Here is a 139,338-nt window from a genome sequence, read left to right as displayed (position 1 = left end):
GGGGTTTGGGCTGCCCCTCTCCCTGTCCTATAACAGAACCTTCTTGGTGTGTACGACGCGGAGTGTGACGCTGCTTCTCTGTCTCTGAAGGCAGCTTGGTCTGCAGGGAGCTCCCCAGCCCCACCCCCACCCCCATTCATGCCTGGGCTACTCCAGAGCCCTCCCTGCATCATCCTGCTGGTTCCAGCCCTCCCAAGTGCAAGCCCCGCTCCCGCATCTGCCAATGGCCGCTCTCCCTGCCCACCTCCGCCTCAGTTCCCTGGGCCTCCCCCATGCCCCAGCAGAGGCGGCACAGCCGGCCGGTGCCCTTCTTTCCTGCATCCAGTCCCCGGTCCACAAGGGCCCAGCAGGAGGATGTGGGTGACCTCTCTGAACCCTGGACAGTAGGACACAAGGGCGGTCATGCACACACCCGCGCCGTGTCCAGCCCACCCCCCCCCCACTGTGAGCCTATGTCCTACTCGATGCCCAGCAGGATCTGGCCCATGCCCCACAGACCCATCCTGTCCACTCTGTGTAGCCACAGAGCTGGCCAGCTGCGGCAGCTGTTAGGAGGCCGGCTGGTCCTCAAGGAGGTGAGCGGAGACCCCAGCCCCCACACGCTGCCCAGTGGTCCCACCCATGTGGGGGCAGCCCTGCTTTTAAAGACTAAGAACACGTCCCCACTGCCCGAGAAGGGGGGCTCTGTACCCGGCAAGGACGTGGCTCCTGAGCCTCCTCCCAGCGGGCCGTGGTGTCCGCCCTGCCCAGAGCAGCTGTGCTGTCCCGGCCCTGCTGCCCTGCCTGCTCATCCTTCCTCTCCAGGCAGGGAACACCCCACCCCCTCAGCACCTTCCACCTGGACGGTCCCTCTCTGAGTCTACTTTCTGGCCCCGCACATCAGAGGCACTGTGAGTGCAGCCTCCTGCCGTGCCTCAGCCCAGTAGCTGCTGGTGTGGGGTGACGCTGTGTCTGCAGACACACCCCCGCGATGGCTCTGGACCTTGGGCAGCCCCACCAGTGACGGCTTGGGCACTCCAGCAGGGCGGTGGCTGAGCATGCGTCCTGGAGCCACAGGCCCTTGAACAGGACAGGGGAGTGCAGCTGGGCAGTGCCCTGGCCCCGCAGCGGTGGGCGCTCCTGCCTCTGCCACCCCGCGCGGGTTCTCCCCAGAAGCAGAGCTTATGAGGGTGTGCAGGCAGGTGACTGCACAGGAAAGCTGGGTGGAGCAGGCACTTGAGACAGCGAAGGCGGCAGGTCTGACGAGGAGGCAGGTCTTGCATCTTCCTGAGGGAGATCCATCCGCAGGGAGCAGCCCCTGCAGGCAAGTACCCTCCAGGAGCTCCATGCAGGCACTGAGATCACTGCAGCCAGGGACAGGCCCCCAGCTGGCTGCTCAGGCCCGGCACACGTGAGGTAGGGAGAAAGGGAGGGCATGCAGGCTCTGTGCACCAGTGTGGCCTGTTCTGGCCGCAGGCCCCCTGCTGGGTGTGCCCTGAGGGTAGGGTGGGTTTGACCCCCTCCCTCCGTGCAGCGCAGCTGTCCTCTCCCTGTGTCTCAGCAAAGGGTCGCTGGGAGAGGTGCCGGTCGAGTAGGAGCCATGAAGACACGTGCATCTGAGGGCAGGGGCTAAACAAAGGACAGGGCTCAGTGGTTTTACGGCCGCGAGGTTTCGGTTTTCCACAGGCCGACCCTCAGAAGACACGGCTGGGTGGGCAGAGCGCCGCGGGGAGGCAGCCGGCTTTTGCAGTCAAATTCCCAGGCAAGAGGAGAGCGGCCAGGGCTGGTAAATGCTGCACACCTGCCTCCCTGGCGGGCAGTGGCCAGAGGGGTGGACACTCGGGACCAGATTGGGCTCTGCCTCTCGCTCTCAGGCTCTGGGTCTCGTGTCTCGTGTCTGTGCAGTGAGGCCTCCGCGTGGCCAGCCATGAGCCCGCCTGAGCTGCACTTGTCCCTTCGTACAGGGACCCTCCCCCGCAAGCCAGGCACAGCCTCACCTGGAGAGTGGACACCTGCAGGGTCCCTCGTCCACACTGATGGTGCCAGACACAGGGGCTCACCCAGGCCACGGAGTCCTGGGGCTGGGGGGTCCGGCCAGCGGGGCCACAGTCGGGTGACGGATGGTGTGGTCCCAAGTTCTTATGTCCGTGAACGGGACCGGGTCAGAGGTCTGCTGAGGTTTATCCAGGTCAGCTGCAGGGCTGCTGGAGGGACAGGCACCCTCAGGAGCGGCATTGCCAGGTGTGGGAAAGGCGGGGTTAAGGTGGGGGGGACAGCCCCTGCCCCGGGCCGGCCATCCTGGTGGTCACTCCCTGTCCCGACTGTGGCCAAGGGCGAGCGCGTGACGTGTCAAGGTGCTGGGCCCCCAGAGGGGCAGCACAGCCTGTGCAGGGAGGAGGCCTGATCCTGCCGGGCACCTTGGTTACTCGTTTATTTGGCCTTTGAAAATGCTTGAAAGAAGAATTTCATGGCTGCTCCCGATGGGCAAGTCCCATAATTAACTTGGGGCTCGAATGACCCACTGCTCGTCCTTTAATCTAACAGACACCTTGGGACCGGTACCCGCTGGTCAGCGGGCAGCTGGGGGTGGGCCCAGGGCTCTGTCCCTCTGCTGACCCTCGGAGGGAGGACCCCAGTAACAGGCTATGGGGCCCACGTGCCCGCCAGCCAGTGATGGCCGGGACAGGGCCGGGAAGTCCAGGCTCGTGGCATGGGAGGCAGGTCCCGGCCCCACGTGGAAGGGAAGACGGGCCTGAGCGTGCCCTCAGGGGCCGAAGCGCAGCCCCCGCCTCACGTGCACAGCCTGGGGTCCGTGTCCTGTGGACACGCAGGATGGGGCCTGAGCCCAGCTCGGCCAGCAGCCCCGGCTGTGTGTCTCCAGCGCTGACCACCGGGCTCAGGGAGACCGGGCCAGCAGGCAAGTGCGTTTGTTTTACTTTGTGTATTCCATTGGTCTTAGAATCTGCTTTAAAAAATACATAAATATTTTCCTTGGAAATGCAGCTACTTCCTGGTTTATGAAGGAAAAAATAAATGAAAGCTCTGTTTGTTTTGCTGGACCAGATGTGGGCTGGGACGCCGTGGGCTGCAGCAGAAAGGAACCCGCACTCGGGCCGGCCTCACCAGCTCTGACGGTGCACCCCGGGACCCGCCCCAGGGGCCCTGCCCCCCACACCCCGAACCCCAGACCACCCCCGAACCTCCACACCCCCAGACCCCCACCCCGGGGCCCCCCAACACTCCTGACATCAGGACCCCAGCCCCCCATACCCCCACCCCCCACGTCAGGCTTGCAGCTGCCCCCCCACCTCCCTTCTGGCTTCGCGTCTACCATTCAGTCGCTGCCCGGGGCTTGGAGGGCTGACTGCACCAGGTCAATACTCCTGCCCTCCCACCTACTCCCACATTCAATGTTTTTTCTTCCCTTTCACCTCCTCTGACCCTCAGGCAAAGCAGGGTCGGTCTAACTGGAGGGCTGCTCCACCCCATCGTCCTTTCATTTTCTGGTTGTTTATAAACACAAAAGCTTGTGTTAAAGTGTTTACAGGCGCAGGCTGTGTAAACAATCATTGCCAGTCAGAGAACAATCACAGCACCAGTGGGCTGCTGAGACATTGAAAAACATTTGACTTTTCTCCTGGAAAAAAGGGGTGAAGAAGCAGGGACACCCCTTCAGCCCCCATACACCGCGAATCAGCTCTCACCTGAGCCTGCCCGCCCGCTCCCCGCTTCCCCGGCAGGGTTAGGGTTAGGATTAGAGTTTTAAGACAACAGAGGAGAAAGGCCTTGAGAGAGGCATCATTTGTAAAAAGACTTGAGAGCAGCGACCAGAAGCCCGAGAGCAGAGCTGCTCTGGTAAATGTCGAAGCCCCAGGGCAGGCGTGGCAGCAAAGCCCCCACTGTCCACCCTGGTGGACAGTCACAACACAGAGTGTGACTGGGGGGTGGAGTCTTTGTTTTCATACCATCTGTTGAGTCCTAAATTCGCGTGATTTGACGTTTGATAAGGGCTGTGTTTATCGACTGACTTAGAAAACTCTGGAGCCATCCTGCTGGCCTGGGCTCAGGGAGATTGGGGTGCTGACGGCCGCACACTCACAAAGCCAGAAGCACAGCACAGCGGTGAGCGCTTGCCCGTCTGCTGGGGACATCCCTGGGCCCTACTCTGTGACATCCCCAGGCCCAGAGGCGCTGGAAGGCCAGGCCAGCGCCACACCCAGAGGGCAGCATGGGCCCTGGCCCTGCTCGGCGCACCTGGGGACACGGTGCCAGACACAGAACGGCCTTCTTGGCTCCTTCAGGTTCAGCTGGGTCGTGGCTGTCCCCTCCCTGTGCCTACTCTGGCCTCAGCCCTTGCCTCCTGCCCTTCAGCCCCACAGCCCTCACCCAGTCCCAGCTCCCCCTGGTCGACTGTGGCCTCGGTCAGGGTGCGGGGCCGGTGCCCTCCGTGCCGTTGCTGCTTCGCGGTGCCCGGTCTCCTTGCACACCTGTCTCCACACGTAGCCAAGAATGAGCAGGCTGGACAGCTTGAAGGGGCTCCCTGGTGAAGAGGTGACTGGGTGCCACATCCCCAAATTGCTTCCACCTTCTTCCCCTTCTCGTGTCCTGGAAGGAAGGGCTCAGGCCCTGAGCTAGGAGCACCGTCAGGGCTGAGCAGGGAGCACAATTGGGGCGCAGGGGAACACCGTCAGGAGAGCACCGTCGGGGCTGAGCAGCCAGCCAAGCACCGACCACAAGCTTTCAGGGCTCCAGGCCCAGGCCTAGCCCACCTGCCCTGCCTCCAGCCAGGGGCCTTGCTGAACCAGTTTCCAGATCCAGTTCCGCAGGGCGGGAGCGGGACAGCCCACGCTCACTGCTCTTGTTTAAATTACAGAACCTGCAAGGCAGTGGGAACAGCTGGGCCAGTGTTTCCGCAGGGACGCCGGATGGGGGACTGGGGACACGGGCGCAGGCCTGGGCGGGACGCCCTGGCAGGAGCAGCCTAGTCTGGAGCAGCCTGGTGGGCGGCTCTGTCTGCAGACACCCGAGGACCTGCCCCGCGCCCCCCCCTCCCCCCGAAGCCACCCTGCTGGCTCCGGGCACTTGTAGACGCCCCATCCCGCCCGCAACCACGGTCCAGCCCCGGTGCCCAGCTCGCTATCAGCAGATAAGTCACAGGAGGCGCGGGGGGGACGCGGCCTGCCTTCGCGGATCTGGAAACTTGGAGTTGTAGCAAAAAAAAAAAAAGACAAAAAGAGAAGAGTTTGCAGGTTTGATGCGGCAAGTTTATTGGCTCTCTCAGACCCCAGGGAGCCGGCCGAGGCCCATCTGAAAGCAGTTAAGTGCTATTCTAGGAGAGCCGCATGTGAGGGCCCGATCGGGGACGCTGGGTGGAAAATTCTGCAATTACTGTGTTCATATTTCATGGTGAGACAGATTCAAGAGCAGCGCGGTCGGAGGGCGCCCGGGCTTGGGCAGCCCGGCGTGGGGAGGGCCCAGCTCATGCAGGCCCAGCTCATGGGGCGCCCGGCGCGACCCGGCCATGGCGGGGCTCGGCCGGGCCAGCCTGCAGCTGCCCTGGAGGCCTGGAGCTGTGTGTCTTGCGTCCTGTGCACTCAGCCCCCCTTTGACGCTGGAAACCAGTCAGCTCTTCTGAAAATATACACGACGTGAAACCACAGGCCGAGTTTCCAATCTGTTGTAAACATTCTCACAGCAAGAGCAAAAATAGCCACTTTGATGCACGGCCTGCCAGCCCCGCTCTTGGGGCAGCCAGGAGGAGCCGAGCGCTGGGAGGAGAAACAGACGGAGACAAGGGGGACAGCCTAGGGCGCGGGGACTCGGGCAGGGCTGGGTCAGCGCCGCCCCTTTCAGGCCAACCTTGCCAGCGACCACGACACCCTTGGGACCAGCGTGCGCGGGAGCTGGAGCCGCGTCCCCGGCTGCGGGGTGCATGGGCCCTTCCTTGGCTGCTGGGCCCAGCCGCCCCTCAGGGCTATGGTGGACAGAAGTGTGGCCCCAGCGCGTTCTGCATGGGGACACTGAGGCTGCGCCCAGCGGGCAGAGCCTTTGTTTGCACGTGGAAGAGGGCATGCCCAGGAGACAGGCCTGCTGGCGGGGGGGTGGGGGGCACCCTAGCCTGCTGGTGTCTCTGGGTGCGGGTCTCTCCTTCGCCACGAGGGCGCAGCACCAGGCCATGGCTCCCGCAGTCGGGGTTAACTGGGCCCCCAGACCTTCCCACTAGGGACCCCCTGCTCTCCCTGCCCCCAGGGCTTGGACAGCTCACACCCCCAATGGGCTTTGCCCTGAACCCACAGGTCTGAGCGGGCGTCCCCTCTGCTGCCCGCAAGCCAGTGGCTCCAGGCCCTCACGGGCCAGTCCAGGCACCCGTGGTCACCTGCGGCTCTGGGCAGGCACCCTCTCACCCCGTGCCCTCACTGGAGGGGGGGGGGCAGCTGTGCTGGGTGGGCGTGGGGGTGGGAGAGGGGCACGGAGCAGGTGCCTGGCCCGGGGGTCCCACAGGCAGGGGTGCAGGGTCTCGGCCTGCTCTCCAGGTGCTGTCTCCCTTCCTGGGGGCACCTCCAGAGCCCCAGAACAGGACTCCCATCCTGGGCTGTCCTCTGTGGCGCCGGGTCTGTTACCTGCTGCTGTCTACCCCCGGCCAGGTACGCTTGGCACACGCATGTTCGCCAGGACCAACCAGCATGGTCCGGGAGGGCCGAGGGTGAATGCTGGCCCGGTCACTGACGGAGCCCCGAGGGTATGTGCTGGGCATTGAGGCCAAGAAGCCCCGACCCTGCCCTCCCAGAGCCATGCACGGCGGGGCCCCAGTCCCTGGTCAGTTGTGGAGGGAGCGGTGGAGGCATGGCCCTGGCTGGCTCCTAAGCAGGGGAAGGCAGGCCCTGGGGACCAGTGGACGCTGGCTAGTGGGCAGGGTCCAGCCCTCGGGGCCTACTCATTGGCCATGTTACCCTCCAGTCTAAGGTCAGCAGGAAGCGCCAGAGGCTTCTCTACTTCTCCCTGGAAGACTCACTGGGCGCCTCCCGGCGGCCTCTCCTCCAGCAGGACGTTGGCCAGCCCACTCCAGGTCACTGCTCTCCAGGCCTCCCTCTCTGGAGCCCCTTCCACGCTCTGTGCGGTGACCGCTGCAGCCAGCAGCTCCTCCAAGCAGTGCCCACCAGGCAGGTGGGGAAACGGAGGCCGGAGGACACGTCCCCAAGCCTGCTCCGGCGGCCTGCTCTCTCCCCCCTGTCCCTTTCAGACTCAGAACCGAGCTGTGTGGGAAGGGACCCCAGCAGCACATCCATCCCTGAGGCAGCTCCAGACTGCAGGCCCTGCAGGGCCAGGGCCTGATACCAGGGCAGGGGAGACTCACTGACCACAACTCAAAGTCAAGACGAGCTGGCACCCGCAGGCCAACACTGTGTGGTGCAGGCGGGCCTGGAGCCCCGGGGTAAGGCCTCTGCGATTTAAGTCACACGGAACCCTGGATGCTTTCGAGGACAGCGGCAATGCGCGGTTAAAGTAACCAGGCCATGAGGGGACCAACAGCACCAGGGAGAAGTCAGGGACACCCAGGCCATTCAGGAGCTGGACGCCGGCTCTGAGGTCACAGCACCACCCTCCAGGGTCTGCCTGCAAGTCCCCAGGTCCTGCCTAAGGGACCAGGCCCGGTGCTCATGGCAGAGGCCCTGATGCCTGATCCAGGACCCCTTGTTCCCACACGTACTGGGCAGCGCTGGACATCCCCCCACAACAGATGTTCCTGACTGGGGTCAGCGCAGAACTCGCTCCCTGGCCTCCGTCCACTTTGGCCCCCATTTCAGAGAAAACAGACCTCCAGGAGGGGACACCAGCCAGGAATTCATTGTTTCACAGAACAGAATGTCCCAGGCGGCCAGGCCACAGGCTTGGCCGGACAGAAGTGGGCCGGGCCTCTGCCTTGCTGCCCACCCCTGGGAAGCTGGGCAGGTGGTCCTCACCCAGGCCACGCCCTCACCTCGGGGTACCCCTGTCACACCAGGGTGCCCCTCCATCCTTGCGGCATTTGCACACCACACTCTTCTTGCTGGTGAGAGGCGGACAGCCGCTGTGGGATGGCTCAGGTTGCTGTCCACCCAGCACCAAAAAGGACATCCAGCCTGGGGGAGCCAGGCGAGGGGGGGTCTGCTCCTGCGGGTCCAGGTGAGGGGACGCGGCGACCGGGCAGCAGCCAGTGTGGGTGGGCGGTGAGCCCTGGCTGTGGAAGGGCAGGCGGGCTGGTCGAGCCTGGACGGACATGCTGCACTGCTCTACCACCCTGGGAACGGCAGGCTCCAGAGGGTGCTGAGAACCCCAGGGTGCCAGGAGGCTGGCATGAGGACCCCACAGGGCTGGGTGTCTGGGGGACCTCAGATCCCTGGCGACAGAAGCAGGGCGTCTCCTCTATGCACACAGCCCTGCCGCCTGACCTCTGGAAGGGCACTGCCCCTGGCTCCCTGCCTCCCAGGACTGGGGGTTTCCTGGGGTCCACCCTCTCCCTACAGCTGCCCCCCGCACCCATCAGGCTGCACTGGTGAGAGGAGGAAGACCTTGGGTCCCTCCTGGAGGCCTGCCAGAGCCCCACACCAGGGGACGGAGGTGCACGCGGGTGTCATAGAGGCTGGGTCCACGGACTCCACTGGGCGTGAGGAGCCCAGGGCGATGGGGCCAGTGCAACCACGAGGATGGCAACCCTCCCTGGACATCGCACAGCCTTCCCGCAACATCTCCCTGTGCAGAACTGCTCTCTCTGCAGAGGCTGGCGTGGGCGGCCTCTCGGGGCTGTGTGGTATGTAAGGGCTGGGCCCTCTGGCGGGCGGGTGGGTGTGCGGGCGTGTGGGTAGATCTGGGCGGTTTGGGCACCTCACTGAGCTGGGAGGTCTTGGTGGTCCCCTGGAGAGCCTGGGGCATTGCTGGAGGCGCCCATATCCTCCCAGTCCTACCCCAAGCTTGCAGGAGCCACCTGCTCCCCTGGGCCTGCTTCGGCTCCCCCTGCACCCCTACTCAGTGCCCAGTGCCCACTGGTGCCTCCAGGGACAGGAAATCCTGGGGTCAGCTCTAGGGCTGTCCTGCCAGTTTCACACAGATGACACGTGGGATGCAATTGGGTTTCCAGATTAGTGTCTACCAATTATAACTTGCTTTAGCAATAACAGAATTGACACAGTTGGTAATAGTAACATTTTTCTCACTAACCAAATTTGTAAATGTTTTTGAATGTCACCTTAAGGGGCGGTTCAGCTGCTATCAGACACTTGCTTTTTATTACTGCTGAGAAGAACAAAAATAATTCCACTATATGTTAAGAATCTTCAAAAATTTCTATCATGTTGGGCGTTGTATTTAGACGGTCCACTCTGAGGTTATGTCAAAGAGCTCTCAAGCACCTGTGTTCAACTAGCAGGTTTTCTTTTTCTCAGAGAGTTATGGGTTCAAAAACCTGGAGAGCAGGTTGTGGGCAGGCTGCAGGAGAGGGGGCTACACATCTGAGAAGGCGGTCCATTAGAACACGGGGCACTGGTACAGGCAGGGCCTCGGCCACGGTTACAGGTGGGCGGCGGGCACAGTTACAGGCGAGGCTGTGGGCACGGCGCAAGCGAGGCAACAGACCATGGGGTGTGCACACGCGTGCAGATGAGGGTTTGCACACAGGCAGGTTCTGGAAGCAGAAAGACCCTGGTGGCTCAGCCAGCCAGGCTGCCACTCAAGGCTCTCAGGCGCCTCAGGGGAGGCCTGGCTGGGGGTGAGGGGGGGGGGTGGCAGCCAAAAGCAAAGGAGAAGCAGGTCCTGTGCAGAACCTGGGGAGGAAACTGGCCAGAAACTTCCCAGGGAGTCCGGACAGCAGGTGAGGGCAGGGGTGGAGGCAGAGGCCTTGCTCCTCCCCTCTGGGCTCCCTCTCTCTCTTTCTGCTCCCCGCTTGCTTCCCTCCTCCGCTTCCCTCCTTCTGCTCGGCTCCCCTCCCTCCCTCCCCTGCCCCCCCCCTTCCTCTTTAGTTTCTGCGCGCACTTGAAAGTCTCCCTCCTCCAGGCCAGGGTGAGAGCTGCTGCCTGCAGGCTGGGGCTGCGGGAAGTCCTCGGCCGGTCATGTGCTTCTATTCCCGGCTGTTTCTGCGTGTGCTGGGAGCACATTCTGATGGCTGGGCTATTCGTGGAATAAAACGTTTTGGATGAAAAAACAAACAAGTGAACTTGGTAGCGACTAGAAGAAGCCGAGGAGCCCAGGAGGGAGCAGCGCCGAGTCTGCTGGGTGCAGCTCGGCCCGGGGGTGGGGGGGCGGGGGCGCCCGCCTCCCGTGTCCGGAGCAGCCGGGTGCAGCGACGCTTTCCGGGAGGCCGCGAGAACGCGTTGGAACCCGAGAGGGGCCGTGGGCCGGGGCTGAGCCCCAGCTGCAGTGCTCCTGGCCCCACAGGGCCGCCCCTTGAAGCCCCCGGAGGTGGAGGTGGGCGGCCCGGGCCTGCCGGTCCTCCCGCCCCCTGCGCCCCTGCGCCCCAGACCCCCACCCCCGGGCCGAGCGTGCACCCAGCAGTGGCTCGCAGCGGCCTCTCCTGCCCCTCTGCTCCCGCAGCTCAGGTCCAAGCGCGGCTCCCCTGGGGGGGCCAGTGCTGGGGACCAAGGGCGCCTGGGGCGGCCAAGGCGCTCGCACCTGCGGGGGGCGGGGCCTGGCTATGGGGCGGGGCCTGGGTGAGGGCGTGGAGCGTGGGTGTGGGGGCGGAGCCTGGGTGTGGAGGTGGAGCCTGGGTGTTGGGGGTGGAGCCCGGGTGGAGGCGGGGCCCGGGTGGAGGTGGAGCCTGGGTGTGGGGCGGAGCCTGGGGTGGAAGTGGAGCCTGGGCGTTGGGGGTGGAGCCCGGGTGGGGGCGGGGCCCGGGTGGAGGCAGGGCCTGGGTGTGGAGGTGGAGCCTGGGTGAGGGGCGGGGCCTGGGGTGGAAGTGGAGCCTGGGCGTTGGGGGTGGAGCCCGGGTGGGGGCGGGGCCCGGGTGGAGGTGGAGCCTGTGTGTGGGGCGGAGCCTGGGGTGGAAGTGGAGCCTGGGCGTTGGGGGTGGAGCCCGGGTGTGGGGGCGGGGCCCGGGTGGAGGCAGGGCCTGGGTGTGGAGGTGGAGCCTGGGTGAGGGGCGGGGCCTGGGGTGGAAGTGGAGCCTGGGCGTTGGGGGTGGACCCGGGTGGGGGCGGGGCCCGGGTGGGGGCGGAGCCTGGGTGGGCGGGGCCCGGGTGGGCGGGGCCCGGCGGGGAGGAAGCCGGCCCCGCTCTCCCCGAGGTCAGGCTCAGGGGGGCTGAGGCGCCTGCCGCCCCCCATGGCGGCCCGCGTGGTCCGGCCCTGAAGCCCCGGCAGCCGCCGCCCTGCTCCACGGCTCTTCAGCGAGCGTCGCCGGCACGCGCGGGAGCGGGCCACGCGGGGAGGACGCCCTTCAGGAGCCGCCGCAGCTGCGTCCACAGCCGGGAGCGGGGAGGCCGCCCGGGGGCTCGGAGGGGGTGCCCGGCCCCCCCAACCCCCCACCCCCGGCTGAGGCGCGCGCCGCTGCCGCTGCTCCGGCCGGCGGTGGGGCTGCGCCGGGCCCCGCCCCGGGGAGGGGAGGGCTGGGTGCCAGGCCAGGGGCGCCGCGGGGGTCCCCCGTCCTGGACAGCGGGTGGGTCGCAGGGAGGCCGGGGATGGGGCGCCGGGGACCGGGACAGGCCGCCCCGGGGCCCCTCCTGCCGGGAGCGCCCCCCGCGGGCCGGGGTGCAGCAGGGGCTGGGGACAAGCCTCCCCCTGACTGCGCCCGCCGGCTGCGCTGGGCCCGGGAGGCGCGGCCCGGGCGGGTGGGGAGCGTGGGCCCCCGCAGGGCTTCTGTCCCTTCCTCTGCCCAGAGCCTCTCCTGGTTCTGGCCACTGCGAGCCCGTGGGTGACACCGGCCGGAGGACCCTTCGCGGACGGGCCAGAAGCCTCCAGCAGCCCTTCAGCCTGGCGGTGGGCCCAGCGGGCAGCTGCGGGCCACGAGTGGGCCATCGCCGAAGGCAGCCTCGGTCACGCGGCCTCCTCCTTGCACAGCGACCAGGGCGCGCCGACAGCTGGATTTATTCTCTTACTTCATTCCCATCAATCAATTTAAGTACAAAGAGCTACACGGCCAGTGGGCAGCACACTGCACAGCTGGGCGTGGCCCATGCCCTCCTGGGGCCAGGGCACCAGCTCGCACCCCTGGGCGCCTGGGATACCACCCAGGGCACCTCGAGTGTGCACCAGGCCAGCCAGACCTCACCGGCCTCGGAATCTCATCTTTATGCACGAAACAGCGCCCGGGGCAAAGGAAGGGGCTCAGTGAGCTGCAGCCACCCCAAGTCTCCCGCTTCCGCAGACGGCACACGGGTGCTGTGGTCACGCAGGCAGGACGCAGCATTTCAAGGGTCTCCACGCACAGGCGCCTGCCGGAGGGGCTAAGGGAGGAGGGGAGTGGGGGGGGGAGGGGAGGCTGCAGCAGCCCCGCCTTCCCCCATTGTCTCTAAAGCTTGGAGTCCGTTGTGGGGCAGCCACTCAGGTGCCCTGACTCAGGCCCCGGCCGTCTGTGTGGTCACTTCCAGTCTGACCAGAGCAGACGCGGGGACGATGCTGCCCTCTCCTGGCAGTGCCAGCTCAGGGCTCAGGGTCTTTCCGGCTCTCAAGCCCAGATGCCCTGGGTGATCACTGTCCTCTGTTCTTCCAATTAGCACTTACCTTACAAATTAAAAACAGTTCCGAAATTATTCTAAATTTGCAGAAAAATTGTCATGCTTCAAAATGTCCTCTCTTTTTTTGCAAGTAAATAGAACCATATGGCGCTTCCAACTCCCGGTTAGCTGAAACAATCGGATAATCTTTTCCTGGCTTTCCCCTGACTCTCACTCTCTCCTGACCAGGAGGCACCAGACCGGACCCCAGCGGTCTGGTCAGCCGGGATCAAGTCTGTCTAGGGCCGGTCATGTCTGCTCCTGAAGACCCGTGCTCGGGCCAGACTTTGGGGCCGGCGGCGGGGAGGGAGACGGCCCACCTCAGCAGTCTAGGGAGCTCAGCGGGCGTCACCTGGGGTTACCCCACTCCTGGCCATCTTGGTCAGCGCGGCGCCCAAAGGCAGTGGGACAGGAGCTGCCCTTCTAGGAGGGGCTCGAAGGAGGCATCCGGGCTGCCCATGGAGGGAACCTCCCCATGGACCCAGGCAGTGGGGAGCGACTCGTGGGGTAAATAAGTGGGGACGGCAGCCTTGGAGCTGCTTCTCTGGGCCTCACCCACGGGAGTGACTCCATTGCACATAGGTGTTGCTTCACCTCTCAGGCAAGTCATTTGTTCAGCCAGCGTGCATCCATTTACCCAAAGCAGGGTAAATGCAGGCGTGGGAGGAGGGCTGGGAGCAGGTCCCAGGAGCCGGGCACCCTCTGACTGTGGAGTCCAGCTCGAGGCCTGCTGCCCACCAGCCTCGGTGATGTCATGCACGGTTGTAGTACTGCGTTTAAACCTTTCATGTGAAGTGTCCACTTAGAGAAAGTGTCTAACCCATGAAGGCTTAAAAATTCAAGCAGGGATCACGGGCTTCACACGGGCTTCATGCCCTGGGGGCCCAGAAGTTCCCCTCCAGCCTGGCCCTTCCTTCTGCCCCCACAGTAACCACCACCCACCACTGTGACCCCCGGCGCCATGTTCACTGCACATGATTTGGGGCTTTGTCTGCAGTGAATAATACACCAGGCCCAGGTGCACCCCTCCTGCCCGCTGCCCGCCTTCCCAGTGGTACCTGCATCTGTCCCCTGGACAGGTGAGCGCACTTGCTTATTCTCCCTCCACTGCGGTAGGAGGCAGGGCCTCAGGTGTGCATGTGCACAGGCAGGAGCCCGCTGGGCTCACCAGCCCTGGGGCAGTCACCCGCCTCCTCTCTAAAGGGGCGACCCTCCTGCGGCCTCAGGCTCCCAGTTGTAGGGTGTGCTGGTGGACAGAGCGCGGCCTCCCCTTGGCCAGGGCTTAGGGTGAAGGCCTTGGAGTCCAGCACTGCCTCTCGGGACTCTCTCGCCACGCTGCAGATGCACCTGGCGATGGCGGGCTGCTTCTCCTCAGGAAGGGCCCCCTGGGCAGCTTCCACGTGCGGGCTGGCCCCTGGTGGTTCTGGGGTGCTGTTTGGTGGACATCAACCCAGGGGATACCTGGTCTCCCCACACTCACAAGGCTCCTGGTTCTGGGGTTGCTTAGTTCCTAGTAATCACCGGCATGGGGACACTCAGACGGGGGCAGAGCAGGGGCCGTGGGCAGCAGTGAGGACACTGGGGCACAGTGGGGCACAGAAGAGGCAGTGGTGGGGGCACTGCATTCTCTGTGGGTTGCCTGCTGAGGTCCCCAAAGACAGGAGGCGCCTCTGTCTGGAGGACCCTGGAAATACCTCCGGCACAGGGTTTCCAAGTCCAGCCTGAGGGCCACGCGTGGACCTCTGTGTCTGCTCTTTTCACAAGCTCATCTATTGGAGATTTTTCCACCTTAATTTCAAGATTTTATAATCGAAGAGGACGATGGTAACCTGAGGAACCGCCCCACCCTCAACACAGCCACTTCTACACCAGAAACAGCAGCGATCCCGGCTTTGGGTTTGTGGGTCCCTGGGATGGGTTTGTGGGTTTGTGGGTCCCTGGGATGCTGAGGGCTCGGTGGGCTGAATCAGAGACACCATGCAGAAACTGGAGCAGGCGACCGGCTGTAGCCAACAGCCCCACTGCGCCCCACTGTGCCCCAGGGTCAGTGTCTTGGCCGCACCCGGGCCCCAGGCAGGGCAGACTCTGTGGGGAGCAGGCGGGGGCTCAGGCCAGGGCTGGGGCGCAGAGCCAATGCACCTCCCAGCCAGACAGTGGGACCCCACGCCCGCCCGCCAGGAAGGGCTGCTCTTCTGGGCGCACAGAACCCCGTGGGAAGACAATGACCCACCTTGCAGCTGAGCCATGTTGGGGCGGGAGGAGGAGTGAGGAGGGAGGAGGTGGGAAGAGGAGAGGGGGAGGGGGAGGTGGGGAGAGGAGGGGGCAGGGACAGGGGCAGGCCCTGGAAGGGGGTGTTGGGAAAAGTACCAACTGGAACAGGGGAGGAAGCAGGGTCAGGCAGTGGGGCTGAGGGGGAACAATCTATATTAATTTTAAAATGTTTTTAAGAGTTCCTGCTATGGAAAAATTCAAATGTGCAAATGAAGACAAACGCCAGGCAGGCTCAGCACTGGCCAAGCCAGTGGGCACTCATCAGGGCCCGTGTCCTGCCTGCGGCTGGCTGCGCTGCAAGAAATCCTTTCCGGTGATTCTGTTTGCTCCTAGGCACAGCAGCACCCTCCGGGGTGCACCCTCGGGGAGCACCCTCTGGGGAGCACCCTCTGGGGAACACCTCTGGGGAGCATCCTCTGGGGAGCATCCTCAGCACAGGCTCGGGGGGCAAGGGGCCTGGGGAAGATTCAGAGCACTGCCCAACAAGGCAACCGTGTGTTACTAAAACAGGGTGCAGGGTGGGGGCTCGGCTCGGCTTTCTCCTTCAGTCCTTCCACTTTCTTTATTTTGCAGGCAAGGAAACAGGCCACGGAGCCCCAAACACGCAGCCTGCCGGCGACCAAGCAGGCGGAAGACGGCCGGCGCGCGGAAGGGAGGACAGCGGCGGGGGCTGACGACAGCACGGGTGCAGCCTGCGTTCATACCCAGAAGCGAAAGTGAACGGAGCTGCAAACCGTGTTTTCATGGCAGTCAAAACAGAGTGAGCTGGAACGACTCCTCCCACAAACACCGGGGACGGCGTTGGCGCCCACAGTGCTTGGTCTGGAAAGGCCGTGGCGTGTGGAGCCGGCGGCCCTCGCGGAGAGCTGCCCGCGGCTGCGGCGCCCACCCTGCGAGGAGGCCCGCCGAGTGCGGCCCCTGCGCCCGTCGCACCCTCCCTACCCAGCTCCACTTGCAGAGATGCCAGCCAGCCAGCCGAGGCGCCTCGACACAGGCTGAGAATTCAAGATAAAAAACAGCTGGGCGGCCTATTTTCATACAAAAGGAAACGACTTTGAACTAACAGACAATGTCGTTTAGACCCAAACAGATGTGGTCTTAATCTTGGGTCCCTGGGTAGCTTTCCCCAACGTCTGCGGGCGCCGGTGGAATGGCTTTCAGATGTGGGCGCGCGTGGGTTCCATGGCGCCGTGCACGGACAGGTCCACGGGAGCAGGGCCAGGGGTGCCCCTAGGGCCCAAGTCGCTCCTTTGTTGCACCCACAAAGCCCTGAGGGGCAGGAAGCACAGGCAGAGGGCGCTCTGCACCGCTGGTCCCAGAAAAACTGCCATCTCCTGCGCTGGGGTCCGCACGGCCTCAGGCCTACACTGAGCTCCCTCAAGATGAGCCCCCCCCCCAACCATGGGGCCCCGGCCCTCGCATACCCCAGCCGCGGGTGCGAGGGGCCCGATCCACGCCTGAGAAGCCCCGGCACAGCGGGCATTTTAGGCGGGAAAAAGCACCGTTCTGGAGAGAAGCCTCTTGAAACAGCCTCAAACCCGCCTTCAACTCGCCAGGCCTTTTCCATCGTGACCCAGGCGGAAGCGGAAATGTCCATGAGTTTTGTGGAAATTGTATAGTGTTCAGCCTTCTGCCCCTCCGCCCACACAAGTGAGGGTGAGGGGGTGTCCGGGAGGCACTTGGGGGGATGGGGGGTGTGGGGGAACAGGGTCGAGAACTGGGGGCCAGGGCGCCACAGAACAGCGCTGCCTGGAGCCTTCCAGGAACTGCGCGCTTAGCTCTGCAAACTCAGGGGGAGGCCGGTACTTGAGCCCATGGGCAGGGATATGCGATGCTCACCCACGTTTGCAGACTCTGGAAAGAGCCCTGAGCGGTGTGCATGTGTGTGCACACATGCACGTGAGTCCATGCTGCACATGCACTAGTACTTGGCTGTATGGGTGTGTTACACAAGAGCATGCAAGTGTGCACGGTGTATCATCTGCTGTGTGTGCACGTGTGTGAAGGATGTACATGAGCGTGCACCTGTGATGTGTCTGTGAGTATGCATGCATGTGTGTGCACACGTGCAGGTGTGAGGGCTGTGCATGAGCGTGCACACGTGTGGTGTGTCTGTGTGCTGAGTGTGTGTGCGTGGCACCTGGGAGCACACCAGGAGCCAAGCGAGGGGGCACCACGAGGGCCTGTGCACCACGGGGGCCTGGCCGGCCCAGCGGAAGCCCTGTGGAGGGGTATGCGGCGGCTCTGGGAGACTCTGGCCTGGGAGCACTGGGCATGGCCCCCACAGACATGCTGGGAAGTGCAGTGCAGGGCCTGGAGCCAGACCCTAGGCTGACACCCTGGGGTCTCCGCAGGAGCCCGAGGCTCTGACCTTTGTGCAGCTCAGCCTGACTCGCAGGCGCCGGACCCGACGCAGGCGCTGCTGCCTCCCACCAGGCTGGCAGGCAAGGCAGCCCACCAGGAATGGCGGCTGCTGCCAGGGGGCGTGGGCGGCTGCCCGCGAGGCAGTGAGTCAGAATTCCAGAGGCTTCTGGAAACCCAGCGGGTTCCGGGCAGGGGCCAGTGCAGGGCAGGAGGAGGGCGGGAGGGCACCGGGGCAGCCTGGGTGCTGAGCCAGGAGGGAGAACTCGAGTGGCTGTGCCCCTGCAGGGTGGGGCCTGGAGTGGGAACGGGGCAGGGGGGAGAGGGGACCAGCCTGCCTGTGACAGGGGAGGGGCGGGGAAGGGAGGAAGGAGCGGGGAAGAGCCCTGTGCCAGCTCGGTCCGTTCTGCCATGTGGAAACAGAGCAGGCTGGCTGTGATCGCCGAGGCCCCTGGCCCAGCCCCAGGCCTCCGGTTCACCTGCGCGTTGCTCACAGGCAGGGCCCCTGCCAGGGCAGGTGAGGCCTCCCTTCCACCCACGTCTGTCCCCTTCATCTGTGGTGACGTGCAGGCATCCCCGAGCTCCCGCCGAGACCCGCAGTCCCCACGAGAGGCAGGCTCGCTCCAGACGGACGCTGCTGTGTCTTGCGGGGCTGTGGGCCACTCAGGCCCTGCCACAGGTCAGCGCACCTGCCCTGCCCTGCTGGACACATCCTGCTGGTCGCATCTGGACACAGTGGCCCAGAACAAGGCCCAACGTCGCTTACAAGTCCAGGTGCCAGGTGTCTGGACTCGGCTCCCGGTCCCAGGCTCAGGTGTCCCAGGCTCAGGTGTCCCGGGCTCAGGTGTCCTGGGCTCAGGTGTCCCGGGCACCGGTGTCCGGGCTCCGGGGTCATGGGCGGGCGGGGCAGAGAGGGAAGCACAGGGAAGGTGCGTGCAGGTGAGACAAGCGATGAAGAACGCTGTGATCTCGGACTCTTTAGGCAGTGATGGGACCTTCCCAGGCGGTGAATTCAGGTGGCAAAGGGAGAGGTGGAGTCTGCAGTCGCCACCACGTGGAACAGCAGCCACAGGGGCTGTCGGCTTGTGGGGCTTCAAAGGGGGCGACGCCCGCCCACACACAGGGCCCTCCCGGGGCCCTTCTTTGCAGTTCCGTGATGCTCAGGCCAGTAGCAGCGGCTGCGGCCTTGCAGCTGCCCAGACAGTGAGGTTTCCGCGAGGGTCTTTGGGGTTAACCCCGGTGGCCCCCCATGCAGGAGAAGGGCACTTCCCAGCTGGCCAGCAGAAGCAGCTTTCTGCGGCCACACTGCAGCTGGAGGCTATACCCAGACAGGTACCCCGCGCGGTCCCCAAGGCACAGCTGTGGCTGCAACTACAGCTGTGGGTTTAGAGTCAGGGAGCCCTGACCCGCTCCCCTGAGGTCAAGTGCAGCCTCCCCAGGAGCGGGCGTTGCAGGGGAAGCGCTAGGCACTCCCTCCCGAGGACAGGGGACTGGCCATGTTGACCATGACTAGTTCTGCTGGGAGGGATCCTCCCTGTTCCTCCCCACCCTTCCTGCCCCGTGGGACCCACACAGCCCCTGCCCTCCCCTGACGGGCTCTGACCACAGACCTCCGCGCCCCGGAAAGCAGGTCTCTGGACCAAAGCCGATCTGTGAAGCTGGTTAGGCGAGAAGCTGGGTGAGCCGTCGGGAGAGTCACGGAAACGAAATTAAATGCACAGGATGAGCTGCAGGACCCTGCTCAGACAGCCCGGCCCAGAGGAGCCCTGTGGATCCCAGCCCCGCTGGGATGGCTGTCAGGAAGCAGCCGCCAGGCATGGGGACCTGCGGGCGAGACACAGGCCCCGTCCGAGCAGGGGTGCACAGGCCAGACTGCAGGGGTGCGTGGGCCTGAGCTCAGGTCCTCTTAGCTCCTGGTTGAGGATCACACACGGGGCGCTCTGCCCACACCCCTCCCAGCAGCGTGGCCACAGGGACTTCCCTTGTGACGTCATGTGTCTCTGCTCTGTCCTGTCCACCGGGAAGGGACCTGGGTGCTCGCGCGTGGGGGTCAGCCAGTAGCCGCTGATAGAACAGGAGGCGACGGCCCGGGGAGGAGGCTCTAGTCCATTTGCTCCCAGCGGGCGGCCAAGGGCCCACCGGGGGGCTGGTCCCCGTGGTAAGGCCTCCTCCCCTTGGTGGAAACAAGCCCCCGGTTTGGGGTGTCTGCCCTCGCTGTGCAGGTGGTGTTGGAGAGAGCCCTGTCCCAAGCAGACTCAGAGCCAGCGCGGGTGGGATGCCCACCTTAAAGGGCATCAGGGCATGCCCTCTGCAGAGACAGGCTCCTGCCCCGGACCTTACACAGCTGGGGGCTGGGCCTTGCGACAAGGGTGGGCTTCGGGCCCCAGGGCATGTAACCAGGCAGGGGAACCCTGCGTGTCCCCTCCCGGCTGGCTGGCTCTCCCACGAGAACGCTGTTGGCAGCAGGCACGCCAGCTGGCATGGACAGGAGGAAGTGGATGTCTGTGTCCCCTTCCCAGCCCTGGCTGTGCCTTGGGCATGCCCTGGCCCCCGCAGCTGCAGACAAGTTGGCCTGAATCCACAATAACCTCCCTCCTTTGGTAGCAGAGCACTTTAAGGGGTGCCTTAAAGTGCATGTTTTACTTTTTTTTTTAAGATTTACTTATTTATGCATACAAGAACTGGGGTGCAGACCAGAGGTGCAGGGGGTGAGAGGATTCACCAGAGACAGAGTGGGGAGCAGAACAGGCGGATCCACTGAAATACACTGTGAGGGGAGCAGCGGGGAGACAGGAGAGGTCTGCTGCGCCATGGAGGTCAGCTCCCTGGTGGGGGATAGAACTCATGCTGCAGTGGCTGGTGGCTGCGGATAGCTTCATAGGGCTGACGCTTAACCCCTTGCACCACTAGGGAGGCCCCAAGGCGCATGCTTTAAAGAGAAAGCGACTTGTTGATGATTCTCCAGGGTTAGGACAAGGACGCCTAGGAGGGCTCAAGTTCAAGAGCAGCAGCTGGTGGCCATGTCTCCGCCCCCACTGGGGGCCTGCAGGGCAGGGTGTCAGGTGCGCCTGCTACCAGCCTGAGGCCCCAGCGTCAACGGGCACTTGGCATTTCAACCCACACTCTCCAGACAGCGCAGCTGGTAGGAATATGAAATTTGGCAAAAGGTGAACAGAAATAAGGCAAGCATTTTTTAATTAAAAGTTTAAGAGCATCCAGTGAACATCCCCAAAGCTGTAAATAGATGAGAAAATCTACTAAACAATTTCCAGGCACTCAGAGAAGCCGAAAGGAAAGCAGAAGGTGCGGCATGGGGGCCAGGCCAATCCCAGGGCCAGACAGAAAGCCCGGGAGAGGCTGACCGGCGCGGGCAAGATGCGGAAGGAGTAGAGGGCAGGCTGTGAGCTGCCTCTACAACCGTCACTTTAGGGACAAGCCGTGGAATCCGTGGCAGCCCGCGCAGCCATGAGGGAAGCACGGAGGAGCCGTCCGGTCCCCGCTGGCCGCTGCCACGGCGCTAATGACCCGTTACGCACTTAACATAAACTGAAGATGTCCCACGTGAGGCTGCTCACATAGCAGCTGTCTGCAGTCAGGCTGGGCTGGGCGAGGGCCAGTGGCTCGGGTTCAGCTACTGCCACACGGACAGGAGACACCTTGTCCACAGGGTTTTGACTCTGGCTGTGGATTTCAAACCTCTTCGGAGCTTTTTGTAAAAGTAGATGTTCCAGGTCCTCTGGATAGACCGTGATTTAACTGGCCGAGGAGGCCACACGAGTAGTGTCTAGCCCAGAATAGCCAGGTTGCAAAGTAAAATGTTACAGGGACCAGAGACAAATGCACATGTGTTAGGGGCCTGGCGTGAGGCAAGAGGGCCTGGTGGGGACTGTGGCGAAGAGGACAGTGGACGCCCGTCTAGACAGCTGGCTGCTCAGGTAGGTGCTCCAGCCAGAAACGCTGCCCTGGCGGTGAGTAGAGAGCAGACATCTCGGTGTTTTGGAGAAGACTCTCCATGTTTTCAAACACAGCGATCATTTATATGATGCAGATCTGCGACCAGCTCCGTGCAGCCTTAAATCCGGCCCAGCTGGTTTGCCTCTCCAATGAGAAAGTGAGCACCGAGGCCAGGGCCCAGGGTGACCTCATGGCTGGCGAGCCGAGGCTGCGTGCCGTCTGACCGCCCTGCTGCGCAGTGCGGGGGTGAGAACACTGGCTCCGGGCCTCAGGCCAGCGCCCGGCCAGGCGGAGAACACCTTTCACAGGCCTCGCTGGAACCAGGGACTGGGGTTGGGGGAGGGGCCGAGGTGGACACACGCTCAGGGGCCACGCTGGAGCCGAGTTCCTGGACAGCACAGCTCCACTCGCCTCCCACTGCCCCAGGCATCTTCCCACGGGATTCCTGGGGAGGGCGGCCGCGCCCAGGCTCAGCACACAGCCACGCTTCCCACACGGCCGCGCCGGCTGGCCACGCGGCCGGCTGCTCTAGGCATGAGGTCAGCCCCCAGGGAAGACGCCAGCCGGGCCGGCGCCCTGGGGGCCGCAGCCTTGCGGGGTGCAGCACAGACGCCTCTGCAGGGCCTGGAAGAAGGTGCTGGCTGGCTCTGGGCCTCGCTGGACCCTGTCCACGTTGCCAGGCAGACGTCCCGCAGGCCCGGAGGACAAGCCCGCCCTGCGGCCGGAAAGCGCGGGAAGCGGGCGGCAGAGCCGACGGCCTGCGGCAGGCTGCGGCCCCTGCGGGGACCCCAAGCGGCCTCGGCCCCCCATCAGGGCGTGTGAATTTGTAGGCGAGGCTGGTGCTGGGGACACAGCGTCCACGCCGCGCGTCCACCCGCCCAGGCGGCCCTGCTCGCCCCGCAGTCCCGGTGCTGCTGTGGGTTCTGAGCCCCGTCGGGGCTTCCAAATGGCTTCCTCTCACCAGAAACCCAGCTCGGCCACAGCCAAGCGCCAGGAGGCGGGAAGAAAGCGCGGGCTCCTCTCTGCGAGCGGCCCGCGGCCCTTGGCGTCTGGAGGGGCCGCCCCGTCCGCAGCGCCCCCAGGCCCGGCCGCGGGGAGGGGCTGCGGGCCGGTCCCGCCCTCGCCCCCCCCCGCGCCCCACCGGGCGGAGCCGGGCCCACCCGCGACCGGCGGCGCCGACCCCCGGGCCCCGTCCCCCCGCTCCGGGGCCCCCGCTCCGGGGCTGGCGCGGCCGCGGGGCACGAGCCGCTGCCCCGTCCGGGCCGGTGCTGAGGGCGCCCCGGACCGCGCGGGCCGCCCGCCGCCCCGCCAGAAGCACAGAGCGCGCTGAGGCGGTCCGGTTCCGGCCGGTTCCGTCCGGTTCCGTCGCCGCAACAGGCTCCGGGCCGGGCTGCGCGGGGACACCCCCGGGGGGCGCTGGTCCGCGGGGGCGCAGCGGGAGGAGGCGCCTTCCCTGGAGAGGCGCCTGTGGGGCTGGGGGCGGCGGGGGAGGGGGGCACAAAGGGTGGGAAGAGGCGCGCGACCCCCTGCCACGCCCCGGACGTGCAAGGAGGCCCCAACCCCGCGAGGACGCCCCCCCCCGGCCCCGGGCCCCCCGCGGGCGACGCCCACCCCCACCCGGGCCTTCGCCGTCCTGGGTCCTGGGCGGGCGGGGGGGGGGCGGCCGCGGCCTGGAGCCGCCCCTGGAGGGCGCGCCGCGCCCCGGCCCGCGCCTCTGCCCGAGAGCCGGGCCAGGGGAGGAGCCTGGCGCGCCCGCCCGCCCCCAAGGCAGACACCCGAGCCCGAACCCCACCCCCGCCCCCGCCGCGCCGGACCCACCCCTGTCCCTGCCCGGAGTAAAGGCCCCCAGCAGGTCCATAAACCCCCAGCAGCCCTGCAGCCCTGCAGCCCTGCAGCTCTACAGCCCTGCAGCCCTACAGCCCTGCAGCCCTACAACTCTACAGCCCTGCAGCCCTACAGCCCTGCAGCCCTACAACTCTACAGCCCTGCAGCCCTGCAGCTCTACAGCCCTGCAGCCCTACAACTCTACAGCCCTGCAGCCCTACAGCCCTGCAGCCCTACAACTCTACAGCCCTGCAGCCCTGCAGCCCTGCAGCTCTACAGCCCTGCAGCCCTACAACTCTACAGCCCTGCAGCTCTACAGCCCTGCAGCCCTACAACTCTACAGCCCTGCAGCCCTGCAGCTCTACAGCCCTACAGCCCTGCAGCCCTACAACTCTACAGCCCTACAGCCCTGTAGCCCTGCAGCCCTGCAGCCCTGCAGCCCTATAGCTCTACAGCCCTGCAGCCTTCCTTCCCTTCCTTTCTTCCTGCGAGGTCCAATCTGTAGCCAAGGCAAAGGGAAGCCACCCAGTCCACTCCTGCAGTGATAACCGCTTCAGCGCCCAGGCCAGACCTGGACACCCCTGGGCCTTGCCCGCGTCTGCCCTGGGGCCTCCTGTGCTATCTGCACGTTATGGCTGGGCCCTGGGGGCTCCTGAACTTTGGGCTCATCTTTGGCGTCCAGCTCGAGTGAAACCCTCTGTCCGCGCGCTGACCCCGCAGGCTGCAGCCACCTCCCTTCTCTCTCCCGCCTGCCTCTGGCTCCTCCAGGCAGGTGCTGGGGCCGGGCTCTGTGAACCCAGGGACTCGGGAGGTGACAGACGGGGCAGAGCCCTGCCGGACAAGCCCACAGAGGGGCACCGCGTCTGTGTCCAGTGGGCGCCACCCCAGACCACGCAGCCCAGCCAGCCCGCTGTCCGCACACAAGGTCCTCCGCAGGGTCCTCCTTGAGAAGCCCCCTCTGGTCTGCAGGGGGAGACTCTGGCCTGCAGGGGGAGGGGGGAGAGACTCTGGCCTGTAGGGGGAGGGGCCGGTCAGATGCCCACCACTTGCTGTGCTCCAGCTGGTGGGCCCGGCCAGAGAAAGATCTGTGCTCCCGCAATCCTTGTCAGCCCAGACAAGACGCCCCAAACGTGCTCAGAACCTAGTTCTCATGGGGCCACCTGGCACTGGACTGCAGGGAGCTGTCAGACCTGCGGTCCGGGCAGTCCCCTCGTTCTGGGGCCTTCGCGCCCATGTCTGCGGGGCCCTTCCCCCCTGTCTGGTGTCACCCTGGTCCTTGCAGGCAGGACGTGCCTCCTGGTCCCTGTTCTGTCCTATCTGGTGGGTGGGTCGGGTGAGCCCAGTGTCTGGGGCCAGCCAGGGAGGGGTGGGCAGGGTCTGGAATGATCAGTTGATCAGGCTTCCTACACATCAGACATCTTGTAAAAGATCCTACTTAGTCCCCTTTGCTTCCTGGGCTCCAGGTGGCCAGGCCCAGTCAACAGGCAGCGGCCAGGGCTCCAAATCCATCCCCTTTCCCCGCAGTCACCACAGTCCTGGTAAGGGGTGGGCAGGGTCCAGGCCCAGGAGAGGCCAGGCCAGCAGGAGAGATACCAGGGAGGCAGCCAAAGCTGGGGTCCCCGGGGGTCGCAGGGGGGTACAGGAGCTGCAGCTCTGAGAGCAGCCAGTAGAGGGAGTGCAAGCCCGTGCTTGTCCGCAGGGCCCGGAGGTGCCCAGGCCTGGAGCCAGGCGGCCTGCAGAAGTGTGGCCCAGGGGAGGGGCCAGGGTGGTCCTGAACCAGCACCATCCTCGTTAGAGGGACGCCCGGGCTCCCCACTCCTGATGAAAAGGCATCACCACCTCTTTGCAGAGCAGCTGAGGGTGGGAAGGAGTCGGCTGCAGGTCAAAGGCAGCCAGAGCCTCATCCCCACCCCAGCCCGGCCCACCTGAACGCAGAGGTGACTAGTCGGGCACAGAGCACAGGGGCCTGGTGGGCAGGGCCTGGAGGGCGGGCGGGCAGGAAGAGGGTCTGAGCATCAGAGTGACCCCAGCCCCAGAGGAGGGGCGTTGGCCAGCTGTGACCTCAGGCAAGGGCAGGCAAAGGACTTTCCCATGGCTCATCCCATCGGGGACTGCCCAATAAGCAGATATGAACCGGGATGGAGGGAGGGTGCCGGGCGCCTCCTTCTAGAGAAGGATGAGACTGACCTCCACCTTATCGTTCCCAGCTGCTGCTTAGGCCCTGGTCCTGTAGGTGCTGGGAGCATTCGCTGCGCTGTTTCATTCACAGTAATGTTATCTTGAAAATAGGATACTGCTAAGGTTTGTCTATTTAGATGAGAATGATTCCCATTAAAGTATATCAGTATATCAGTGGGGTTTGATTTTCTATGTCAAATTTGGTTCATGAATCATCCTTTTTTCGTTAAAGAAAATGTAAGCTACACATCAGGTGTGGTGAAGCAATTTAAATGCTGAAGTAAAGGGCCATCCCGTCCCCTAACAGCAACCTTTCTTTTTAGTGAAAAGGTAAACGTGAGAAATATTATCACCTTCGTCCTGACCGTGACGGCACAGAAATGTGAATGGAAAATCCTTGCCACCCAGTCTGCTGCAGCCAGCGGATGCCCAGAGACCTCCCCCTACCGCCCCCTGCTGCCCGGCGGCCCTGCAGCCGCGGCCTGTGAAGCTCAGGGACTGGGCCCGCGTGAGGTCAGGCCAGAGCTGGCCTCCAAGCCTGGGAAGGCGTCCACACTGCCCACAGTGTGACACAGAGGCACTCACTAGTCCACACTGGTGGAGGCGAGGCCTCCGTTCTCGGGACTTTCTCCATTTTCTCCCTTCTGTGGGTCTTGAAGCCATTTCTCACTTTCAATAAAACCAATTTACAAAATTCAATCTGCAAAAGTCAAGGCTGATTCTATTAATGGACAGGCAGACGCCGCAGAAAATTGCCAACTGACGCAGAGGAGCGCTGGGAAAGGGAAGGCCTTCCAGCAGGGCCTTCCAGCAGGCCCTAAAGAGAGCCCAGCTGACAGCCCGGCCTGTGAAATGATGGACATGTGGGGGCACCGTGGTCTGCAATGATTCCTGAGGATCCTGCTTACCATCAGTGTCCCACTGTGCTGAGACACACTGTCAGCCCAGGCCCCCGTGTCCAGTAAAGACATCGCCCACCGATAATGAGGGTCATAGGCTGCTAAAAATGTTTAGGATCCACTAGGTTGTAAAAATCAACAAATTTTAAATAAGGAAGTTATTCCATTTGCTGCATGTTGTGTGTTTGGCAAAATCAGGGCTTTACAGTGGGGTGACGTTGCTGTCAAAGCCGGGGGTTGGCGTGGCAGCCCCATCCCGAGGGACAGCCGGAGGAGGCGGGTGGTGGGGAGCAAGGCCAGGCCCAGGGCCCTCTCTGGGCCCCAGTCCCCAGCAGGACCAGAGAGCTGTGTGTGAATCGGACCAGTCCGGGTCCTGGTGCCGGGCTGGGACCGTCACCTCTAGCTTCCTGGCTTCTGTCTCTTCCAAACAATTATTTCAGCCGGGATAGGTGGCTTTTCTTTGGTGCGTGTTTCTGTGTGTGTGTGTGTGTGTGTGTGTGTGTATTTTTGTTGCTGTTCAGTATTTGATGCAGATTCAATTCTCCTAAGCCCTCTCTCTGGCCCGGGGTCTTGCGGCGAGCACGGTGATGTGACTCGTCATGAAAGCGATCCTCCCCTTCGTGAATCCTTGCCTCTGCTTAAAAATGACCAAGGCCCAAGTCGCAGCGTCTTTCCGTGGGCGGGAATGAGCGTGGCCCGCCTCGTGCGAGGGCAGGGGCTGCTCCCGGGCTGCGGCCCGCTGCACTGACCACGACCCGCGCCCTTCTCCCGGCAGCTGGGCCGCGGCGAGCTCTGCACGGCGGGCAGGGCGGGCAGGGCAGGGTAGGGCAGGGTAGGACAGGGTAGGGCAGGGCAGGGCACGGCGGGCAGGGTGGGCAGGGCAGGGCGGGCAGGGCGGGCAGGGCAGGGCGGGCAGGGTAGGGCAGGGCGGGCAGGGCAGGGCAGGGCACGGTGGGCAGGGCAGGGCGGGCATGGCGGGCAGGGCAGGGCGGGCAGGGCGGGCAGGGCAGGGCAGGGCACGGCGGGCAGGGAGGGCAGGGCAGGGCATGGCGGGCAGGGCACGGCATGGCGGGCAGGGCAGGGCAGGGCAGGGCATGGCGGGCAGGGCAGGGCGGGCATGGCGGGCAGGGCACGGCGGGCAGGGCAGGGCAGGGCAGGGCAGGGCAGGGCACGGCGGGCAGGGAGGGCAGGGCATGGCGGCAGGGCAGGGCAGGGCAGGGCAGGGCAGGGCGGGCAGGGCAGGGCAGGGCAGGGCGGGCAGGGCAGGGCAGAGCAGGGCATGGCGGGCAGGGCGGGCAGGGCAGGGCATGGCGGGCAGGGCAGGGCAGGGCATGGCGGACAGGGCATGGCGGGCAGGGCAGGGCATGGTGGGCAGGGCAGGGCAGGGCACGGCGGGCAGGGTGGGCAGGGCAGGGCAGGGCGGGCATGGCATGGCGGGCAGGGCAGGGCGGGCAGGGCACGGCGGGCAGGGCAGGGCAGGGCGGGCATGGCGGGCAGGGCAGGGCGGGCAGGGCGGGCAGGGCAGGGCAGGGCGGGCAGGGCACGGCGGGCAGGGCGGGCAGGGCAGGGCAGGGCAGGGCGGGCAGGGCAGGGCGGGCAGGGCGGGCAGGGCAGGGCAGGGCACGGCGGGCAGGGCAGGGTGGGCAGGGCAGGGCAGGGCAGGGCAGGGCGAGCAGGGCGGGCAGGGCAGGGCAGGGCAGGGCGGGCAGGGCGGGCAGGGCAGGGCAGGCAGGGCAGGGCAGGGCGGGCAGGGAAGGGCGGGCAGGGGGGGCAGGGCGGGCAGGGCAGGGCAGGGCAGGGCACGGCGGGCAGGGCAGGGTGGGAAGGGCAGGGCAGGGCAGGGCAGGGCGGGCAGGGCAGGGCAGGGCAGGGCAGGGCGGGCAAGGCAGGGCGGGCAGGGAATGGCGGGCAGGGCAGGGCGGGCATGGCGGGCAGGGCATGGCGGGCAGGGCAGGGCAGGGCAGGGCGGGCAGGGCAGGGCAGGCAAGGCGGGCATGGCGGGCAGGGCAGGGCAGGGCAGGGCAGGGCAGGGCAGGGCAGGGCGGGCAGGGCAGGGCAGGGCAGGGCGGGCAGGGCAGGGCAGGGCAGGGCAGGGCGGGCAGGGCAGGGCAGGGCACGGCGGGCAGGGCAGGGCGGGCAGGGCATGGCGGGCAGGGCGGGCAGGGCAGGGCATGGCGGGCAGGGCAGGGCATGGCGGGCAGGGCAGGGCATGGCGGGCAGGGCAGGGCAGGGCACGGCGGGCAGGGTGGGCAGGGCAGGGCAGGGCAGGGCGGGCATGATGGGCAGGGCATGGCGGGCATGGCACGGCGGGCAGGGCACGGCGGGCAGGGCGGGCAGGGCAGGGCAGGGCGGGCAGGGCACGGCGGGCAGGGCGGGCAGGGCAGGGCAGGGCAGGGCGGGCAGGGCACGGCGGGCAGGGCGGGCAGGGCAGGGCAGGGCAGGGCGGGCAGGGCAGGGCGGGCAGGGCAGGGCGGGCAGGGCGGGCAGGGCAGGGCAGGGCAGGGCACAGCGGGCAGGGCAGGGTGGGCAGGGCAGGGCAGGGCAGGGCAGGGCGAGCAGGGCGGGCAGGGCAGGGCAGGGCGGGCAGGGCGGGCAGGGCAGGGCAGGCAGGGCAGGGCAGGGCGGGCAGGGCAGGGCGGGCAGGGGGGGCAGCGCGGGCAGGGCAGGGCAGGGCAGGGCACGGCGGGCAGGGCAGGGCGGGAAGGGAAGGGCAGGGCAGGGCAGGGCGGGCAGGGCGGGCAGGGCAGGGCAGGGCAGGGCGGGCAAGGCAGGGCGGGCAGGGCATGGCGGGCAGGGCAGGGCGGGCATGGCGGGCAGGGCATGGCGGGCAGGGCAGGGCGGGCATGGCGGGCAGGGCATGGCGGGCAGGGCAGGGCAGGGCGGGCAGGGCAGGGCAGGCAAGGCGGGCAGGGCGGGCAGGGCAGGGCAGGGCAGGGCAGGACAGGGCGGGCAAGGCAGGGCGGGCAGGGCAGGGCGGGCAGGGCAGGGCGGGCAGGGCAGGGCAGGGCAGGGCGTGCAGGGCGGGCAGGGCAGGGCGGGCAGGGCGGGCCTGGCGGGCAGGGCAGGGCAGGGCGGGCATGGCGGGCAGGGCAGGGCGGGCAGGGCGGGCAGGGCAGGCAAGGCGGGCAGGGCGGGCAGGGCAGGGCGGGCAGGGCGGGCAAGGCAGGGCGGGCAGGGCATGGCGGGCAGGGCAGGGCGGGCATGGCGGGCAGGGCAGGGCGGGCAGGGCAGGGCAGGGCAGGGCGGGCATGGCGGGCAGGGCAGGGCAGGGCGGGCAGGGCGGGCAGGGCAGGGCAGGGCAGGGCGGGCATGGCGGGCAGGGCAGGGCGGGCATGGCACGGCGGGCAGGGCAGGGCAGGGCAGGGCGGGCAGGGCGGGCAAGGCAGGGCAGGCAGGGCAGGGCGGGCATGGCGGGCAGGGCAGGGCGGGCAGGGCAGGGCAGGGCACGGCGGGCAGGGCAGGGCAGGGCGGGCATGGCGGGCAGGGCATGGCGGGCATGGCACGGCGGGCAGGGCAGGGCAGGGCAGGGCGGGCAGGGCGGGCAAGGCAGGGCGGGCAGGGCATGGCGGGCAGGGCAGGGCGGGCATGGCGGGCAGGGCAGGGCGGGCAGGGCAGGGCAGGGCACGGCGGGCAGGGCAGGGCAGGGCAGGGCAGGGCAGGGCAGGGCGGGCAAGGCAGGGCGGGCAGGGCATGGCGGGCAGGGCAGGGCGGGCAGGGCAGGGCGGGCAGGGCAGGGCAGGGCAGGGCGGGCAGGGCAGGGCAGGGCACGGCGGGCAGGGTGGGCAGGGCAGGGCAGGGCAGGGCGGGCATGATGGTCAGGGCATGGCGGGCATGGCACGGCGGGCAGGGCACGGCGGGCAGGGCGGGCAGGGCAGGGCAGGGCGGGCAGGGCACGGCGGGCAGGGCGGGCAGGGCGGGCAGGGCACGGCGGGCAGGGCGGGCAGGGCAGGGCAGGGCAGGGCGGGCAGGGCAGGGCGGGCAGGGCAGGGCGGGCAGGGCGGGCAGGGCAGGGCAGGGCAGGGCACAGCGGGCAGGGCAGGGTGGGCAGGGCAGGGCAGGGCAGGGCAGGGCGAGCAGGGCGGGCAGGGCAGGGCAGGGCGGGCAGGGCGGGCAGGGCAGGGCAGGCAGGGCAGGGCAGGGCGGGCAGGGCAGGGCGGGCAGGGGGGGCAGCGCGGGCAGGGCAGGGCAGGGCAGGGCACGGCGGGCAGGGCAGGGCGGGAAGGGAAGGGCAGGGCAGGGCAGGGCGGGCAGGGCGGGCAGGGCAGGGCAGGGCAGGGCGGGCAAGGCAGGGCGGGCAGGGCATGGCGGGCAGGGCAGGGCGGGCATGGCGGGCAGGGCATGGCGGGCAGGGCAGGGCGGGCATGGCGGGCAGGGCATGGCGGGCAGGGCAGGGCAGGGCGGGCAGGGCAGGGCAGGCAAGGCGGGCAGGGCGGGCAGGGCAGGGCAGGGCAGGACAGGGCGGGCAAGGCAGGGCGGGCAGGGCAGGGCGGGCAGGGCAGGGCGGGCAGGGCAGGGCAGGGCAGGGCGTGCAGGGCGGGCAGGGCGGGCAGGGCAGGGCGGGCAGGGCGGGCCTGGCGGGCAGGGCAGGGCAGGGCGGGCATGGCGGGCAGGGCATGGCGGGCAGGGCGGGCAGGGCAGGCAAGGCGGGCAGGGCATGGCGGGCAGGGCAGGGCGGGCATGGCGGGCAGGGCAGGGCGGGCAGGGCAGGGCAGGGCAGGGCGGGCATGGCGGGCAGGGCAGGGCAGGGCGGGCAGGGCGGGCAGGGCAGGGCAGGGCAGGGCGGGCATGGCGGGCAGGGCAGGGCGGGCATGGCACGGCGGGCAGGGCAGGGCAGGGCAGGGCGGGCAAGGCAGGGCAGGCAGGGCAGGGCGGGCATGGCGGGCAGGGCAGGGTGGGCAGGGCAGGGCAGGGCACGGCGGGCAGGGCAGGGCAGGGTGGGCATGGCGGGCAGGGCATGGCGGGCATGGCACGGCGGGCAGGGCAGGGCAGGGCAGGGCGGGCAGGGCGGGCAAGGCAGGGCGGGCAGGGCATGGCGGGCAGGGCAGGGCGGGCATGGCGGGCAGGGCAGGGCGGGCAGGGCAGGGCAGGGCACGGCGGGCAGGGCAGGGCAGGGCAGGGCAGGGCAGGGCAGGGCGGGCAAGGCAGGTCGGGCAGGGCATGGCGGGCAGGGCAGGGCGGGCAGGGCAGGGCGGGCAGGGCAGGGCAGGGCAGGGCGGGCAGGGCAGGGCGGGCAGAGCGGGCAGGGCAGGCAGGGCAGGGCATGGCGGGCAGGGCAGGGCGGGCAGGGCAGGGCAGGGCGGGCAGGGCGGGCAGGGCAGGGCGGGGCGGGCAGGGCATGGCAGGGCAGCAAGGCAGGGTGGGCAGGGCATGGCGGGCAGGGCAGGGCGGGCAGGGCAGGGCGGGCAGGGCAGGGCGGGCAGGGCAGGGCAGGGCGGGCAGGGCGGGCAGGGCATGGCATGGCGGGCACGGCGGGCAGGGCGGGCAGGGCAGGGCAGGGCAGGGCAGGGCAGGGCGGGCAGGGCAGGGCAGGGCGGGGCGGGGCAGGGCAGGGCAGGGCAGGGCGGGCAGGGCAGGGCAGGGCAGGGCGGGCAGGGCAGGGCAGGGCAGGGCAGGGCAGGGCGGGCAGGGCAGGGCAGGGCGGGCAGGGCAGGGCAGGGCAGGGCAGGGCAGGGCGGGCAGGGCAGGGCAGGGCAGGGCAGGGCGGGCAGGGCAGGGCAGGGCAGGGCGGGCAGGGCGGGGCGGGGCGGGGCGGGGCAGGGCAGGGCAGGGCAGGGCGGGCAGGGCAGGGCAGGGCAGGGCAGGGCAGGGCGGGCAGGGCAGGGCAGGGCAGGGCAGGGCGGGCAGGGCAGGGCAGGGCGGGCAGGGCAGGGCAGGGCAGGGCAGGGCAGGGCGGGCAGGGCAGGGCAGGGCGGGCACGGCGGGCAGGGCGGGCAGGGCAGGGCGGGCAGGGCAGGGCAGGGCAGGGCAGGGCAGGGCAGGGCATGGCGGGCAGGGCGGGCAGGGCGGGCAGGGCACGGTGGGCAGGGCGGGCAGGGCAGGGCAGGGCTGGCAGGGCGGGGCCGGGCAGGGCAGGGCGGGGCAGGGCAGGGCAGGGCAGGGCGGGCAGGGCAGGGCAGGGCGGGCAGGGCAGGGCAGGGCAGGGCGGGCAGGGCAGGGCAGGGCGGGCAGGGCAGGGCAGGGCAGGGCAGGGCGGGCAGGGCAGGGCAGGGCGGGCACAGCGGGCAGGGCGGGCAGGGCGGGCAGGGCGGGCAGGGCGGGCAGGGCGGGCAGGGCAGGGCAGGGCAGGGCGGGCAGGGCGGGCAGGGCGGGCAGGGCGGGCACGGCGGGCAGGGCGGGCAGGGCGGGCAGGTCGGGCAGGGCGGGCAGGGCGGGCAGGGCGGGCACGGCGGGCAGGGCGGGCAGGGCAGGGCGGGCAGGGCGGGGCAGGGCGGGCAGGGCGGGCAGGGCAGGGCAGGGCAGGGCAGGGCGGGCAGGGCACGGCGGGCAGGGCGGGCAGGGCAGGGCAGGGCAGGGCAGGGCGGGCAGGGCAGGGCGGGCAGGGCGGGCAGGGCAGGGCAGGGCAGGGCAGGGCGGGCAGGGCGGGCAGGGCGGGCAGGGCAGGGCAGGGCAGGGCACGGCGGGCAGGGCAGGGCGGGCAGGGCAGGGCGGGCAGGGCAGGGCGGGCAGGGCACGGCGGGCAGGGCGGGCAGGGCAGGGCAGGGCAGGGCAGGGCGGGCAGGGCGGGCAGGGCGGGCAGGGCAGGGCAGGGCAGGGCAGGGCGGGCAGGGCAGGGCGGGCAGGGCACGGCGGGCAGGGCAGGGCAGGGCAGGGCAGGGCGGGCAGGGCACGGCGGGCAGGGCGGGCAGGGCGGGCAGGGCGGGCAGGGCAGGGCAGGGCAGGGCAGGGCGGGCAGGGCAGGGCAGGGCAGGGCGGGCAGGGCACGGCGGGCAGGGCGGGCAGGGCGGGCAGGGCAGGGCAGGGCAGGGCAGGGCGGGCAGGGCAGGGCGGGCAGGGCACGGCGGGCAGGGCAGGGCAGGGCAGGGCAGGGCGGGCAGGGCACGGCGGGCAGGGCGGGCAGGGCGGGCAGGGCGGGCAGGGCAGGGCAGGGCAGGGCAGGGCGGGCAGGGCAGGGCAGGGCAGGGCGGGCAGGGCACGGCGGGCAGGGCGGGCAGGGCGGGCAGGGCGGGCAGGGCAGGGCAGGGCAGGGCAGGGCGGGCAGGGCGGGCAGGGCAGGGCAGGGCAGGGCGGGCAGGGCAGGGCAGGGCAGGGCAGGGCAGGGCAGGGCGGGCAGGGCGGGCAGGGCAGGGCGGGCAGGGCGGGCAGGGCAGGGCGGGCAGGGCGGGCAGGGCAGGGCGGGCAGGGCGGGCAGGGCGGGCAGGGCAGGGCAGGGCAGGGCAGGGCAGGGCAGGGCAGGGCAGGGCGGGCAGGGCAGGGCAGGGCGGGCAGGGCGGGCAGGGCGGGCAGGGCAGGGCGGGCAGGGCAGGGCAGGGCAGGGCAGGGCAGGGCGGGCAGGGCAGGGCAGGGCGGGCAGGGCGGGCAGGGCGGGCAGGGCAGGGCCGCGCTCGCGGGCAGCGGGCCCCGGCGCCCAGACCCCGGGTTCCGGGAAGCGGCCGCGGGCAGGGGGCCCGGGGCCGGCCGCCCCCCGGAGCTGGGCCCCGCGGCGCCCCCACAGGCCGGCCCGCGCCGCCAGATGCCCGGGGCCGGCGTCCCGCTCCCGCCCGCGCCAGCCGCGTCCAGCGTGCGAAGCCCGCCCCGGCCCTGGGGAGAGCGGCAGCTTCGCCTGGACACTCGCGGGCGCAGCGGGGCCCGCTGGGCCGGAGCCGAGGCTCTCGCACCCGCGGCTCCACAAGTCGGTGTGGCCCTTGCGCCTCAGAAACCTTTTACGCAAGAGCGTACTTCCCGGATCACGGAACAGACCAATGAGGTGTGAGCCATGAGCTGATTGGTGCTGCGTGAGCCAACCAGACGTTGGATACCAGGACTCAGCCTCTCACAAGTCAGTGGTGGCAGCGGCTCCTCGGAGCCTTTTGATGTAAAGCGCACGTCCTGGACTGTGGAATGGACCAATCAGGTGCTACGGGCTGATGGGTAAATGGCCCAATGAGCCACAGGACTGAAAAATAGTCCAATCAGACTTGTGGGCGGGGCCCCTGAAAGAGGATATAAGCCGAGGTCGGCGGGCTCTGAGAAGACTCGCGCTGGCGGCGAGGACGGCGCCCGTCGGGGGGAGGAGACCCGCGGGGAGGACGGCGCCCGTGGGGGGAGGAGACCCGCGGGGAGGACGGCGCCCGTGGGGGGAGGAGACCCGCGGGGAGGACGGCGCCCGTCGGGGGGAGGAGACCCGCGGGGAGGACGGCGCCCGTGGGGGGAGGAGACCCGCGGGGAGGGCGGCGCCCGTCGGGGGGAGGAGACCCGCGGGGAGGGCGGCGCCCGTCGGGGGGAGGAGACCCGCGGGGAGGACGGCGCCCGTGGGGGGGGGGGGGGAGGAGACCCGCGGGGAGGACGGCGCCCGTGGGGGGGGGGGGGAGGAGACCCGCGGGGAGGGCGGCGCCCGTCGCGGGGAGGAGACCCGCGGGGAGGACGGCGTCCGTGGGGGGGGGGGGGGGAGGAGACCCGCGGGGAGGACGGCGCCCGTCGGGGGGGGGGGGGGGGGAGGAGACCCGCGGGGAGGACGGCGCCCGTCGGGGGGGGGGGGGGAGGAGACCCGCGGGGAGGACGGCGCCCGTCGGGGGGAGGAGACCCGCGGGGAGGGCGGCGCCCGTCGGGGGGAGGAGACCCGCGGGGAGGGCGGCGCCCGTCGGGGGGAGGAGACCCGCGCGGACGAGGTCGGCCCCGGATCCGGGGCAGGCGGGTCCAGCCTCCGAGGAGAGAAGGCAGGCGGCGCCCAGAGGCCGCAGGGCCCGGCCACAGGCGGGCCTCCGTCCTGCCCGTCCTGCCCGACGTCTCCCGGGGGAAGCCTCACAGGCCGCGGCCCGGGCCTCAGGGACTGTTCGCTGCTGGCGCCGCCTTGGGGGCCAGTCGTGGCCGCGCGCTGGCCGGTGCCGTCCGGACTCCCGGGCGAGGCGGCCGGTCCCTGCGCCCTCGGCGAGCCCTCGGCCCCCTGCCCGTGAGAGCCCCGCGGGGGCGGCCCGCGGCGACTGTCCCGTCCCCCCGTGGGGCGCCGGCCTCTGCCAGGCGCCAGCCTGGGATTTCGGCGTCTGGGGCGTCTCTGGCTCTGGGGGGGCGAGCGGACGGGCAGTCCCCGCCCCAGGCCTGGCCCTGACCCTCAGCCCCTCAGCCCCCCCCCCACCACCCGCCCCCCGGCCCGCAGGGGGGCGCCCTTCGCGCCCACACCCGCGGCGTGTAAGTCGGGGAAACGGCTGCTTTGGGCCTGGGGACGGCGCGCTCCGGGCGCGGGGCGAAGGCGGTTCCGAGCCCGGGGGTGCCGCGCGCGTGGGGCTGGTCCCGCGGCCCCCACCCGCTCTGCCGCCTCCCCGCTCAGGGGGTGCGGGCGCCGGCGGGGTCACAGCGAACCCGACGTTGTGCTCGGGGGCCCCTGAGCCGTGCAAAGGCAGCGGGGGCGACCGTCCAGCGCGAAGCGCCCGATTGTGCAGCGGGAGTGGGGCCTGGGGCTGCCCCCCAGGGGTGGGGTTCCCCGAGGGGGGCAGCTCCTCACTGGGGGGCGGGGACAGGCGCCCCCGCAGGCGGGGCCAGCCGGGCCTATTCACGACTGAGGCCGGGGGGCTCCAAGCCGAGCTCCAGGCACGCCCCGGGGCGAGGTCAGCGCCGCCGGCGCCCCGAGGTCCCCGAGCGCGCGGTCTGCTCTTGGCCGCGCGCGGGTGCTTTTCCCCCGGCTTCATCCTCGTGGCCCTGGGGAGCGCTGGGGGGCCGCCCCCAAGCTTTGAGCCCCCAGGGCACGGCCAGTCGCCCCCGCCTTCTCTGCGGGCCGCGGACCAGCTGGCCGGCTCCGCCCCTGGTCCGGGCAGCGCTCGTGACTCCGGGGCCTCGGGGAAGAGGACGCGGGCTCAGACCCGGGGTCTTCGGCGGGAAGCGCCTGTGGGGCCCTGTCTTGAATGTTCAAGCTCCGCTGAAGAGCCAGAGGCCGAGCAGGGACTTGCTGCGGGGCTGCCCTGAGAAACCGCCCGCATTTCAGCAAAAGGCAGCTGTTTGGGGAGAGAAGACTAATTTTTTTCTACTCAAGCTTTTTGCGCTGTGAAGCCACTTGTTACCCCAGAGAAACCGCATCTGTGGGGCTTTTTAAATAAAGATGATACAGGATCCAGGTCCCAGACCAGACGCGCGGGAGGCTGAGGATTCCGACCAGGGAGCGGCACCGGCAGGCTGACGAGACGCGCTGCCGAGGGGCCGCGGGCCGCCATGGGGGCCTCTCAGCGGCCGGCCAGGATCGCACGGGCGATGCGGAGGCCGCAGACGGCGCCACAGCGCTGCCCTCGACTGCCTGTGCCGCTGGGAGGCCCAGGGAAGTGTTTTGGCTGAGGTCGCCCCGCTCAAAGGAACTCACTGTTACAAAGACACATCATTGTCCCGTCTTAAGAGAATCTTCCTTGAGCTTCTTAGGGCTCCCGACTTAGCTGAAAACTAAACTGGCTACAACAGATGAGCACGAGAAACGTGCCCCTTTTATTGTGCTTTTACTTGCACAGGGAGCCTCTGCAGGAGAATAAAGAGCCCCCAGAAGTGGCCAGAGCGCTTTTATGCCTTTTAGACACAGAAGCAACAAACTTACCAAGAATCACCAGCAAGACGGGGCCTCCCTGGTGCTGCAGGGGTTGAGTCTCAGCGCTACGAAGCTGTCCGCAGCCTCTGCAGCACGAGTTCCATCCCCAGCCAGGGAGCTACCCACATGGCGCAGCAGACCTCTCCTGTCTCCCCGCTGCTCCCCACTGTCTCTGGTGAGTTCTCGCACCCCTGTATCTCTGGCCTGCACCCCAGTTCTTGTATGTATAAATCTTAAAAAAAAAATGGCAAGAAGGGGCTGGGTGGCTGCTTTGGCAAGGTTTTCTCAGCCTAGAATTCTGTCTCTGGCATGGGAGTGTCTTCCCCTGGCACAAGGAGGCTATCTCCTAGCAAACTGACCTCTTCTGCTGTTCCCCCAAACCTCTCAGATAAGGGTTCCCGGTGCCATGGCACCATTCCTGGGGCTCACACACTGAACCCCTTGGCCAATGTCAATATATGGATATGGTGGTGAGACAAGGGCTCTGGGTCACCCCCTCCACACGTTCACAGCCAAGTCACAGCCACACTCCATGTGCAGATGGCGTCACCCCTGCGTCCACTCACCCTGCCTGCAAGGCCAGGCTGGACTCAGGGCTGTGCGACGTGGGCAGCGGGGTCTCTGGATGGCTGGCCCCCAAGGCAGGCGTGGGGGACACCTGCCCATGCGTGGAGAGGGTCCTCACTTCCCACTGAAGCCCCGACCACATGCTGCCCCGGCCACTGCGGGAGGCCTGGGCCACAGTGTCGCCGTGGCCCCAGGGTCCAAACCCGCATCCTCCACCAACCCTAGACCTGACTGCAGGCCAAGCCCCGAGAGGGCAAGGCGGGCAGTGGGGAGGGGACCTGGGGGCCATTTAGAGGCAGATGGGCCGAGGTGGTGTGCTGAAGAAGGGGGCCTGTACCCCAAGGCCAAGACCTCACCATCCAAGCAGAGCCAGCACGTGGCAGCAGCTGTTCGCCTCACCTCCAGGCAAGGGGGAGCCATCCCAGGTGGGGGCCTGAGCGACCTCTGTTACAACAGGACAACCTCAAACGGCTACTCCAGCTGGGTAGCGTGACCCTGCAAGTGCCCTCCACATTTGCTCCAGGACACCAGGAATGGCCCCTGGTCTGGCCCCGAAGACCAGCACCACCTGAGATGCTCCAGACAGAACCCACTGCACTAGGAACAGATTCTGACCACCTCCCTGGGACCTACAGGAGATTAACCACAGGGCCTTGTAGCACCCACCCGCCTCTGCGCACCAGAGCCAGGGGCACCCACACCTGCATGTGCCCTGCGCCCACCTTGGGGGGGCCCAGGTGGTCCCACAGCAGGAGTGTTTCCCAGTCAGCACCTCAAAGGTGAGCCCACTTGCCTTCATGTTTTGCATCACAGACTCCACCCAGGCTTCCCTGATCAACTAGGTATTAAAAATCAATAAATCCCAGTACATACAATGAAGGGGCACATTGCAGTCCTGGCCCTTGTTTTCCTTGGTGACATCCCTCTCTGCCCAGCGTCAGAGAAGCAGGGATGTCGAGGGCCCCTCCCCCCGAGATGCCAACAGATTTAACAGTTGTGTTAAATCCTTTTTCTAGTTCAAGGTTGCCTTTTTGACTAAGTGGTTTCCTCTTCCTTACTTCTCCAATCATTACTCAACAAGGGAGATAAGGAGCCCTAACCGTGCAGTTTTCAGGCTTCATCATTGCAACTGCTTTTCAAGTAGCTCCAGCACTGAAAAGATTTCCACGCAGGTGACCCTTTTGTTGAGTCAACAAGTCGGATGGGTCTCATGGTTGGCACTTGGAGAGTCAGTCATTTTCTCTGCACAATGGATAGTGCTGAAAGAAAATTTTCACAGCAAAGCTATTTTGTGATATTACAAATAAAGAAAATCAACTCTCCATGGAGCCAGAGTCAATCTTCCAAAGTCCATTAGGGAGAAGTGTCAGATGAGAAACAAATTGGCTAAATTGGTTGAAACATCTCTTCAAAATTAAGTTACACGTTAAAGGGAAAATAAAAGGAACGAGTGCATCTATCCTAAGACACAAACACTGATTTTTAGCTAGTTCACCTTTCCATTTTCCCCTTTGTATATCATGGTGTTTTTGCTTCTGAGTGGCAGAAAATGAAAATCAAACTGACTTCACAAAGAAGGTGAATTGGCTGCTACGTGTAACATGCCTGGGGGTGGGGGCGATGGCTTCAGGCACTGCCGGATCCAGATGCACAGACGGTGGAGAGTTAAGTCTTCTCCACCTCCAGGCTGTGTTTTATCCTTTGTGCCACCTTCATTTTTACTTAAATTTTCATTACATCAGGGACATCATGTCCCATAAATCACCAGCACAGATTCACTGACTCATCTTGTCCCGGTTCCCCATCACCCAGCCAGGCCCCTTGACAAAGGAGTGCTTGAGACACTATGCTCCCCATGATGGGAGGGGGTCCAGCCCTGCTCAACCGACACACTGAGAAGAGGGGCTGGGGTTCCCCAAGGGACAGTCAGAGTGGGTGCCAGAAAGGGGATGTGGATGCCGGGAGCAGAGCTAGCACCCAATGGGTGTCCCTACACTACTTCCTGTAAAAAGGGTGCATGCGGCAGCAATCCCTTCAAGACGTCCCGAGACACAGGCCTGAGTAATAGTTACACACCGTTTGTGCCCTTTGTCACGGATTTCCACACACCCCTATCTGATGCTGCTAATCTTGTGTATGGGAAATGCTGACGTCCACCAAGAGGATGGAGGGGGGCCACCTGGCCCTGGACAGGCCGTGGCCTCTCCTTGGTTTGCAGGTGTCAAGAGGGACATCTGCCTCTTTGCAAGGTTGAGGGCTGACCCCACCCATAGTCCCCTCTTTCGCCCCCTGCAGAGATGAAGCTACCTCAGCTACTAGGCCTGAGCAAAGGCCTCCGCGGCCCCAGCCTTTCCTCTTGGATGCGTGCCCTGTGGGGGGAGCCGGCGCCAAGGCCCCTCCGGGTCTCAGCAGCCAGGGCTCCTGGAGTGGGGACGGATGCCCAGGTGGTCACTCAGCTGCTAAGCCCTGTCTGGGCCTCAGTCTGATGTCACATGTTTTTTTGTTTGAAGATACTGAAAAATGGGACAGGGTCTCCATGATTAAGTGAAACATGTAGACAGAACTGGCAACTATATTCACGTGGAAACTACATCTTTCAGTGACACATGATGTGGAGAGTCATAGATTGACAACATGGACAGAGCTGGCCTTTGCCCCCACCCCAAGGGCCGAACATCAGCCCTTATTTGGATGTGTCCACTCCTGCCCTCCCCTGCGAGCTTGGCTGCACTGGGAGTGGCAACCAGGGCCGCCGCACTGGGTGGTGACCCTTGTGGAGAGGCTGCCCCTACCCCACTGCCAGGGCTCAGAGCACCCACTTCTGGACACGATGCCAGCAGTGACCACCGAGTATGCCTGACACACGCCAGGCATCCCCAGGAGCCAACCCATTTCCAGTCGAGAGCGAGATGTGACGTAAGCCGCCTGTCCTCTCCCTGCCCGCCACACCATCCCGTAGTCTCCCTATGGCTGCCCCATGCCAACCTGTGAGAACACAGTGAATCTGCCAGCAGGGCCTGCCCGAGCTTCACAGCTATAGAAGCAGCCTGGGCACCAGAGGGCAGATGGCCGACTCCCCCACCAGCCAGACTCCTGGAGGGTTCTGTGTGTGTACCACGGTGGAATACTAGTCGGCTGTGAAAAAGATGAAATCTTGCCATTTGCAACAATCCTAGCGATCTGAGGACGATGGAGGCTCCCAGAGAGAGGGGTGGCGTGGGAAGCCAATGGGGGAGGTACCCCATGGACCGTGGGGGACAACAGGGGCCATGGAGGGGGTGGGCCCTAAATCACACACAGTGTTGTGACCAAGGGTGGTTTTCGTGAAGATGCTGCCGCAGGCCCAGCTGCCTACCTGTGGCTTTGACCCAGTCCTGCCCTCAGGGGCCGAGCCCTCAGCTACACTTCTTTAAGAATAGAAGCCTACATTTTTGTGTCCCCTGACAGTTTTCTGTTCCCAGTCCCTACCCCTGCTCCAGGCAGCTTGCTGGACCCCCCCCCCTTGTCCCTGCCAGCCTGGGGTCAGCTCCTCCTTGCCCCACCCCCAGGCCTGATCTCTCACCAGTGCCTCACTCGGCACGGTCAGGACCTGGCTGTCATCCAGTGTCTGCTGACCCGCCGGGGCTCATTTCCAGGCCCGGCAGGATGGCCTGCCCTTTGCTCTGCTGTCCTGCTGGGGACTTTACATCTTGACTTCCTCTCAGCACATGCGTGTAATTTTATGGCTCAGTGATCTGGAAAGGAAGGTAATGGGGAAATGCTAAACAGTCAATTGGTGTGGGAGTCGTTTCCACCCGGGTAATGTTGGTGGCAGAAACCGCCAGCCCCTCCGCCTCCACCCATCCTCCCTCGGTGCCGGCCTCCCCCGTGCCGCTGGGCACAGGCTGCTGCTGGACAATCTGCCGGCGGGTGGCCTCCGCAGGACTGGCTGCAAGCTCAGACGCTGGCATGTGGGAGGCCTCCTGGGCGGGGAGTGCAGAGGTGGGGCCAGGTCACCCAAGATCACAGCAAGACGACACTGACTGAGGGCCTGAGTCCTTCCCAGGCCTGACCCACGGGGCATCCAGCCCGCAGTGACCACGGCGACAGCCACTCTACCTGAGGGACGGCGGCCACCCTGACCAGGTGTGGCCTGACCAGAGGCTCCATTGGCTCTAACAGGACTTCGGAGAGATTCCTGGTGAGGGCAGGAGGCTTTGCTAATCAGTGTTGAGGGGCCCTGCTGCGCCCGGGGCGTGGGGGGTTGGGTTTCTGGCCTGCCCTGAGGCCCCCCCAACTGGGGTGCCAGAGTCAGCCTGCGTCTCCGTCTCCGCGGATGTGCTTTTATCCTGCGGTGTAGCAGGAAAACGGTGGGAATGACACGGCAACGCCCAGTGACTCCCCCGCCCGCTGCCTGGGTGGAAATCAAAAGCTTTTAAAGAAAATACCCACCATGAGGAGGGCGCCGGGAGGTTTAAGCGCCCCTGGCCGAGCGGGGCGGGCGAGGCCGGCTGTGCTGGGGCTGTGCGGGGACAGGCTGGCGGGGCTCTCCTGTCCACACCCGCGCTGGCGGGTTGCGGCTTTGCCTGCCCGAGGCGCGGGGAGCAGGCGCAGGGGGGGCTTCTGCTCTAGCAGGAGAGACGTGCCGTGCCCGCGGGCCGCCGTGGGGGCCGAGCTGGAGGCTCCCCCCAGCGTCGCGCGGCCCAGAGCCCGGGGTCTGGCGCCCCCACACCACGCTGGCTGGGAAGCGCCCCGCCGCTCCCAGGAGAAGCCGGGAAGGACGGGCAGGAGTTTCTGGACCCGCCCCAGGCCCGCGCCCCCCGCGGAGCCGGCCCCGAAGCCGCGGGCGCTGGCGGGCCCGGGAGGCCGGCAGAGGGCGCCCCCCCCCCGCGCGACGCCCCCCCCGCGGACCCCCCCGCGGACCCTCCTCGCGGTCAGGGCCGCTGACCACCGGCCCCCGGCGCCCCCCGCCCCCCGCCCCCGCCGCGGGTCTGGGCCCAGCCGGCGCCTGTGGGCGCGAGGGCCCCGCGGGAGCGACCCCGGGGTCTGCACCCCACGTTCATCTTAGGAACCGGCCGAGCCGGCGCCTCCGCGCTCCGTGAGGCCCGAGGGACGCGGCGCCCTGGAGACGCCGCCAGCCCGCGTGCCGGGACGGCCGCTCCGCAGGCGGGACGGGGGCGCCGGCCGGGCCGCTCCGGGGCAGCGAGGACTGAATCCCAGCAGCGCACCCGGGAAAAGCCAGTCACGTCACGCACACCCCCCACCCCCCCCGCACCCCCCAGCCCGCACCCCCCAGCCCGCACCCCCCCAGCTCATAAACAAATCCACCGGCGCGGCCAGATGACTCGTCAACACCAGAGACAGCGGGGGCTCCACACAGCGCTCAGCGCGGGAAGGAAACCACCCGACAACCCACTGAACGCGAGGAGGGGGGGCCACCGCCGCCCGCAGCCGGGTCCTCCCCTGCACCAGACGCCTGGACACCCCAACACAGCGGCAGGAAGGGGCCCCTCCCAGACCCCCCCCTCCAGTTCAGGCCTCACCTGTCTGAAGGTACAGGGCCGGTGGGGGCCGATCACCCTTTGCAACTTAGCTTTTCAAGGCGATGAACTTCAAGGTTCACCAGGCAACATCTGAGGGGTGCTGGGAGCCCCCGAAAAGGATCCCGCTACCGGCGGAAGCAATAAAACCCCTTCCGGAGATTTTCACTTCCATTCTCTCTGCCTGTGCGCTTCCCAAGACCCCGGGGGCCGGCCTGGCACGGGCCGGGCTGCAGGCGGGAGGGCGAGAACCAGGCCCAGGCACCCCCTGACCAGGCACCCAGAGTCTGCCCCTGAGGGCGTCCCAGGCAGACCCCGGGGGTGCAAACGCCCAACCCAAGGCAGCTGCCCCCAGAGAACGACCCTCACTTTGGGGTCCGTCCAGCTCTTCCCTGGCAGGGTCGCAGCGTCTCTGACCCACCGTGAGACGCGCCGGAGACGCTGTGTGTTTTCACTGAAAAATCTAAGTGTGGGAGGAGACGTCAGGGGCCGGGGCCCAGGGCTCCGGGGAGGGTCCCCCACCCTGGCTCAGCTCGCATCCATGGGGGCCGCACAGACCCTGCCCCCAGACCCTGCAGAGCTCCCCCGGAAGCGAGCCCAGCTGTGCTGACCCCGTCCAGCGAGACGCAGTGACAATGGCTGGCTAAGCGGGGTGGAGATGGGGCGAGAAGGCCCCACAAAGGAGGCCACACCCTGGGCAGGGGTGGCCACAGCTCCCTCCTCGCCTCTCCCCTCCGTCTGTCCAGGCCCAGATTGGGCGGCACTCAGTGGGTGCATCCCCCGGGCAGTGCGAGCCCAGGGGCTCGGAGCACCAGCGTCCCCACACCTGCGTCGCCTTGGCCAAGGGCGTCGCTTCTGCACCACGGATGCTCTCCCCTCCTTGACCCCTGGCTGGCTGCAGCCACTGCCCGGCCTGGCAGCAGGGACTCATCTGGGGGCAGCACATGATGGCTGGACCAGGCCTGGACGCGGAGCAGGTAGGCGGCAGGTAAGCGGTCGGGCCCACGGCCGTGGGCTCCAGGGCCTGAGAGTCTGACCGGCCACGGCGGGCTGGTGATGGGCGCTCCCGTCCCCACGACTGCGTGTGCTGAACAACCAAGTAGAGACACCAAGGACCTCACACTTCACCCTCTGCTGCTGGTTAACGCCCTGGATTCTTTTCAGCGCGTGCGGTGCAGGCTGAGGCTCACAGAACCCCCAAGCGAGACAGGCAGCACATCAGCCGGGACGCCCGGCTTCCCACTAACCGTTTCAACATGTACGACAGCTTCCACCCTCGAGTGCCAAAGGCTTCATTTGTCAACCAACACCATCAACGAATTGGCGCTCTCTGCCCGGGAGTCACCTTTACCCGACGTTCTTTATTAGATTCTGGCCAGCACCGCCTTTCCAGAGTCACCGGCTGCACCGCGCGGCGGCCATTTCACCAAAATCACGGGCACAGTCCTGAGCTTGCCTCTGAGGGGCGCCTGGCGGGACGGCTCCTGCCAACGACGACGACGACGAGGAGGAGCTGACCAGCTAAGCATCTCCACAGAGAAGGGGCGCGGCGATGTGTGGCAGACCAGGCCTCCCACCGCGTGTTTCCCGCTGGGGAGGGGGCTGTGGATTTCCGAGGGCGCCTCGCAACCAGCCTTCCACATGGGTTTACAAGTCATCGCGGCGACCAAGTGCTCTCACAGCCCCGGGGACTTGGCTGTGTCATCTCAACAGTTTCCTGCCAACAGGCCCAGCCCGGCCTTCAGGTGGGACTTAAATCCTTGCCTCGTGGCTTCCCCCCCCCCAACATTTTCCTGACGGAGAGGATGGGGGGGGCTTCGACCCCTCAGCCTGAGCGGCCAGATGCTCACAGCAGCGGCAGCCTGGTGCCGGGGGGCCCATGGTATTGTTAGGGGGAAAAGGCGGTCCCAAAGCAAATTCCATACAGGCTTTGTGGACTCCACCCCCACCCCAGGCCAAAGCCAAAGACACTGGGAACTCCACATCCCATCCCCACCAAAGGGAAGGTGGCTGGGACCTGAGGGTGGGGTTAAGCAGCCAGGTGGATACAAAAGGCAGACACGTGGGCTTTGGGGGGCTCTCTCCATTTTGGGCTCTCGGCCAGCTTGCAGCGTCCGGTCAGCTCTGAGAGTGACTTTGGGGTTTCCAGGTCGTCGGATCGGGTAGGACGCATTAAAGACTTTATTTCCCTATTTTCTCCCTGAGTTGTCCATTTTCCTTATTTCCTTTCCTCTTGTAAATAAACCTTTTATTAACCTTTTGTGTGTGTGTGTAGTAGAGTATTCATAAGTCCCTTTAAAGCGCGCGGGTGAGGACCCACAGCCAGGAACCCGTTTAATATCGGGGTTGCTCTATAACAGTATTGGGGGTCCCAGTGTTGGGGTCCCCAGTGTTGGGGGAAGGCACGGTGCGTCCTGGCCTAGCTCATTAGCTGTCCCTTGGCTGTTGGCTCGGGGCTTAATTTTGGAGAAGGGTGTAAACCAGGATGCTGGGGCAGAGGAGAACCAGAACGCCTGGAGGGCGGAGCCGGGCCCCTCTGGAAACAAGCCGGCGGAGTGCCAGCTGATGAGCGCACAGGCACGTGGGGCCGCGAACACTCGGACACACGCACGTGCTCTGGACCGGCTCATTCTGGGGGGGAGGGGAGTCCACGAGCAACACACCCACGGGCCTGCGCACGCAGACAGCCCGTCCTGGGGCCCTTGAGGGGGACGCAGACGTTTCAGCGAGAAAATAAACTGCAAGGTCAAAACCTGCAATTTGCTCAGGCCACGCAGGTGCCCCCCAGAGACCCCCAGACCCAGCCGTACATGGGGGCGGGGGCAGCGGGGTCTCCATGGCCGGCGTCTGTGCCCCTCGTCGCTTCTCCCCAGGGAAGGCCTGGCCTTCACGAGCGAGAAAACTGCCCGTTTTCTGGCGTGACGCTTTACCTGGCGAACGCCCCTTCGACGCAAGGGGGCTGCGGGGCCGGCCGGCCCGCGCCGCCGGGGAGTCTGCTCTGAGCCGAGAAGCGAGAGGGCCTGTCCTCCCGGAGGTCACCTTGAAGGGGGAAGCCGGGGCTTCCCTCTGGAGCGGGCAGGGGGAGGCCAGAGAGGCGGGAGCTGCCCCGGCCACGCCGGCCACAGCCCGGCACAGGGCTGCGGCCGCGACTGCGCAGGGCCCGCCTGGGGCTGTGGGGCAGGCGAGGCCCGTCCAGGCGGCCCCCCCGCGGGCCCCCCGCCCCGCGCACCCAGGCAGACGCGCCCGCCCCTCAAGGCCGCTGGATCGGGCCGGGCCAGGCCTGCGCCTCCCGGGGTCTTCTCGGCCCGGCCCGGCCCGGCCCGGCCGCCGTCCCGCGCGAGGGGGCCCTGCCCGGGGGCCTACCTGCCGCCGGCTCCAGGCGGGGCCCGGGCCTCGAGGAGCGCTGCGGACCCGCCAAGGCGCCCGGCCCGGCCCGGGGCAGACGCGCGGCCGCCGGGAGAGGCGGCAGCTCGGGCAGGCGCGGGCGGTGTCCGCGGCGGGGGTCCTCGCGCCCGGTGGGCGACGCCCCGCAGCCCGCGCCTCCGGCTGTGGCCGCCGCCAGCGTCTGGGGCCCGACTGACCCCCGCGAGGCCCGCGGCGCCCCAGGGCTGAAGCCGGGCCAGCGGCTCCACGCGCGCCCACGTGACCGCCCCACGCGCGCGGACAGCCCCGCGGGCCATCGCCGCCCACGTGACAGGCGCGCGGGGGCGGAGCAGTCGGGCCCGGGCCCCGCCCCCGCCCCGGGCCCCGCCCACCACAGCGCTGCCACCCCCGCCACAGGCACGCCCCCACGCCGCCCCCCGCAGGCCCCGCCCACCCAACGCAGAACCCCGCCCAGCACACGCATGGCCCCGCCCACCGCACGCACGGCCCCGCCCACCCCACCCCACGCCTTCCCGGCCCCTCCCCAACCCTCGCTCCACCCCGCGCCCCGCCCCGCGGCCCCTCCCGCTCCTCCCGCCCGAAGGCCCGGAGTCGGGGCGCACCTGCTGGAGCAGCCCCGGGAGCGCGTGGACTCGCCGCCGTGTCCCCGGGAGCCGCCCGCGCGCCGCGGGCCCAGCGCCTGCAGCCGCCCTCCCGGCGCCCCTGCCCGGCTCGGCAGGACAGGAAAGGCCCCCCCGCCCCCGTCCCCCAGGCCCCCTCCCCGCCGCCCCCCCGTCCCCCGTCCCCCCCCGCCCCCGTCCCCGTTCCCCAGGCCCCCCCCCCCCGTCCCCCAGGTCCCCCCCCCCGCCGCCCCCCCGTCCCCCAGGTCCCCCCCCGCCGCCCCCCCCGTCCCCCAGGCCCCTCCCCGCCCGCCCCCGTCCCCCAGGTCCCCCCCCGCCCCCCCCGTCCCCCAGGCCCCCCCCCGCCGCCCCCCCCGTCCCCCAGGCCCCTCCCCGCCCGCCCCCGTCCCCCAGGTCCCCCCCCGCCCCCCCCCGTCCCCCAGGCCCCCCCCCGCCGCCCCCCCCGTCCCCCAGGCCCCTCCCCGCCCGCCCCCGTCCCCCAGGTCCCCCCCCCGCCGCCCCCCCCGTCCCCCAGGCCCCCCCCGCCGCCCCCAGAGGCCGGAGCCCGCGGCCGCGGCCCAGGCAGGCACTGACCACACACGAGGCCGTCACAGCTTTTACTGGCGGGAAACGGCTACAGACCCCGCGGGACGCGCGGCTCGAGCCGCGTCACACTGCTCAGCGCGAAACAGGGAACAGCTCACGGGGACGGGCCCGCGGCCGGGGCCCCCCGCCCCCCGCGCCCCCCAAGCCCCCCGCCCGCGCCGGGGCCCGCCCGACCCCGCCTGCCGGCCGCGAACCCGGTCAGGCCGCGGGTGCGAATCGGGCGGGAAGGAGGGAGAAGCCCCAGGCCGCGTCCCGCGCCGCCCGCCCGGCCTCGCGAGGGGCGCCTGGCGGCTCCCGAACGGGGGCGCAGCCGCGGGGCGGGGCGGGGCGGGGCGGGGGCGGGCGGCGCCCTGGGGGGCGGGGCGGGGCGGGGCGGGGCGGGGCGGGCGGGGGCGGGGCGGGCGGCGCCCTGGGGGGCGGGGCGGGGCGGGGCGGGGCGGGGCGGGGGCGGGCGGCGCCCTGGGGGGCGGGGGCGGCCCCGGTCCGGGGCTTGTCACACACCTGCCAGCTCCGAGGCGGGCGAGCACAGTTCCTCCTCGGTTACAAACAGTCTGAGGAAGATGAAAGAGTCTCCACTTCACGGCGTGACGGGGCCGATCGTAAAACAGAGCCAAGGAGCGCGCGGGTGAAGGCGCGGACCTGGCCCGAGCGCTGTGGCCGCCTCGGACCTGGCCAGCCCAGCAGCTGCCGGCCGCTCGGCGGGGGACGCCTGGGGGGCGGCAGCTGGGCCGGAGCCTGTCAGGCAAGCCCGGCGCCTCGGCCTCTGGGGGGGCCTCAGCCGCGAGGCCTCTGGCCCGCGGCTTGTTCCCCAAGGCATTTCCAAGAAGCCGCCACAGCCCAGGCAGCGTTTGGGTGAATCACATTTCCCCAGATGAAAAAAAGGACAACAAACGTGTGTGCACGTGTGCGTGCCTGTGCACGCGAGTGCCTGAGTGTGCATGTGTGTGCTGCACACTGCACCCCTGCCTGCGCGCGCCTGGGAGTGCACACCTTTATCCGGAGGCAGTGCTTAAAATCATAGCTTAAGAACATCTCCATCAAAAGTCCAAAGTATGTGACATGTAAATTCCTTTGGTTTATCAAGTAACTGTTAAGGCATTTCAGATTCCCCTTAAAGGGTTTACTGCTTTCTTAAATTATATTCCTTTTACCTATGTAGAAAGTTAAAAATACAGAGGTGAGAAAAAAAAAAACAAAACATGCGTCATCACTGCATTTCACAAAAGCACTTTTTCTGCAACCAGAGAAGTTTCTAGTAGATGATGAAGGGCTGGTCGCTCCACAGGGCGGCAGGGAGGAGCAGCAGCAGGACGTGTGAGCCCCTGGACACGGGGTGCACGCAGGTGAAGGCGGGGGCACAGCCGCGGGCGGGCGGACCTGCAGAGACAGGGCGGCTGGGTGGGGCACAGGCGGGGCGCAGCCTGGACTGCCGGTTACTTTTCACCCTTGTTTTACTAACAGGAGCGGCATCTACTGATTGGCAAGAGGAGCTATAACAACTCATTCTCTAAAGTGATTCCAGGCTTTGTTCATCTCCTATGATTTAACTTTAATTGAAAATTGGGAAAACAACTTAATCATTTTGAAAACAACCGTACATACTACAGGCAATTTTGAGATAATCCCACAATTTAATTAAAGCTCCATTGGACGAGAGTTTGGCAAATCTGTGTTTGTTTCTGTTTTAAGCATCTGTAGGTAAAGGAGTTCTGATTAACGCAGCAACACGACCCAGGCAAGCCGGCAGCCGGGTTTCCCTGGCGACTGTCTTGCAGGCTCCCCGCCGGAGGCGCCGCCAGAGGGCTCAGGGCCAGCTCAGGTCGGCGCTGAGGCTCCGGTGAGCAGGAGGCCGGGCCGCTTGGCCCTGCTGACGCCCACCTCCACTCCTGGAGTATCCGCCCTCCAGGCCTGAGCAGAGGGCCCTGTGCGCTGGGCTGAATGGGCAGCCCCGGCGGCTCCAGCCTGTCCACCCTCCACCTCCGCCTATGCCGGTCACTGTTCAGCACCGGGACAGGTAGGCGAGGCCATAGGCCTGCCCGGTCTATGCAGGCACCAGCCTTCCAGGGCGCGCGGACCCCAGACCTGCAGCTGAGAGGAAAGTCAGGGCTCTCCTGCCACCACGCACGGAGCATCTGCGGCCTGAGGACTGGGCGCCGAGGGGGCTCTGCAGGAAGCTTCCGTTTGGGCTTTGAAAGGCAGAGGCAGGTGAACAGGCCAGGGCAGCACAAGCTCGGGCTCACTGGCCCTGCCACCCCCAGGCCTACGGCCGCTCCGAATGGCTCAGATACTTAATTTTCGGTTTGGCAAATGCTGACCCGGACGATATCCATCTTTCTGCTTTTTCAGGCATCTACAAGATTCACCTGTAACATCCAGGTGGCAACAAGTGGCCTTAAAGGCGGGCATGGCTGCCCCTCCCCAGTCGCATTCAGGGTATGTTCTCCAAGCCGGCACCTCCAGTGCGAACCCTGAGCCCGCCCAGCGTGCCCCTGCAGGGCCCCCCGCCGGCCCACAGGCCCCCGCGGGGAGACGCAGGCCCACTCACCGCTGACTCTGGGGATCCGGACCTGACCGCTGCTGGCCCCGTCGCCCCCGGCCGTGCTGGCCTTCACCTCCACCAGGCAGTCCTCCTGCCGCGGCAGCAGCAGCTCGGCGCGCGTCTCGTTGGTGCTCAGCACCTGCGCGCGGCTCTGGCTGCTCGTCCTGTAGAAGACCTAGGACACAAGGACACGCGGCTCTGGTGGGCCTGTCCCCGCTCCACGCGCCGGGTCCCACCCTGGCCAGCCCCAGCCGTCCAGCAGCTCCTCCGTCGAGGTCGCGGGGAGCCCACACCCTCCCCAGGGTGGGGCTGCGCGTCGTGGGGGGCGCTGGGCCGACGTGGGGACCTCCGGTGGCCGCGGCCGCTGTGGTGGGGTCTCTGGCTCGCCGGCACACGCAGCAGCCAACATCCAAAATTCCACACGAGGAACCAGGTCGCTTAAATCAACATTCGAGAAATCACCTCGCAGGAGCACCTGCGTGTAGGCGGCCTGTCATCCGCATGGGAGCTGATTACAGGAACCAGGTCAGCAGCGTCCAGACCCGCCCACCCCACTCGCCTTGTAGCCGGTCACCTCCGACTCGTTCTCCGCAGCGGTCACGCGCTCCCAGCGCAGGAGGACCTTCCTGCCGGTGGCGTTCCAAGCCACGTTTCCTGGGGCCTGGCTGGGGGCTGGAGGGCAGAGAGAGATTTCAGCAGGGCCAGCTGCCAGGGAAGGGACAGGAGGGCGCAGTGGGCGGGACAGGGGCCGCAGGGTGAGGCAGGAGGGCGCAGCGGGCAGGGTCTGGGGCCTCAGGAAGAGGCGGGACACCGAGTGGGCAGGGGCTGAACCATCCCTGGGGAGCCCCCTTAGACAGAGTCCCCTTAGAGGCCCTGCGCACTCCTGTCCTGGAAAACGGAGGCTGGAGCGGCCAGGGGCTCCACCTCCTCGACAAGGGCTGATGTGGACGGCCGGGGAGGCCAGGCCGGGGCCCTCTGGGCACACAGAGGTGATAGGAAGGGACCCCGAGCAGGTAGAAGTGACGGCGTCCGCGGAGAAAGAGCAACAGACTCTGTTTCAGTCCTGGTTTACCAAGTTTAAGTCAATTTGGAGAAAAATAAGGCAACACACCGCACACTAGTGAGGACTTCGCGGTCACCACCAAGCTCCGAGAGGACCGGGGCTTGGGGCTCAGCTCCAGGGTCCCCAAGATGGGGCCCAGCCGCATCCTGCACAAGGGATGGCCACAGAGCCGGGCCTGGCGAGCAGGCCCGTGCTCCAAAGGGGACGAGCCCCGGGGAGGGGTGGACGCACTCGGACCACAACCCTGCTCAGGGCCACCTGGGGTCTCCCAGGCCCAGGCTCATGCCTGCATCATCATTTTGCTCTCAGAGCGGCTCAGTCATGAAACTGCCGCCGACCACTTCCACCCACCCGGGCTGATGTCCGCGGATGTGGGCTCAAGGAGCCGGACCTAAGGGCCGCGGACCAAGGACTGCGGCCTCTAAGGGAAGGACCCCTCTGCCGGGAGCCGCTCAAGCCGCCCAGGGCAGCGCTCAGCAGGCAGCAGCACCTGGCCTTGGGGAGGGACGCCCTTCAGGTCGCAACCGGCGTGGACAGCGCCCAGGCGTTGTGAGCACCACCGGCCAGACGGCTGGGGGGCAAAGAGTGGCCTGCGGAGCGTGGGTGGGGCCTGGAGCAAGTCGGGTACGTCATAAGAGGGGGTGCTGCCTGCGCCCGGCAGGCAGGACTGGGTTGCGGCCATCTGGGGATGCTCCTGGAGTGTGGCCTCCCCCCAAAGCACGTGCTCCTGTCCATCCTCCAGTCCAGGGACAGGCAGACATTACAGCAGGTTCCGTGTGCAGCTGCCTGATGTTTAACACTTTCTGTCAACTCAAGTTCTACTTTTGAGTATGCAGAAATAGGGAAAAGACGACAAAGGCTACTTTAACTGCTGCAGAGAGGCAGGACACGGCTGTATTTAGAGGGCTCACTGGCGGCCACTGCTCCCCAGGGGCCCCACGCACCAGGGGGTGATACCTCCCCACGAGACCGGCTGGACACCATCACCACTGCCTGGAGCTGTGGACAGCCCGGCAGGGAGAGTCTCCTGTGGGCAGGGCCCAGGACACGCCCAGGCTGAAGTACCCGTGAAGAGTGGCCTGCAAGCTGGTGTGACAGGCAGGTAGCCTCCCCTGCCACCTGCCAGGACACGGGGACAGCCTAGCCGCTCGGCCGGGAAGAGGTGCCAGCGGAGCGGGCACTGCCTAGCGCAGGACCACAGGCGGGCTTGGCTTTTTGGCTTTCCGTCTTCCCAAATGCCAGCGGCAGGCCTCTTTCCTCTCCACGGCGCAAGGGGGGCTGTTAGAACAGGGGGCTGCCTGTCTGGACCCCGTGATTTCCTGGTGGAGACACAGCAGCGTCCACTCCCAACACAGGGCCTGAGAGCCCGGCCCCTGCCATGCCGACCGGCCACTCTCTGGACAGCGTCCTGACTGCCCAAGTAGGCCTGGGGAGCCCAGGGGAGGGGCTGCGGGGCTGAGACGCCCACCTGTGACCGACCGGACTGAGCGCGGGTGTTGGCACACGCCAACCTGGCACCCCAGCCACCTCCCCGCATACGGGGCCCAGCTTCTCCCAGTATCTCTGCGAGCATCGCAAAGTCCTGCAAAGTCCTCGTGGCTAGAAACTGGGGCCTTAAGGATACAGCTCAACGCCTGCCTCACCGTCCATCCCGGGCCAGACACGACTGTCTTGGAACGCAGCCTAGAATGCCAAGGAAGACGATCTTTCTTTGTTCAAAATGGCAGGGAGTTCCTTGACCACAATCTCCACCGCTTTGGGTAATAAAAACTTGACACTTGAGAAGCATAAGCAGAGCGGTCACCACTGACGAGAGAATTCCGGGGCGGGGGCAGCGTCTCCGCAGAGCCGCGAGGAAGCTAGGCGGCCCCCCCACCCCCCCACCCCCGCTGAGGGACCAGTAGGTCCCTCCCCAGCTCATAGCTGACTCCAGGGCACGTGGCTGTCCCTCCCCCAAGCCCGCAAAACCTGTGACCACAGGTGGGGGACCCGCGCCCGAGTCTGCGAGCAGCACTAACCCCGAGTCTCCAGTGGTGCGTGTAGGTGGGGGTGCACAACTCAGCGCTCATGCCCCAGCCCCAGGCCCCACAGCCACCCCTGACCAGCCTGTCCATGGGACAGAACAGCCCGGAGGTGCTCCTGGCAGCAAAGCCCATCTGAGGAGGCAACTGCGAGAAGGAAGCCACATGGACAGAGTCAGGGGCCAGTTGCCCTGGGCCTGGCCTGGACAGGCTGTGATGGCGGCAGGAGGGGGCTGGGGGAGGGAGGGGGCCGAGGACAGAGGCCTGGAGGGTGGGCGGATGACAGAGCAGCGGATGGCAGGTGCGGGGCTGAGAGCAGGAGACCAGGAATGTGGGGGGGGGGCACACCAGATCCTGCTCAGGCGGGCGCAGGGTGACCACAAACTTGGCTTTAGAAAGTCAGCGCGGGTCTGCTAGGCAGGACACCGCCCGAGATCGAAAGTCCCCACCCATTTCCCCTACCCCCAGCCGCAGCTGGAATCTTTTCAGTTAAACAGCGGAATGTTTGCTCCACAAATTCCCTCTCCCAATCTCCAGACATAAAACTCTCCATGTTTCCTGTAAGAAGCCGTCTGCAGTTTCCATCAGCCCCTTTGAGTAGGAGAGTTCTTGGTGTCAGCGCTCTTTGGGTGGAGGGAACAGAGACCTCTCTTAGGTAACTTGGAGAGCATAATTCATGCGTAATTGAGAAATACTTCTGAAAACCACAAGTATTTGGATATCAAAAATGAAGTGTTTAATGGAGCCACGACACTCAGCGAGAGTCCCTGTGCTGAGCATCCATCACAGCCGTCGCCCAGCTCTGCACTGAGGTGGCGCCTCGCACCGAGACCCACGAGGAAGCCCTCGGCTGCCCTGCCATGGAACCTGCTCATTTACGCAGGACAGTGCAGGGCCCCCGGGAGCTCTGTGTTCTCAGGAGAGGCAGGCCTGATGGCCCCGGCGCTTGTTCTGAGTCCTGTTCTGAGTCCCATCCACCTCCAGCCAGATGGCCACTCCTCCTGCTGGGTCCCCAGGCTCCTGCCAGGCACGTGGGCAGGAGAGCCAGTCAGAGGGGCGGGCAATGTCTACAATCCAGAGGGGCAGACACAACAAGCAAGTCGCCAGGACGAGATTTCAGCTCTTCACGCTGAAGGCGTGATGACAATTCTTTTCATAGGTCATCGAACAACCTCACCAGGCTGTTAAATGGGATTTGAAGCCAAAGCCAGGTCAAGGGTCAGGATGAATCTTAAGAGCTGCCAGTAATGAGATCGGAAGTAGCATGAACAGACTCTGTTCACTGCAGCACCATTTACAACAGCCAGGAGCTGCAAACAGTCTAAGTGCTCAGGACAGAGCAGATGTGGTCGTGGACACAGTGGAATCCTACTCAGCTATGAAAAAGGCAAAATCCTGCCACTGTGACTCCAGGATGGACCTGCAGGGAGTCTTGCTGAGCGAGGCTGGTCAGATGGAGAAAGACAACACCCCATGGTTTCCCAGCTACGTGGCGTATGGAGGAAAGGGATGACACACTCCTGTTAATTTTTAGTCACATGTACCAGAAACATGTGGATGTTACGATCGATGTTCCTTCAATAAAAAATACATTTAATACAAAAGATGGTTTTGTTTTATCTTGGTGCCTTTGGAAAACTGGGGGCCCTTAAAAAATCAAGTGTTTAAAAATAACACATTCTTTATATGCAATCTTGGACTGACTGGGGAACGTAGGAGTTTCTGCCCCGTGCGGGGTTTCTCCCCAGCAACGCTCAGCAGTCACGCAGACCAGCTCGCCCGCACGGGCGGGGTGCCAGCTTCTGGAGCATCCCAGCAGCATGGGAGTCCGGGCTCCTGGGACACCCCCCCCCCCAAGTCAGTAAGGAATAAAATCCCAACAAATACTGGTGTTCACTGAGCCACAGATACTAGACTCCCGAGGCGGAAGGAGAGGCCGGCACAAAGCCTGTCACATGTGAATACTGGCCTCTACTCACTCCATGACCTCAGGTCAGCTCAGGGACCGGCACCTGCCTCAGCATCCTCACCTCACCTCAAGTCAGGGAATGACTGAAGAATCAGCAAGGGACACAGGACACGCTCAGGGCAGGGCTGGGGACTGCTTCATGGTGGCTGTTCAAGTCACCATCCTGCAAATCCTGGAGACTGAGTGTTCACATGCTACCTCTAAATAGAAAGAGGCTGCTGCTTCTTAAATCTGCACCTCGCGCATTGCACATCATCCTGACAGCCTCACTGACTTATGCACAACCTCTCCCCTTGGTCGGTCACACCAATTCAGTGAATTCTGATTCCAAGTCACACTTTTCTATAATCATCATCTCCTAGCAAGTAATCACATCCACTATTAAGTCAGAGAACCAGCCAGACAAACTACTTTGCACATATTTTTGCAATCAGAATTTTTGATGGATGCTGTGCTTTGAATATATAAATAATGATGCACATTTAAATTTTACTAACTTGGAACTGTCATTGGGAATACCAAGCACGGTGAGTGAGGAGTTCTGAATACAGAGTATCTTCCGTTAAGTGTTCCCACACCCACAAGCTTCCTGGTCTGGTCCCCCCGTAAGTCATGAACAAGAGCTTGGGCCAGGCCTTCCCCAACAGTGAAGGAAAACATTCAACTGACAAGCTAGTTGGTTACTGGCGAATGTGCCTGGTAGAGGGATGTGTATGGTCTGTTGCTAAGCGTTTCTTCTGCACCGTCATTACACCAGTAAGTCGGCAGCCAAACTCTTCCATATAGAAAGTGCAAAGATACATATGCATGTTTCCATCAACCAACACTGGTTAATTAAAATGTGAAACAGTAGAATCATACTTTATATATACATATTTTAACTTATTCACAACACTGGTCATGCTAGTAAGTGTATTACTGATGTTCTTGATATGTTTAGAAAGTAAATATATGTTCTGATAAAAATTTGGGGATTACATGTGAAAATAAAAATGTATTAGTGAGGGCCTCCCCTGGTGGCGCAGCCGTTGAGCGCTGGGCTGCGAGGCTGCCCGCAGCCTCTGCAGCGCCAGTTTGTTCCCCGGCCACCGGCGAGGGTCCCACAAAAGAAATAAAATGTATTAGTGAAATTGATAGTCAAGCAAAGTAACTGCCCCACCCCATGCAAGGTCATCACGAGCAGACACTTTTACTGAGTTAGTAAATTTTGAATATAAATGAAGAAAACTGGCTTTTTGTAAGTAAGAGCACGTGATGGCTGAGTTGAAGCTACTTCCCCGCCTGTAGGATAGACACCGGCTCGTCACAGGCAGGCTAAAGAGGAGCCGAGGCCCCAGAGCACGGCACACCCTCTCCGCCATCCACTGAGGCGACAGTGCCTATCCCAACGGCAGGGCCGTGGGAAAGCAGTGCAAGCAGGCAGTGACACCTGTGACGTGGGGCCAGGGCGCTGCGGTTTCCCTGAGCCCCAGCACAGCTGAGCCAGGGGGAGCCCACCAGGGCGAGTGCACCTGCCTGTGCACACCCAGCTCTATAGGCGACGCCAAGTTCACTGGTCAGAGTTTCATCGAGTGCCAATATGTCCACGAGGACTGTCGTCTTCCAGTGGCCACCCTGGAATGTACATTCACAACTTCTGAACGATAGAGCGAGCAAAGAGACCGAGATCACTCCGGCTTCCCTGCAGTGACAGGGGACTCATCCCTGCTTAGCAAAAATCTTGGGGCACAAAACAGACCTAAAGATGAGCCAACTAAACTGGTCGCGTTAAGATGGACTTGGACAGACTTGCTGGACACCCACTAAGAGTTCTCAAGGGGGGGCATTCGTTTTCACCTGAGGTTTCTAGGGGTGCAGGGACCTTGTGCTGAGAGGTGTGTAGGGCTCCCTCTGGATGTGGGCTGCCCGTCGACAGCAACAGAGGAGGGACCACCCTGGGGGAAACCAGCTCCTCGTCATTCAAAACACAAGACCGTACGTACGGGTCTTCTCGGTGGTTGTGTTGACAGCGGCGCTGAAGGGGCCGGGGCCGGCGCTGTTGTAGGCGCGGACGGCTGTGTGGTAGGCCAGGTTGCTCCTCAGGCCACGCAGTCGGGCCGCTGTCTCATTTCCTGCCACCTTGACCTGGCTGGAGGAGCTCTCTTCCCCATCAGCCCAGTACCGCACCTGGCGGGCAGAGATGCAGGTGTGACGGTGACATGGGGCCCCTCGAGGAGGTGAGTGTCCACCCTGCACCCACCGCTGGTCCTGTGGGCCTTTCTCAGGACCTGCTTGTACCAAGTGCCGCCCCAGGTCACAGCCACGGAAGCAAGGGGCCTGGGCGGGCAGCAGACAGCGGCCAGAGTGAGCCGCCAGAGCTAGCGCTGAGCTCTGGCCTTACGGGATGTGGCTCAGCTGCTCCCGCCCCGGCCCTGACACCCAGGCCCACGGCCAGCCTCCCAGAAGCCCAGCCCTGGGCAGCTCCGCCACTGGCTGCTTCATCTCTTCTGCTCTCCAGCCACACATGGGTCTTTCTCTACGCTTATCTTTAATGGTGCCGGGGGCTTCTGACTTGCTCAGGGTCTCACAGCAGGAAGACAGAAGAGCCAGAGCATCCTCTCCTCCCGATGCGGTGACTCCACTCCTGCGGCCGCCCTCATCTGGTCACCCCCGCGAGACACCCAGGGGCTCTAGGGAGGCATCTCCCATCCTCACCCCCCTCCAGGCGTGGCCCCACCAAGCCTGGGGTCGCTGCTCTGCCACCTCCCCAGTCTCGCCAGCCAGAGTGCAGCCCTCACACCAACGGTGTGCATATGCGTCTCCTCCTGTCTGAGGTCTGGTTCCTTCTGCTCTTTACACAAATGTGACTTCCTGCTGAACTCCGATTGTGCTGAGCTAACGGGACACCCGCTCCGTCACCCTGGGGCTCCCCACACCAGGCCCCACCGGTCAGGTCACCACCACCCAGACCCTCAGGGTCCTCGTAGGTGACCATCTGCTCTGCCTCGGCCAGCCTGAGCCACCAGGGACGGAACCCGGACAGCCACCACCTCGCTGATGGCCAAGCGCCACGGCTGATGCATGGGGGGTTACCTCGTAGCCCAGCAGACGCCCGTTGCTTGGCTCCCATGGGGCTGCGGCCCAGGAGACCTGGATCTCCGAGGAAGATAGGCTGTTCGCTGAGACCTGCTCGGGTGCGGCTGTCGGCTCTGGGGACAGAAAGGGGAGCATGACCGTCACTGTCACTTGCTGCTTGATTTCAAGTCTCTGGCTGTATGTCCGTCCCCTACTAGGAAATACCGTGAACAGCTCCGGAACCCCTGAGAACACCATCCCTGCCAGGACGACCTCCGCGTCCTCAGCATCTGCCGCGCTAGCCTCTCAGCTCCTATTTCTCTCCTTCTGCTTCCTCCTCCCACACCCTCCTCTCCCCTTTACCCCACGGTGGCTGCTTGGGGGTCCCTGTGCCTGTGGGCTTTTTGTTTCATTTTTTTGTCTTGTTGAAGCCAGTCCTGCTGCGTCCAGGGCAGTCAGGCCCTGCCACAGGGGCCACCTGCAGGGGCAGTCCAGGGAGCCTCGCTCCGTCCATCCAGGGCTGCCCTCTAAGGGCCCCATGAGAACCTGAGTCTGCGGGGACAGGGACAGAGGCCCGCAGCTCTCACGGCTCTGAACGTCCCTCAGGTCCACACCATGGGCCTGCGCGTCTGACAGCCAGCCAAGCCCTGACTGAAGCCTCGGCCCACTCGTGGGCCTCCAGAAGTGGGGCGCGCCCAGGCCAGAAGGGCTGACGGGTCAGCAGGGGCAGTGAGGCAGGACAGGCCCAGCAGCGGCTTGCGGGATGCAGATGCTGCCCACACGTGCAGGAGCGTGGCACAGGCCCCAGAGGGGCTTGCGTCTGGCTGCAGGGGAAGCTGGGCTGCCGCGGCACGATCAGTGCCGGACACGGCCTGCTCGTCCTCACCGCGACGCCCGTGCCGGCACCCCTGAGGTTGGCGCGCCGCCTGCTCACCCTCCTCGGCCGAGAAGATGGTGCTCACGGGGCTGAAGGGGCCCTCGCCTCTGCGGTTGTAGACGCCCACCCGCACCTCGTACGGGGACATGGGCAGGATGCTCGCGTTGCGGAAGACGAAGCGCGGCGCGTCCGGGGCCGTGACCACCGTCTGCATCCAGGTGGGGACGCCCAGGGGCCGGAAGGCCACCAGGTAGCCGAAGCCCTGGCCGCTCTGCAGCTCCTCGGGGACGGGCTGCGGGGAGGACACGGTAAGGCCGCCCCCACCAGGGCCGTTGCATCTGTTGCGGAGGACACGACCGGCGGTGTTTCCCTCCGGGCCCACCCGGGAGGGGCCGCCAGCTCGAGCCGGGGTCTCGGGGCACTGGCCGGAGGCACAGCATGGCCGGGGGCCGGGTGGCCGTGCGCAGCTGCTCGGCGTCCGCCACGTCTCAGGTAAAGAGACGGCTTGGGTGCCACTGGCTTCGAGTGAGCCCACGCCCAGCCCCCAAGCCCGGCCCCGGAGGGACTGCGCAGGGCAGGCGGCCAGGGCGCTGGGGCGTGGCCAGGACATGCTCCGAGGGCGACCGGTGGCGGCCCCTGGGGGGGGTGGGCCAGGGCAGCGGTGGGGGCCCATGGGGGGCACGGCCGGGGCGCAGCTGCTGGACCGCCCCGGGGGCGCGCAGGACACTCACGTCCCAGGTGATGACCAGCTCGGACCCGCCACCGCCGCCCCCGCCGACGTCCGCAGGAGGCACCGCCGGAGCTGGGGGCAGAGACAGAGCCCGGTCCCGCGGCCGCGGCGTCTGGGGCCGGCGCGGGGCCGCCGCTGCCTGGCGCGGGGCAGCAGGGCCCGGCTCCGGCGTCGGGGTCGGTCTCCGCGCGGGGCGCGTCCTCCGGCTCCGGAGGCCTCTGCGCAAGGGGGCCCGGCCCGCCCGCCGGCTCCGCGGCTCTCCGGGCCGCGCTCCGGGCCCGCGCTGGGCCTCCCGCCAGGCCCCACGCACGTCGGCAGCGCCGCTCCAGCCCCGCGCACCGGGCCGCCCCGCACCCAGGCCGCCCCGCACCCAGGCCGGGCCTCCGCGCGCCCGAGGGCCGCCCAGCCCGCGCCGCCCCAGCCCCGCGGCCGCCGCACGGAGCACTGACCTGCCTCCGCGGTCCTTACTTTCTCCGAGGGCGCGCTGGGCTCCCCGCCGCCGACGCGGTTGCGGGCCACCACGCGGAACTCGTACTCCACCCACGGGCTGAGCCCGACCACCGTGGCTGTGCGCGCGCGCCCGTCCACGGCCGCGGGCTCTGCGGGGGGCGGCAGTGAGCGCGCGCGCGGGCCGGCGCCCGGGCTCCCCGGGGCGCGCCCCACCTGTGGCCGCCGCCTGCCAGCCCACGGAGAAGGGCGAGCGGGCCTGCACGGCGTGCGCCAGCACCGGGCTGCGGTTGTCCGCGCCCGCGCCCCAGGACAGCCGCGCCGTCGTGGCCGTGACCTCGTCCACGCGCACGTCCCCCGGCGGCCCGGGCGCACCTGCGGGCAGCGGCGCGGTCAGCTCCACCCGGAGGGTCCCCGGAGCCGCGCGACCCCCGCCCCGCCCCGGGCGCCAGGGCCACGGAGGCCGAGTCCCGCTCGCGGCGCGGCTCCCCGGGCCTCGGTTCCGCGGAACCCGGCGCCGCTTCCGCCCCGGCCCGGCCTGCGCGCGGGGCGCCCTCCCCGGGCTCGCGGACCCCTGAGGTCGGCTGGTGGGGGCCGCCCGCTCGCGGGAGCTCCGGCGTCTGCGCCCCGCGGCCACCCAGCGCCGCGCGGCCAGGCCCTGGGGCCCCGGCCCGCCCCGTCCTGACCCGCCCGCCCCGCACGCGGACATGCCGGGGCTCCGGGGGCCGCGGCCGCGCCTCCCCGCCGCCCGCCCGCCCGCCCGGCCACGCGCGGCTCACCTCGCACGACGAGGTCCGCGGCGGAGGACACGCTGTCCGCGCCCGTGCGCGCCTCACACGCGTAGCGGCCGGCGTGGCGCAGCTGCACGTCCCGGATCAGGAGGTCGCCCGACGCGCCCTGCGGGGACAGCGGGGACAGGCGCGCGTCGCGGGCACCCCGGGCGGCCGCCGCCTTCGGGGGAGGCCGAGCGGCAGCCGGCCCGGGGCGGGCGGCCACTCGGGCAGCCCCGGCCCCTCGGCAGCGGCGGGCGCCGGCCGGGCGGGGCTGGCTTCGAGGTGGACACGGCAGGCCGCAGCCTGGAGACGCGCCTTCCCACCCGGCGCGGGGCCTCCGCCGCCCGCCTCCGCCATCGTCTGCCCGGGAAGAACCGGGGCGCCGGCATTTGCTGGGGGGACGCGGGATTAGCCCGGAGGAGACGCGCTCTGGGGCGTGAAGAGCCCAAGGCTGCTTAATCCCCTCGCTAGGAGCTGGGGGCAGGGACGCCGCCGCCAAAGCAGAGCAGGAGATGAAAACATCCCAGTCCTGAAATAGCAGCTGCCCCTGCGGAGCCTGCCGGCACCTCTCAGCGCCAATTACCAGAGCAAACCCCTTTCTTTCTCCAAGTCCAAGCTCAAGCGATTCTCCTTTTGGAAGCGTAAGAACAGGCCACACGACCAACTGTGTAGCGAAAACGCAGACTGCAATGAAATTACTTGGAAAATGAAACCCTTTGAAAACGGCGACTTATCCAAAACTCTCTTGGCCGGTGCAGGAGCAGCAGGTGTCAGTGTCCACGGTGAGGACGGCTCCTCTGGGGCTGAGTCCCAGGGGCCACGGCCCCACACTTAGGTCACTTCCCATGGCCATCTCCAGTCCTACAGAGACAGGCTGCTGGGCTCTGACGCTGCCCGGGGGTGGGACGGCAGCCCACGTGACCGCTGAGCAACTAACATGCCCAGTGTGGGAGACCCCACAGAGGCCATGCTGGTCAGTCTGGCTGGGGGCTGCTCCCACGTTGAGGGTCTTGCCCACGTGTTCAAGGTTGGGCGTGCCGGCCGGTCCATCCTGCAGAAAGGATGCTCCTGGACAAAGAGCCCCAAGGGACGCAAGGTGGCCTGGGCCCAGCAGAGGTGCCTGGAGCCAATGCACATGGGGCAAGGAGCCGTGCCAAGTCACACAGCCACGTCAGCAAACAGCCATCATCACAGCGTGATCTGAAAAGGCCAGAGAGGCCACAGCTTCATGGGAACCCGGCCCATGTTCCATCATCTGTCTCCCTCAGCTCCTGTTGCTATGGTTACGCCATCAGCCGCCCAGACCCACGGCTGGAAACACTTAGGCCACTTGTGCTGCCAGGCCAGCAGAGACCAGAGGTCGGCACTGCTGGCCCTGGGTCCCGGCTGGGGTGCGTCAGCTGGCCCATCGCGCTGGCGGGAGCCTGCAAGGGGGCTTTTAGGCTGGCCGTGGGAGCCCCTCCCTGCGGGGCGAGTGGGGGGCCATGGCCTGGCTGCCGGCAGGAGCCATGGTCAGCCACACAGGTGGGCCAGGGGCCGGCAGGGGCGGGCTTGGCAGAAGGGGATACACGGGGACGGTGGTAGGCATTGTGGGGGGATGAGCCCATCTGAGGGCACCAGTGGCGACTCTCTGCGCTCCACCTGCCCCCGCCCTTCTGCACGCGACACACTGCCTCGTTTGCAGCCAGCTGACCCCATGGCTAGTGGGGGTTTCTCTGGTCAGGGCTTGAGGGAGGAAGAAAGTGAGTTTGGGGCGCGTGTTCACAAGGTCATTCGCTAGGGCTGCTTGAGTGCCTGGAACCCAGAACAGCTCTGTCCATCCATCCTTCACTCTGGAAGCCACCAAGATCACCCCAAGGTCAGGGCACCCCACTGCTCCAGCACCAGCAACCCGGGATCCCAGCAGCCTCCCCAATGCTTCAGGAACGAGCTTCACCTCAAAATCTCACTGACAGAAAAATAGGTCTGATGTCAAATACATCATTAGGCTGTTTTCCTGATAAAAAGGATCTAACATCCTAACGTCAGTGAAAGACAAACGGCTTCTAAAATCAGAGTGCTGACTACGATAAAACCTTGAATCTCCTGACTGCTGAATCTAAAATTTTAAATTGCCCCAAATGAGCCATTTATTCTGCATGCTCTTTTTCATGTCCAGGTCAGCTAAGTGGTATAATTATTACATCTTACAAATTAGACCAATTTTCTTCCTGAAGCTGGAGCATAAAGTCTACGCGGGAAGCATCGGTCACAGCCCCAAGACAGAAGGCAAAGACCCCACGGTCGTCCAGGCCGGTCTCCGGCCCGCTCGGCTGGGGCGCGGCCCGGGTCTCCTCCAACAGGGGAAATCTGGGCAAACCCGACCATCAATGCTCTCGCCGGTCTCGCAGGAAAGTGGGTCCCGGAGGACGCCACGTCCCACCTGGACAGGCGGACGGACGGGCAGACACGGGCACTGACCCCCAAGCGGGAACCCAGGGGATCCTCTGGGACAGCTCTGGGTGAGGGGCTCGGTGTGGACCGGCGGTCAAGCTGGGGGCCCAGTCGCAGGAGGCCGGGGAGTCCTCGCCAGAGCTCGGGCCGGGCTGGCCGGGAGGGGGAGGCGGCTGCCACCGGAGCCGCAGCGCCCCCTTCTCAGCGAGGCCCTGGGGCGGCCGCCCGCCCTGCCCCCGGGAGGAAGGAGACCCCGGCTCTGCCCCGCAGGGCGGGTGGAGCAGGGCCGGGGGCTGAGGCCCCCAGGGGACCCCCACGCGGGTCCTGGGGCCCGGGCCCCGCCCCACACCCCGCCTCAGCCCCAGGCCTGTCGCTGCCGCCCTCCCCAGCGCCTCAGCGCCCCAGCCGCAAGGCTCGAAAAAGAGGCAGAAAACGGAGTGGGGAGACGGGCTCGCTCGGCCTGCGGCGGCAGCCGGAGTCGGCGGGCGGGCGGGCCCCGGGTGAGGGGCGGGGCGCGGGCTCTCTCGGGGCCGCCGCGTCAGGCTGGGCGAGTCCGAGGCCTCAGCAGGCGGGGCCGGCCGCGGAGGCCGCAGCTCCCAGAGCCGCCCGGGGGGCCAGGCGGACGGGCTCGCGCCGCCCAGGGGAGAGGGGAGAGCCGGGCACGCGGGCCGGGCGCCGGGGAGCGCAGCGGGCGGGGCCGGGGCCGGGCAGGGGCAGGCGCCCCGAGGTCCGCGATGCGATGTGACGGGGAGGCCGCGGGAGGGCGCCCCGAGGCCAGGGGCCGCCGCGTGGTCGCAGCGCCGGGCGCCGGGGCCGCGGGAGCCGCGCTCCAGGGACACGCGGGCGGCGCGGCTCGTGACCAGCGTCGGCGACTGGATGCGTGTGCGCACGCACGTGACGGCCGAGCGCACGCACACACGCACGCACGTGACGGCCGAGCGCACGCACACACGCACGCACGTGACGGCCGAGCGCACGCACACACGCACGCACGTGACGGCTAGAGCACGCACGCACGCACGCGACGGCTGAGGGAGCGCACGCACGGACACGCATGCACGCGAGGCGGCCGCGGGACAGAGGCGTCCGGGACCACGAGGGCCCAGCGCCGGCGACGCGGGCGGGGCCGCTGGGAGGGGCCGGCGCGCTGCCCGTGTCGTCACAAACGCGCCGCCGAGGCGGCGGAAGCCGGAGGCCCTGTGTGGGGAGAGGAAGGGAATCCCAGGCCGCCGTGGAGACAGGAAAGCCAGGAAGTGGGGCGGCAGGACGGGAGCAAAGAAAGAGAAATAAGCCGAATTCGCGCGAACATCCGGCCGCGGAACCCCCTCAGACACAACGGTCTAAGCACCCGGGTGCCGGCCGCGCACAGCGACGGCGTAGACCGGTGTGGGTGGGGGTGGGGTGGGGGTGGGGTGGGGTGGGGTGGGGGTGGGGTGGGGTGGGGTGGGGTGGGGTGGGGGTGGGGTGGGGTGGGGGTGGGGTGGGGTGGGGTGGGGTGGGGTGGGGTGGGGTGGGGTGGGGGTGGGGTGGGGGTGGGGTGGGGTGGGGTGGGGGTGGGGTGGGGGTGGGGTGGGGGGTCTTAAGCGTCAGTCGTGAGCGGCAGAGGCTGCAGCGTGCGCGGAGAACCAGGACACCCGGCGCGCCGGGCGCGCAGGGAGCCTCTCCACGTAGAGGCCGCGGCCTGAAGCAAGCGCCTGCAGAAAGATGCTTCCCGCGCGCACCGACCGACAGAAAGCCGTGCCTGCATCTGCGCCTGGTCAGGACCGCCCGGCGAGGCCACGACCACGGCCAGCGCTCGGCGTCCCCGCCCTCCCTCTGGGCCCCTTGGGCCAGCCGCCGCCGGTCCACCCCAGACCAGCCCGGGCAGGCAGACGGCACCGCAGGAGCAGCCCTCCCGCCCGTCCTTGCTCGCCGCGCAGCCTGACCTCCCAGCGCAGGGAATCGGCTCGAAACCAGTGACGCAGGGAGCGGGACACCGAGGTTACAAAGCACACGGCGCAGGAACACACGGGCAGAGAAGGAAGTCGGGAAAGGCACAACACGTATTTTGGGCTAAAAGACATTTTGAGCTAAATGACAAGGCAACTTACTGTAACGTGCGGGATGCAGAGGACCCGTCTCAGTGGCGAGAGGGATGTGTCCAGCATCCAAGGACACAGTAGAAAAAAGAGAAATGTAAGCTAAGTTTCCACCTTAGGAAATTAGAAGAAGAGCAAGTTAAATCTAAAGTAAGCAGATGAAAAGAATTAATAAAAATTAGAGCAGGAATCAATGAAATTGGAAACTGAATCAACAGGGAAAAAATCGATAAAGATAGAAAGTGGTTCTTTGAACAGATCAATAGAATTGACCAGCCTTGTGTCAGGCTAATTAGGAAAAATAGGGAGGAAACACGAGTCACCAGTACCAGCCAGGACATCAGCCCAGACCCCATGGCACTGACAGGACGATGAATAACACCAACAACTTCACACCCACGGAATTGTAACTTGGGTCAAGTGACATGTCCCGGAAGGCGCCATCCACCAAAGCACCTGCAGGCTGTGATGGGCAGCCTTCCAGGGAGGTGAGTCAGTAGGCCTCAGCTCACCAAGTAGAGACAGAGAGCCCAGGGGTCACTGGGGAGCCCCACCAAGCATTTAGGGATAATTAACAGCTCCCAATAGCCTCTCAGAGACTGAGCTGTGACCCAGCTCACTTTACAAGGCCTGCACTGCCCTAAACTGAAACCACAAAAACATTCTAAGAAGAGAAAACTATAGACCAGCATCTGTTAGGCATAGAGATGCAAAAATTCACACATATGCACAAACCAAGTCCAGTGATGAATAAAAACGGCGTGAAACCCACATGAGGTCTCCCCAGAAGGCAAGGCTGGCTCAAGATCTGAAAGTGAGTTAGTGTCATCTGTCCGATAAATAGGATAAGAAAGAAAAGCCACATAATGTATCGATACAGACAAAGCATTTGAAGAAAAGCCGACACCAACGCATGATAAAAACTCTCGGCAAACTAGGAATAGATCAGCATTTCCTCAAATTGACTGAGAACATCTACAAACAAACCAAAACCACCTCCGTAGCTAGTAGCTAGTATCATACTGAATGGTCAGAAACAGGAGACTTCCTGGGTCAGAGCAGGAGCAAGGCCAGGGCCCCCTTCTCACAACTGCTTCTCAACACTGAACTAGAAACCTACCAATTCAGTAGGACGAGAAAGGATATACCATCACAAAAAGAGAAAAAGGATCTCGAGCGGGGGAACAGGACATGAGCACGCCACTGTCAAGCGCCCCAAGATGAAATGCTGAGGCATACGTCAAAGACCGCCGAGAGCTAAATGGGGGAAGCTACGAGCTGACAGATAACATCAAAAAAGAATGAAATAAATAGCAAAACACGGCGATTCTGGCCAGGAAGATGCAATGTCATCCAGATGCCGGTTCTCCCAGCCTGACCTAGAGTCCCAGAAACCAGTCAAACCCCAGTGGGTCACTCAGTGGGTCCTGAAAGGTGAATCTAAAACGGTGACGTGAGGACCCAGAAACTCCAGTCCAGCAGAGCAGGAGGATTGACCTGCTCAAGGTTTGGGGGAAGGGGCGGTGATGGAGACTGAAAGAAACAGACAGTGAGGAGACAAGGACCCGAGGGCTGGCCAGGGAGGGTGGGAAGGGGAGGCAGGGCCTCCTCTCTCCAGTGAGGCTGGGACTGGAGCACCGCACAGAAGAGAGCCTAGACTCAAACCTCCGAGCCTTCAAAAATGGAGCCCAAACGGGTTATAGACTTTCTAAGTTTGAAAGGCAAAACTCTAAAGCTCCTAGAAGGCAACTCAGGAGAAAGCTGAACGCTGCGGGGGAGGTGGGGGCTCCAGAAGCCTGCAAGGGGCCCCTGGAGAACCACCACTCTCGAAGCTCAGCCCCAAGGAAACCAGCCACTGCACCGGCGGGCACAGGCCCCACAGACAGTGCAGGAAGAGACCTGGGGGCAGCAGGCGGCTGATGCGGGCCGGGAAGCTGCCCATTAAAGCAACATGTTTTAATTCTTGAAAATTTACTGATGATTAGACATGTTGAAAAGTAAGTACTTTCTCTCAATTGACAATGTTTTCCTGATGTTTTAAAGTTTTTTGACCAACACGGTTTTGATGGCCAAGAGTGACTGACACCCACATGGCCCCCGAGCACCCGCAGGTGCAGCGGGCAAGGCTGGCGAGTCCAGCAGGCCTGGCAGCGGGACTGCGCGTGGGACGCTGCGGCGGCCGGCACTCATGTCAGACATTTGTCAAACGTGGAATGTTCCAACAGCTGGAGGGCGTCCAGTCTGCCATGGAAGCTGGGCCACACGGGTGCGCAGGTAGTTGCATCCTCACGTGCAGGCTGGGCCCAGCAGGCTTGGCAGACAGGTGGGAAACAGCGGCACTTGGCTTTCAAGTTTGCCCTGAACCTAAAACTGCTCTAAATAATAAAGTTTATTGACTGAGATAAAGGGCCGGTCGCTAAAGAACCCCTATTTCATGGACAAACATTTCACAGCTAAGTGGAGACCAGCAGAACAGCTTGCTGGGGTGGATGTAGGGGCTGGGGAGCTGGGATTGAGGTGGGAGGTGGGAGGTGAGGAGGCGGGAGGTGAGGAGGTAGGGAGGCGGGGAGCTAGGATTGGAGCTAAGGATGAAATCTTTGTGAAGTGACTAAAATATTCAGAAATTGTGTTGATGGGCGCACACTCTGAATATACGCAAAGCCTCTCAATTGTACACTTTAAATGGGCAAATTGCTCGATATGTGAATTAGTTCTCCATAAAAGTGCTATAAAATAATCTACGGCAGCATGAGTGACACAGTGTTGTGGCTGCAGCCACCGTTTTCCTCTTCATTTGCTGTGATTTATTTGTTCATTCGTTGGAGTTACTAGCTCTACCCCGTTTGTGACAAGCCCCCTCTTTCAGGGTATTATTTATGAACATCTCAGGCCCGCCCCCACACTGGCAAATAAAACAAAATCGCAATTAGGAGCAGCTTGTTCTCTCCACCCACTGCACCAGCCTCGCCCCCGGCAATGAGATGTCTTGAATCTGCGAATCACAGATGCAGGCGGATCTCTTCTCTAAGGGCAGGGTCTGGGAGAGCCGTGAGCAGCACTGGGGAAGCAGGGCCAGCCCAGGACTCTCGGGGTGTCCCCATCTCCAGTGTTAGCACCTCCACACTCTGCAGACTCGGACACTTTCGGTCCACACACACTGATGTCCCCTCTGGGAGTCGCTTGCATGCTTTTTGTTTTTAAACATCCTTCCTTATTTTTTCACAACATAGGATTTCTCCCCTCATGTGCGGTCACCATACTCTTTTTTTTTTTTTTTATAAGATTTTATTTTTTTAACGTAGAAGAGCTGGGACACAGGCCAGAAGTGCAAGGGTTGAGAGAACTCACCAGAGACAGAGTGGGGAGCAGAACAGGTGGATCCACTGAAATCCACTGCTGAGGGGAGCAGCAGGGAGGCAGGAGAGGTCTGCTGCGCCCTGTGGGTAGCTCCCTGGCCAGGAATCGAACTTGTGCCACAGTGGCTGGCAATTCTGAGACTTAACCCCTGCGCCACCAGGGAGGCCCAGGTCACCATAGTCTTCCCACCAGGAAGCAGGGGTTTTGTGAATTTCCCTAGCTAGAAATACAAAGGTAATTTTTCTTCCTCTTTCCCAAGGTGTCATTATCAAGCCCCCAATTTTCTTCATTTGGAGGAGTCAAAGTCTCCTTAGTCTAATTCTAAATTGTTAGTAGCCAAGTTATTAATAAGCAATCTCATTATTAATCTGAGGAAGGAGATGCTGGTGATAATGACACATTATTCCTCAATTGTCTTTTCATCAAAAAAAAAAATAATAATAATCCAGGAAAACCCAAGCATGGAAAGGGCTTGGGGAACAGGTGCTGGTGCTGTGCTGATGGCACACACCTCACAGGGACTGTTCTGAAACAATCTGGAAACAGCCTTCCCTGCAGAGCTGCCAGCAGGGAGGCAACCACAGCCAGGCCCCAAGCCTTCCTTCCCCACGCTCTGCATGGAGCGCGCAGAAAGTACTGGGGTCACCTAGCTTTACAGATGGGGACACTGAGGCAAAGAGCAACTAAAGTCTCTGCTCTGAACCCGGGCACAGGTCCCGCTTAGCTCCCTGACCCTGGCCCGCCTCTCCCTGCTCCTGTGCCACCTTCCAGCCTGGGCTTGCTGGCCAGGGCTGCTTCCTGGATTGGTCCACCAGACTCCAGGGCAGCCTTACGTCATCATCCAGCTGCATTTGCCAGAGCACAGCATATGTAGCAAGGGAATATTACTCAGCCATGAAAAAGAATGAACTCTTGCCATTTGCAATGACACAGCTGGACTTTGAGGGGACACCACTCCATGATGCGGTGCGTTGAGAAGAAACGTCATCTATGTGGCCCCACCCCCACCCCAGCACGCTCGTGACACCATCACCCTGCACGGGATGCTCACATAGCACAGGCGCCAGCCTCATGACCTCACCCCATATCCCAGCCTCAGGCCAGTGCCCCGGCCCCCAAGCCACGAGGAAACGGCAGTGACTTACCCCGCCAACCTTCTCGAAGTGAGTGCCATCCTTGAAGTCCACGAGGGCCCCATCGACGTACCAGGCAAAGTCGACGTCCAGTAGGGGGTCGTGGCGCACCTGGCAGGGCAGAACCACGCTCTCGCCCACGGACACGTCCACGCTGGATGGGGCCAGAGCCATCCTGGTGGGCTCTGGGGAGAGGCAGGGCCATCAGGGCTGTGACTGCGGGGACTGGTCCACACAGCCGTGTCGGCAACACCTGGGGAACCATGCAGGGGCCACAGCACCCAAGCCACGGGCCCAAGGCAGCGGCAGGAGGACAGATGGGAACCATGCCCCAAGGCCTGTCTGTGTCGGGAGGATGGGCCTGCGCTCTCGACATGGAGGCTTAAGACTTGCGGCCTCTGGGGAACGAGGGCTACTAACCACGACGAGATTAGCCTCGACAGAGTTTTATTCCCTCGTGAGATAAAGAAGCAGAGCAGGAACCTGTGTTTTCATTAGTCCCAAGTGACTGGACATCTATACAGACCCATCTAAACACATGCCCCCCTCCCCAGCTAGGCCCTGCGGGCACCCCCGTCCCTGCTCTTTCTCCTGGGGTTGAGTCCACGTGGTCAGCAACTGCCATTGACCGTGCACATGACCTCCACGGGGGCAGGGGCCTCGTGACCCCGGCACTTCTGCCGTGAAGCCACAGCCCGTCTCAGGGGCAGTGGCCCCAGGGGCGCATCCCTCCACCTCCGAGCCAGCCCCGGGGGTGAGCGCCTAGCCCAGGCCGCAGCCAGACACGCATGGCTCTCTCCACGAGGCATCTGCAGCTTTCCTTCTATGTAACCCCTCTGCTGACTCTCGCCAGCGCTGGTGGATGTGCCCCCTGGAGGGCAGCATCTCGCATGGACACGCTCCGGGCACCCGGCCTCTGGCGGCCCCCGGTTCTCCTACCAGCAGAGGAACCAAACATGCCACGTCCCCGTGGCCCCACCGCCCTTGCTGCCAGCAGGGCCAGCTGGGACCAGAACAGCCCAGATGACCTCAACCTCACCCCGGCCACCGGCTGCCCTGCCCGTGCCCCCCACCCCCCGCGGCCCTCTGGGAGCCCACCTGTGACCACCAGGTGCGTGGTGCCGCTGGCCCTGCCGAACTGGTTCTCAGCCACGCAGGTGTAGGCTGCGGCGTCAGCCTTGGTCACATTGGTGATTCTGAGCCCTCCGTCCTTTAAAAAGGTCACCCTGCGGGGAATAGATCAGACACCGGATCAGAGTGGTGGCCATCCCCAAGCCAGGAGCAGTTGTCGGGGGGGGGGGGGGGGAGGCTGTCGCCCTCAGCCAGCGCTTTCAAGGTGGGACAAGCATCTGCCCTTGGGCAGAGAAGCCGGACACCCACACCAGCCCTCACGGCTTCTGCCCTCACCCCCAGCCCCGGGCCTGAGCCACACGCGGTCACCCTGACCCAGTACCTGAGCCACAGGTGGAAACATTTTCCAAAGACACGTGGTGCGGTGGGTCACCCACGGCTTTGTCAGTTTGGAGAAACAAGAGTCGACGGACCGTCCCCACCACCCCCATGGAAGCGGCGCGGGGCCCAGAACCCGGCTCTTGTCACTGTGACGTGGCATCACTTTCTGTGCCACTTAACACGAATTCTGCGAAAGAGCCTCTGGGGGGTCACCGAGGGCGCCTATGGCGCACGCTCTGCGCTTGCCCTGGGAGCCTTCGGACGGCCGCCCGGCTGCCGCCTGTGCCTGGCCCTGCGGGCAGAGCTGCCAGCCAGCGCCCAGGGATGAGGACGCAGCACGACTCAGCCCAGCCGCCGAGAGCAGGGGCCCTGCGGGCAGCGGCGAGTCCGTGTCCCGCGGCCCTGAGCGCACGAGGGCGGCCTGGCCCCGACCGCGGGCACAAAAGCCAAACAGGCAAACGGGGCGACGTCAAGTTAAGCTCCTGCACGGGGGGCTCCAGGAGGAAACCAGCGTGGCTGGAGCGAGGCTGTTGCAGGACACACCCGGCGAGAGGGAAACGTGCCAAACACTCGCACGGCTGCTCACAACAGCCGCGGGACAGCAGGGCTAGCCTGAAGGGGCGAGATCGAAGCGGACGCGCCCCCAGTGTGGACCCGGAGCAGCTCCCAGGGACGCTGACCCCAGACGCCCAAAGCCACCCCGGGAGCTCGGCCACAGCCCCAGGGCAAGGCCACAGGAGGGGCCGGACGCCGCGCTGGGCACGGGTCGGCAGACACTGGGAAAACAGAACGGAGCATCCTTCAGACACTGAAGACGGAGGTTCCGTGGGCGCTGGGTGCTCACCCGAGGGACAAAGCGCTGGCGCGGAGCCCCGGCACACGCGGGGAGGGCGGAGGGGCCACCGCGGACACGGCTCACTCTGAGGGCGAAGGCACCAGGGGACGGCCTGGGGGAGGGCCCCCCAGACCCCCCTCCCGTGTGGAAGCGCAACCAGCTGATGGACTGAGCGTCCTCGGACTATAAGGCCGGGGAGGGCCATGGGGGGAGGGCTCAGGTGCGGGGGGCACCCACTGCGGGAGCAGGACTGGCTCACTGTGGGGGACCCACGCCAGTAACACCGGCTCAGACTCACACAGCAGCGCCCCGAGGCAGTGAAGCCTGGACGTGAACCCGCCCCCCACGGGGCCTGGAGCCTCATCTCGCCGCAAGTTAAGGCCCCGCCACCTCCTGAGCGCTGCTGGGCAGGCGCTGCCGCCCACTCAAGGCACTGCCACAGGAGCCCGGCCAGCACAGCGCTGCCCAGCCGACCCCAGGCCCCACAGCGACGGGCTGGGCCGGGCTGCGCTGACGCTGGGCCGCTGGAAGGGGCCTCCCGTCTGCAGGGACACCAGGGGGGGAGGGAAATCTACTCCGTGACATCTGGCTAATCCAGTCTAAACTCTAACATTTGGTGGGTGAGTCCCCCGGCCCAGGAGCAGGAGCACAGCCACCCCCACCCCCACCCCCACCCCAGGAGCAGGGAGCACCGCACCCCCCAATCCCCCGCCCACGGCCCAGAGTACCTTCGGCTCTCCTGCAGGCTCAGCTCTCCTCTCTTCCAGGAAAGGCGGGCCCGGGGGGAGGCCTGGGGCCTGCAGTCCAAGCTGACCACGCTGCCCGCCAGCGCCTGCACCGCCTCCTTTATCGGGGTCCTGGAGAAGTCGGGAGCAGCGGCTGGCGGGGAAGGAAGAGGCACGAGAAAGGGCGTCTGGGCCCTGGTGCTCTAAGCCCCGCCCTCGGCAGAGCCCTGTCTCCACCCGGCTCCGCTTGTGCCAGGACAGCAACCCTCACGAGCAGGGTCTCGGGCGCGGCCAGCAAGTGCTGGACCACGCAGCAACATGTCACTCAGGAATTTCAAATGTTTTCTGTGCAGTGCTAACGGCGCTCAACTGGGAGTTCATAGAGTGCAAGGACGATGCTGAGCAGAGGCTGTCCTGGCCAGCGAGCGCGCGGGCACGGCAGAGAGGCCGTCAGCCTGGGCTCTCGGCTGCACAGTGCCGGGGTGGGGTGGGGCCCCTGCAGCTGGGCAGGAAGGGTGAGGGCGAGCGTGCTGCTGCTGCTGCTGCTGTGTGGTGGAGCCCAGAGGCCGGCGACATTCCCGCCACCCCCACCTGACAGGTGTGGGGGGCAGGTGTGGGGGTGTCTGCACACCAGAGGAGGCTGACAAGGCTGGGCCCTGGATCCGGCTGTGCTTGGAATTTCGAACTTTCCTCAATCACAGGGAGGATGCGTCTCCTCCCTCCTCCCCGCCCCCCTTCAGTGGCGGTTGCCCACCCGCACCCTGACCCTGTCTTCTCCTGGTGGTGCCAGGCGGGCAGTGCCTCTAGGCCGGGCTTCTGCATGGGAAGTTTGCTGCTGTGGCCCAGGAACAGGACAGCAGCCTCGGACCCTGCCGGAGGCGCAGTGCTGGGGCCCTGGACATCTGGCGGGCAGCATGCACCCCCACCCACCCGCGGGGTCAGGAGGCACTGGCGGGCTCACCCAGGACCCGGAGCTCAGCGCTTGCATATGTGCGCCCGTGCTTGTTCTCCGCCACGCACTGGAACATGCCGGCGTCCGCCAGGCGCAGGCCGGAGATGGTCAGGGCACCGTCCTCGATCTGCACCCTCTCCTGGGGACACAGGCGCGCGGAGCGGACATGCTGGGGGACCAGCCCGCTGTGCTCCCCTCAGGTCTCCTCCAGCCAGCCGGGGCCTGCGGGGCTGTGCCCAGCCACGCGTCCAGCCGCTGCACCCACGCTCCACGCTGCAGCCCGCGGGCTTGTTTAGAGCTGCACAAGGCCAGGGTGCCCGCGGGCTGGGACCTGCAGCTCCTACCCAGCTCGACCTCCTGCACTGCCCGGGGCGGCCTGTCTGCGCGGCCTGCAAACCGCGTGTTAGGCCAATTGGGTCCTTCAAGTCCCTCACGTCGCTGGGACGCTCCCCAAACGCCCTCAGTAACATGTTTCCCAAAACCTTCTTTGCGCACCGAACCTCCATCTGTTCCTCTTATGATTTAAACAAAACTCCTCCCGCCCCCAGGCTGGGAGCAGGTCACCGCAGACACCGCCCGGGCAGCCCCTCTCCGGCCTGCGGGGCCCCTCGCGCCTCACCTCTGGTGCCAGCGCCGCCCCGTTCTTCAGCCAGCGGTACCAGGGCTTGGGCTTCCCGCCTGCCCGACACTCCCAGTGCAGGCTCTCGCCCACGGCCAGCTCCGCGTCCCAGATGAGGCGCACCCAGTGGGGCTTCGCTGCAGGACGGAGAGACTCAGCACCGGGGCAGACACCCCCACGTGGGGTCTCCCGCAAACTCCGCGTCACTCCCGGGGGAGCTCAGTCCAGAACCACGAGTCTCTCACACCTGTGGTCTCGGCCCTGAGTGGCGCTGCCCCAGGTCACTGTCCACTCCAGGGGGAGGTTCTCGCCCAGGTCACCAGGGTAGCCGGCCGGCCCACGGTCACACCCTCTGGCCACTTCTTGTGAGCTGCACGCACCGCTGGGGGGCGCTGGCCAAACGGCCTCACCCTCAGCCAGGACCGCGGGGGCTGCACCGGCCTTGCCCCAGCCGGACTCCTGGTCCTCTCAGCTCCACGCCCTGGTCACCTTGACCAGGTGCAGCCGCCCCTCTCGCTCCTCCTGGACCAGCCTGAGCATCCCCGGGAGTCCTCTCTGCCATCACCCACACTCTCTCCAGGGAGACCGCGCGCAGCCCCGTCCCAGGAGGAGCCCTGGGTGACACCCCGGGCCTTGAGAAGGGACTGCAGACCTGGCGGGCAGAAGAGCCGCAGCCCCGCGGGGTGGAACACGCAGGCCGTCCTGAGCAAAATCTCATCTTTTTAACAACTCTGGGCAACGCTCAGCCGCACTTGACACAACAGCCGCTGGCCAGCAGATGCCGCGGGAGCCGCAGCCGACACCCACCGTAGTACGTGAGCCGGCCGCGGGCGACGTTCCGGCCTCGGGAGTTCTCGGCCACGCACTCGTAGGCGCCCGCGTCCTCCTGCTGGAAGTCGGGGATCTCCAGCACGCCGCCCCACTTCCTCCGCCGGGCCTTGCTGGGAAAGGCCAGCCCGTCGCTCCGCCGCCAGCTGATCTGAGGGACGGGGCTAAGGAGAGCGGCGACGCCGGGTCACCTGACCCTTTGAACCGACTCCGAACCACATGGCCTCGTGCGGAGACGGCCCTGGGCCGGCCCGGCAGAGCTCTAGGCCTCGGCGGAACCCCGCGTCGGCCCCAAAGGGGCCCAGTAAAATTAATCCTGTCTCAGTAAAATTAATCCTGCGCCTTGTTAATTCATGACTCACAGACAGAAACTCAGCCGCCTGCTTCTGCCTCACAAGACGCAGGTGGAGAGGCCGAGGAGGCTCGGCTGCAGACCCACCCAGGCGGCCCCTCTCCCGCCAACGCCTCTGAGGTTCAGATTAAGTGACCCGAGGGTTGGTTTTCCTTCGCTCGTGAAGGAAGGGAAGTTTTAGGAAGCCAGACTACCTCGACCTCTTGCGGCCCACGGGGCAGTGCCCAGACTTACTTCCCAAGGGCAAAGCACTCCAGCTTCACCGTCGAGCCCTTAGCCGCTGGAAGGACTTCTGGAAACTGCACTTCTATCTTCGGCTCATATTCCCCCATCGCGCCTGCGGACGGAGGACGCGGCCGTTACCCTCCGTGGGGCCCGCCCTGCTGTGTGGGCCTGGTGCCTCCTAGCAGCAGGGGACTCGCCCTCCACCGGGCCCCTGAGGAGCCGAGGAGCCGGGCAGCCGGACAGCAGGTGCCGCGAGCAGCCAAGCTGAGCTGCGCCCCCACCCGCCCTCAGGGCCTGATGTCGCTTGGACACAGCCAGCCGGACGGACGGAGGGTGTATTATGGCTTCTGAAGCACCCCTGCGAGCCCTGGGGGGCGCTCCCCGCTGGCACGGCCTGAACTGGGGTGGGGACTCACTCTGAGCCCAGAGCTCCTTTAATGCAGGGGGCTCCGGGGCAGGTCTCACCTGTGGTTTCTAAATCAGAAATACCGTTTTGTTCTGAGAAACAATAGGTAATTCTTCAAGGGTACTAGTCACCGTTTCCCATTAATTTCTGCTTCAGCACCTAACCTGGGGGCACCGCACCTGGGGGGGGGCACCGCACCGGGGGAACCACACGGGGGCACCCACGGGGGCTTCCTACCATCGGCGCGCAGCACCAGGGGCGTCGGCGAGCCCAGCACGCGGGTGTTCGTCACCAGGCTGGTCACCACACAGCTGTAGTTCCCCACGTCGGGCGGCTCCACCTTGGCCATGTAGAGGTGGCCCGTCTCCTGGGAGACGAACCTGCGGCCATCCTCCTCCACGAAGGACGGGTACGCATTGAAGATCCAGGCGTACGCCAGCTCTGGGCACGGAGAGGGGCCATCAGCAGGTGTGTGCTGGGGGTGGGGAGGAGCAGCCTGCCCTCGCCCGGCCTGCCCCCAGCTCTTCTGGGGCATGGCCTCGGGGGTCTGGAGCTGGCGGGGTGGGGTGGGGTCCGTGTGCAGCCCCTGCCCCGCAGGCCTCCCGGGAGGGGTAGTGATGTCACCTCTATACCGTGGAGACCTGCGTGCTCCAGGCAGCCTGCCTGACCCCTGACAAGGCGCACGCCCAGGCCCTGCGACTCCCCGCGGCCAAGCAGCCCAGCCCCCTCCACGCCCCCAGCTCGCTCCCTGCAGCGCCAGCACTATGACCAGCCACGAGCCCCGAGGGCACCACCCCCTGGGCGCCGGGCGCCTGGTCCCCTTGCCAGAGCCTGCCTCCCGGACCAGCGGCCACAGAAAGGCCTGGCCCGCTGCCCGGCAAAGGCGGGATGGAGGCCTCGCGGCGGGCAGCTCCTGGGGTCACTGAGGGTGCAGCGGGCCCATGGGCTGAGGGCTCCCCACCCAGGACAGGCCCACCCTGCATGTCCGGCTTCCAGCTCCACCACCAGGGAGACGGAACCCTCAGCAGACATGTTTTATAGAAGAAATTGTCAAGCAAATAGTCGGGCAGGACAGCGAGAGTAACGTGGGGGCTCTGTGGTGCCACTTCCGGGCCTGGGCTCCGGGCCAGCTGGCAGAGGGGCGGGGCTTGGCCGCGGGGTGGACACCCCGTCCTAACGTCTGCAGAGTGGGGAGGGCCGGAAATGGCCCCGAAGCCAGCGATGGTCAGTCCTGGGGAGCAGGGATGGGGGGCAGAGTGCCAGCTGTGGGCCGCCTGGCTGAGCGAGAGAGTCCACCCCTCACAGCAGCACCAGGCCCGAGAACCCAAGGCCGCCAGAGAGGGAGGCAGACTTGAAGCGGTTCCGGTCAGGGGCCAGCAAAGCGGGACGGGGCCAGGACACGGACCTTCCGGGACAGTGGGACCAACACAACTGTTGATACCCACCGCCCCCCAGACGCCCCCACAGTGACCCCAAAACATAGGCAGTGGAGACACAGGGGTATTTGTGGAGTTAAGGGCCCCAAGCGCGTGATCGCACCTCCTGCGGGCCCCTTCTCGGTTCTCCTCTTGCTTCCAGATCCTCAAGCCCAGAGGCACATCCCACTGTAAGCTGATGTGTAAATAGCTGTTTCCAACACAATCCTGTGATCTGTGCCTCGTGAATACTGTAGCTGATAATGAAGCCGCCACTTGAAAAGCCTTTTATTCAGAAAAGGTTGAACAGGAAGGGTAAAGACCTGTTTTAAAAGATGTTTTTAAAATGTTAACTATATTTTGATGAACTGTTTGATGTGCTGTTAATGGTGAGAATATTTTGAGTTTGAGTGTGTGTGTGTGAGAGAGAGAGGGGGGGGGGGGGAGAGAGAGAGAGAGACTCTTTGTTCCCAGTAAGAAAACCCTTGTGATTAGGCAGAGTAAAAGCCTCTTCTGCTAATAACCTCATTTCTACTTACCAGTGGAAATGGGCATTTTATTCTGGTTTAAAAGTCACTCTCTTGGCAGGAAGCGGACGCCAGTCCCCGCGGCGTTCCTTAGGAAAGAGCTGTCATGTCCTCAGAGGAGCTGATGCTAACGGGGACTGCCCGGCATGCTGTGGGCCGCCCGGCCCCAGCCCCCACCCTTCTAGGCTCTGGCTGGCACCTTTCCCGTCTTGAGGGTACTTTGTATCATTGGCAGCCCCACGATGCCCTCTCTGAAATCAGCTGCTGAGGGTTGATGTGGGAGTTAGAACCCAAAAGCATCATCTTCTGATCCATTACTGCCTGTCATCAGCTTGTGCTAAAGAAATTTCCATTTTGCAAGGGCAGTGAAATCTTGCACATCATTTGAACAGGCAGCAGGTCAAAAATCATAATTGGCTGCAGTTAGCCCTCCTGTGAGCTGAAAGGCTCTTCCGCCTCTCGTGGACGGCACCGAAGCTGTCCTTACTGCCACGGGAGGCACAGAGCGCTCAGCCTCAGTGTGTGTGAGAGGCTCGCGGCCGGAGGGGCTGGTGGGCGGTCAGGTGGCGCCAGCACACTGGGTGGTGAGGGTGCACCGGGCACTGGCGCCAGCGCTTTCCCCTGCACAGCAGGTCTTGCCACAAAGCTTCAAGTCCTCGGCAGCCCAGGTTCTGAGCTAATCTCAGCATTGCCCTCAAACATTACCAGGTTCTTGGAACTCCTTGAAAAAGTGAGAAAACCCACTTGCTGGGAGGAAAGAGTCTCTCTCTCTCTCTCTCTCTCTCTCTCTCTCTCTCTCTCTCTCTCTCTCTCACACACACACACACACTCACTCACTCAAAATATTCTCACCAGTAACAGCACATCAAACTGTTCATCAAAATATACTTAACACTTTAAAAACATCTTTTGAAACGGGTCTTTACCCTGCCTGCTTTAACTTTTCTGAATAAAGGGCCTTTCAAGTGGCGGCTTCATTATAAACCACACTATTAACTAGGCACAGATCACAAGATTGTGTTTTAAGCAGCTATTTACACATTTGCTTACGGAGGGATGTGCCTCTGGGCTTGAGGATCTGGAAGCAAGAGGAGAACCGAGAAGGTGCCCACAGGAGGCCCGATCTCGAGTGACTGCTTGGGGCCCTTAACTCCACAAATACCCGCTTCTTTAGGGACTCAGGCCACGTGCTGGAAGGGTCACAGCCGACCCCAGTTCAAGCCAACAGCATGGGCGCCTGCCTCCTCCCCGTCTCTCTGCAGGCGCCTCTTGGCTGTGCAGACGTGTCTAAGGGAACATACTCCCTGCAGCTCAGTGCAGAAAGGCCCTTCAAAGCCTGAAAAATGCTATGGCCCTTTCTGTGACTTTAACAATTTAGCTAAAAACATCCTGCTGATGTTAGAGAGAAAGAGACACAGAGACATACAAGGTTACTGCTCAAATGCAGGTTTCGGTTAAAATTCTCAGGGGTTAGTGGTTGGCATGTTTAGGCATCACCCCACTTATCTTTAATTGGGAACTCTTATTATGGGAGCCCACTGGCTTATTTATTAAGTCCCCCAATTTACTGTAATTTGACACTTGATCCCATTCATGGTTCTCTGCTCACAGTACCTCCCCCAGTCACTGCAGAGAATATGTCTGGCTAACAAGGGGTTCGGCTGTGGGACCCACAAGTCCCTAATGAGAGCCTGTGGGACACGAGGGAGGGAGCGGTCAGCAAGAAGTGGTGGCTATAAGCCCCCCAGAAGGGCGGCTGTTCCCCAAGGGGTCTTAGCTCTAGACTAGCAAGTTGGCTGTAAGCACTGCATGTTTGTCCATGTCTGAGATGAGGCCTCAGTCACATTGGCTGAGGATGCTGGGCCACAGCCAGGACCAACGCTCCAGCTGCGGTCTCAGCCCCAGTGCCCAGGCCCGCTGACCCTGCAGGGGTCACACGAGGCCCTGCCCTGCCTGCAGGGCTAGTGGCTGATCTCAGCGTGGGCTGTTGTGTGGAAGAGGTGGGCTGTAGTTTCCATAAAACATGCTTATTTTGTATCAAAAGTATCCCCCTACTGTCTTGCACCATCTGCAGGCATGTGGGGCCCTGACGCTGAGCTGGCGCAGTCAGGAATGTAACCTGACCCTGTGATCCTTCGAAGAATGGTGACTGTTCACATCACGTGCGATTCTCTACATTTTACAGGGAATTTGGTGTCCAACATGAGTGCCCAGGGGTGCTACCCTTGCTACCCAAGTGGCCTTTCTTGCCCTCATCTTACCACTTCCTGAGCCTGAGAAACGCCCCATGCGCCGCCCTAGCCGCCTGGGCTCTTCCTCTGGGCCTGGAGACCAACCCTCCTTAAAGCCCTTTGCCAGGACCCTCCCCCTCACATGAAGGACCCCTCCTGCCCGCCCCCCCCCCATCCCCAAGCCGCCCACAGGACTGAGGCCCCAGCACACTGGCCTGGGAGCTGCCATTTTCTGTCTAACCCTCCACACACACATCACAATTATTTCAGCTCTATTTTTGGATTGATCGGTACTTTGAAAACAAGCACAAAATCAATTGTATAAAATAAACAATTGTCTGTCAGCTAAATCTGTCTTTATAAAAAGTCCACTCTGTTTTAGCAAAGAAGACCAGGGCAGGGATTTTTGGCCTGGATTCAGCAAGGGTGAAGTGAGCTTGTAGCGTCTGTTCCTTTAACCACTGACCATTACCTCTCAGCCAGGAGCTCAGGGGCTGCATGCACTGGTGAGAGGGCTGGGGGTCTGCCCTCCCCACCCCGGCCCCCAGGCCCCGGAGGGCACAGCAGGCAGCTGGGTGGCTCCCTGGACAGGACAGGCCATCTCCCCACCTGCCTCTCTGGCCACCTGCTCCTCCAAGTGAAATTGAGGTTTGGTTCCTTTAAAGAAAAGCTTTAGCGATAACTTTCCATGCAGAAGTCAAAGTGCTCTTCCACTAACTCAGGAGCCGAACGATGCAGAGGAAAGAGTCTCAGGCCAGCAAGGAGCCACACATCCTGTGGTTTGCTCAAATCAATCTACTTACAGAGTCTCAGTTTCCTCGTCTGCGAAATAAAGAAATGAAACCCAGTTCCTCTGCTGTGCGCCGCACGCCCAGCACACCACGGAGAAAGGGATCATCAAGCAATGTGGTTTTGCTTTACAGTTATTGATTTTTCCTTGTTTTTGGTCCATAGGGACACTTTCAGAGTTGGTGAAGGAAGTGAAAAAATAAATATTAGGAGAGAGGCTCCCCTTTCTACTACAGAAATCATCAGTCCTCACCACTCGGGCTCTTGGAGGAGGGTTCACACAGGACATGCGTGCCATCGCCCAGGCCACAGGCTGACTGCACCCGGGGCCATCGTGGCTGGGAGCGGAGCCCACGCCCAACCACGAGGAGACCCCATGGACGGAGCCAGCCGGGAGCAGCCCTGGTGGTGCAGGGGCCAAGGGTCACCCCAGGGGACCTCAACACAGCCTCAGGCCTGGGATCATAAGGCTCCCCATCCACCAACCTGAGCGCAGGTCCAGAAAGTCAGCAATAGACACGGAAACCAAGGTGGTCCCCACACGCTAGCCACAGTGCCTCGGGAAATAATACAGAAACAGGGGACTCCCTCGTGGCTCAAGGGGTTCAGATGCAGCGCCATGAAGCTATCCACAGCCGCAGCACAAGTTCAATCCCAGGCCAGGGAGCTGACCCACAGGGCACAGCAGACCTCTCCTGACTCCCCGCTGCTCCCCTCAGCAGCGTGTTTCAGTCAGTCTACCTGTTCTGTACCCTACTCTGTCTCTGGTGAGTCCCCTTACCCCCCACACCTCTGGCCTGCACCCCAGTTCTTGTATGAATAAGTAAATCTTAAAAAAATTAAAAGAAACAGCTGCCTCAACATGACGCGTAAATGGACAGGCGTGTCACTTATGCAGAGAAATAGAAATTTACAGAAAACAGTTATTTAGTGCTACACTTGTGAACATGAAATCGTAATATTATAAAGATATCAATTTCCCCCAGATTATTATACAGATAATGTCATTCCAAACAAAATTTTAAAAAATTTGAAACATTTCTTTAAAAAATTAAGGGGATCATCCTAAAGGGCACCCAGATGAATAGTGTATTGGGAAAGACAGGGTGTCCCCTTTCTTGGCAAAATAAGTTGTAATGGGGGAACTTGTCCCCCAAATGATGCCTGCATCACGGAATGAAATAAGCCTGTGTGGATTAAGGTGTGACGATGCTGCAAGGAAACAGTCGACCTGGGCACGGCATCTCAGAGAAGTGCGTAGTGTAGGTGTGATGTATCCAGGGACTGCCTCACCCTAGCAGGTGCCAGATGAGGGGTTACAAAGCAGCCCGGAGTGGTGGGCCATGCAGGAAGGGTGTGGGGTAACCCAGCACCCCCTGAAAGATGATGGCAGATCCCCGCCCCCTGATCACACCAAATACCTTCTAGGTGGAGCAAATTCAAAGGTGAAAAATCATGTAAAGTAAGTGGGTGGGGGGCCTCTCCTTGGTGGAGCAGGTGGTTGGGCGCAGTGCTGCGAAGCTTTCCGCAGCCTCTGCAGCGCCAGTTCGATCCCAGCCGGCTGGTGAGGGTCCCACATGGCGCGCAGACCTCTCCTGCGGCGCCTGCTGCTCCCCTCAGCAGTGTATTTCATCAGTCTGCCTGTTCTGCTCCCCACTCTGTCTCTGGTGAATCCTCTTACCCTCCCGCTCCTCTGGCCTGTACCCCGGATCTTGTAGAAAATAAATCTTTAAAAAAAAAGTGGGTGGGCGTGTCTGGGTGGCTAAAGCAGGGCTCCCACACCCACACCAGAGGCAGAAAACCCTTTACAAATCAAAGCAGTTTGATGACCCGAACATTTAACAAGGCAAAATAAGCAAATGAAAGTCAAGCCCACGAATTTTGATGACAAAGGTGACACATCAGAAAACAAAACCCCATGGTCTCAATGACGAGGATGGCCGTAAAGGCCTCCCGTCCGCAACCCAGGCTGCTTCCAGTCCAAGAAAACGCCGATCCTGGAGTCTTCCGGTTAATGCCGGCAGATGCAGGACAGCCCCAGCGCCTAACTTGGACACTAAGCTGCCGGGACAGCAGCTCTGGGGACATGGCATGAGCTGAGGCGAGGCTGTTCCGCGGCCGCATAGGGGGTCTGCTGTGAGGCTAAGCCCCGAGACGGCATCACTGTCCTCACTCTCTGAACACAGAACACCATGCCCACCACCATCTCCAGGACAAAGGCTGGTGCCCACGGCCCCACCGACAGGCTCGGGGGCCGAGCTGACCCCCACCCTCAAAGACCCTCCCTGCAGGCCCCTCCTCCCCCAGGCTGTGGCTCCTCAGTGTGGGCGCCCAGGGAAGGGGCTTCGCCACATCTGGAAACCCACAGGGGAGCGGGATGGGGAGTGAGCATGGGGCACTGAAGGCTGTCCTCAGCCCAGGACCAGCTTGGCATCGCCCCGGCTGGGGCACATCTGCACAAGGCCATGGGGTTGCAACACTCGCGTGCCAGGAATCCCCAATAGAACCACGTGGGCTGGAAACGCGAGGACGGCGGGTGATGTGGACCGCCAAGGGGGGCTGTGGGGCAGGCACTGCAGACAGCCAAGTGGGGGTCCAGGGGCAGCGGTGTAGCTGGCCAAGTGGGGCTCTGGAGCAAAAAGTATGGACGGCGGGGCCTCCTCGGTGGCGCAGCTGCCCGCAGCCTCTGCAGCGCCGGTTCCATCCCCAGCTGCTCCCCGGCCACCAGAGGGTCCCGCATGGCGCGCAGACCCCTCCCGCCGCCAGCTGCTCCCCTCAGCAGTGTCCTTCGGTCCCTCTGCCTGCTCTGCTCCCCGCTCTGGCGCTGGGGAATCCTCTCACCCTCCCGCGCTGCTGACTGTGCCCAGTGCATGTATAAACAAAACAAATAAAAACATGCCTCTATAAAAAAAGAAAGTATGGACGGCCAAGAGGGGTTCTGGGGTGGGGCCCACCAAAGGCAGCCTGGCCTCCCCTCAGGGCACCACCCTCCACCATCTCTGGATGCCCTCAGGGCACCTGCTCCCCCTGCGGGAGGCCTGGCAGAGGTGGGGCATCACCCACAGGCTCCCCAGGGAGGCTGGGGCCTGAGCAGCATGGCGCTGCGAAGCCTCCCTTCGCCCCAGCACCTGCCAACCTAGGCCCAAGGACACCCCCACGTTAGGCAGGGGGCTTTGCTGGTGGGGGCCCTGGAGACACCCCCACCCCCCTCACCCCCACGAAACGCCAGCAAGTGCTCCGCGGCGGGGGGGCGGCCAGTTCCAAGAGGACGTGCTTCGGGGGAAGCTGGCCTCCCGCGGGCCCCGGGTTGAGGGCTGGGAGGCCCGACGTGCCCCGAGCCCGGCGCTGCAGCTCAGGGAAGGAGGCCGAGGCCCGGGCACAGCGCGCCGCCTGGGGAGCGAACCCCTCCCCGGCGGTCTCCGGCAGCGGCCGCGGGGCCGAGAGGTCTCGGGCACGGAGGCGGGCGGGGCCTGCGCAGGAGGCCGATGCCGCCGCGGCCCGCGGGTCGGGTGGGCGCAGCTCTGCCCCGGGAGGGGCCTGGGCTGCCCGAGGGTCACGGGGGCTGGAAGCGCCGCGCCCAGGGGACGGAGCAGCAGCGGCAGGTCCCGAGGAGCAGGGCCCGCGCCACTCGGGGCTGCGGCGGCTCATCTCGGGGAGGGACAGGCGAGCCCCGGCCGGAGGGCGCCTGGCGCCCACGACTCCCCAGCCCCTCGGGGGGCGCTCGCCGGAGGCCAGCGCCAGCGCCAGCCGCACCCGGCCGTCCACCCCCAAGGCCGCGCTGCGGGGCCGGGGCTGGCGGCAGCAGACGCGCGGGGGGCGGGCGGGGCAGCCGCTGTCCGCGTGGCCAGAGGCGGCCGGGAGGGAGCGCGGCTCGGCCGCCCCCCGAGAGCCGCCGAAGCGCCCCGAGGCCAGCGCCAGAGCCCGCCGGGCAGGACCAGGACGGCGCCCCGCGGCGGGGTCCGGGCGGGCGGCGAGGGGCTCGCGGGGAGCCCGGCCAGCGCGGGCCGGTGCGGGGGTCGCCGTTGGCCCCCAGAGGCGGGACGCCCGGAGCCGCAGCCCCAGGGCCGCCAGGAGGCGCCAGCGGCCCTGGGGGAGTCCGGGCCCGGAGCTCGAGGCTCGAGGCTCCTCCAGGCGGCCTCGAGGCAGGCCCGGGTCCTGCAGCCGCTCCTCCCGCCGCGCCTCGTTCTCCGCAGGGGCCGGCGTCGTCTCTTCTCGGTGCCCGCCGACCCGGCTTATATCCTGTTTCAGGGGGCCCCGCCCACAAGTCTGATTGGACCATTTTTCAATCCTGTGGCTGATTGGGCCATTTACCCATCAGCCCATAGCACCTGATTGGTCCATTCCGCGACCGGGCTCTGAGGCGCAGCTGCCACCACTGACGCGGGGCGAGAGGCTGGGTCCTGGTAACAAAAGTCTGATTGGGCCATTTAGCGCCAATCAGCTCACGGCTCGCACCTGATTGGTTCATGCCACGATCCAGGAAGTACGCTGGTACATAAAAGGTCTCTGAGGGGCACCTGCCGCCCCGGCTTGCGGGGGAGCCGCGGGGAGAGCAGCGCAGCCTTCCCCGCCACGGCCGGTCCCCGCGAGCCCGCCACGCCGCGGTTCCCGAGGCCCCAGCCCCGCGAGCCCGCAGCCCCGCGAGCCCGCAGCCCCGCGAGCCCGCCCGCCCCCCGCCCGCGCGGCGCAGCCCCCCCAGGACGCGGCCTCGAGGGCCCCGCGGGGCGCACGCCGGGAGGGCCGGGCCGGGGAGGCGGGGCCGGTGCCCAGAGGAGCCCGGGGCGCCCCGAGACGCGGGAGACGCGGGCGCCCCCGCGAGCCCGACCCTGCCCGGCCCCGGCCGCGCGCCCGAGCGGCCCGGCGAGGCCAGCGGAGGGTGTCCGGGCGCCGCGCCACGGTGGGCGCGGAGGCTGCTTCCCGCGCGCCCCGGCGCGCTCCGGGGACCCCAGTTTTTACCCCAAATAAACGCGGGAGTTTGGGTCCCTTCGCCGTGACAAGACGGTTCGACCCTCCGCCCATGGACAGCCCGCGCGGTCCCCGCAGGCCCGATGCCCGCAGGGGGGCCGGGGCGAGCCCCAAACCCGGGCCCACCCACGCTCCCAGGGGTGCTTGCGGGGGGAGCCTCTGCGGGGGGCGGGGCAGGCGCGGGCCGCCCGGGCCCCGGCACCCGCAAAGGGGAACCCGCCGACCCGCCAGCCCCGGCCTGTGACGCAGCGATGCACGGAGACCCCCACAGCCTTCCCGAGGCCACCCCAGAGCCCGAGCCCGGCCCTCTGGACTCCAGGCGCGCCAGCCCAGGTCGGGGCCGCGCTGGCCCCCGTCGCGAGCCCAGTGCCGTCCTGCGGCGAGTCCTCGGGGGCCAGAGCCAGGGGCGGCGTTTCCAGGCATGGACAGCGTGAACCTCCTGGAGACGGGGGCCAGTGGGCCGGGCGGAGCGTCCTGGGAGAGACCCCAGGCCGCGGTGGGGAGGGCAGCCCCACGGGAGGGGCTCTGGTCGGGGGCAGGGCCCACCACCGGGCTCAGGTGGACACAGGCCAGGAAGGGCTGGGCCGAGCACCAGGACACCAGCACAGGGGAGACCAGGGCCAACGCAGGGGCTGCTTCCCGCACAACCTCCCATGGGGAAGGCGCGTCCTTGGATTCCACAACACACCCCTTCTTACCAACGTCGCAGGAAACCACGATTCCAACACCCCAAACTGGCGTGAGATGGGCGCCGATGACCCACGCACAGGCCCACCCCAAGGACGCCGTGACCACAGCCAGCTCAGGGCCCCTCAGGCTCAGGCAGGGACAGCAGGTGGCGAGGACGGCTGTGGCACCCTCAGGACACAGGAGGTCGGGGCGGCCTAGGGGTGGCTGGTCCCCGCTGCTGCCTGCCGCCCCCTGCCCATGGCCCACCGCCCGCCTGGGCCATGGAGTCTCCCCTAATCGCCCGAGCTGGGCCGGCCCCACAGGCTGGACGGGACTCACCTCCAGAGTGCGGCGGGGGCCCACACAGCAGCACCACGCCCTGGCCCTCCCACGCCGACACAGTGCCCCGCAGGCCAGGCTTGAAGCTGTCCAGGTCTGAGAGGAAGAGAACAGAGCGGGGTTCAGGGGAGCTGGGGCGCGCACGGCCTTGCTCACACAGGGCGGAGCCTGATGTTCCTGCTTAGGCCTGCGGGGTGTCCCTGCAGGGACACTCACAGGACCCCGGCTGTAGGAGGGACACACAGACCCATGGGGAAGTCTTGCGCAGACTCAAACACATGCGGAGACGCGTTTATGGAACACTCGGAGGCCTGGGCGCTCCCTCCCCATCCTCTGCACTGCCTGTGACTAGACACTGCCCAGACCTGCTGGTCAGCGGTGCTTGCTCAGCCCAGGTCAGTGTCCCCACCCCCTTCAAAGAGCAGAGCAGAGTTGGGCGGTCAAGTCGCTCTTGCTCTGGCGCTTCCCGGAGACTGCACAGGCCTGAGCCATGCATGGACATCCCCCCTCGGGTCATCTTCTCCTGCTGCTCAGGCACCCACTTTAGGTGACCACCGCACCCGGGGGGAGACAGGGCCACAGAGGAGAGGCGGCCTGGCCACCCTGACAGCCTCGGCTCAGGGCCTGCCCACCCGCCCCGCCCCACCCCCACCGCCTGTTCTCAGACCGCCTCCCCGAGGATGGCCAGGCAGGGCCCAGCAGGCCTGCAAGGTAGGCAGGGCCCCTTCATGTCCACCACTGTCCCGTCTCCATCTCTCTGGGAAGCGCTCGTCCCATGGGAGAGTCTGAGACCGCAGGTGTCCTGCGTGAAGTGGACATTTCTGTGCTCGCAGCAGAGCTGACTACACCATTCTGTGCAGCGCAGGGGTGGGGGGCCAAGGCCAAGGCTGGACTCGGGCATGACCCGTGTGTGACCCGTGTCAGGGATCCAGAGAGGACGCAAGGGGAGGCCGCAGAGAGGAGCTGCTTCCCACCTCAGGGGATTGGGGGAGCAGGAATGGGACAACGGGGCTGGGCTGGGACAGGCCGAGCAAAGGATCCCAAGGCCTGAAAATGTGGAGTTTGGCCTCGAAACACCTTGTGATCAGTTGCCATCAGAGCAGTCGCTGCATGTCATGGGGCCTGGGGCTCGCCCGCCGGGGGCTGTGGGGTGGTTGTGTCCCTTCAGTTAAGACTGTTGCCCAGAGTGACAGTTACAGCGACTGTGGGAGGCAGAGGCAGGGAACAGCCCCGAGCTCGTTGCTATAGACGCCTGCGGTTTGTCGAGTTAAATCCAGGAACATGAACAAAAGAATTTCCCCACCTGACTTCTCCTGAACACTAACACCTAAAGCTTAATAGCTAATGTGAACTGAAGAAGAAAATAAATCTTTAATTTCCAAAAAAGCTTTTTCTTCATAGACTTCCACCTCCTATATATTTTCATACATAAACTGCCTCAAAACTACACATTTTTTTCATCCAGGTGGCAATACTCTGAATTATTTTCCTCTTCTTTAAAACAAAGATCTCTAGGTAGACCAGAAGTTTGAGATAGATCAGAAAATCTGTGTGAAAACCAATATTTGAAAGTCAACTTCATTTGAATAGGGTGGTTGAGAGAGATAATGTTCTTATTTTAAAAAAATCAAGGGCCTTGTCTGGAGACCCGGGGAGGCCTGGGCGGCAGGGCGGGGCGGAGGCCTGAGGGGGGAGGGGCCTGGCCCTGCAGCCAGCAGTGCCCGTGCCCCCGGGAAGCAGAGGGTCACCGGGGACAGCACTGTGAAGCGGGGATACCACTGCACGGCTCAGCCGTTCTCGACAGTGTGACCAGGTCAGCTAAGGGATCGACCACCAGGGGGCAGCAAGGACAGCTCAGGTGGCGGCCGGCAGGAGCCCAGGCTTCCACCGCCTGAGATTCCCAAGAACTTTCTGTGCCATCACCCAGTCTTCCCGCCGGCGAGCCAGGCCCTGCCACCGGCCTGGGGGCACCCCCAGGACAACACCCTGGGTGCTGACCGGAGAAGAGAGGCCCCACGCAAGCCCCAGCCTCAGATGCTCTGCCTTCTAGCCGGGAGGGGGCATGCGTCCGCCTCAGGGCCAAGGCTGGGGTCCCCACATCCAAGACAGGCTGCAGGCGGCCTGGGGGTCCCTTCCATGAGTTATAAAACATGCCCTACAGACAGGCTGTAACCTGCTCATGGAAGAATTTATGTCCATATTATGAAAATACCACATTTTATAAAATTCTATTATAAAATCATAGTCTAGCGGCTTGTGACCAATGTTATTTTAACATTGTTAAATCAAGTATTTCACAGGATCTTATAATCAAGAAGACTGCATAATTGCCTCTTGTGGGAGAAAAATGTAAGAGAAATTAAAAATTATTTTCACTGTTTGCAAAAGTTTGCTGCACTCCAGAAGGACAACAATTTTCAGAAACTTATTGAAGCCGGAAGTTCACGGTCTTAACCCAGCAACCTCAGCCAGCGGCTGGTCCCCGTCCCTGGTCCTCGCCTGGGCCCCGAGGGCGCCCCTGGGCCCTGCACTCAGACTCCACAACGGGGACAGAGCAGCCCGCTCACCTGCTATGAGACAGGCCCTGGCGCCCGCCGAAACCCCCATCCTGTTGAAAACACTGTGTTTGCGGCCCTGCTGGCAGCTGTCGAGGGAAGGGCCTCCTTCCTCACACACTGACCGCCTGTGACCCAAAGATTAAATGACAAATGGACTCAGGACCAGGGGCCACTGAGCACCAGGGGGCGGCGCGTGAGTGACATGACCTGGCCGCGCCAGGTCTCACTGCTCGGCATGGAGACCACAGACATCCCCATCCCATGACCCCAGGACACTGGACACCACCAGACAGGGTCCCAGTGGGGCCCCAGGGGCATGGCCCCTGTTGCTACAGCCTCAGGTCCCCTCGGACGGCCAAGGACAAGGCCATGCAGCCAGAGGACAGGATGCAGCAAGGCCCGAGGCAAAGGACGGCACCGTCCCGCCCCTGGAGCTCGTCTGGCACAGCCACGGCCCACAGGGTGAGCCAACCCTGGGCTAGGCCAGGGCACCGCGCAGGCACTGGCCCAGGTGGCTCAGGGCGCCAGTGACGGCGCATCTCACACGCATGCCCAGAGCTGTTAGCTCCCCACAGGAAACATGCGAACCGGGACCCCACACCTGAGGGGCAGCGGGACACCGGACAGTCCCGCCCAACTCCGCATGCCCAGTGGCCCACAGGGGCATCCTGACATGCTGCTTACTCTGGCCACAGTGGGAGGTCACCCTGCCTCTGGCAGACACAGCCAGATGTGCTGGCCACGGCCACCTACTGAGAGGTGACCACCCGGTGCGAAGGTTTCCATGGGGGCTTGTCAACCAACTCCCCGGAAGCGGAGGTCCTGGGATGACTATCCTGCAATCTCCGCAGCTACTTACAAGTTACATTTTCATGATGAAATATTCCATCTCCACAGAAACAGATAAAATGCACAGACTGATGATTTACTGAAACTTGTTGACTTGCATAGAATTTCAGTTTCGGGATCACAGTGTGATGTGTTGAGTAGTGTCGTGTTTGAGTAAAAGTCTTTTTTTAAAGATTTATTTATTTATGCATATAAGAACTGGGGTACAGGCCAGAAGCGCAGGATTGAGAGGATTCACCAGAGACAGAGCGGGGAACAGAACAGGCAGATGGACCGAAATACACTGCTGAGGGGAGCAGTGAGCGAGACAGGAGAGGTCTGCCGCGCCTTGTGGGACTCTTGCCGGCCGGCCGGGATCAAACTGGCGCTGTAGAGGCTGCGGACAGCTTCACAGTGCTGCACTCAACCGCCTGCACCACCAGGGGAGGCTCTGACTAAAAAGTTTTGTTCAGTTTTATTATTCACACAACGTGAACGGTCTGCAGGTGAAGTGACAGCCTTTTGTTTAAATTGGACTTGTTTCAGATCAGAGAAAAGGGCTTTGAACTTCATCAAAGTTATTATGCCCAGCGATGGAACTGGTGCTTCAGCCGCGTTGCTTAGTTACCGGAGGCGCAACATCCCGTAGCTCAGGCCAGCCAGGCTCCCGCTAATCAGAGCTTCACGACTCCGGCAAATTGGTCTTCGGTGTTTCTTCCCCCTCACCTGGGCGCGGCGTCCAGGCTCCCTGGGTGTGTTTGATCTTTCTCCAGACTCACTGCCCAGGTCTCAGGATGCGTGTGAAGATTCTAATCTCGGAAGAGGGAGTGATGTGCCGGCCCCACGCCCGCCACAGGGAGGCCCTCTGGACGCGACAGTTTCATCCTTACCCCAAGGACCCCAAGGACAGCAGGGGCGGGAGGACAGCGGAGGAGACGTGGCCCAGCCCAGCACACGCTGTGTGTATGTATTTGAGGGAACGAGGCAGCAGGACCCACAGCCCTTGCTTCCTCCCAGCGCATCTCCCTCAACACCTGGCGAGAGGTCACTGCTGGGGACCCCCGGCCCCATCCAGGCCACACTCAGACTTGTCAGATGCAGGAAAGCCTGGCCCGGGGGCAGCTGCCACAGGGACTTAGTCTCTGTCAGTGACGAAATGAAACATTTCGTGGAAGGATGGACTCTGGGTTATGGTGGAAGTGACTCGCTCTGGTGACGCTTGTGTTTCTCTCTCATTATTTCCTGTGTGGGGCGGACCCTGAAGCAGCGTCTGCTGGGTTCCCGGCCCTCGGCTCAAGGCACTGGTTGCTCGCCGGGGGCGGGTTGGGGAACAGAATAAACCAGCACCAAGTCAGGGGAGTCTCAGGCTATGCAGGAACTAGAGCGTGTTGGTCTCACGTGTGGATTCGGGAGAGACGTGGAGGCAGCATCTGGGCGAGGCGGGTGACTAGGAGCCGTCAGGTGTCTCAGCACCTTGGGGTGGGGTTGCAGCAGGTGGCAGGTGAGAAGGTTGGCTGGGGCTGGAGGGGACCCCAAGGAAGGGCCGAGAGGACCAAAGTCCATGAATGAGGTTCTTCCTTGGAGGTTTTGAGCAGGGGAACTTGATTGGATGAGCAGGAAACTGAAGGCTGAAGCTGTTTGTTGGTGAGAACAGAAAATGGTGGGCAGTCGGGGGCTGGGAGCAGAAAGAGCTCAGAAGTGGAAGTCAGCGCCTGGAAGGCTGCTCTGGGCAGGTGGGGAGAGATGACCCCACTTGCACTTGTGTGCATGGTGAGGAGTGTCGGGTTCTGGGGTGCTCTCAGGGAGGAGCCCCTCAGACTGATGAATGCCCATGGAGCAGGAGTGGAGAGAGCAAAATGGTGAGGTGGTGCTGGGGACTGAGCAAGCAATCAACGTGCCTTTGATTAGGCTAAGAACACGGGGACAGGCGGGGGATGGTGAAAATCAAGCTTAGGGACGCGAAGTAGAAGCATGAGGTGTCTGCTGATGTCCAGAGCAGAGCCAGCAGGTGGCTATTTGAGCCTGAAACTCAGGGAGAAGTCAGTGCTGGGAGCACACATGTGAGAGTAGTGGCCAAAACTGGGCCCCTGAGTGGCACACATGCCTTTAGAAAAGGGGGCACCATCACTGCTGGCTCACCGAGCCCTGCATCCTCCCTCCTGCTCACAGAGACGCGGCTCCACTCACTAAGTGGCCTGACAGGATAGACACAGAAAGGAACTTGGGAAATAATATGAGACACCAAGTTCCACAAGCTGCTGCATGATCTTGGGTGAAACACAAGAGAAACCAAGTGGAAGGCACAGCTGAGCAGACATTACTTACTGCAAAGTGACTGTGTCAGGGCTCGGGCTGTGGTGCTGCTGTTGGGTTGGGGGTTCAGAATAATGGGGTGTGGACAATGAGGCATGATGGGATACAGTATGATGGGGTGAGGTGGGGAGTAATGTGATGTAGTGGGGTGGGTGTAGGGGCTGGGGCAGTGTGGAAAGTGGCAGATCTATCCTGCACCTCATGGAGATTGGGTTGATGCTGGGGTTCTGTAAATGTCCCCTTAAACAGCCCTTTTGCACACAGGTTAGGCTGCAGAGCATCACCCAGGGCTGACCAATTCCTGGCCCGTGCAGGGAGTTAGTTTGCCATCTCATTGTCCTTGCAGTGACAAAGGTGGTGAGGGTGATAGTCAGGAGGGAGCAGATACTCCAAAGGAGTGGCCAAGCCCTCAGAACGCTTAGGGTTCGTGTATACTCAACACACTCAACCCTCCTAGTCACTGATCCCCTATTGGCAAGTTCATCTGCTCCCCAAAGCATACGTCAGCCCTCACATCCAAGGCAGGGGGTTCTGTCCGCTCCACACGCAGGTTCCTCCTGGTCTGACTGAGGCCACGCTCTGCCTGCCCACCTCAGCTCACGCTGGGCACCTTGTGCTGCGGGGCCTGGGTGGGCGTCATCACATGTGCCCTCTGTGAAAGTGCCTTGCTCAGAACAGACCAAGCCCCTGGCATGGCATCGTCTTTGGCCTGAATCCACTGGAGGCTGGAGTGCCGTCCACAGTCTGGAACTAACCATGGGTGTTGGGAGCTGTGCCTGGGAACCCACAGACTATGGCACGGAAATCGGAGGCGCTGTCCACGGTGCTGACCCTGCGCGGAGCTGTCCGCGGTCCTGATTCATGCGGCGCTGTCCGTGGGCCTGAAAAAATCGAAGCGCTGTCCTTCGTCCTGACATCTGCGGCGCTGCCCGGCCAGGATCCGCGAGGAGCTGTCCGCGGTCCTGAATCTCCGGGGCCGCTGATCAACATGGAGCTGTCCGTGGTCCTGAACCCCGGGGGCGCAGATCGCCATGGAGCTGTCCGTGGTCCTGAATCCCCAGGGACGCTGCCCACCATGGAGCTGTCTGTGGTCCTGCTCGGCTCGGAGCTGTACTTGGTCCTGAATGCCAAGGGAGCTGTCCGTGGTCCTGACCCACAGAACGATCATGCCACTGGGATGCTTTTAAAATGAATAATGCGTGAGCTGAGTTTCATTCAGGTGTACGTTTTGGAGCTGCTGACCTTGAGTTTAATGCTGATAGGTCAACCATGTGTTATCTACAGTGTCTTTACACAGAAAAACACATAAAACAAGGTTTGGTATTGGATAGTTGAGGAAATACTATGTCCAGCGGCTTGCAGGGAATGACCCTGTATCTCTCCTTGGAATGATGGCTCAGTATTCCCTAATCCAGAGTTAACATTGACTTGATAGCACAACTATGTGATCAGTAAGAGTTGTCTATACATGGCAGGCTACACTGAGTCAATATATACAGAGAACAGTTGCCAGCCTGGTTATATCCCTGAAGGTTCTCATGAAAGCAATAAAAGCTACCAGCTATGAACATCCCTGAAACCAAGATTAGCAAAGATTTCATGTAGGCATAGGTGCAAAACTTTCTAAAGACCAAGTTCATATTATGTCGAACAATGGAGATGTTCACTACGAGGGAGCGTCACCAGTCCAGAAGTTCACAGGTGAGCACCCACGCTTCCTGAGCCAAGAAAACTGATCTAGATACCGAAGACTCAAACAATGGAGCGAAGAAAGAGAAATGGAATGGGGCACTTAACCATGAGAAAAAAGATGCTGCTCTAAAAAGAGAGCAGGGACATAAAGATCAACCAGATAGATTGTCTACATATGAAAAATGCAATCACTATGATTAAAAACTCCCAGGACAGTCTAGCAGTGGGGTCAGGCAGGAGTGAGAGGAGACCAAGTGTAGCCTGAAATAAGCCAAGTGCAGAGACGCAAACCAGGGAAGGGAGAGAGGGTGAGAATTTTCCAAATGTATCCTAAAGGAAAAGAAGAACCCAACAGGCAAGAACCCAAAACTGCAAAAATAGCTGCTGAAGAATTTTCAGTTTCCATAACATATGCAGCCAAGACTTGGGAATCCTGCCCTGGAATTTTATGAAAATCGTGACAGCACAGCTCTGTGTAGAGTGTGCCAGGAACGCCTGTTAGCTCATAAACCCTCAGTCCATTGTCACCCTGGCTTTGCAGGAAGCACAGAGAGAGTCAGAAATTGCCAAAGCCACAGGGCTGGGAAACGTGAACATGGGATTCAGACCTAGCCCAGCCTCTGTGTTCAACACTGCACTACAGACACTACAAAGCTTTTTCTTTTTTTGGGGGGGGGGCAAAAAGGGAAAAATAAATACACTTTCAGATTGAAGGTGAAAAGGAAAAAAGTGTTCACCATCAGAAACCTACTAAGTGGATTTCTGTAAGATGCACATCTAAATGGGGCCTCCCTGGTGTCACAGGGGTTAAACACAGCACTATCAAGCTATAGCCAGCCACTGTAGCATGAGTTGGATCCCCAGCCAGGGAGCTACCCACATGGTGCAACAGACCTCTCCTGTCTCCCCACTGCTCCCCTCAGCAGTGCATTTCAGTAGATCCACCTGTTCTGTTCCCCACTCTGTCTCTGGTGGATCCTCTCACCCACCCACGCCCTCCCACATATACACCTCTGGCCTTGTATGCATAAATAAATACATCTTTTTTTAAAAAAAGATGCATATCTTAATGCAGGAAAGTGGGCCCAGATGCAAGGAAGAGGCATCCAGAGGAGGCAGAAAATGCTGGAAACTAAAGACACTGCTCCATGACTAACAACAAGGCCTCTGAGAAAATGCCTCCTAACTGCTCTTTGCCTCCTGAGAAATTCTGAAACCAAGACATGCAGTTAAAGACATGTTTTATGAGGGAGAAACCCACAGATAGGGAAGCATGAGAGCAAAGTGCACACAATCCTGGAAGCTAGAAAACAGAAGGTGTGTGGTGACTGGTTTGGTTTAATGAAGAAGAGGACTTTTAAGTTCAGAGTGAAAAAAATATAGAAAGTAGATTTACAGGTAGAATCCTCAAAATGCTTAGGATCATCAGTAGCAGACACACCTGGAAAAGGAAACTGAGTGGAGGAGATGGAACAGGAAGACTTCTAGGCAGCAGTGAGAGACCCGAGCCTAGTCTCTTCCACACGACCAGGGAGGCCACGCTGCACTTGGGAACAAGGCGGCTTCCTCTCTGAGAAGGCACAACCCAGATGCTCGGCTCCAGGCTAAGCCAGTTCTGCGGAGAGTCCAGGAGGAATCAAGGGAAATGAATAAATACATGTCTATGGGTGCTGCTGTGCCTGGGTCCACCCCAGCTCTCCTGAGCCCCTCCCCCAGCTCCTCTAGGCCCTTCCCCCAGCTATCTTGGCTCTCCCAGCACTTCTGAGTCCCCCCAGCTCCGCTGGGCCCTCCCACAGCTCCCCAGGGGCCACAATAGTTCATAGGCAAATAATGATCTATGGGAAATAGAAAATAGAGAAGACTAAGGCGAGGAAATCAGACACACCAAAACTGAAATGCTTATTTTTGAATTATAAGGACCACAGACTAACTGGAATGTTAAAGTTCAACCCACATCAAATCTAATCATTGTGAGATTTCAGAACACCAGGGACAAAGGGGAAACCCTACGTGCTTCCTGCAGAGAAAAACACGTCCCTCTGTGAAGGGAATCAAGGGCACCCAGGCTCTTGGCAGCCCCGTGAGGCAGAGACAGGCCAAGCAGGCACAGCTGGTGAAGGCGAGGACCCCGCCAGCCTGCTCCTACGGGTGCCTGCGCTCATGTTTCCGGTGTTTGAGGGCACACGGCCTGAAGCCGCCTTCCCACCACCAGTCGCTCTCAGACCACAGGCCATGAGGCCCTTGAAAGACAACTGGAGGGGCCCGGAGGCAGCTGGGGTGGGGGGTGCCCTGAGACTTGGGGCAGTTTCCCAAAGAGACGAAGTAAAAGGTCACCTGGTGACTCTCAGCATCTGTGAGGACACGCACCATGCTGGCCACCACCGGGATAAAGCCACAGGAAATGAAGAAACTAGAAGATGAGATTAGTAATTTGGGTGAAAATCAAAATTATGCATAAAAGGAAAAATAACCATAATGACAGTCTGCTGCCAACTCAGTCTAAATAACGTTTTCAAAGTCATTTAAATATCAACCTAATTCAAATAATGCCCAATGAGACCCTACAACCCCCTGCCCTGAGGTCCTCTGCTCAACCACCGAGCATCGGCCACATGGTGTCCCAGCCCGCAGAGGGGGCAGGGAGAGCCTCCCCCCTCGAGGTCCTGTGGGGCTGGGCTGGGCCTGACCATCCTACACCCTTGGACTCTGCTTGGAAGGCAGCACGGGGTTCTAGTGCCTGCTTTCCCAGAGCTTCGACTTCAAGAGGGGGCATCCATGCACCTGGTAGAGGACCCCTCACCCTGCCGGGGGCAGCAGTGCTCCCCGCTGGTGTCCAGCCACATGGGCTCACAACACCCCTTGAGCCAGAAGCACATGGCGCCACGGAGAGCAGGTCAGTCCCAACAACCGAGGAGAACATCAAAAGGAGCAATTGACAGCTGAAAGCAGTTTCCTCGAGAAGAAAGAAATAAAAGCAGAAAGGAGCAAAACCTTGGTGCGGGGCCTCCCTGGTGGCACGAGGGGTTAAGATGCAACCTATGAAGCTGTTCGCAGCCTCTGCAGCCTGAGTTCGATCCCCGGCCAGGAACTACCCACACGGCGCAGCAGACCTCTCCTGTCTCCCCGCTGCTTCCTTCAGTGGATCTGCCTGTTCTGCTCCCCACTCTGTCTCTGGTGAATCCTCTCACCCCCCCCCCACACCGCTGGTCTGTACCCCAGCTCTTGTATGCATAAATAAATAAATCTTTGGGGAAGAAAAAAAAAGCCTGGTGTTTCCTCAAGCTGCGGAAGCTGCATGTGCAACAGTTTTCCTGCAGTGAAAGAAAAACCGGACCAAGGAGAAGTTATGATAACGTCTAATGTGTGAGTTTGAACAATTCAACACAAATGCTGACCAGTGGCAGCACGGGGTTCTGGAGAAGGCAACACAGTTTAAGCGATGCAAAGTCCTCTCGTTGGGGACACTGATTAGCTTTGATCTGTCAGACACGCATACTGAAATCGTCGGGGCGATTACTATAAAAAAATGTAGGCTGCATAAATTCTGACGTTAATAAGGGGACAGAATCCTCAACTCAGAGAAGAAAGGAGAAAAAACACAAAATAAAGAATGTGTGAAAGGAATGAAATTAATATGCTAATATCTAAAACGTAAAGCAAAATTCGTTAATAAAGAGGAAAGACTACTTCCTGATGACCCCAAATATGTCCACTTTAAGTTTTTAATACGATAATTCTTGAGATCTGTACAGTGAAATGGGGAGCACTATCAGGATAAATTGAGACACCCGCCGTCACTGTGAGTGAAATTGATAAAATAATGCAATTAGGCACCAGGAGGACAGAGACGGCTGACCCAAAGCAATTCAGTCGGCACCGTGGGCGCCTGGAGCACAAGGCAGTCCCGTGCGGGACACGCCTCACCTCCAAGCCCGCACGTCTTGTTTATAAGAGTTCATCATATTTTGGACCATGGGAAAAAAACACCCGTTTCCCAGAGCTAATGTTCCAGAGACCTTTCTCGGGCCAGGGTGGGGGGCGGGTGCAGAGGGTGTGGGCTCTAGGGCAGAAATCAGGAATAAAAAACGACTAGGAAAAGTCGTGTATTGGGAAGCTGAAACACATGTCTGAAAACTCACAGATCCTAGAGCAGGAAGAAATGAAATTATAACATTTTTAGACTCAAACCAAAGTAAATACCCTGTATCTTAAAACCTTGGCACACAGTTAAAATTTGTCATCATAGAGATGCAAATTAAAACCATAATTAAATCTAATCTTACAGTCACCAGATTCGCACAAATCAAAAATAGAACAATAACAAGTGTGGGCAAAGACACGGCCAATAGACACACGTCTGCACGGCGATGGGGCCGCAGAGACATCGGGAAACTTAACAAGACAACTGACACGTCCTGTGAAGTCTGGATTGTCGGAGCCGTGGCTCGCCCCTCCGCACACGTCCCCGCAGGTGGACACCTAGGGTGTCAGGAAAGCGGCCTGACGGTGGCCCTGGAACCGCCAGCACCAGGGGCACACGGGGAGGCTGAGCTGCTGCTGACATGCGCCCTGAGGCAGCACTGGCACAGGGTGGCTGGCTGCGGAGAGCAGGGCCAGTGCAACCTCGAGGAGCGGACACGAAGGTGCCCAGGGAGGGGGCTCTAAGGGTGCAAGAGGGACAGTGAGCAGGCTGGGGGCTGCACGAGCAGGCCAGGCACCACCCATGCAGGCCGTGAGGACCTGGCGACACACGTCCCCAACTCCGGTCGCCGCCATGGGAGGGAGCGTGGAGGAGCCAAGGTCCTGCCCACGTCTGCCCCAGCCTGGGCTAGTGGCAGGTGCCCCAGAGGGAGCGCGGCCTGAAGACAGACTGAGCCTGGTCTGTCCCGAACCTGCCCTGGGGCGAGGCCTGGTCCTCGGCCTGAGCCCGCGGTCGCCCTGGCCCAGCCGTGTGGGCCGCAGGGGCTCCTAGGGACAGGGAGGCCGCTGAGCTGGGCGCCCTCAGCGGGGGCAGCAGGGAGAGGGCTATGGGGGCACCTTCCTCCCTTTCTCACTGCCTATTCCTCAATGTCCTCAGACTGGCCAGCAGTCAGTCGCTCAACGAAACGTCCCCGCAGAGGCTGGTCCAGCCACAGCCTCTCCTGTTCCCTCCAGGTCTTCTTAGCACCTGGCCCAGACCCCGCCGGGCACAGACCCTCACTGGGCATGTCCTCCTGAGACAGAATCCGGACACCATGCTAGACCCACCCTGCTCTCGCACTCACACGCACACCGGCACGCTCTGAGGTCTGGTCGGCGCAGCAGAGAAATCAGAAAAGCCCCAGAAACCCAGCCCCGACCTCGGAATGCTGCCCCCTCCCCGCGTCACAGCGTGGACTCACAGGCGAACTGGACTCTGGCCTCCCTGCTGGCCACGGTCCCCAAGGAGTTGCTGGCAAAGCACTGGTAGTTGCCGGCATCCCGATGCCGGTCGGGGCTCAGCAACACCAGGTCCCCGCCCCGCAGCCGGTAGCTGGGCTCCCCGCTCACGTCCAGGTCGGTCCCGTTCCGCTGCCACCTGCAAGACAGGCAGGGTCAGGCCGCGAGGCCAGGCGCGCGTCCACGCTCAGGCTATGCGTAGTGGCGGGACAGCCCCGTGCCGCAGACAGACGGGGCAGGGCCAGAGGTGCTGCTGGCGAAAGGCCTCGCAAGATTCTCCCCGAGGCCAGACCCTGACTCTGGTCATGGAAATAGCGTCCTGTCTTCCCCGGGGAGGTGGAGGTCGGCTCGGCTGGTGAAGAGTAAGGGTCGGGCCGCGCGGGGACTGCAAAGATGAATGGAAACTCAGGGAAGCACATCCCGCCTGCTGAAACGCTGGGAAGTCTGAGGGACCACACGGTTTGGGGGAAACACCTCGTTCTGGTGAGCAGATCTGAGCTGCTCAGCCCCAGCTTGTGACGAACCCAACAAGGGGGAGACGTGTGGCGCCCACGCTCGCCGCCTCGCTCGGCCCCCAGATGCCGCCCACGGCCTCCCACGGACGGCGCTGCTGCCCGGGAGCGACAGAGTCTCAGAGCAAAGTCTTTCAGAGACAGGGAAACTGCAGAAAGCTTCATAGAAGCAGCCTCTGCACATCCAACTCCCCAGGGGGCCAGCCAGGGCCCAGCACAGCAGTGGGCGGCACTGTCACTGGTCAGGGCGCACTGCGTGGACCTGGCTCTCAGCCGGGTGGCAGTGTCCAGCACACGCCCCGCAGATGGGTTTGCTCCTGGGACCCAGGAGTGAGGAGAGCTTTCATCGCCGCTCACAGACGTGCTCTCCTTGGGCAACCGGACTGTCCCCTCCAGCATGTGGAGGTGGCCATGTGGAGCCCCAGACTGGCCCGTCTGCTTGACCGTGAGCGAAGGTAGGCGTGTTCTTTGGAACTGAAACCAACAAAACTGCAAGTAGACACAGTGGCTGCAGGGAGGGTCACTGAGCCAGGACGGTCCCACAGGTGGGAGGCAGGAACAGGAGCGCCGCAGAGGGCCAAGGTCACTGCTGCAGAGGGTCGAGATCACCTCAGAGAGCCAAGGTCGCCATCTCAGAGGGCCAAGGTCACCGCAGAGGGCCAAGGTCGCCGCCGCAGAGGGTCAAGGTCACCACAGAGGGTCAAGGTCATGGCTGTAGAGGGCCAAGGTCGCCACAGAGGGCCAACACCACCCTTAGACCAACATACACAAGGGAGGGAGATGCCTGCCGAGCCTTGGGCCGGTCCGGAGTCGCCCACACTGAACACCCCGGAGACCACAGGCCACAGGTGTCTGGGGGTTGACAGGAAAATTAGGAATTTAATCACAGGAGCAATTTGTGATTTCAGATGCAGCTTCCAAGTTCATAAGCAAAGGCGTTTGTGTTGAGACGCGGTGTTTGTTAATATGTTTACTGAAGTGATGAGAATAATCGCAGCTCTGGAAGGGATGGATGTCTGAACACGCAGCTTCAATGCTTTATCCAAAAATACCCAGCCGTGCGTCAGCAGTAACTGCCGAAGTTACAAATGAGCTACAGTGTGATGCTGCTTAAAAATTGAGTCTTAAAATGCATTTTATGACACAGATTCCCATTTCTTGCTCATTGATAAATTCGAAACGTAATATTAAAAACACCCTGGAGACGAGGCTGCACTGGCTTGAAGACGGCTGTTCTGTTCTCCTGGCAAGGCCTTGAGTCGGCTTCGGGGGCCTCACCCGGGGGACCCTCCTGCCCCACCCCTGCCCCGAGGAGGGCCCACAGGACCATCTGCCCGCGGCTGCCAGAACACCTGGGGCCCGGGCCCTCAGGTTGGAGCCTGTGACCCGCCCGCATGTGACCAGGGTGCTGCAGAACTGCAGGAAACGGGAGAGATGTGGTTCCTTTGCTCCCGGCGGCCCTTCCCACCCAGGAACTCCACCCTGGCCCGGCCGGCGGGCACCACCAGCTTGAGAGAGGGAGCCCCCTGCAGGCGGTGCCCAGAGCACGCCACAGGTGTGGGTCACTGGTGCAGAAATGGGGCCAGAGGCAGGGACACCTGAGCCTGAGGGGCAAGGTTGGGGGGGGGCGTCCTGCTGGGGCGGCCGGACCAAGGGCCTGGCATCCGCCTCCCTGCTCTCGCCACACAGGCGACCAGGGGTGGTCACTCGTGCAGGCAGCTTGGCTCCAGCCTCCAGGCAGCCATGTGCTGACACGCCCTGTCCCAGCCACTTCCTGCTGTAAAATCCAGGTTCCGGGGCTGAGAGTATCATTTGAAAGCACAGCGAGCTGACAGGCGTGTCAGGCCTCCAGCCGCCACGCAGAGAAGTGGGCAGCTGGCAGCTGCGGCCCCAGTCCAGGGGGGAGCACGGCATCCCACTGGCCCGGCCGGCCGCCTCCCTCAGCTCTGGCAGCAGCACCAGGATGAGGGGGTCTCGCCGCCATGAGGCATCCTGGAGTGCGCCGGGCTGCTCTGCGGGCTGGGCCGGAGGAAGGCACCCGGCGTAAGCGCAGCTCCTCACCATCAGGCTGGCGTCCAGGCGGCCACACGGCAGGACAGGGGCTGCTGCTCACGGGTGACTCACCCCTCACAGCCGGCCCCAGACCCCAAGAGTCGGAGCTGTGTATCCCCAGCAGGAAGGCGCCCATCAGCCCTGCCCTGTCCGGCCCTGCTCGGCTGCGTCCGGCCTGGGACCAGCACGTCGCCCACCACACAGGACGCCGAGGGCACGCGGGGCCTCACACAGACGCTGTCCCTCCCGGAAATACCCCAAAGTGAACTTCACTTTGCCTCCAAGAACGACCGCAGCTGTTCAGCGAGGCCGCGTGGTCACAGCCACAGCCCGGAGCACACAGCGGGGGCGGCAAGGCCAGTGGGCACGGCGAGGCCAGGAGGCACCAGAGCCACCTGCAGGGACACGTCGCCCCGACCGCATGAGCCAAGGGGTTTTCCTGAGCCGGCTGTGAGAAGGGGACGCCAAGCTCAGGGCCCACATGGGGCCAGCAGCACTGGGCCTCGGGGCTGGCACAGACCCCACATACCTGTACTGCGGTGCGGGGTGGCCTCTGGCCTCGCAGCTCAAGGTGAGTCTCCTCCCGCCCGGCCCAGCCGGGGAGACGCTGTCGCTGGGCTCGCGGGTGAACACGGGGCCGCGTAGGAGCAGCTCACCTGCAGGGCGGGAGACACAGATGGTCGGTGTTCCCGGCCCGGACGCCCCAGAGCAGCAAGGCCAGGCAGCAGTTCCACGGGAATGAGGCCTGTCAAGGGGACAGGAGCCCGCGGTGACCACTGTGGAGACGGATCCACGAGTCCCCCACTGTGGCCTCAGTGCCACACTGACCGCGCGGGCATCCTTCCCGCGGAGGCCCTGCTGAGAGCCCACAGCAGAGCCCAGGCCTCACCCCAGAGCTGCGGGCCTGCTGCCCGGGGTGGGGGACGCCAGCCCAGGGCAGCCCCGCGGAGGCCGCACCGGGGGCAGCCCCTCACACAGCTCTGTGGAGGAACGGATGCTGCCCCCCAACTCAGCCCCAGAGCCCAGTCCCCAGAGCACCCCAGGAGAACCCACAGACAGAGACAGCCCCTCCTCTGCCACCTTGGGCATCTGCAAGACCCGAGAACCTGGCTGACGCCAAGTCGAGCGCAAGTCTGAGACATGAAGGAGCCAGAAATGGCTGGAGAAATAAACGGGCCGCAGCACCCAAGCCCCACACGCGGCGGAGCTTTGTCTGGCTTCTGCGAGCAGCAGCGACTCGCGCAGACACACTGGCCGTGAGCGCAGGGCACAGAGGAGCAGCCGCGCACACAGGCCAGCCCTGCCCAGTGTCACTGTTGATCCCACAGAAGATTCTGGCCGGGAGCCCCCAAAGTGAGCCTCCCCGTCATTCCACAGTGGACTTTGCTGGAAAACTGGCCTCTGTCCTGGGAGACCCCGCCTCACGCCCCCCCACCATCTCCACAGCAGGGGCCTGAGGACCCCAGAGCACAACCCCCACCCCAGCCCACCCCAGCCCAGTTCCCGGAGTTGTCCCCCAAGTGAGTCCAGAGCCATTTGCTCAGCACCTCAGAGCCCTGCCTGGAGCCCTGCCCCTCGCAGACAGCCTGAAGCCCTGGGCAACGCTGACCTCCCAGTCCCAGTCTCCATGGGGGCGCGTCCTGGGGGCACATCCTGGGGGCGCATCCTGGGAGGGCTTCCCGGGGGGGCATCCAGGGGACACGCTGCCCCTACCTGGGAAGGGCAGCTGCGCCCAGCCCGCCCCCTCACACAGGCCCCCACCTGCCTCGGCCAGCACCTCTGTCCACCCGACACATGGCAGCCCCGGGCCGGAGGCCTGTGCTCTTCAGGTGGTTTGGCAAGGGAATAAACAAACAAAAGGAAACATTTCAGCTTATCTGCATCCACCACACAGCGGCTAAGTCTACACGGGCAGACAAGGGTATTCAGTCTTTCGACTTTATATGCTGGAGAATTTTTATAAGAAGAAAAATTTGTAAAATAAAATAACTACTTGCGTGGATTTCATTTATTTTAAAATACTCTTCTCTTACTCACCCGCTCCTCTGGAGACAAAGCAAAGAGGAAATACATCAACGATTAAGACTAGTTGTTTTTATGGTTGAGAAATAAGAATCAGTCCTTTCGCTTTCTACGTTGTTCTAAGTTTCAAATTTTAAAAAATCAATTAGAAAAATAAAGAAATAGACTATCTTTGCTTTTGATGCCTAATAAAATTATTTAGTACAAGGAAAATAGCATTAGTTAAGATTAGAAAAGAAAGCACCAACAGCCTTTAAAAATTTACATTGTCGGGGCCTCCCTGGTGGCACAAAGGGTGAAGTCTCAGCGCTGTGAGGCTGTCCGCAGCCCCTGCAGCACGAGTTCCATCCCCGGCCAGGGAGCACCCACAGGGCGCAGCAGACCCCTCCTGTCTCCCCGCTGCTCCCCTCAGCAGTGGGTCTCAGTGGATCCGCCTGTTCTGCTCCCCACTCGGTCGCTGGTGAGTCTCTCACCCCCTGCACCTCTGGCCTGCACCCCAGTTCTTATACGCATAAATAAATCTTTAAAAAAATTTACATTCTCCCTTGTGTATTATAGATGATAACCTTCAATTCCTTTTGGAGAAATTAATTAACTTGCTAAAATTCCAATAAGTATTCTGCTTGTAATACTGTTTTTGCTGCTGAAAAAAGCAGTTTATAAAAACTGGGGGGTGAAATGAGAATCTGATCACCAGAAGACAGAATTAGAATGTTTTTTTCTGGGAAATAAAGACTTGTTTTTCTTCGCTACTGGTGACAGGTCACCTGGGCATCCAAAAATGAGTCGAGGCAGGAGTATGGGCCGCCCCGAGGCAGCAAGCCCCCCTCCCCAGCACCCGCCCCGGCCCTTGGTACCTCCCAGGCAGCCGAGGAAGGGCAGCAGGAGCCACTGTCGCCATGGCAACACCATCTTCCCGCTGCAAGCCGAGTCCCTTCGGTCCAGGCTCCCGAAACACAGGCTCTGCCTTCAGGTGGAGCCTTTAATCTGTAAATATAGGTACAGAGAAGTTACACTTGCAAAAAACAACTGCTTTTAAAAATAGACTTTTCTTTATATAGTAGCCACTCAAAATCCTCAAAGAAAGGACTCTTTTGGATACAAAAGATGAACTGTAGCTGCTCTAACAAAGTGTAGATGCTTTAAAGAGCCATGTAGTGTGGGATCCCCGCCCTCCTGGTCCTGGGGATGTCCTCCCGGCACCCAGTTTCTGCTTGTCAGTGAGGTGCAGGGTCCTGCTGGGCCCCCCACTGAGGGGGAGACTCCTGCTATGAGGGATACCCCAGGAAGCAGTGTGGGCTGCAAACAGCAGGCAGGAACAATGGGGCCCCCCAGGCATAGCCCGGTCACCCCACCCTAGTTTCCTAGTTTACATCGCCATAACTGAGTCCCCCACCCATGTACACTCCCCTCATGCTTGCCCCACCTTTGCAGGACAGTAAACAGGGTGCACATCACTGCCGGGTGCAGCCCCTCTGGGCTGCTCCCCGCTCACCCCGAGCTCCCAACCTGGCCCCACGGGGCCAAGGGAACTGACAGGAGAAGGGAAGGACTTGGCAGAATCGGAAATGCTCAGCAGTTCGAGGACATCTCAGACTAGGAAACATCAAAACTTTGGGTAGGAAGTAATTAAAACAGCTTTTGCCCTGAAATTTTAAACGTTCAATATTCTCCAAAGACAACATTTTTGGGAAACTAAGAGCCCAGCAGGTGTGTGCCCTGCAGCGCCCCCGGCAGCTGACGACCATCACCCCAGTTTCCAACCTGAGGCCCCACCACAGATGCGAGGCCAACAGAGAGGCCAGGGCTGGAGGCGTCCTGGGGGCGTGTCCTGGGGGCCTGAGGCCCACGCGAGCGACCGTCCTCTCCGGTCTCACTGACCGCAGGTGCCGGTGAGCGAGGTGACGATGTGACGTGTCCTTTCAGTGGGCACAGCCCCGCGGGCACAGCCACCATTCCAGGCGCCTGGCCCAGCATCTGCACTTTGTTTTCCGACTTCCAAAGGAATTCCGCCACGGGCCCGTGAGCACATCAGGGCCGGGCCCAGGACACGCCAGGAGCCCCATTCTGGGGTGGGGCCATACTGCAGGGGCCTGCTGCTGCCCCCCAGGAGAGCTGGGTCGCCCCACAGCTGCTGCGGCCTGGCCCAGGACGCCAGGAGCGCAAGTTCTCCCTGCAGCGAGTCCCTGCAGAAGCACAGGTCATTTCTAAAGAGCCACCGAAGAGACTCGACAGAGGCCTGGGCAGGCACTTTCAGAGACGGGGTCAGAAACTGGGAGAGCAAGGAGGCGCCTCCACGCAGGAGCTCGGCCTTGACACGCCTGGCACGTGGGTGCAGGGAAGAGGAACGGTCGCCAGCAACCCCAGGCGGACGCCTGGACAGGGCCCCCGTCACAGGCCGGGATGGCCGCAGCCTGGAGGGAGGCACCCGAGCCGCCACCCAGCTGCTCCCACCCCACTCAGCCCCCGGCAGGCCGTGGGGATGGGCTGGGGACGGCATGGGCAGGGAGGCCGCGGGGACAGGCTGGCGACGGCAGGCGGGGGGCAGCAGGACGGGGCTGGGGACAGCAGGACAGGGCTGGGGACAGCAGGACGGGGCTGGGGACAGCAGGACAGGGCGACCCTGGGGTAGGGCTGGGGCCCGTGGGCGGGGGACAGCAGGGACGGGGGCGCAGTGGGGATGGGGTGCAGTGGGACGCGGCTGGGGTGTCTGCCTGCAGGGGGGCTGGCCGGGGAGGCTGGCCCAAGGGTCCGGGAAGCGGGCGTCTCCCCGCACCGTCCCCCTCAGGCTTTGTCCGCACACGCGGGGCGAGGCCGGGTGACAGGATTTTGTGCAGATGAATCAGCAGCTGTTTGTGAGGCTCTGGGGTGCCGGCAGAGCGGCTCCGAGGGCCCCGCAATCCACTGGCTGCAGCCCGAGGGGGTGCGGGCGCAGAGGCCGCGGGGGGCGCAGAGGCCGCGGGGGGCGCAGAGGCCGCGGGACTCCTGAGCGCCCCAGGCCGGATCCGGTCCGCGCGGTGGACGCCGCCTGCCGGCTCGTGCTGGCCGGGGCGGCCGGGGGTGGGGCGTGGGGGGGCGCAGGGGTGCCCCGCGGGGTGCGCTCCCAGGCAGAAGCGGGGGCGGAGCCGCCCCTCCAGCTGCACGGGGGGGGGGGGGGGCGGGGCGCTGGACCCTGCGGAGGGGCGGGACGCTCCGGGGTTGGGGCTCCAGGCGCGGAGGAATTGCGGGGGGGGGGGGGGCGGGGGTGCAGGCCGGGAGGGCATGAGGGGCCGGCGCGGACTGGGGGGCCGGGCGGGGCTCCCGGAGGGGCGGGGCGGGCGGGGGCAGGGCTGGAAGCGGGTCTCCAGGCCCGGGGGCTCCGCGCACAGCGCCCCCTGAACAGCGGGCCCGAGGCCGGGGTGTCCGGCTCCGGGGCGCGGGCCTGCGCGGGGGCGGGGGGGGGGGGGTTGGGGCGGGGCTGAAGCGCAGCCCTGTGGGGTGAGGGGGCGCCGAGCCGCCCCAGAGCCCGGAGCACGGAGCAGCCCCGCCGCAGGGGCCGAGGGGCGGCGGCAGCGGGGCGCCCGAGCGAGAAAGAGGCGGGGGTGGGGGGGAGGCGGGGTGGCGGGGTGGGGGGTTAGGGGGGCGGCTGGGAGGGAGGCCAGAGGCCTGCGGGCCACGGCGGGTCTGCGGGTGCAGACGCCCCAGGGCTGGAAGGGGGGGCAGAGGGAAGGGGGCGCTGCCGCAGGGAGGCCCCGGTGAGGCCACGGGCCGGCCCAAGCCCACGCTCAGCCCGAACCCGGGACACGCCGGCCCGGCCCACCCGCGGGAGCCCGGGCGGTGAGCGGCCCGGGGGTGCCGCGGGCAGCGGGGGGCAGACGAGAAAACGGCGCAGTTGGGAAGCGGGTCCGGCAGAGAGAGGGCAGAATCGGGGAGCCCCCCCCCCGGAAATACCTAAAGTGCCTTCTCCTGGGTGGGCAGCAGTGACAACTGTGCGCACATGTGTGTGTGCGTACACGTGTGTGCATGTGTGTGTGCATGTGTGCGCGCGTGGGTGTGTGCACACGTTCATGTGTGTGCGTGTGTACACATGTGTGTGCATTTGTGCACACATGTGGGTGTGTGCACGTGTGCGTGTGTGTGCGTGTGCCCAGGTCGAGGGCTGGGGGGACGGGTGGCCTCTCCGCCCTCCTGCGCCCTGGGAGGTGCCGCCTGCCGCAGGCCCGGGAGCCCGGGGAGGGAGCGCTGACATCACCCACGTTCAGAAGACACGGCTGGTGCTGCACAGGGCACGGGGCGTCCCAGGCACCCCGGAGAGAAGCTGGTGGCTGGGCAGGGCCTGAGGGAAGGTGGGGGGAAGGGTGTACCTCAGAAGGTTTCAGATGCGAATGGAGAGGACACACAGTCTTTGCTGCATGGCCCCCAAATCCGGGCACCTGAACCACCGCAGCAGCCCCTGCTGTGGAAGCCTCCTGCTGTGGGGCCGGGCCCTGCCAGCAGCACAGCCGCAGCGTCCTGGAGCCCAGCTCAGCCCGTCTGGAGGGGAGCCCTGCGCCCTTGGGGAGCGGGTGGGAGAAACTTGTTTTAGAACACAGGAAATTTAGGGTCTGCACCATCGGGGCTCCTTGGAGAGCTGTGAGAAGCCGCGACTGGATGCTCTGCTCCCAGAAGGGCAGCGTGTCCGCGACGCGGAACCTTCCGAATCACCCTGGCCCGCTTAATAAAAAGAGTCATTTTTCCTCACTTTGTGCAATGCAGCTTCTGCGCAGTAAAGATTCCACAAATATTTACACCCCATGTAGCGAGGTGGCTGGGATGCTGTGGAGTCCTGCCAGCACTTCTATTATAAACCCCTATTTCTTGTTTATAACGTGTCCATAACAGGAGGGAAATAAAAATGCATGATAGGTAAAACCTGGCATGCAAAGTTTGACCAGGGGGTACATTTCTTCTCCAGTAAATTTTCAAAAGAAACAGTTCCACTGTGTTCCGGGGCTAGTGGAGGCGGGAGGGCCGGGCCACCCCGGAGCCATTCCGCAGGCTGGTCCCCACCTGAAAGTCTCACACCGACTAGGTCTGGGCCTGACATGTGTTTCCCTCGATGTTGAACAAAGGCTCTGCTTCAAGCCACCCGGAGCCCCGCACTCATGCCAAGCGCCTTTGCAGAGAGGACATTATTGCATGGGCACTTATCAGCCGAGACAGGAACGGGTCCCCAGTGTTAGTGACTGCCAGGGATGCACCAAACAGCTCAGAGAGCGCGGGGGCCGGGGTGCGGGGCACGGAGGCCTGCTGGTGAGGACCAGGTCAGGCGCGAGCAGGGAGCACAGCCTGCAAGTCCTGCCGCCCCACTTCTCCTAGCACAACCAAAGGACTTCACAGCGGGCGCTGGTGGAGGGCACCTGCCGCCGTCCCGGGCCGCTCCGCCAGGGGGTGCTGCTGCGCGGCGGCACACAGGGGCCATCTGAGGGGGCCGTTCTGGGGACAGGCTGTCTGCCCAAAACACAGGAAGCTTCCTGGGAGCCTGGCGTGGGGCACTCAGATCCCCACAGTGAAAACCAAGCTGGAGGCTGGCACTGAGCTGAGAAGTGCAGGAATCTAAAGAGACTCCTTTGCTGCAGCGCCAGGGCTGGCCACCGGGCACTGGGACCCGGGCCTGGGGTGTGAGGACGAGGCCATGGACTCTAGGTCCGCAACTGCGTGTCCAGACCAGCCCACCGCTCTGCACCCATTAGAGGTTGTGCTGCCATTTCAAGAGCAGCTGGGCTCTCCGCTGTGTGGTGAAGGAGCGTGGCAAGTTCAGGGTTCTGGAGACATGCGGACCCGGACCGCTGCCCGCCCTGCCTGAGTCTGCCGCCCCCCAGAGCACCCCACCCCTGTCTCTGTGGCCTGTTTTGCGGCAGGAGGCCCACACAAAGCACTGGCCTGGCCCTTCATCTAGAGCACGCAGCAGTCTGCGGGGCCTGCGGGGCCGAGCCTGGCTGTGCCTGCGAGCCAGGAGCATCTGACTCAGGCCCACGCAGAACCGCGGCCATGGCGTCCATGCTTTACTCCACAACAGCGAGGCTGGACCCACCCACGGGCTCCAGGCTCCCGGAGCAACAGCGATGACCACACAGCCGGGGCGGGTGGGCTGCTCCGGGCAGGGGCCGAGCCTGCAGGACTCCCCACAGGCCCCGGTGGGGCACCAGTCCCGGCAGGCGGTCAGTGCAGAGATGGGAGCAGCCGGACTGGGCACTGGGACGCGGTCACGCCTTCAGACACGCCCGCTCCCTTCCCTGGGGCCGGGCTCTGAGTCCCTCTCTGGCTAACGCCTGTTTCGAGTCTATTTACACATCAGGAAGCTTTGTCGTGGGTGCGATATCGTCTCCGGGGAGACGGAGCTGCTGCAGCACAGCCTCCTGCTTGCTCCCACCCTCGCTGCTCTGCCCCCACCCTGCTCCAGGCCGGGGCTCCCCAGCTGCCCTCTCCGTCTGGTCCCCTCCCGCTGGCTCCCACGCAGGCTGGCTCTGCTCTCTCGGGCACCATTTGCTGTTAAATAAATCATCCCTGGCACATCTCCTTGCTGTGAATCAATAAGCAAATGCAATCCAGCAAGGACGGGGACTGGGGGCGGCGCAGGGCTTCGCTCCAGCGGAGTCCAGGCAGCCCCCAAAGTGCTGATGGCGCAGGGACGGGGCCCGCCGCCCCTCCCGGCTGCCGGGGATTCGGCCTCTGGTGGCGTCTGTCCTTCCAGGGCCGAGGCGCAGCCTGGCAGCCCTGGCCCCAGACCCGGCTCTCCACGGGGCAGGCGGGACGGGCACACGACCGGGGGCGGCGGCGCGGCTGGGGCTGGAAGGGGCGAGAAAACGCGGCCGGGAGACTTGGTCGCTCGCCCCCCACTCCGCGCGGGGCGGGCCAGGGACGGAGCTTCTGGCTGGGAGCTGCGCGCCGCGCCCCGGGACCCAGGCTGCGCCTCCCAGCCCGGCCCTCCAGGCCCACAACTTTTTTATTAACTTTGCAGCAGCCAAACCGCCACGCTGAGGGCGCCCCGCAGACCCTCCCGCTGCGCTCGCGGGGTCCCGCCGGGGCGCCGGGGGTCCCCCCAGACAGCCCCGCCCGAGACGGGGAGCCCGCGCGCCCGGGCCAAGTGGCCCCGCGCTCGCTTCTCAGCCGGCGCGGGCAGGTCCCCGCAAACTAACTTTGGGGCCGGGGAGCCGCGAGGCCGGGCGCGAAGCCGCCCCAGCAGGGCTCGCCGGGGCGCCCGGGCAGCGGCCCCACCTACCTCGGCCGGTCGTCCCGGCGCGGTCGCCGCCTGCGCCTCGCCTCTCCCGGCCCGGCCCGGCCCAGCCCAGCCGAGCCCAGGCGCCGGGCCGGCGAGGCCGCCGGGGCTGGAGGGGCCCTCGGGGCGGCGTGAGAGCCCGGGGTGCTGAGGCCGCCTGCAGCCGCCGGCGACGCCAGCCCGCCGGGGCCGGGGCCGGGGAGGGGCCGGGGCCGGGGCCGGGGAGGGGCCGGTGCCGGTGCCCGTGCGGGTGCTCGGCTCGGGCTGGCGGGCGCCGGCGGCGCGGAGGAGGAGTCGGCGGCGCGCGGAGGGAGGGGCGGGAGCCCGCGCAGCCAACGGGCCCGCGCTGCGTGCGCCCACGTGCGTCTGGCGGGGCGCGGGCGCGGGGCGGGGGGCGCGGGGCGGGGGCGCGGGGCGCGGGCGCGGGGGGGCGCGGGGCGGGGGCGCGGGCGCGGGGCGGGGGGCGCGGGGCGGGGGGCGCGGGCCGCGGGGCGGGGGGCGCGGGGCGGGGGGCGCGGGGCGGGGGGCGCGGGGCGGGGGGCGGGGGCGGGGGGCGGGGGCGCGGGTGGGGGCGCGGGGCACGGGCGCGGGCGCGGGGCGGGGGGCGCGGGGCGGGGGGCGCGGGGCGGGGGCGCGGGGCGCGCTGTGGGAATCGCGCTTCTCGGGGTGCTCCTGCCCCGAGCGGGGGGAACGCGCCCAGCGGCCGCTCTGACGTGAGCGGGAAGGTCCGAGCTTGGCTGACCCGGGCCGGGCTTGGATCGGCCCCGCGGGCGCTCCCGGGCAGCGGGTCCATTGGCCCCATTTACTGGGGGAAGAAATTCACTTGCCGCCTCGAGCGCGTCATCTACGGAAACCATCGCAGCCGCGTTTTCTCGGGAGCCCCCGGCTGCGCCCCGTTTGCCTGCACGCCGCACCCCGGGGTGGAGGCCCCACGCGAGCGGCCCACGCGGCTGGGGACGGAGCCCGACCTGCCAGGCCGGGCGGCCGCGGGAGAACCGGGGACGGCCCCGGGCGCAGCCCTGCAGGCTGGGGAGGCGCCGGGCAGCAGCTGCCGAGGGAGCCCCTCCCAGCACCTGGGGGGCCCTGGGGGCGGCAGGAGGCAGCTGGCGGAGAAGGTGCGGCCTGTGCTCTGCGGGCCGCCCAGCGGGGCCTCCCCGGGGACAGCGCCCCAGCAGGCCCGCGAGGCTGGGCGACCGACGCTGTTTCAGTGTGTCCTAAGTTGCCTTCTAGTCGAGTCCATCAGCCCCAAGGGAGGCGCCAGTCCTGGGAAGCCCATTCCCGGGCCCCAGAGGTGGAGGGGGCCCCGGGGGGAAGGAGATGCTGCTCTCTTCCTCTCCCTGGCCCCCCAAGTGGTGCTCCCCGGGGCACCTGCCACGCTCAGCTCCCAGCCCAGGCCAGTGGCCAGTTAGCGTGGACAGGGGTGGAGGGGCGCCCCGTCTCTGGCTGTGGGTGGCGCCGCTGTGGGTGGGGTGGGGAGGCAGAGGGCGCCGGGCACCTGGCATCCCAGTCAGACAGGTCAGGGTGTGCGAGGCTGACAGGTGCTGTGGCTGTTTCCTGCCTTGGGCTCAAAACGTGAGGCCTGATAGGAGTCAGCTGAAAACCTGCTAGTTACCGAAAGCTGATGCACAAGAGCAGGTTAAAAAAAAATTCCATCCAATTTCTGGGCTAGACCCCAGGAAATTTAAAAAAAATTAAAGGTTCATGTGGGTCTTCTCAGAGAGGGGGGCTTCTGCTGGGCTTGGCCTCCTGAGGGTTGCACCGCCAGCAGCCTAGCTGAGGCCAGCAGCCACCACACCGGACACTAGCGGGTCCTCGCTGAGGGCAGCACCACTGGGGGTGCCTGCCTGGGAGGGGGCACCTGTGGGAAGGGGGTGCCTGCCCAGGAGGGTGCCCCCTAAGTCATTAGGGAGCCGGCTGTGGGCACAGAAGCCGCTGCAGCCTGGACGCCTAGGCTCAGCTCTCTCTTCTCCTGCTTATTGTGGCACAAAAGGAAATGGAGAAAATGATCTGCTGACCCCACAGCCCACTGCAGAGCAGGAGCTGGTGCAGGGTGTCAGCCAGGGGGCAGCGTGCTCCCGTCTCCGCGGGTGCAGGCAGGCCTGGACCTCCCCAAGTCTGTCCAGTGCCGGCGTCTGCAGGTGCGGAGGTGACACCAAGTGCCCAGAACCGTCACCTGTGCTGCCTGCCGGGGGGGATCCCGGAGCTTCTTGGGGCCAGACTTCGGAGAAGCCGTGTTTACAGCACCCCAGTGGGACAGGGAAGGAGGCAGTTAGGACTGGGCGGGGGTGGTCCATGACTGTCCAGAATGTTCTTTCCCGAGCAAGCATCTCACCTTCCTGATGAAGAGATCAAATGGGGAGGTTCCAGGGGGGGCGTGTGAAATGCTGATGAGGCTGGACGGAGCCTGGGAGTTGGTCAGAGACCCATTGGGGGGCCCACTGCTGCCAGCTTCCTGCCTGCACTGCACAGCACATGCCTGGCCCATAGCACACCCCAGGGCCCCAGGGCGGCTGGCATGTGGGCAGTGCTGTCCCACGGTTAGCCCATGATTCCTCCCAGGAGACACCCTGGACATTGGCTTCCCGAGGAGGCAGCAGGTGGGCAGGCTTGTCCAGTGGGGTGCTGGGTGGGCACTGGGCAGGCTCTGCCCAGAGGGCTGGCTCTGCCCATGTCCCTCATCCCAGGGCAGACTGGGTGGTGGGCTCACCTGGAGAAGGGCCCTGCGCCCATCTGTGCCCGGCAAGGCCCCAGAGAAGGGGCACTGGGAGACCCCAGTGGGGAGCTGAAGCAGCTCATGGGTCCAGCGCACCAGCCTCTCAGGGCAGCTTCTCACCAGGCACCTACGCAACTGACTCTCTACCCTGTTTAAATATGATCCTGCTTTTATTATTTTTATTTTCTTTTTGAATAATACGCTTTTTCGGTTTTGTTTTTCAGTTATTTTATTTTATTTTATATATTTTTACATCATTTTTCATTTTTGCACAAGGTATGCATTTTCATCTTGGTTATAGACCCCATGCAACCCCCCCTTATTTTGACCCTAATCCCTCCTTCCCTCCCGCCCCCCAGGGTGTCTCTGGTTTACAGTTGCTTGTTGTAGCGAGTGTGTCAACTGTAAATATCATTTGCATCCTTATCAGATACCAGCCTTTCGCAGACGCAGACTGCGCACAGCAGACGCTGGTAGATAATGATTAATGAAACACCTTTATCGGACACCAGCTGTCCAAGGATGCTGACGTAATAGGGAGAGTGAAAGTAAATATTTTTGTTTTGATAAAGAATTTGCAGTGAAGTAAATATTTTGGTGAAAGCAAGATGTAAATATTTATGTGCATATGTTATTGAATATTGGATGTAAATATGTTATTGAAAATATGTTGAGAAAAATAACTGATGCAACCTAGCTTAGGGAAAGTATATAAACTGAGAGACCCAAAGCACTTTGGCTCTGAGGCAAACTCAAGACCGGCAGGACTCTGTGCGACCAGAGGTGTCTCACCCCCTTCGGGATCCACCAAAGAAGACCTGGAACATTGTTTGTGGGCTGCGGCTGCCAGAAATCCCTGCGGAGCCGAGACCAAATTCGAGCCGCCGAGTTCAAGAGATTGAATCTGAGCTGCCGGACCACGGACGACTCTTCCCTGGGGACTAAGAGTGACGTTGCGGTCAGTGATTGCTCAAGGGACACAGCGATAGGGTACTGCTGGACATGATGTTTGGTTGTGTGCGGCTTGTGTGAATAAGGCATATGGAAAGGCACCATTTATGGTCAGAGCTCTATTGGCCACACCTGCTCTGAGAAAGCCCACCAAGGTGGTCTGCTTCCCTGCTCGGCACACTTGTTGATTTCGATTTTCACTTTCTTATAGTTACTCATTTTCCTGGTCCCTTATTGAAGTTTTCTAGATTCCTGCTATGAGTGAGACCATCCGGGATTTTTCTTTTTCTTTCTGGCTTATTTCGCTGAGCATGATCCCTTCCAGCGCCATCCATGTTGCTGCAAATGGCATGTGTCTCTCTTTTTTGAATGCTGAGTAATCTTCCATGGTGTATATGGACCACATCTTCTTGATCCAGTCATCTATTTTTGGGCATTTGGGTTGTTTCCAAAGCTTAGCTATTGTAAACAGTGCTGCTATAAACATAGGGGTGCAGGTGCTCTTTGGAATGGATGTTTCTGTGTCCTTTGGGTAAATACCTAGGAGTGGAATTGCTGGATCCTATGGAAGCTCTGTGTTTAGTAGGTCCAGAAATCTCCACACAGCTCTCCACAGTGGCTGGACCAGTTTGCACTCCCACCAGCAGTGCAGGAGGGTTCCTTTTTCTCCACATCCTCGCCAACATTGGTTGTTGCTAGTTTTTTTATTATGTGCCATTCTCACTGGTGTAAGATGGCATCTTGGTGTAGTTTTGATTGGCATTTCCCTGATTACAAGTGATGCTGAACATTTTTCACATGCCTGGTGGCCACCTGCATTCCCTCTTTGGAGAAGTTCCTTTTTGGCTCTTCTGCCCATTTTTTGACTATATTATTTACTTAGTTTATGTTGAGTCTCATCAGCTCTTTGTAGATTTTTGTGATCAGTCCTTTATCATTACTGTGACCCTGGTTTTAAAAGGAGATTCCGATGGACACCTGTCACGCTGGAAACGGCCCTGGAGCCGGGCAACAGGCCTTTGATTAGCTTGACCATCAATTTTTTTACTGTGGGTTTCAGCATCTATTTTATTAGCCTGACTGGTTCTCCCCAGTGCTTCTTGGAATAAAGATGAAGATTTTATTCATTCTGCTAAAATGTGGAAACATCACTGAGCTCTGAGCTCTGCTCCTAGTCATTACAACGTTAGCTCTCGACAGCAGTGAGTGTGGACACAAACACCACAGCTGGGCCTGCTTTAGCTGATGCTGACACAAAGGGTGTTTTCTAAACACAAGGCAGATGAGAGCCCAGGGGGCTCGTCCCTGTGGGAATGGAAAGCTGACGGGAAGCTCAAGAGGGCTGGGGTGCGGTGTGGGAAGGACCATCCTCTCACTTTCTGGGCCAGGAAGTGGGGGGCTGAGCAGGGCACTGTCACCCTCCCCCAGGCTGGGTCAGGGTCCAGGGGGCTGGGCCTGGGTCAGGGCCAGTGGCTGGGGCACCAAGGCCTAGCTCACCTCCCTCAGGCTCTTCCCGACTGCACAGAGGAGCACCGTGCCCCGTCCCCTCCTCCTCACGCTAGCCCACGGCTCTGAGCTCAGCTAACGCTCAGGGCACAGATGCTCAAGGAGCGCTGCTTGGGACCCTGGGGTTTCAGGTTGGGCTTTGCTCCCAGGGGTCTCCTGTCCACACACTCAGGCCCACAGAGGACGGTGCGGGCTGGGCAGGCTGGTGCTCAGACCCCCAGGCCACCCGGTGGGCACACGTGTGTGTTCAGAGCCCCGGAGGGACGAGACTCACGTGATGGCTCAAAGGCAGATGGAGGATTAGAACCCGCGGCTCAGGAGGCTGGGGGAAGGGTGCCCACACAGCCAGTGTGCTTATAGCCACCGCCACCTGCAGCCCACCCGGCCTTGTGTCCAGCTGAGGCCCGCAACCTCCTCCCTCCCTGCACCCTGGAGGGGCCCCTGCACTTACAGTTCAGGGCATAACCTTGAGCAAGAACGGGGAGCATCTCAGGCTGCACTGCCAGGCAGACTGGCCTGTGGCCGGCAAGCTGAGCGTGGCCCTCCCTGCCGAGGCTGCCTCGTCAGAGCCAATCAGAATGGACGGCTCTCCGGGGGCTGGGCGAGTGATGGGGGTTCTGGGAGCAGCCCATGGCCACCTGGGCCCCTCCGTGCAGCTGAGCCTGCGGAGCCCGCAGGGGGCTGAGTGTGTTGGAGCAGGCGTCACGCCGCCTCAGTGCAGGCCTTGTAGCCCTGGTGTCACCTGCCCCTCGCACGCTGGATGTGGGTGATTGAGTCTATGCATCTGTTTTAGAGACCCAGGTTCGGCAGATTTGCCCCTGCTAGGGCTGGCTGGCGTCCCCGCCAGAAGGCCCGTCTGTCTGCTCTGGGGCCGGGGACGGCGCTGGGCGTGAAAGCGCTTCCTGGCTGGGCAGGAGCGTGTCTCCCCAGGGCGGGCGCCACGGCTCCACAGCAGAATAAAATACACTGACCAGACAGAAGCTCAGTGGCTCTGCTCCCCGTGGGGACCGTCCAGTCGGGTGCTGCTGCCTGGCCGTGGCCCCCAGACGCCACACTCACACGCCAGGCTCCACCGCCCGGCTGGCTCCCTGCCCGCTAGCAACCCGCACAGCCCGCACACGCCCTCAGCCTCCAGACTACGGAGTGAGGCTGGGCGTCCCAGGAAAGCTCCAGAATGTGTCCCTGCCCTCACTGGCCTCCTGGGCCCCTTGCTCATCCTGGAGCTGGTCTCGGCCCAGGCTATGAGCTATGATGGACAGACTGAGGGACACTCCACCTCAGAGCTGTGCCCAGGGCAGCTGCCCAGCCCCCTGGAGGGGAAGGAACAGCCTCTCCTCCCCGGCCTGGCTTCCTCCTCCCTGGACTCGCTAGCTGCAGCCCGGGGCAGAGCAAGGGCAGCCCCGGGGGCCTGAGTTCAGCCCTGGCCAGGGGCTCTCATGCTCACCAGGGACCGTGGTCAGCCGGTCAGCCACAGGGGTCGGGAGCCCTTTCTACCAGCTCTGAGCTAAAACCTCCTCTTGAAATCAGGTCACAGCCCCAGAGTTGTCTCCGGGGAGATGAGACCAAAGCTAAGGCTTAAATTAGCCCCTGAGTCTCAGTGGCCGAGCCTCCACGGCTGTCTGACCGCACGCTGGATGTGGGAAGTCAGAAGCGATGGACGTTTGCTCCCGGGTCCTCCCCAGACCCTCACTGCACATGGAGGATGGGAGGCAGCGACGCCTGAGAGAGGAGGGGTGCCCAGCGTGCCCTCAGGGGTCCCGGGCGTTGGGGGCTCCGGATGCCGGGTGCTGCTGGTCTCACAGCCACAGCCACAGCCATGGGCAGGACAGGTCTCTGGTACCTTGGAGCCCCAGGAGTGGCGGCACCACCTGGGTTCGCCGTCAGACCGTGCCAGCGTGGCATCGGTCCCGAGGGAGCGCCCACCCTCTCTGCCTTCCCTGTGCCGACACGTGAGAAGACAGTGATTAGAAGGGGGCACCGGGGATCAGGCTCTACTTGAGGTGAAACTGGGGAGCCTGAGGGAGTCTGCCCCGCCGAGTGCGGATGCCACATTGTGCCTGCAACAGCGTGCCCTCGGCAGAGGCTCTCAAGCACGCCTGACACCATCCAACTAGAACCGCAGGCTCCAGCTCCTCCCCCAGGCCAAGGGCGCGGCTGGCTCCTGGCGTGTCCTGGGCTGCGCCGTGCTGCTGTTTGCAACCATGCAGCGGCTGAGCCTCAGTCCTTCCTCCAGCGTCGCCAGAGGACCCCAAGCCGCGCCCGGAGGGGCAGCAGAGACCAGCTACACTTCCTGCTTACCATGAAGCGTCCTCAGGAAGTGGCTGTGGACACGACGGTGTTCGGAGGAGCCCACCAGGCTGGCCTGGCCACAAGGACACAGCTGGAGATCCTTCCCGCAGGAAACAAACCCAGCAGCACATGCAAAGGCCCAGTGGCAGGGGCGAAATGGAAGCAGCAGCCAGGAATCATGGCCGAAGACCGGAGAGCCAGCGTGAGGGCAGAGCAGGGCCATCCCCACCCAGGTAGCTCCTTCCTGGCCCTGGCGGTGGGTCCTCATCAGTAGCCTGGGGTAGTGGCTGCGCCGGGCGTGACAGAGAGCAGGCTGGCGTGTGATTGCGCTAAAGACGTGCCCGCCCCAAGCGGGGGATCTGGGCTGAGATCCGCACCTGGTGGGCAGGGCCCGCGGTCGCTGGCTGTTCAGGTGGGGGGTCTGCTGGGGCCCCTGCCCCGTCCAGGACTGACAGCGCAGTCAGCGGCCAGCTCGGGCCACCACATGGATGCCGTGTGAACGCCCGGGCCTGGCTGTGTGTGTCCCCTCCCTCTGCCACACTTGGGAGACACAACAGAAAGGGGTGGTTCTGCCTTCACAGAGTGGAGGCTGCAGGCGGCAGGGGCTATGCCAGAGGACAGGACGCCGCTTGCGATCCTCTGTGAGAAGCTGAGAATGTTGTTCGATCACCCTCCCACGGGTAATAACATGCTATTTTTATAAAAAAGTTTTCCTGTGAGTGGCTTGTCATTGCGAATTTATGATGCTGAGATTCAAGAACACACGCACTGCTGTTATCTGCGATGCCGCTGGGGATCTGTCTCTGTTTTGCCTGAGCAATCGGCACCATAAATGCACACTTTCTCAAATACTCTGATTTCTGTGGTTTTATTTATTTCTCACATTAACGATACCTGGAAACACGGCGCTGGGCCCACCGGTCCTCCTGGAGAGCTCAGGGATTATTGTTATTACACATGATGCATTTCCTCAGAAAGTCGTCAAAGAAAAATGGTTGAAGAACCTTCGGTTTATGGCGACGTGTGGGTCTCGGTGCGCCCGCCAGAACCCACTGTCTGGTCACGGCTGAGTGCCGGGCATCACCCCACCCCCATCCCCATGCCTGAGAGCCACTCCCACCCCTGTCCTTCGTCCTCACCATCTGTGAGCTTTTGTTGTTGGTTTGTTTAATTAGCTCGGGCCTCTCTCTGCATTCCACCGGTGAGCTCCCTGGGGCTTGTCTTTGTCCTTTTGACTCATTTCCCTGAGAATCCCCTCCCCCACCCTTTGTCACAAGTGGCTGGACCCAGCTGCTCCTGCCCGGCTGCCACCCTGGATATAGGGCCGTCTGCCCCAGCCGGCCCTTGTCCATGGATGTCTGAATCTTCTCACAGGAGGGCTTCTGTGTTCTTTGCATAAAGGGCTTTAAAAAAATATTATTTATTTATGCATACAAGAACTGGGGTGCAGGCCAGAAGTATGGAGGTGAGTGTTAGGGGGAAAGGATGTCCTAAAGCTGATTCCATACGGGCTTTGTGGACTCCACCCCCACCCCAGGCCAAAGCCAAAGACACTGGGAACTCCAAATCCCATCCCCACCCAAGGGAAGGGGGCTGGGACCTGAGGGTGGGGTTCAGCAGCCAGGTTGGTATAAAGCCAGACACGTGGGCTTTGGGGGGTCCCCCATTTTGACTCCCCACCAGCTCTCAGTGTCCGGCCAGCTCGGAGAGTGACTTTGGGGTTGTTTCCAGGTCGGCGGATCGGGTAGGACGCATGAAAGACTTTATTTCCCTATTTTCCCCCTGAGTTGTCCATTTTCCTTATTTCCCTTTCCCTTGTCAATAAACCTTGTATTAACCTTCTGGGTGCGCCTGCAGTGGAGTGTTCATAAGTCCCTTGTAAGCGCGTGGGTGAGGACCCACAGCCAGGAACCCATTTTATATCGGGGTTGCTCCGTAACAGACCCACAGACGGGCTGAGCTTGTTATAGGACAGGGAGAGGGGCAGCCCAAACCCCGCAAACCTGCCTATTCTAAATGGGTTCTGCCATCCGCCGCATCAACACAAAACATATGAGACTTTAATGGGAAGGAACTTTAATACAACTAGGAAACCATACAGGTAAGGCAAAGAGTCTAGTTTCTAAGTGAAGCACCCAAAGTGACCCGTCCCCTCGTGGGTAAAAGTCCATCCAAATGGGATCGGCCCAGAACAAGGCCCCAAGGCCTGCCACAAGTCTAAAGCACCTTCCAGTGGGGACCCACAGAAAAGGGTCAGAAACAACCGGACAAGCCTGGAAGGAAAAGAGCAAAATCAAAATCAAGACAAAACCCGCCATTGTCCCCTCCCCACGGGTCTCACCCACATCTGTGACACCCAGTCCACGACCAAAAGACAAGCGCAGTTTCTTTAAGTGTCTCTAGGCTCCATGCGCCTCCTCCAGGTCTCCTGGCTCCATCCTGCTTCCTTCCTCAGTCTCTTCTGCAGCTTCTCCTCTCCCTGCTCAGCTCCACCCTCCCTTGGGTGGGGCAGGGAACCTCCCCCTTTCCTGGGGACCCCCGTTACAAGCTGACTCCTCAGAGGCCACCAGGTCCCAGGAGAGGCCACGGCGCCTTCACCGTCCACTGAGCTCCTTACCTGCCCCTCCCATGCCCTGCTCAAGCCCACCGCAGGAGCTGGACCCTCACGAGGGGCAGTTCAGGCAGGGGAGAGGGAAAGGAGAGCATCTTTTCTGCTTGTTTTCGGGAGCAGGCGACATCCCCAGCAGGGGCAGGAGCAGCAGCTCACTCACACGGAGCCGTGAAGTCAAGAACCGGGCCGCAGTGGGCCTGGCAGACACAGCAGCCATGACCACGCCCGTTCCTTTTCGTTCCTTTCCATCCACTCCCCACCTCCTGGCCCCGTCCCCAGTGAAAGGTTCGGCGCGGTAAAGACAAGGAGAGCCAGGCTACATTTCTCAAAGGGAGGGAAAGTTTATTGCGCCCCGGGCGGACCTCACAGACCCAAGGCGGGGGTCAGTGGAGTCGCGCGCGTTGTTGGGGGAAGCAGGGTTTTATAGGGCGAGGAGAGGTCAGGTGGGTAGTTGGGCTCCTAGGGCAGGAAAAGTTTGTAGGGCAGGTAGAGGTTCTTTGTCTGAGAAGAGACTGGTAGGGGGAGGGGGGAGGCTCACTGTCTGAGTCCTCCAGGCAGGTATCCGCATTCCTGCCCCCCAGGTGGGCTTCCTGGTTGGCTCCTGCATTCTGGCCTGCTGCATGGACCTTTCGCCCAGCAGCAGCCGAGCTGCATCACGGAGGGACGAGAGCAAGGCGTGGCGGAGGTGAGGACAGCACCGTCTGAGCAGGGGACAGCGGCTCCAGGCCCTCGCTGCTGCCGTGAGCTCCCGCGGGGACTCCCAGGAGGGCTCCAGGATCACCCGCCACCTCCTCACAGGGTCAGAGCAAAGGAGAAAGGAAGCCGTGTGTTAATAGAGTTTATAAAAATGAAACTCTATTTTTAGAGTCTATTCTATCCCAATTAATGAGGAGTGGCTAAATTTAGAGCCGGAGTGCTGTCTGGGGTGCCGGCTGGCACAGGAGCCCATCCCGGCGGCATCACAGAAAGCCCAGGTTGCAGGGAGCCTGGTTGCTGCAGCCTGAGGCCCTGGTTGCCTGGATACCCTCGGCAGCAGCCCAGAGCCCCCTCTAACTCACACCCACAGCGTGACAGATGAGCATGGTTCTGGGGTCCCCCACACCAGCCCGTGGGTGCCACCGAGATGGAGGGGGTGGCAGTCAGCGCCAGCGTGCTGCAGAGGCTGGCCTGGGCGCTCAGGCTGAAGGCACAACGGGGGCCGCTGGGATGCAGGCAGCAAGGAAGAGGGCCCCTTTGCCGGCTTCTCAGCCCAGCCTGCTCTCGTTTGCGCGTGGTCTGGCGCTCCGCTGGCCTTGGTCTGGTCTGAAGCCCACCGCCCCGTGTGCACGGCGCCCCCACCCCGACGCGCCCCGCGGCCCAGGCGCTCTTACTCCAGCACAGCGATGAGGACTCGCCAACCTCCCTGTTGCCGGGCCCTGGGCCTCCCAGGCAGGCACTGCGCTCCCGCCCTCCTCGGCGACAGGCGCCCTTCATCCACCCGGCCTGCCCACCCCCACGGCCAGCGCGCTCCCGCCACAGAGCGGCCCCGCCATGAGGCTGGAGAAAGGAGCCGCCTGGGAAAGAGGACGACCTTGGACGACCTTGAGCGACCTTCTGCTGTGGCCTGGCCTTGCTGTGCTCCGCGGCTCCCTCCAGTGGCGCCTCACAGTGGTTTGGGAGGTGCCAAGTCTCATCATTTCTACTCTTCTGGTTCCCCCACCACGTCTGGGGCCGGGTTTCTAGTTCACCTGTTAATTCGGGGGTCCCAGCACGTGTGTGGTGTGCAGGGCAGCGGTAGCCACGGGCAGTGTCGGGTGAGGGGGGTGTCGCTTGTTCCAGGGCAGGCCGGCCGTGGTGTGTCTCGGCATCAGGCCCAGCGCCCTCCCCACCGCAGCCTTGTGGTCATCGCTGTGGCCACGCTGCTGGCCAGGTGGTGGGGACGGCGGCCACCTTGGGGTAGAAAATGCCCCTTGCCGGGCTGTGGCCAGCAGCCAGGCTGCGCTCTAAGTGGTGTGTCTACGGCAAGAGGCGAGCCGTCCAAACCCCAAACCAAGCACAGCAGGAGAAGCGAGCATTCGCCCAGAGGAAGCCATTAGCAAAACAGCACGCGTGGCCACGGGGAGTCTCCGGGGGCCCCCGGCCGCCTCTGCTGGCTGAAGTCCTGCGGCGTGGCTGCCGGAACGCGCTGGGCCTGGACCCTCCGGGAATGCACCACATGCCAGCCAAGGCGCACACGCACTAGGGAGCACCCAGACCCTCCCTGCAGCGCACCCCCTGCCCCTCCAGGCCGGCCTCAGCACCAGGCACCATCACCGCGGCTCCCTGGAGGTTCCTGCAGGGGCTGGACAAGTAGCCTGCACCCGACCGCCCGGGATGGCCAAGGTGCGCCCACGTTGCTGGCTGGCGGGACCCCCAGGTTCAGCACCCGCATCCCCACGCACCTCGGCGGGGTCATCACTTGTGCTCAGCCCCTGATGGCGAAGCCCAGCGAGGGCCGAGGCGTGACTGCGGGTTGCGCTGGGGAGATGGGCACATGTGGGCCCAGCGCCTTCACCGCCCAGTTCCAGGGCCCCGCGGAGGCCTGTGGAGTTGACCTTCGGCCACACATAGGAGGATCAAGCGGAGGGGACTGTGTCAGCGCCGCCCCTCAGGCTCACAGCTTCCTGGACGCCCTGGGCCTTGGGCAGGAAGGCGAGGGGGCCGCAGAGAGCACTGGGGAGCGAAGATATGGGTCAGTCCGCCCGAGGCGCCCACATGGGCCTTGCAGAGCAGGATGGCAGATCTTCGGGGCCCTGCTCCACGGAGTCAGAGGCCTCACCCTGCCATTCCCTGCCATTGCCCAGCGTTTCCTGCCCTCCTCATGGCGCCTCCACCAGATATACTGCCGCTGGCATTTCACACGCCCACTCAGGATTTTTTCCATAGAACAACATCTGCGTTGAGAAGATGGAGAGCAGAGAGCCACCAGTTTCTGAGCTGAATATCGCCAGAGATCTCCCTTCTGCAGGTGTTTCCAGCCCACAGATCCCCCTTGTTTTCCACCGTCCCCACTAAACCGTGTGACTCACAGTGAGGTGCGCGGGCCCGGTCCATGCCTGGGTTTCTGGATAAAATAGGGAAGTGATGGTTGCTGTTTTGGCAAAAATTTCATTTCTATTCTGGAGAGATAATACTGTTGGCTGCCTGGAATGCCCTTGCTTGTTAGGAGATTGAAGCTACAAATATTGAATTTCTGGAAAAACCTGCAGATTTCATGTGGTTGAGACTGAAGGAGGGTCTGAGGGTGTGAAGCCCCCAGAGGACTTCAGTTTAGCCCAGACGGCCAGCTGGACATTGACCAGTCCTAGGAGGACCCCTCTGCACCTCGGCTTTCCTTGGTTAGACGCGGCCTGCAGGCCTCAGGCCTTGCTGTGAGAAGCGCAGGCGGGTGGGGTGTGGAGCTCGAGAACCAGCGAGAAGGGCCTGCTAGACAGCTGCACTAATTTATGCACACACCTCCCGTCCCCATGGCGGCAGTGACCTGCCCAGCCCCGCCATTACCCATGTCCTTGGAGAAGGGTATCTATCGCAATGTAAAAAAAAAAAAAAAATGTAATGATCCGTGATCGGTTGTGGAGCCTTTTAACCTTGTCATGTTTCTGAGTTACCTGCCTGAGGACTGAACTTCAGTTAGGAGGAAGTTCAAGCTTAGTTACTGTGTAAACATTTCCGTCTTTGAGTCATATTAGGTATAATGAAAACTCCCTGTTCCTAGAAGGTGGGCTGTCATGGATAATCAAACAGGTTTTCTCTCTTATTACACGCAACAGAGATGATTGATTTTAATTTGATGTATACGTCTAAATTAGTAGTGAAGGGATTTAGTAGAAGGATTTCGATTATCCGACTTTAAACTTCCGATTATTCAGAGTTGCAATTATATCCAAGTCTGTTGATGCTGTGGAAGTAACAGGACCCTGACCATCTGGCTGGGTCCACAGAGGGCGGTTGAGGGGGCCACAGAACATAAATTTCAACTTGGAAATAAATTAATTAATTGCATAGACTGTCTTGTGAGGCAGCACTTTTTCTGTGAACGTACAATTCACAAGCACCCGACGAATCAGCTTGAGCAGGCCGTGTGTTTGCTGGTCAATTGAGGAAAGAACATTGAAGCTACCGGTGAGAAGGGACAGTCCTCACAGTCTCAGGCCAGGTCTGACTGCGTGACAGGCCCTTCCTCTATTTTCCTGTCCTGTGAGGAGAGGGGCCCCAGAGAGGAAGACAAAGCTTGCAAATGTCCTCCAGAAACACCCTCCACACACCTGCTTGGGTCCCCAGGCCGCAGACTGGAGGCCTTGAGGAGCCCAGGGCACTGGCCACCTCCACGGCCGTCCCACAGACCTTTAAATCTCTGCTCTCCAGGGCTGAAAAATGAAGACTTACTTTGTGGGGATGCTGGTAATTCCCAGACCTTTCCTTATTCAAACAAATTTGGGTCTAGCAGACCCAAGTCCTCCCAGCAGCACCGACCCTGCGAGCCCGAGGAGTCCCCACCTGGGCGGGCGTCTTGGCAGGGCGGTCACACACGCAGACCCGCCACTGCCAGCTGCCAGCAGCACCGGGTGGCCAGCACAGGAGGGCGGGAGCCCAGCTCCCCGGCAGGGGCAGGGATGGCAGGTCTCATGTGGTCATGCACGAATTTCTCTATCACCGACCTGCACGGTCAGTCTGGTGACCGCATCTCAGAACCATTGGTGCCGCGTCCCAGGGACGCCATGTGCTCTAGGTCTTGCCCGGGGATACATTTTCCGAGAAGTGCTTTGGTGAGACAGAGAGGAACAGCCAAGACCAACCCGGGCTGCTCTGAGACGGCACCCCTGTATCTGGAGCGAGCATTTCCCTGCCCTGCCTGCGCCCAGGCACCCAGGAGATGTGGGGGTGCTGGGGTGGGGGCCGTGCACCCCAGCCTGGCCCCTCGTGTTGGGCATGTGCCCCAAGGCTTCCCTGGGGATGACCAGCAGAGGCCGGCAGCTCAGGGCACCACCTGCCCCGTGCTTGGCAGAGACGGGTGCTCTCTGGCCCTGTGAGAGCCCAGGGCCTTGCAGCCGGAGGGCGCCCAACCCAGACTCCAGGTCCCCAGGAGTGGATGGGCAGCTGCCCGGCTCTGCAGTGTCCACCCCACTGGCCAGGTCCAGGGACCCCCATGAGGAGAGCCTGTCCCCCTGTGAGCCCTGCAGGGCCAAGCAGTGACCACTGGAAACAGGCCACGCCTGTGACGCCACGTTCTCTGGTCCTTCCTCCACGGACACCCTGAGCCCTGGTGACCAGCGAGCGGATGAGACGGGAGAGCCACAGGCCCACACTCCAGTCCCCCTCACGACACAGGTGGGGGCACCCCCGGGAGGCCCTGGGCGCGTTCTGGTCGTCGGGCACCGCGTGTGGAGGCCAAGCTGGGGCTGCACTTTGTGGCCGCTGAGGCCCCGTCTTCACCCGCCGGCTGGAGGGCACGTCCTTGGTCACGCGCGCGTCGCCCGCCCAGCAGGCTGAGGGCACCCAGCCGCAGCTGAGGAAGGAGGGCGGTGCCCGCTCGTTTACACCCAGTCAGGAGGAGCCGCCCGCCCCTCACGCCCTCCCTGAGGCCCACGACATCCAGGGACCGCGGGCGGCCACCGTTCCCCAACTCGGAGGTGGCGACCAGCGGGGTTTGTGGCTCCAGCCCAGAAGGTAACGTCGCGGACATTTTGGAAGCCAGAGGCACAATAATGTCTGTTCTTATTTTTAGACGCAAAAATGAAAAGCACGATCTGTGTGGAAGCTTCACTTTCCACAAATGTCTGTTTTAAATTATTAATAATTCAATTATCAAATCTAGAATATATTAGTCCTTCTCCACACGCCTCAATCTTCTCCTCTCTCCTTCGAAAGTGAATTGTTTGGAGTTTGCGGGGCATGGTATTTAATAATTAATAATTCATTTTTTAGTAATGTATTATTCTATTACAATAGTATAATGACCCGTTTAATCAAAGAGACACCCAAACACGTGTACTTTGATCCGTGCTTCATCCAAGAGTGCTGAGGGACTTTAGAAATGACAGGGACGCTGCAAAGGGCATTCGGTGAGTTCCTGGGCCTTCAGCCCAAGGATGACAGAGAAGCGCCCATCTCGGGGACCCCACTCCCCCCAACAGTGACGGCGAGGGTGGGGCAGGTGGGGTTGAGGCCTCCCAGGTGAGGTGGTGCTGGAACCTGAGGTTGTGGGGTCACACACGCCCTCCATTGGCCCAGACGCCAGCCGTGTGCAGCAGGCACAGCCTGTGTTCCACGTCTCATTGCAGTGACTGAGCTGACTGCCAGATCCTGACGGAGCGTCAGGCGGGAGGATCTCCGTGTTCTGGGGGGTATTTAAGAATAAAGGCAAAAGCCTTGCCGAAAATCAGCCCCAGAGGAACTGTGCCTGTTGCTGGCTACCCGAATTTCTGCTGGAACCGGAGAGATCACTTTCTTCCGGGACTGGCTCCGAGACAAAGCCTGGTGGCCATGGCTGCTGCCCAGTCTCCCGAGTCCTTGGCAGGATGGGGCTGGAATGCTGAGCTGGGGCCCAGGCAAACCACACCAGGTGGGCCACAAGCGGGGACAATCGTGCTGCTCCCATCACGTAGCGAGAGGCCTGCCAGGGAGCCAGCCCACCCAGGACTCGCTAAGGGTCCTCAAAGGCATGCTGGGCCCCCCACCACCCAGCGCCCCCAGACCAGTGACCGCAAGACCTCAGGGGTCGGGGTCACCATGGCAAGGGGCCCCTCACCCCTGATGGAAAGTCAGAAGACCGAGCAGCAGAGTCCAGACGTGGAAATGGCATGGCTGGGGTCCTGAGGTGCAGGCTTGCGCGGGGCTGCTTGGGGACCGACTTTCCTCACCTCTCCCAGGGCCTTAACGAGTCTCAGTCCCGACCAGGAAGCCCTGGACCAAAATAGGCTTCACATACACCAAGCACCAGGAAGCTCTCCGGGCAGGGCCCAGAGCCGCTGAGCCCCTGGCAGACAAGCCGCTGGACGACAGGACAGACATTGGGGCTGACCACGTCCCAGCCTTTCTACTAGCAAATGGCCAACGCAATGCTGGATTTGGAAAGTCATATGCATCGATGCCCCATCATCCTCATTTCAGGATTAAGATGAAGAGACAGAAGTGCAAATCTCCTCTTGCACAACGGCCAGCTCAACCCTGGACAGTGACCGGAGCCCGGTTCTCAAGAGCCCCCATCACTGGCTCTGGGTGCGCCTCTGTCTGCATCGCAACCTTCTGGGCCTGGTAACTCTGCCCCGAGGCCCTCCACCGCTGGCTTCTGCCAGGACTGTTCCTTTGGTGACCACAGAGGGGCCAGCACCAGCTCTCCCGGCAGCAGGGGACTGAGAAGCCGCGTCCTGTGTCCAGCAGGAAATGCTCATGGAGCACCCGCCACCCCAGCACGCTCACCCGTGGTCCCCGCAGACGCCGTCTCACCGCACGCACCCACTCCCAGCAGCTGTACCGTGACGTCTTTTGCACCTTACTTATCGCGCCCTCACAGTTTTCCATATCAGCTGAACTACAATTTATCCAATAATTACCTAAACAGTATCAGACATTGTACATTAGTGTGATCTTCTTGCTATCTTTGCATAGTAGGCGCGAGAGTAAATAAATATTAAAACAAAGTGTTCGTGTTCAGCTGTAAATAATGTTTACAGCACATGTCGAGAAAAGCTGCATTAAATACTTTCCCGTGCGGTTCTGCCTCACAGCCTTTCGACTTTCCCTGATGACTTGGAAGCTGCGGCCCCTCCTCCTTGCTGCCTCCTTCCTAGCTTTCTCCTCTGTGATAACACAAGTGAAATTTCATTCAACAGGAGACTAAGAAGTCCAGTGAGTTTGTCTTTCCACTTAGATTACAGACAGGTTATTTCTTCTCTTACTCTTGTAAAATTAAGTTCTGTATTTGTTGAGGTATGAGCCATTTGGATTTGAAGTGATCATTGTTTTTCATTAAAGATTAAGACAAATATGGGCCTCCCTGGTGGCTCAAGGGGTTAAGCACCGCACTGTGGGGTAGTCTGCAGCCTCTGCAGCATGAGTTCGACCCCTGGCCGGCCAGGGAGCTACCCACATGGCGCAGCAGACCTCTCCTGTCTCCCCGCTGCTCCCCTCAGCAGTGGATTTCAGGGGATCCGCCTGTTCTGCGCCCCACTCTGTCTCTGGTGGGTCCTCTCACCCCCTCGGATCTCTGGCCTGTACCCCAGCTCTAGTATGCATAAATAAACAAATCTTAAAAAAATTAAGATAAATAAGATAAATTCTTTTTATCCATATTATTTAAATTAACATAGGGATATCTAAATTGGAAGGACAGTTGTTTTAATAATGCAAATTAGTCTTGCCTGCAATTAACATAATAATACAGACTTGGCTGCAGTCATTTTCCTGAAAAGTGGTTTGGTTTATATCAATCCCATTAAACACATCCTCATGTAACATTTTTCTAATAAATATCACTGAGCATTTTTACATTTTCATATAAATGAGAAAATGATTCTCTGATGCAAAGTCACACACAGGAAGGCAGAGAACGCCAGCGCGAATTTATGGAGATTGACAAACTGGAATAAAGAAAGACAACTTCTAAGACATCGTTGTGTATGAACACTACAGTGTTCTCTTAAAACGAAGAGAAAGAACCTGACATAAAACGTTAATTGAGTTGGATGCAAATATTTCTTCTGGAAAGACACGTTTTCTTAGAAACATTGTTTTTATCCTAATTTATTCTCATTTCACGAGTGAACATAATTGGATGTAAAATAGAGAATAATGTTCAGCTTCTGTAGTTAAGATGCAAGGATCAGCCTCACACTCTGCTCCTTTCATCGAGGTCTGTATGGGAAAGAAATGAAAGACAAGTCACAGACGCTGGAGAAACACGGGTTTCAGCCAAGGTGCCTTCGCTGGCTCCGTCCCTCCAGGCCTAACCGGGCCCTCACATCTCCACGAGACAAGTGGCCAGCGTGGACGGCGCTGACAGGAGTGACTGTGGGATCTTTAGGGGCCGGCGCCACGGTGGGGGGCGGACTCTCCCAGTCACACGGAGCTCTCACGACTGGTGTCCAGACAGAACGTGGCTTGCGCTGCTCCCCCGTGGGTCAATCCCACCTTCACGCTGCTGCATTCTTTTAACAACACAAGAGATGATCTGGTTGAATTTTGTTGCCTTTTTTTCTTGTTGAGTCTTGTTTTTGTGGGTCTAAATCCCCCACTTAATCAATTTCACGCTTGGGTCTGTGTGCTGGCGAGAAATATTTTTTTCCTCCTGTTATCATTTTTCTCCCCAGTTTAAGTGAGGGATTTGTGGGTCTTATTAAAAAAGACTTTATCCGTTTGCCTCTGCTTTACCCAATTACAAGCCTGTGCTGCTGGGGGAGATGGAGTTCCCTAGCTGCCTTGTGCTGTGGGGAAGGCCTCAGAGTTAACATCAGATACAGCCATGTCAAAGCAGGGAGTGAAATCTCCTTTATGAAACGGAAATAGATGTCGTTCCTATCAGTATAAATTCCCTGCCAAGAAAGAGCAGTAACTCTGAGCTCTGAGCGGGTGGCCCCATGGCTCTGGGGTGTGCCCTGCAGGCCCCTCAAATCCAGGCTCCCACCCGCGACTTGCTGCTTTTCAACAGCAAAGTCCTACGTGCACTGATCTCTCATCTCCTGCTCCATCGCCCCCAAGACAAGGGCGACACTGGGAATCACAGTTAAGAGTGTAAACAGCCCCAAGGAGAAGTTGGAGCACTGACGCTTGGCTTGTCACCACGCAAAGCCCAGTCATCACCCATGGGCTCACGCTCCCTGGCCCTCAGCCGTGCTGTGCGGCTGCTCTGGGCTGGCCTGCGCTGGCTCTGGGGTCCCAAGGGCTGGGCTGCCTCCCAGATGTGGGGTCCTGGGGCCTCTGTGTGGATGACGCCCAAGCTGTTGGCTCGAGGGTGCAGGCTGGGCAGGCTCCATCAGGCCCCGGGCCCCGGTGGGCGGCCCTGCCCCAGCCACACTGGCAGGCTGAGCACAGAGGCTGACTGGGCGGGAGCCGCGTCCCCCAGGCTGGCACGTCCCTGCGGAGAGCACTGTAAGCCACACATTCTGCCCGAGCTCGGGAGTCGGAGGGATTATCCAAGTGTGGTCATGGAGGCCTCCCAGACACCTTTCCGGACCGCTGGGAGGGGCACGGGAGCTGTGTGGACACGGGAGTTGGATTTGGGTTCTCATCCTGGCACAGGCGCGCTATTCCAGACCCAACCAAGGCCAACTGGGGAAGAGTCGTTTGAAGAAAGGGTGTTTCTTGAGGGCTCGTGTGAAACATGGAAACACTTCTGGTTTTTCAGATGAACATTTATGCCTCAAGGTAGCGAGAAAAATGCACCTTCTCCGTGTTTTCCAGAGAAGTGGCACAAAACACTTCTAGTAATTCATTTTTAAGATAAACCGTTTCTATTTTCTTTCCCATTTTTCTCCTCTTCAGTGTCGCGTGACAACCCACAGCAGACACCGTGCGTGAAACTGGAGTTATTTCCAATGCTGTGTTAGGTTTCACTTTGCAACAATTTCTTGGAAATATGTATTTTTTGAACGTTGGGGAAAACGAGCCATCGCTTTGGAGCGGCTTCCTCCGGACAGAAACACTCCCACCAGGAGCCACACGTCTTCCCAGTGCGGGCGACTGGGTGCCGCTCCTGCCCTGTGGCCTGGCCAAGGTCCCTGGAAACCAGAAAGCAGCGCGTCCTGCCCGCATGAGGGCACAGAGTGACTCGCTCACCCCAGCGGGCTCTAAACTCGGGCGAGGGGCCGGCTCCATGAGGGGCCCGCGGATCAAGGGGGCTGAGGCCAGTGACCTCGGGACCCCGGGGCCGGGAGCAGAACTTGCTTCCCGGTTACAGTCATTTGAGCGTGGAAATTTCTCTACATTTTGATGAACTTACTAGTGATTTAAACTAGTAATTTAACTAAAAATCATTTCACTTGTGATTGAATTGGGTTAGAACATCTGGAGCTCCTCATTTTTGGTTCATTTACTTTATTGAAGAAATGATGACAATTTAAACTTCGCCGTGAGAGACGAGAGACGTGAACTTGAATGCTCACGCCCTTATCCTGAGATGACGTCTCAGCCCAAGCAGGCTGATGTCTTACAAAATCGCTTTCTCCTCACCCGGCCTCGCCGGGCCAGCGGCAGAGGAGGCAGGCTGGCCGGCTGGTTGCAGGAGGCCAGCCTCCCCTTCCCTCCCACGGGCAGGGCCAGCGCTCAGGAACCCAGCTCTGCGGGCTCAGGCTGTGGCAAGGACGGGCCAGCCCCGCCCCGGCCAGGGAGACCGTCCTCCCGGAGCAAGGGAGGCCTCCAGAACTGATGCCCAGCGGGGGCAGAGCCGGCACCTCCGTGGAGCCTGACCGTCGCCCATGGCTAGAGAAACACGGGGCACGTCACGGGGTGGGGGGGCCGTGTCCCGAGGCTTCCCTGAGCAACACGAGGGCCCTCGAGATCAGGCACGACCCAATGCCCGGCCTGGCCCTCACGCCCTCCTCCTTCCAGGAGGCCCTTGGCTGACCACGCTGCTCCAGGAGGCCCAGGGACGTGGAAGAGTGGAGCAGGCACTGCGTCCCAGCAGAGAAGGTGGCCGCCGCCCGGTGCCTTCCTGTGGCACCAGGGGCCGTGAGGAGAAGCTCTTTGAGGGACGCCGTGCCCGGCGTCTCCCCGCTGTGTCCCTGTGACCTGGCAGGGCGCCTGGAGGGGCAGGAGGCCCAGGGACGTGCGTTCTCCGCATGGCCGGCCAGTCCTGGTGAGTCCGAGATGGGTGCTCCTGGGCATGGGGCACCCCACACGCACCTCCGCTCGAGGCCCGGGAGCGCCTGCCCGTTACACACAAGCACACGGAATGAGAGTAGCAGCTTCTGCTGATTTCATGCTCCTGTGACTTAATGGCCTCGGTGCTGCTGGTGGATCCGGCATCCGAGTCCTTGTGCAGGAAAGTGCTGCTGGAAGACACGTCAAATCTTGAATAAACCTGTGTCCAAATTCACTCCAAACTGAAAATGAAGAGAAACTGGAATGTTGACTTTCAGAGGATTTGCTGCGCTGCTCCAGGGAACTGGCCAGCCAGCAGTGGGGTGCTGGGGTCACGCCACATCTCCCCACCAACCCAATGCTCCTTCAAGAGCAGTGGGACCTGCCGGCAACAGCCAGGCCTGATGAGAGTCACATTTGGTGAATTATGTCTTCTGTGGCTTCCTACAAGTTGAAGACTCGAAAGCAGCATGATCTCCATGCCAAGGGGGGCTGGATTGTTACGGCAAAGGGGCGGCAAGTCAGCCCACCTCTGGCTTATTACAAAATCTCCTTTTAAAGCCACTGCAGTATGAGTTTGATCCCCGGCCAGGGAGTGATCCACAGGGCGCAGCAGACCCCTCCTGTCTCCCCGCTGCTCCCCTCAGCAGTGGATTTCAGTGGATCTGCCTTTTCTGCTCCCCACTTTGTCTCTGATGAGTCCTCTCACCCCCTGCACCTTGGCCTACACCCCAGTTCTTATATGCATAAATAAATAAATATTTTTTAAAAAAACACAGTGACATGTGCTCCCGGGAACACGCACACCCAGCAGGTGCAGAAGCCGTCCCCGGCTGGGGCATGTGCCCGCATGGGCCCACGAGCTCGCGCACAGCAGAGGAGGGCAGGAGACGGAGGTGACAGGCGGGTGGTTTGGGGCGTCTTGTATTTTGAGGAATACCTTTCTGCAAATCCTTTCAAAATACTAATTTTGTTCTATGGAACATGCTATACCTTACCTGTTTATATATAAACCAAAGTGAAGTGACTGTGTATTCAGTATCACCCAGGAATTATAGCCAAATAACATCCAATCAGGCCCTCACTAATTAAACAGAATAAATAAAAAGATTTAAAAATCAACGGCGGTTTCGGTGATTACTTCTTAGGTGTACATTTTGTGACTTATTTTCTGGTCATTAGAATACAAAGGCTTGATATCAAGAAGTTAATTTCTGAGACTTTGCTATAGAAGAGGAAGAAACCAGCCCTCTCGGTGGAGTGGACAAGCCGAGCTCTGGGCCCTGAACGTGTGGCCCCTCAGCAGGGGTCTGTCCTGGGTCAGCTGCCGTCCCAGGCTGTTCTCCATCCACACCTCCAGCGAGGGGATGGCTGGCGCGGTGCCAGGCGAGGGTGGTGGGCAGCCCCCTTGTGGATGGCCACGCCTGACCTCACTGCATTCCCGCTGGAAACGCAGGGTGACCATTAAACAAAAACTCCGGCCTGGCTGAGTCAGCACAGCCGCCAGCTCTGGACTGGGCTCTGGGCCTCCACGGTCTGCCTGGAGTGTCGCCCCAGATCTGCCGTGTGGAGACCACGGCCTCGGCCTATGTGTGGTAGGGTCTGAGGGATCATCAAAAATTTGTGTTTTTCAAGGAAAATGCAAAGGTCATGCTTTTTACGAGTACACGTACACATCACAGCAGGCACGGCCACGGGTCTCACACGCCAGTCACATGCTGAGGCGTCTAGCGGAGGGTGTCTCCCTGGTTGCAGGTATCAGGTGAGGGCGTCTCCCAGGTGTCCAGGTGAGGGCATCTCCCTGGCCCTGGGCGTCCAGGTGAGGGCATCTAGCTGGTCCTGCTAACACTTTTCTTTGGCCATACTCATTTTTAAAAACGTCTGCCTTTGCTTTTTTGTAGTAAAGCAGTTTTTGCAACTACGTCGGGTAAATAAATAAGTGTCTTCCGAAGCTCTGTGTTGTCTTAAGCAATCGAAGTCATTATTGATTTTTTTCCTGTAATAAGGAAGTTAATAGTTCGGATGGCATGTAGTTGCCATGGTAACGGGCACGGCTGGGTCTCCAGGAGGGGAGCCTATGATTAATCTATCTTTTAACCTGTGTGAGTCTGACTGTGTCCCTGAAATGTAGAAACATAGATTTGCAGTCCCAATAATTTTTTTTTTAACTGTAACCCTCTAAATAAGTTTTTAGGATTAAAAAGATGTTAATTAGTGGTATTATTTAGAACTTGGTGAAAAATGAGTGTATTTCTTCTGTTTAAAAAAAAACTACTAAAATATTCAGTCCTTCGAATTATTTTACATTTTATGGAGTTCATTAATGTTCAACCCAAACAAATTTTAAATTTATGAGTCTTTTATTACCTCACATAATGCTTTCATTTAAAGTAAAAATAGCACTCAATTTAAGGTGGCAAGTGTACCACTGCTTCAGAATATATTAACATATCTTATTTTTATATCACATATTACTAGCTTAAGTTTGCATGAGTATGTGTTCCCATTTCTGTGTAAACATACAGCTTTCTCTTGCAAAAATCCCTCCCTGGAGTCTGTAAACTAACGCTTTTCATAATCTGAGATTAACCACCAACTCTGAACAAAGCTGCACACTTAAATGTCTGCAGGTGCCAACTTATTGAGGAACACAAGGGAGGCATTAAGGGGAAGTGAGGCCTGTGGATCAGATGCCCTGTGGAGAGACAGCAGCTCTTCTCAAGCCCAGTGGTGTTTCTGTAGGGAAAGTGTGTGGCCCCAGGCAGGAGGGCATTTGCAGCTACTAACTCTGCTTCCATCACATAGGAGTTTCTTCAACCAATTCCCCTGGGTCCAAAGTGACACAGGGTCACTGGGGGCTGGAATTTCTCTCCAACATAAAAACTCAGTTATTCAAGGATGATTTCAAGATCAGTTATTCTGGGATTCAGTTATTTCAAGATCATTTCAAGGGCAGCTTCCTCTTTCATGTGCACTAAAAATAATTCTGGGCCTCCCCAGTGGCGCAGCGGTTGAGCACTGGGTTGCGAAGCTGCCCGCAGCCTCTGCAGCGCTGGTTCAATCCCTGGCTGCCGGGTGAGTGTCCCACATGGCGCGCAGACCTCTCCTGCCGCCCGCTGCTCCCCTCAGCAGTGTACTTCATCAGCCTGTCTGTTCTGCTCTCTGCTCTGGCTCTGGTGAATTCTCTCACCCTCCCGTGCTTCTGACTGTACCCAGTGCATGTATAAATAAATAAATAAATCTTTAAAAAAATAAAATAAAATAAAAATAATTCCACTCATGTCAATGATTATGATTATTTAAGTAATAACCAACCAAGCCTTAGAAAAGACACTAACAATTTTAAAAATGTGGGTGAATAAGTGTTTTTGTTAACATGTTATAGTGTGTGCAGCAGGAGGTAATAATCCCTTCTCAAACACAAGTGTGTCTGACGGAAGCTTCTTAACCACTTGTTTTGCTCAAATGCCTCCTCTATTTGCATTCTTTTTCCTTTATGAAAATAAAGAATAAAATCTCAGGGAAAAGCTATTTCCTAGGACATTATCTTGGAGATTGGTTCCCTTCTCTACAGGAGTAAAGCCTCATTGTCATCTTTCACGGGGTGATTTCTGGACCATAAGCAGAGATGCTAAATTTGTTGTCTCGTGCTTGGGTTGGATTTAGATGAGAAAATGCTTTGTTGATGTGAACTGAAGGTGACTGGAAGGGGCTGCGCCGGCAAGTCTGGTGGTCGGTGCGTATGTGTCTGGGGTCAGACCATGGCTTCTGATGGATTCAGAGAGAAGGGGTTTCTGACAGACGAAGGAGTATTTGAGGGCATAGGAGGATTTAAAATTTTACCTTGGGATTTTGGGATAAAAACATCCTCATAGAATACTTTCACAAACTGAGAAAAGAATTGAGATATAAGCACACACACACACACACACACACACACACTTTTGAGCCTTGAGTTTCTTTTACAAAAAACCCTCTAAAACCAGCAGAATGGAAAATAAAGTGGTGAAAAGACAAAAACACACAAAATCCGGGGCAGAATAATTGGACAGGACAATGTGCTGGGGCGGAGACACAGTAGCATGATATCCAGAATAGGCCACGCCGGCCGGGAGCCTGGTCCGTGCCCTCGGTCAGTGGACCTGTCAAGGGCAGAGACTGTCTACGTAGTCACGAGTGCAACTGGCCGAACAACACGAGGTGAGAACAGTGGAAGGAAGGGCAGGGGAAGAGACTGACTCCGGGCGTCTGTGATTTCAAAGCCAGGCTTGTCTTGGGGGTGAAGCCTGCTGGGAGGGACACTTATCCCCCTCGCACATCCAGCCTGCACCTACTTCATCATTTTCAACAATGGCCATGGGTGCAGGAGTTAGCCCGCCAGGAACAAGGACAAGCAGAGGCTCAAGGAGCAGCAGAAACAGGCCAACCTGGCCTGGGCAGCTGCAGAGCGAGCATCAGCCCCACCTCTCTGCTGGGAGGACGTGCTGGACACATGGCCACTCCGTCCCCTGGAGCGGTCAGACGTGGTCACATGGAGAACAAGGGCGTCCACTCAGGTGCCAATGACCCCCACTCCCCCTCAGAGCCTGCCTGGCTGTCCGTGTGGCATTTGCTGTGGCATCTTAGCTGATGCATCTTAAACCTGGGTAGGATGTTTAAAAAAAATCCCAGCTCTTTGCAGCCAACCTCTTAAGTGTTGCTTTCTCCAAACAGAAAGGAGCAGCTGAGGGAGCTAGGGGGAGCAAGCTGAGCAGGCTGCTTTGTCACAGGCTGCGGGTCTGGAAGCAGGAGGCGCAGCCCCAAGAAGGCAGCATGTGGGCAGAGGTGGGGATCCCACTTTCAGCCTCCTCCGGTCCAGCTGGGCTGAGGGACAAGTCCAGTTCCGGCAGGGGAAGCTGCTGCTATCTGCAGGGGTCAGCACTTGGGCTCAGGGTAGTGGCAGGAAGGGGGCAATGGAGAAAAAAATAGCTTAAAGTGTCATCCAGAATCCCCGAATTTGTCCAAGAAGAGCATCCTTCTCGAGGGCGTAATTCACCAGCCACAGGGACCAAAACTGAGAAGCCAGAATGGCATCTGGCAGCCTTGGAACTGCTTGGCTCAGAACAGACTTCCAGAGAGGAGTGTGGGGTGAGGGTGTTCATGAGTGCTGTGTGGGCAGTTCTCGCTGAGTCCACATCTCCTTCTAATGTGCAGCTCATAGCTACGGGGCCAGGGACGCTCAAGCCAAGGTATTAGGACACCACACTGAGCAAGTGGATGAAGCAGGGCTGCAAGAGGGGCCTGGGACCTCCACAGTCTTCTGGAGGGGACCCCACAAGCAGAGTTGCAAGTGGGGCCATGAACCCCCATGCTCTCCTGGTGGGCACCACTGCACCTGCCATCAGCCCACAGCAACATGAGAAGCCGGGAAAGACAGGTGGGCGGGAGGGAGAACAAAGGACTGAATGGGACTGACAGCACAATCACACCCACATAAAGGAAAATACCTGCAGACCAAAGCTGCAA

The 139,338-nt window shown here is 62.7% G+C and overlaps 1 protein-coding gene across 1 annotated transcript; it reads right to left on the bottom strand.

Moving 5' to 3' along the window:
* Positions 1-48,766: 48,766 nt before the first annotated feature.
* CNTN3 (contactin 3) lies at positions 48,767-105,624 on the bottom strand (the record flags this gene model as incomplete). The annotated part of the gene is made up of 22 exons (XM_084247852.1): positions 48,767-48,891; positions 50,060-50,228; positions 50,613-50,725; positions 57,089-57,272; positions 58,179-58,294; positions 59,095-59,329; positions 59,769-59,839; positions 60,217-60,366; positions 60,431-60,589; positions 60,994-61,111; positions 70,001-70,173; positions 71,087-71,214; positions 73,004-73,154; positions 73,962-74,091; positions 74,572-74,708; positions 75,379-75,563; positions 75,986-76,088; positions 76,620-76,823; positions 87,318-87,413; positions 100,090-100,265; positions 103,220-103,346; positions 105,570-105,624. The coding sequence occupies 22 exons, from the start codon at positions 105,622-105,624 to the stop codon at positions 48,767-48,769; spliced, it is 3,105 nt and encodes a 1,034-aa protein (XP_084103978.1).
* Positions 105,625-139,338: the final 33,714 nt, after the last annotated feature.

The sequence above is a fragment of the Talpa europaea genome (genome assembly GCF_964194135.1).
Source record: "Talpa europaea genome assembly, chromosome: 11".
Lineage (NCBI taxonomy): Eukaryota > Metazoa > Chordata > Mammalia > Eulipotyphla > Talpidae > Talpa > Talpa europaea.
The sequence above is the reverse complement of the archived record's forward strand: the minus strand, read 5'-3'. Positions and strand labels throughout refer to the sequence as shown.